Source organism: Salmo trutta, chromosome 38, assembly GCF_901001165.1.
Source record: "Salmo trutta chromosome 38, fSalTru1.1, whole genome shotgun sequence".
Lineage (NCBI taxonomy): Eukaryota > Metazoa > Chordata > Actinopteri > Salmoniformes > Salmonidae > Salmo > Salmo trutta.
In genome coordinates this window covers 23,898,343-24,040,128 of record NC_042994.1, presented here as the reverse complement: position 1 = coordinate 24,040,128, position 141,786 = coordinate 23,898,343, and the positions used below count along the sequence as shown (strand labels likewise).

The window sequence follows — 141,786 nt, the reverse complement described above, 5'->3', positions numbered from 1 at the left end:
CCCACACACAGTCTCCTGGCGGGTCCATCAAGTCATGTCCGGCCCCCGGCCCACACACAGTCCTGGTCATCCCATCCCGGCCCCCGGCCCACACACAGTCTCCTGGGCGGCCCCAGTCCCGGCCCCGGCCCACACACAGTCTCCTGGGCGGGCCCCCCCCAGTCCCTGGCCGTCCGGGCCCCACACACAGTCTCCTGGGCGGGTCCAGTCTCAGCTCATGCAGGCCATGCAGACTCAGTCACAGGCAGCGGCCGCTCCAACCCAGCAACAGCAGAGGCTCGCAACACATCCTCACACACACGCTCACTCACACGCTCACACACACGCTCACACACACGCTCACACACACATGCAGCAGGCGGGACAGGGGATGTCGTTCCCCCAGCAACAGAGCACCATGCACCCGGCACAGAAAGGGCTCAAGCAGATACTACATCCACAACCATCACCACGGATCAAACGGAGCCTTTCAATACAGGTAGGAGAGATAATACACGCAGGCAGGCAGGCAGGCAGACAGGCAGGCAGACAGGCAGACAACACCCACTAGAGGGATTCTTGGATCCCGAAAAAGGAAGATCTGAACCGAATTGCATCCGTGAAATTTCCCGTTCGACACAGACAGGATATATCCAAGTCGATTCGGATCCGAGGTGGACCAGATCTGACCCAAAGCATGTCCAAGATGAGGGAGAATCGGATCCAAATTGGGTCGGATCTGTATCAGATTAAAAACGGGTCTTTATTGCTGCTCAAAGCCAGCAGAACTGTTTTGACTTGAGAGATTTATTATTTTGACTGAACCAACTGCCATGTGTACCAAATGTGATATATAGAGGATATTTATTTTCATCAATATAATATTGGATCTGGTCGGTTTTTGACATATTTTCAGACTGTTTGGATCTCAGGTAATCAGGTTAGGGTATATCCGTGAAGACCTCTACCCCACTAATTTCCATACTGGTGTTTCTCCCGTTGTGATAGGTCCTCTGAGGGAGAGCCCCTCCCCTCTGATGATACATTCTCCCCAGATGCCTCAGTTCCCACCAATGAGACAGTCCCCTTCCCAGCCCAAGAAACCTGTGAGTACACAAAGAGAGTGTGTGTGTTTGTGTACTGTACATTGTGTGTGTGTGTGTGTGTGTTAACCCTGTGTGTTCACTGCAGAACCAAAGGGTGAAAGAGGAGAAGCCGCTCCCCTCCCCGGTGCTGCCCCCCTCCCCCTTCAGCCCCACCCAGCGACACCACAAACCACAAGACAACAAACACACACACAGTGAGTACACACACCTGGCTCTGTGTGTGTAAGAATCGTTAGGGAGAGAGCGGGAGAGATTTGTCTGTGTGTCTCTCTGCCTCGACGGTAGAGTGTCTATTTTAGAATTTCTTCACAGTGAATAGGTCACCTGTATTACCCAATCAATTGACTCCTGCAGGATCAGATGTGAAGCTATTGGACTGTTCTCGTCCTGGGCTCCGCCTCCCGGACTCCCCGGCCCCTCCCCCTTCCCATCAGGACAGCAAACTGAAGCCGGAGGCTAAAACTCCCATCACCGCCAAGAAGACACAGGTGTGAGAGAGTCAGAATCATACTAGAACAAAGCATGTAGATTCAGGACAAGTTTCCTTTTTTATAACAAATCTCACATTTTTTATATGTAAATTGCATATTATAGAAAAGTCCATGTGATTTCACATGTTTTTGAGAAACCTGAGCAAATCACTTCCTCATCCTCGTGTAGTATATGGGGGTCCCGAAAAAACACGAACACGGGCTCCAAAAACACCCAAATATGTCCTTTTATAAAGGACAAAGCTCTCAGTGTTGTAATGCAGGTCTGTAGATGTTGTATGCATGACGTTGTGTCATTCTGAACTTCAGCTACAACGTTGTATTCTATTTTGTTCAACTAAAGAGATATTTCTATGCACGCGCATGTGTGTACTTCCTCGTTCCCAAACCCTTAGGGAGGCGTGGTTCAGAAGCACACTCCAGTCTGCAATAAGGTGTCTGCTGTAGAAACACAGCTGGCGGTTACTAATCTACAATAAGGTGTCTGCTGTAAAAACACAGCTGGCAGTTACTAATCTACAATAAGGTGTCTGCTGTAGAAACACAGCTGGCAGTTACTAATCTACAATAAGGTGTCTGCTGTAAAAACACAGCTGGCAGTTACTAATCTACAATAAGGTGTCTGCTGTAAAAACACAGCTGGCAGTTACTAATCTACAATAAGGTGTCTGCTGTAAAAACACAGCTGGCAGTTACTAATCTACAATAAGGTGTCTGCTGTAAAAACACAGCTGGCAGTTACTAATCTACAATAAGGTGTCTGCTGTAAAAACACAGCTGGCTGATACAAATAACTAATAACACACACAGCTGGCAGTTACTAATCTACAATAAGTTGTCTGCTGTAATTACACACAGCTGGCGGTTGCTAATATACCAAGCTAGCTAGTTATTTTTCCTTTCAAACCGCTACGCTACCGACATGTCTGACTACGAATACAAAAAGGAAATGTTAGAATTTGGGGCCGAGCCTTATTTATTTGAACCGGAATACACCGACGAGGATCTTTAGCAGAGAGCAAGAGAGCGAGGCGTTCAACCAGAAGCTGAGGCCCGACTCAGGACGGGTGGTGCACTGGTGAGCGATGCCCACTGAAGACGAGTGACTTTGCTGCGTGGAGTGGGACCTGCTTGTGCCAGCCTTGTCAAATCTAGATGTGTCTGGTGACGAGACACCGTTGTCTCGCTAGCGCACCCCACTCTGTGCAACAAGTGACAATGACTTTTCAGCACGCGTCTTCCCTGCTCTTCTAGAAACGTTTTCAATTTCAAATTGAGTAATGGGAGAACGTGTGTAAAAATAAAAAAAATAAATGTTCACTGTTGAAGAACATATAATAACATATTGACAGTAACATGGACTACATGGTGGATGGGAGGATACATATTGACAGTAGCATGGACTACATGGTAGATGGGAGGATACATATTGACAGTAACATGGACTACATGGTGGATGGGAGGATACATATTGACAGTAGCATGGACTACATGGTAGATGGGAGAATACATATTGACAGTAACATGGACTACATGGTGGATGGGAGGATACATATTGACAGTAACATGGACTACATGGTGGATGGGAGGATACATATTGACAGTAACATGGACTACATGGTGGATGGGAGGACACATATTGACAGTAACATGGACTACATGGTAGATGGGAGGATACATATTGACAGTAACATGGACTACATGGTGGATGGGAGGACACATATTGACAGTATCAGTTCAGTAACATGGACTACATGGTAGATGGGAGAATACATATTGACAGTAACATGGACTACATGGTAGATAGGAGGATACATATTGACAGTAACATGGACTACATGGTAGATAGGAGGATACATATTGACAGTAACATGGACTACATGGTAGATGGGAGAATACATATTGACAGTAACATGGACTACATGGTAGATGGGAGGATACATATTGACAGTAACATGGACTACATGGTAGATGGGAGGATACATATTGACAGTAACATGGACTACATGGTGGATGGGAGGACACATATTGACAGTAGCATGGACTACATGGTAGATGGGAGAATACATATTGACAGTAACATGGACTACATGGTAGATGGGAGGATACATATTGACAGTAACATGGACTACATGGTGGATGGGAGGACACATATTGACAGTAACATGGACTACATGGTAGATGGGAGGATACATATTGACAGTAACATGGACTACATGGTAGATGGGAGGATACATATTGACAGTAACATGGACTACATGGTGGATGGGAGGATACATATTGACAGTAACATGGACTACATGGTGGATGGGAGGATACATATTGACAGTAACATGGACTACATGGTGGATGGGAGGATACATATTGACAGTAACATGGACTACATGGTGGATGGGAGGATACATATTGACAGTAACATGGACTACATGGTGGATGGGAGGATGCATATTGACAGTAACATGGACTACATGGTGGATGGGAGGATACATATTGACAGTAACATGGACTACATGGTAGATGGGAGGATACATATTGACAGTATCAGTTCAGTAGCATGGACTACATGGTGGATGGGAGGATACATATTGACAGTATCAGTTCAGTAGCATGGACTACATGGTGGATGGGAGGATGCATATTGACAGTAACATGGACTACATGGTAGATGGGAGGATACATATTGACAGTAACATGGACTACATGGTAGATGGGAGGATACATATTGACAGTAGCATGGACTACATGGTAGATGGGAGGATACATATTGACAGTAGCATGGACTACATGGTGGATGGGAGGATACATATTGACAGTAACATGGACTACATGGTAGATGGGAGGATACATATTGACAGTAGCATGGACTACATGGTAGATGGGAGGATACATATTGACAGTAGCATGGACTACATGGTGGATGGGAGGATACATATTGACAGTAACATGGACTCCATGGTGGATGGGAGGATACATATTGACAGTATCAGTTCAGTAACATGGACTACATGGTAGATGGGAGAATACATATTGACAGTAACATGGACTACATGGTAGATGGGAGGATACATATTGACAGTAGCATGGACTACATGGTAGATGGGAGAATACATATTGACAGTAACATGGACTACATGGTGGATGGGAGGATACATATTGACAGTAACATGGACTACATGGTAGATGGGAGGATACATATTGACAGTATCAGTTCAGTAACATGGACTACATGGTAGATGGGAGGATGCATATTGACAGTATCAGTTCAGTAACATGGACTACATGGTAGATGGGAGGATACATATTGACAGTAGCATGGACTCCATGGTGGATGGGAGGATACATATTGACAGTAACATGGACTACATGGTAGATGGGAGGATACATATTGACAGTAACATGGACTACATGGTAGATGGGAGGATGCATATTGACAGTAGCATGGACTCCATGGTGGATGGGAGGATACATATTGACAGTAACATGGACTACATGGTGGATGGGAGGATACATATTGACAGTAACATGGACTACATGGTAGATGGGAGGATACATATTGACAGTAACATGGACTACATGGTGGATGGGAGGATGCATATTGACAGTATCAGTTCAGTAACATGGACTACATGGTGGATGGGAGGATGCATATTGACAGTAACATGGACTACATGGTAGATGGGAGGATACATATTGACAGTAGCATGGACTACATGGTGGATGGGAGGATGCATATTGACAGTATCAGTTCAGTAACATGGACTACATGGTGGATGGGAGGATACATATTGACAGTAACATGGACTACATGGTAGATGGGAGGATACATATTGACAGTAACATGGACTACATGGTAGATGGGAGGACACATATTGATAGTAGCATGGACTACATGGTAGATGGGAGGATACATATTGACAGTAACATGGACTACATGGTGGATGGGAGGATACATATTGACAGTAGCATGGACTACATGGTAGATGGGAGGATACATATTGACAGTAACATGGACTACATGGTGGATGGGAGGATACATATTGACAGTAGCATGGACTACATGGTGGATGGGAGGATACATATTGACAGTAACATGGACTACATGGTAGATGGGAGGACACATATTGACAGTAGCATGGACTACATGGTAGATGGGAGAATACATATTGACAGTAACATGGACTACATGGTGGATGGGAGGATACATATTGACAGTAACATGGACTACATGGTAGATGGGAGGATACATATTGACAGTAACATGGACTACATGGTGGATGGGAGGATAAAGTGACTGGATTTAAATTGTAAAATATATAATCAAGCGTACTGTAGGTACATAGTTGTTATTGCAGGGTGAGTTGCATTAGTCAGCCGTGTGTTTGTGTGTGTGTGTGTAAGCCTGTGTTTCCCAACTCCAGTCCTCAAAAACCCCCAACAGTACACATTTTTATTGTAACCCTGGATATGCACACCTGATTTAACTTCTCATTTAATCACCAAGCCCTCAATGAGTTGAATCAGGTGAGTTTGTCCGGGGCAACAACAATGTGTGCTGTTGGGGGGGTACTGGTGTAAGGAAACAGACACTGCTTCAATCTTGACAATAGGCAATCTTTTACTCCCAATTAAAGTAGCAGAAGACCAGTACACACGCTGTTCTGTGGATCAGCCCGGGCCTTCTAGAATGCTCCACAGATAAGACAGTCATCAAACCATTGTTGTCTTGGCCCCAATCACCGTAGGAGTCTGGGACCCTGAGATGGGCCGTTAAGCATCATTGTCCTGTAAATCAAGGTTACTGACCCAACTCTGGAAGTCTCCTGTGAATAATGTGTGCCCCATTTTGCTTTGAGTGGTTTGCTATTGTTCTGTAAATCAAGACATACGGCCTAAACCGGTTTTGAGATTACCATTTGTGTGGTGGCTGTAAAATGGCTTCTCAAAACCAGTTTAGGTCAACTTGAATATAATGTCCTGATTTACAGAACAATAGCAAACGCCTATCTCTTCCCTCAATTGCTCTTTCTGCAGGTCCTAGACGTGTCCGGAAACGTCTTACAGCGATTACTTTTCTTCTTTGTGGTGGTTTTACTCGTCATCAGAAAAATGCTCCCTGTAGACCTGTAGATTCAACATGTGAAGTCTGTAGACGGGAGTGTTTTACGCGTCTATACAGAACAACTACCGTAGTTTCCGGACTATTAAGCGCACCTGAATATAAGCCGCACCCACAGATTTTTTTTAAAAAGTATTATTTTGAACATAAATAAGCCGCACATGTCTATAAGCCGCAGGTGCCTACCGGTACATTGAAACAAATTAACTTTACACAGGCTTTAACGAAACACGGCTTGTAACAAAAATAAATAGGCTTTAACGAAACACGGCTTGTAACAAAAATAAATAGGCTTTAACGAAGCACGGCTTGTAACAAAAATAAATAGGCTTTAACGAAGCACGGCTTGTAACAAAAATAAATATGCTTTAACGAAACACGGCTTGTAACAAAAAATAAAAAATTTGCAGTAAACAATAGCCTACCAAGAAAGTCATTGGTCACCATCTTCCTCCTCCTGTGCACTGAAACCATCTCCTTCGGTGTCGGAGTTGAATAGCCTCAGAATTGCTTCATCCGATATTGGATCGTTTTCATTGTCGCTCTCGTCACTTTCATCCGGAGGCAAATCCCCCGCTGAGCCCTCTTCAACACGCAGCAGTCCAGCCTTTCGAAACCCGTTGATGATAGTGGATTTTTTTGACAATGCTCCACGCTGTCAGGACCCACAAATTTGAAAGCGGGAAAAAATCCATATATTAGCCGCCTCATTGTTTAAGCCGCGAAGTTCAAAGCGTGGGAAAAAAGTTGCGGCTTATAGCCCGGAATTTACGGTAGCCAAAGCCTCAGTAGATATCAGTCATCCAAAGGAAGTCAGTGAAAAGTTATAGTACCATTTTTCTTTCTTGCGTTCTTGTGTTTTTGGGATTGCACATCTGTGAACCATTTTCAGCAATATTCAGCAAACCTAACAACTAAAACTACTTTGGTCTGCTGTTTCCTTTCTCGTCTGTTTTCTCGTGAGTGACTGACATCGTAAGGAAAGCAATACCTTACCTATGTCGGTAGCACCTCCCCCCTAATTTAGCCTACATGCACACAGTAGGATTTGGGAACGAGGGAGTACACCCATGCACGCCAGTATGCACGTGCATAAAATTGTTTGAGTTGAACAAAATGGAATACAGCGTTGTGGCTGAAGTTCAGAATGACACAACGTCATGCGTACAACATCTACAGACCTGCATTACAACACTGAGAGCTTTGTCCTTTATAAAAGGACATATTTGGGTGTTTTGGAGCCTTTGTTCGTGTTTGTATCAGAGCTCCCATACTACAAAACGAGGATGAGGAAGTGATTTGCTCGGGTTTCTCAAAAACATGATTTGCTGGTTGGGGTAAGTTTCTCAAAAGCATGTGAAATCACAAAAAAAAGTGTCTGGACCCTTCCTATGAAATTCCACTTACATAAATAAAATAGATTTAGTTGTAAAACTTCTCCTGTAAGGCAGTGTTATTAAAATGATGGAGGTGAAATGTCTTTTAAAAAGTGGGTGTTAACGAAATGTCTGTGTCGCACTCTTCCCCCTCCCACTACACTTTCTCCCTCCCCTCCCAGGATGTGAAGTTAAAGAACATGGGTTCTTGGGCCAGCTTGGCCCAGCGTTCTCAGTCCACCCCAGCCTCCGCTGTCCGCTCGTCTAGCGACAGCTTCGAACAGTTCCGTCGCGCCGCCCGAGAGAAGGAGAGAGAGAAACAGCTAAAAGCACAGGCCGAGCAGGCCAGGAGAGAGCAGGAGAAACTACGGTAAGGGGGAAGGATGGAGGGAGGGGAAGGGCAGGGAGATAGTGGAGGAGAGAGAGAAACAGCTAAAAGCACAGGCCGAGCAGGCCAGGAGAGAGCAGGAGAAATTACGGTAAGGGGGAAGGATGGAGGGAGGGGAAGGGCAGGGAGATAGTGGAGGAGAGAGAGAACTGAAAGCACAGGCCGAGCAGGCCAGGAGAGAGCAGGAGAAATTACGGTAAGGGGGAAGGATGGAGGGAGGGGAAGGGCAGGGAGATAGTGGAGGAGAGAGAGAAACAGCTAAAAGCACAGGCCGAGCAGGCCAGGAGAGAGCAGGAGAAATTACGGTAAGGGGGAAGGATGGAGGGAGGGGAAGGGCAGGGAGATAGTGGAGGAGAGAGAGAACTGAAAGCACAAGCCGAGCAGGCCAGGAGAGAGCAGGAGAAACTACGGTAAGGGGGAAGGATGGAGAGAGGGAAAGGGCAGGGAGATAGTGGAGGAGAGAGAGAACTGAAAGCACAGGCCGAGCAGGCCAGGAGAGAGCAGGAGAAATTACGGTAAGGGGGAAGGATGGAGGGAGGGGAAGGGCAGGGAGATAGTGGAGGAGAGAGAGAAACAGCTAAAAGCACAGGCCAAGCAGGCCAGGAGAGAGCAGGAGAAATTACGGTAAGGGGGAAGGATGGAGGGAGGGGAAGGGCAGGGAGATAGTGGAGGAGAGAGAGAACTGAAAGCACAAGCCGAGCAGGCCAGGAGAGAGCAGGAGAAACTACGGTAAGAAGGGAAGAGAGATGGAGGGAGAGGAAAGGGAGGAGGAGGAGGAGAGGGAGAAGACCTCTCAGCCGAGGTAGAAACTATGGTGAGAAAAAAGGGAAGGATGGATAGAGGGAGAAGCTCATTCTAGCACCCCATCTAAGCTCCTCCCCCTCTGACACTCCACTTTCTCTTCTCCAGTAGCCGTGACGACGAGGACTCTGTGGAGCAGCAGGGGAGGGGGCGTGTCCAGGAGGACACTCGCCGTCGCCAGGAGCAACTTTCGCCTCAAGCCTCCACGCCCCCCGCCTCAACCCCTCCCGCCGACTCCCCACAGGCCCCTCCCACTCAACAGGCCACACCCCCACCCTCGGCCGCAGCACAGAACGCCATGGACCAGCAGAGGGAGCTGGCGAGACGCCGCGAGCAGGAAAGGAGGAGGAGAGAGGCGGTAATACTTTATAGCAGTTATACTACTATAATACTAACATAAAATACTAGTTTAGCAGGACAGAGGCGGTAATACTTAATAGCATTTATACTACTATAATACTAACATGTTATACTAGTATAGCAGGAGAGGTGGTAATACTTTAGCAGTTATACTACTATAATACTAACATAATATACTAGTGTAGTAGGAGAGAGGAGGTAATACTTTATAGCAGTAATACTACTATAATACTAACATGATATATTAGTACAGTAGGAGAGAGGTGGTAATACTTTATAGCAGTAATACTACTATAATACTAACATGATGCACTGGTATAGTAGGAGAGAGGTGGTAATACTTTATAGCAGTTATACTACTATAATACTAACATGATATACTAGTATAGCAGGAGAGGTGGTAATACTTTATAGCATTTATACTACTGTAATACTAACATAATATACTATTATAGCAGGAGAGAGGTGGTAATACTTTATAGCAGTTATACAACTATAATACTAACATGATATACTGGTATAGCAGGAGAGGTGGAGGAGAGAGGTGGTATTACTTAATAGCATTTATACTACTGTAATACTAACATAATATACTAGTATAGCAGGGGAGAGGCAGTAATACTTTATAGCATTTAAACTACTATAATAATTACATAATATACTAGTATAGCAGGAGAGAGGTGGTAATACTTAATACCATTTGTACTACTGTAATACAAAATTCAAAAGGCACTCGCACATCTGAGCAATCTTATTGCAGGTGCATGGCAACAGTTGAAACAGGATGAAGGAAAAAAGAAACCGCACACTGCTCTTGATAGTATCACTGATATTTAATAAGCTTACGTATCGACCTAACGGCCTTCGTCAGTGATACTATCAAGAGCAGTGTGCGGTTTCTTTTTACTACGGTAATACTAACATAATATACTTTTCTAGCAGAAGAGAGGTGGTAATACTTTATAGCAGTTATACTACTATAATACTAACGTGATATACTACTATAGCAGGAGAGAGGTGGTTATACTTAATAGCATTTATACTACTATAATACTAACATGATATACTTGTATAGCTGGAGATGTGGTAATACTTTAGCAGTTATACTACTATAATACTAACATGATATACTAGTATATCAGGAGAGAGGTCGTAATACTTTATGACAGTTATACTACTATAATACTAACATGATATACTAGTTTTGCAGGAGAGAAGGAGAGGTGGTAATACTTTATAGCAGTTATACTACTATAATACTAACATAATATACTAGTATAGCAGGAGAGAGGTGGTAATATTTTATAGCATTTATACTACTGTAATACTAACATGATATACTAGTATTGCAGGAGAGAGGTGGTAATACTTTATAGCAGTTATACTACTATAATACTAACATGATATACTAGCATGGCAGGAGAGAGGAGGAGAGAATCATCATAAAGATACTTATTAATATATGTATATTCTTGTTATATTATGTATATTCAGTTATATTACAATAATACAGAGGAGAGGTAGTTTAGCTGAGAAAAGATGGGAAAGATTAACACTGCATCTAATTCCTCTCTCTCTCTCGCTCTGTCTCTCATCCCCCTCTCTCTCTCATCCCCCTCTGTCTCTCATCCCCCTCTCTCTACAGATGGCGGACACCATTGACATCAACTTCCAGAGTGACTTGATGGCCATCTTTGAAGAGAACCTTTTCTGAGAGAGAGATTGAGAAAGGAGGAGAGGGAGAGAAAGAGATATGAACTCTACCTTATCTCACCATGGCTGGGATTTCACACACAACACCCCCCCCTCCCTCCCTCTCTTTGATTAGAGACCCCAGACCAGGATGTGAGCTCCAGAGACTTGAAGGAGACTGAGGTGAGGTACAGTAATAAGGTGGAGCCCCCCCCCCCAGCGGTGGGGACCGGGAGTACAACTTCCACTTTTTGCAATTTCAGATGCGTTTTTTGTGTCTAACTGCCCGTTTATCGTTGATGATTGGTTGTTGCCGTGGGCAATGGTGAAACCGGATACCTATCGATAAACAGATATTTGAACTCCTCTTGTATTCTGAAATGAAACTGAGGGAGGAGGGGAGGACTGAGAACTATTACCTGAAAATAAAGAAGAAGAAAAAAGAGGGTTTAATGGAGAAAGAAGAAGAAGATGAACACCTGTTCTTCTAACGTGCGAGAGGGAGGGGCGGGCGAGAGGATGGACAGACTTCTTTCTCTTTGGTTCATTTCTCTCTTAATCTAGTATTTTTCTCTCCCTGTTTTTTGATGTTGGGTTTTAAGCGGGGTGGGTGAGGAGATGGGGAGGGAGAAGTGGGCGGGCTGTGTGTGTTATCATGTTTGCGTCCCAAAAGGGCACCCTCTTCCCTTCATATAGTGCACTACTTGTGTCCAGGGCCCATGGGGATCTGATCAAAAGTGGTGCGCTATATAGGGAGTAGGGTGCCATTTGGGACGTATCCTCTGAGATGGGTTCAGTTTCTCTCCGGACAGCAAGATGAACACCGGGGTCACACCCCAGCACTATAAAGAAGCACCCTTCCTTCCTTCTCACTCTCCTTGTTCTTTGTGACATCACTGACTTGACACAACTTGAAAGTGTAAAAGCTTGAACTCCATTTTTTTCAGTCATGTCTGATTCATTGATTATTTCAAGAAAGGAGGCAGAGAGGGAAGGAAGGAGGGAAAGAGGAAGGATGAGTGAAGAAAGGAGGGAGAGAGGGAAGGAAGAGAGGGAGGGCGGGTTACATTTTAATGTGGCTCTTGCCTTACAGCTCTGACCTGTAAATGAACACACGCCACAGATTATACATATATATATATATATATAAATAGATGCATAAATATATATTATATACGATCAAAAGTCCCTAAAAATAATTGGATTATGTTGTTGGGAGGGAGAACGGCTTATCTGCCTTGTGCTCAATTCCCTTTTGGTTTTTTAGAGAATTGACTGTAAAAAAAAATAAACAAAAAAATTACATTTTTTATGATGCTATAAAAAATAGTTTTGTCTTGTTCATAACCTCCTTTCTCTCATCCTGTTTTTCTCTGTATCAAGTTCAGATATTCAAGAGTTTAAAGGCCTCTGTTTTTATTTAAATACCAAATAATTTCTGGGTAACAATTAGGTATGTTACTGTGATTGTTTTCAGTTAAAATGGCCAAAAATAAACAAAAATAGATTCTTAGCAAAGAGTAATTTTTCAAGCAAGAATTTTGCTAGGACTGGGAGTGGTCTGAGTGGGGAGGGGGAAACTGAAAAGTAGCTGTTAATGACAGAGGTTTGGAACTCTTTCTTATTGGTCTATCAACGAATTTATCGCTTGGTGATGTCACCAGGCAGGCCAAAACTCCATCCCACCAAAACAGGCTGATTTTCTTTTCAAACAGCTCTTACACTAAAAGGGCATTATCATCATTTTCATAATTTCACAGTATTATTCCAACCTTATAGTGTGGAAATATAAATAAAACACAGGAAAATCATGTGTTTGGCTGCACTGGCCTATAACTACGTAACTTTGTTCTACTGTTCTGTAGCTACATCCACCTGCTACTACACTTCCTTTCTTTTCTTCGTTAGCTTCTTACTCATTTTCGTTTTTATTCCCTTCCATTTGTTAATCTCTCTCTCCTGTCATCATCATCTTCCTCTACCATCCGTATCATGGCTTTTATTTCGTTTTTATTCCCTTCCTGTTTTTTGTATAAAAAAAAAAAAATGCTATGTTTTTAGTTTCTGTGGTAACAGTCGGGGTTGTTGTCATGTGCCATAGCTGTAAGTGTTCTGGGGGCGTGGCCTGCGGTGTTGTCATGTCCAGATATACATCAAACCCCTCTATACAGCTCTACATACACTATCTGTTCCTTTTATTCTTTTTGGGATGTTTTTATTTAATTTTGCCCCTTTTTCATATTTGACGGTTGTTTGTTTTGTTATGTTTCTTGTCATTGTTTTGTTTTGAATCACCGGTTGGTATGTTGGTGAGTGAGGTGTTAAGGTAGATGGATACATTCTGTTCTGATTATGGAGTAAAACATCTCTTTTTTAAAAAAAAAAGAAAAGTATTAAAATGATCTAAAAAAATGACACTGTGTTGTGTTTGGTTGGCTGGAGTCACTGAGTGGGACATGCGTCGGTCGACACAAAGAATTACCTTGTAACCGTCTTTCCTTGATTCTTCGCATTCCCATTGGAGGAGAAGGTCTGAGGGGAGGGACCTTGGACCTTCTCCTTCAATACAGTTGAGAAGGAGGTGAGGACATAGGATGTGAGGAATCGAGGAAATGTGACTTGAGAGAGAGCCCTATAATGAGGTTCAGTATAATGGGTATTTACCCTGCAGTTCTGGTGGTACCCAGCAGAGGCTGTGTGTTTTGTTAGAGGTCAAAGTTATTTTGCCTACTCCCTTCATAGTGCACTACTTGTGTCCAGGGCCCATAGGGATCTGGTCAAAGCTAGTGCACTATATAGGGATTAGGTTGCCATTTGGGACGTATTCCAAATGGAAATGTGACTTAAGAGGTAGGAAACAACACTGCCACTTCACTGACTTTAACACTGGGGCCCCACAAGGGTGCGTGCTCAGCCCCCTCCTGTACTCAAATCAAATCAAATTGATTTATATAGCCCTTCGTACATCAGCTGATATCTCAAAGTGCTGTACAGAAACCCAGCCTAAAACCCCAAACAGCAAGCAATGCATGTGAAAGAAGCACGGTGGCTAGGAAAAACTCCCTAGGAAAAACTCCCTAGAAAGGCAAAAACCTAGGAAGAAACCTAGAGAGGAACCAGGCTATGAGGGGTGGCCAGTCCTCTTCTGGCTGTGCCGGGTGGATATTATAACAGAACATGGTCAAGATGTTAAAATGTTCATAAATGACCAGCATGGTCAAATAATAATAATCATAGTAGTTGTCGAGGGTGCAACAAGCACGTCTGGTGAACAGGTCAGGGTTCCATAGCCGCAGGCAGAACAGTTGAAACTGGAGCAGCAGCACGGCCAGGTGGACTGGGGACAGCAAGGAGTCATCATGCCAGGTAGTCCTGAGGCATGGTCCTAGGGCTCAGGTCCTCTGAGAGAAAGACAGAAAGAGAGAATTAGAGAGAGCATATTTAAATTCACACAGGACACCGGATAAGACGAGAGAAATACTCCAGATGTAACAGACTGACCCTAGCCCCCCCGACACATAAACTACTGCAGCATAAATACTGGAGGCTGAGACAGGAGGGATCAGAAGACACTGTGGCCCCATCCGATGATACCCCCGGACAGGGCCAAACAGGCAGGATATAACCCCACCCACTTTGCCAAAGCACAGCCCCCACACCACTAGAGGGATGTCTACAACCACCAACTTACCGTCCTAAGACAAGGCCGAGTATAGCCCACAAAGAACTCCGCCATGGCACAACCCAAGGGGGGGCGCCAACCCAGACAGGAAGACCACGTCAGTGACTCAACCCACTCAAGTGACGCATCCCTCCCATGGACTGCATGGAAGAACACCAGTAAGCCAGTGGCTCAGCCCCTGTAATAGGGTTAGAGGCAGAGAATCAGCAAGGGCGGTTCGTTGCTCCAGCCTTTCCGTTCACCTTCACACTCCTGGGCCAGACTATGCTTAATTAATCATAGGACCTACTGAAGAGATAAGTCTTCAGTAAAGACTTAAAGGTTGAGACTGAGTCTGCGTCTCTCACATGGGTAGGCAGACCATTCCATAAAAATGGAGCTCTATAGGAGAAAGCCCTACCTCCAGCCGTTTGCTTAGAAATTCTAGGGACAATTAGGAGGCCTGCGTCTTGTGACCGTAGCGTACGTGTAGGTATGTACGGCAGGACCAAATCGGAAAGATAGGTAGGAGCAAGCCCATGTAATGCTTTGTAGGTTAGCAGTAAAACCTTGAAATCAGCCCTTGCCTTAACAGGAAGCCAGTGTAGGGAGGCTAGCACTGGAGTAATATGATCAAATTTTTTGGTTCTAGCCAGGATTCTAGCAGCCGTATTTAGCACTAACTGAAGTTTGTTTAGTGCTTTATCCGGGTAGCCGGAAAGTAGAGCATTGCAGTAGTCCAGCCTAGAAGTAACAAACGCATGGATTAATTTTTCTGCGTCATTTTTGGACAGAAAGTTTCTGATTTTTGCAATGTTACGTAGATGGGAAAAAAGCTGTCCTTGAAACAGTCTTGATATGTTCTTCAAAAGAGAGATCAGGGTCCAGAGTAACGCCGAGGTCCTTCACAATTTTATTTGAGGCGACTGTACAACCATCCAGATTAATTGTCAGATTCAACAGAAGATCTCTTTGTTTCTTGGGACCTAGAACAAGCATCTCTGTTTTGTCCGAGTTTAAAAGTAGAAAGTTTGCAGCCATCCACTTCTTTATGTCTGAAACACAGGCTTCTAGCGAGGGCAATTTTGGGGCTTCACCATGTTTCATTGAAATGTACAGCTGTGTGTCGTCTGCATAGCAGTGAAATTTAACATTATGTTTTCGAATGACATCCCCAAGAGGTAAAATATATAGTGAAAACAATAGTGGTCCTAAAACGGAACCTTGAGGAACACCGAAATGTACAATTGATTTGTCAGAGGACAAACCATTCACAGAGACAAACTGATATCTTTCCGACAGATAAGATCTAAACCAGGCCAGAACTTGTCCATGTAGACCAATTTGGGTTTCCAATCTCTCCAAAAGAATGTGGTGATCGATGGTATCAAAAGCGGCACTAAGATCTAGGAGCACGAGGACAGATGCAGAGCCTCGGTCTGACGTCATTAAAAGGTCATTTACCACCTTCACAAGTGCAGTCTCAGTGCTATGATGGGGTCTAAAACCAGACTGAAGCGTTTCGTATACATTGTTTGTCTTCAGGAAGGCAGTGAGTTGCTGTGCAACAGCTTTTTCTAAAATTTTTGAGAGGAATGGAAGATTCGATATAGGCCGATTTTAGTTTTTTATAATTTCTGGGTCAAGATTCGGCTTTTTCAAGAGAGGCTTTATTACTGCCACTTTTAGTGAGCTTGGTACACATCCGGTGGATAGAGAGCCGTTTATTATGTTCAACATAGGAGGGCCAAGCACAGGAAGCAGCTCTTTCAGTAGTTTAGTTGGAATAGGGTCCAGTATGCAGCTTGAGGGTTTGGAGGCCATGATTATTTTCATCATTGTGTCAAGAGATATAGTACTAAAACACTTTAGTATCTCCCTTGATCCTAGGTCCTGGCAGAGTTGTGCAGACTCAGGACAATGGAGCTTTGGAGGAATACCCAGATTTAAAGAGGAGTCCGTAATTTGCTTTCTAATGATCATGATCTTTTCCTCAAAGAAGTTCATAAATTTATTACTGCTGAAGTGAAAGCCATCCTCCATTTGCGAATGCTGCTTTTTAGTTAGCTTTGCGACAGTATCAAAAATACATTTTGGATTGTTCTTATTTTCCTCAATTAAGTTGGAAAAATAGGATGATCGAGCAGCAGTGAGGGCTCTTCGATACTGCACGGTACTGTCTTTCCAAGCTAGTCGGAAGACTTCCAGTTTGGTGTGGCGCCATTTCCGTTCCAATTTTCTGGAAGCTTGCTTCAGAGCTCGTGTATTTTCTGTATACCAGGGAGCTAGTTTCTTATGACAGATGTTTTAAATTTTTAGGGGTGCAACTGCATCTAGGGTATTGCGCAAGGTTAAATTGAGTTCCTTGGTTAGGTGGTTAACTGATTTTTGTCCTCTGACGTCCTTGGGTAGGCAGAGGGAGTCTGGAAGGGCATCAAGGAATCTTTGGGTTGTCTGAGAATTTATAGCACAACTTAATTCTCCTTGGTTGGGGTCTGAGCAGATTATTTGTTGCAATTGCAAACGCAATACTCCCAGTTCACCCATGACTGCGTGGCCAAGCACGCCTTCAACTCAATCATCAAGTTTGCAGACGACACAACAGTAGTGGGCCTAATTACCAACAATGACGAGACGGTCTACAGGGAGGAGGTGAGGGCCCTGGGTGTGTGCGGCCAGGAAAATAACCTCTCACTCAACATCAACAAAACAAAGGAGATGATCCTGGACTTCAGGAAACAGCAGAGGGAGCACCCCCCTATCCACATCGACGGGACCGCAGTGGAGAAGGTGAAAAGTTTCAAGTTCCTCTGCGTACACATCACAGACAAACTGAAATGGTCCACCCACACAGACAGTGTGGTGAAGAAGGCGCAACAGCACCTCTTCAACCTCAGGAGGCTGATGCAATTTATCTCGGCCCCTAAGACCCTCACAAACCTTTACCAATGCACAATTGAGAGTATTCTGTCGGGCTGTATCACCACCTGGTACAGCAACAGCACCGCCCACAACCGCAGGGCTCTCCACAGGGTGATGCGGTCTGCCCAACTCATTACCGGGGGCAAACTACCTGCCCTCCAGGACACCTACGGCACCCGATGTCACAGAAAGGCCAAAAAGATCATCACCCCGCTATCATCCAGAAGGCGAGGTCAGTACAGGTGTATCAAAGCTGAGACCAAGAGACTGAAAAACAGCTTTTATCTCAAGGCCGTCAGACTGTTAAACTGCCATCACTAACACAGAGAGGCTGCTGCGCTATATACATAGTTATTTATTTAACTAGGGAAGTCAGTTAAGAACAAATTATTATTTACAATGACAGCCTACCTCGGCCAAACCCGGACGACGCTGGGCCAATTGTGCGCCGCACTATGGGACTCCCAATCACGGCCGGATGTGATGCAGCCTTTATAGACTTGGAATCACTGGCCATTTTGAATAATGTAATACTAGTCACTTTAATAATGTTTACATATTTTCCACTCTATTCTATGTACTGTATCTTAGTATATGCCGTGCTGACATTGCTCGTCCAAAGAGCACCTTCTGTGGTTCAGTTTAATGGACACTCGCCATGCAGTTCCGGTGGTAACCAGGAGAGGGTGTGGTTGATGTGAGGCTGCAGGAGAGAGAGGGAGAGAGAATGTGTGCGTGCGCATATACCTGACTTACCTGAGAGTTATTGAATGTGTGTATGTACAGTGTAGTGTAAAGTCTTGTGTAAATACTATGAGTGTGTGTGTGTCTGAAGGAGATCGAGGGAGAGGGGGACATGCTAGTCTGTCTCTGTGCTGCCATACCTGTCTGTGTTATTACATGTGTCTGTGCTATAAGCAGTGTTGGGGAGTAGTGAACTACATATAGTTCAACCACAGGAGGTTGGTGGCACCTTAATTGGGGAGGACAGGCTCCTTGTTATGGCTGGAGCGGAATCAGTGGAATGGAATCAAACAGCTGTGTAGCTAACTGCTGGAACTACTTTTTCTGCTGCGTAGCTAATCACTTTTTCTGCCATGTAACTGTGTAGCTAACTACTGGAACTACTTTTTCTGTCATGTAGCTGTATAGGTAACTACTGGAACTACTTTTTCTGTCATGTTGCTTTGTAGCTAACTACTGGAACTACTTTTTGTGTTTAATAGGCCAAATGACACATTCTGTTAACATCTGAGTCCATAGTGATATGTGCGGAAGACACATTTCAGTTGAATGCGTTCAGTTGTAAAACTGACAAGGTATTTCCCTTTCTTGCAATTTGTTGTCTATGACATTTTTAGATTTAGATATGATAATTCATCATGAACTACTTTTGAAAAGTGACTTTAGTTCAGTTAATATTTATCTTAAAGGGCAGCTTAAATGTATCTTAACTTCTTCCAGTTTGAAGTAATTGGTAAACTATATTTTCAGAGTAGCTTCCCCGACACTGGCTATAAGTCCCCTGTGCTGTAAATCGTGTGTGTGTGTTGTCTCCATGGAGACATTGTTTGGGTTGCTCTGACCTTCGTAGGACTGATAGCCGTGCGTCTCTACCATGCTGCTGATAATCACCGGGAGAGAGAGGTGTGTGACTGTCCGACACTTTCCTACTCTCAGATTTAAAGCATAACTCCTCTCTTAAAACAGCCTAGAACTTTCAGTAACAAATTAGTGCAAATGTTCTCCTCGCACTCCCTCTCTCTCTCACACACACACTGACATCATGGCCATTGTGCTTTTGCATATTGATTTTGTTTGGGAGAATCAAGTAAAGGGCGTGACAGAAAGACAGAGCGTTTCCAGAACCCCACAGAGAAGAAAACACTCAGAGTAGAAACCAAATTAGAGGGCTTGCTGCCAGAGCACATCCATGACTTTATCATCACCTAGGGAGAGAGGGAGGAAAGGGGGTGGGGCGAGAGAGGGGGGGGGAGAAGTAGAGTGAAGGAGAAAATCTAAGGAAAATGAGGCTGGGACAGGGAAGAGAGGGTGAAGCTGTGTACATAGGAGGGGGAGAGAGACACGGGGAGTAGTTGTTAGAGAGAAAATGTTGGAGAGGTGAAAAAGGGCTAGAGGAAGAATGAGTGAGGGAGTTGATGAATAGAGAGAGAGAGAGGGGGGGGGGATGGAAGAGAGAGAGAGGGGGGTGGAAGAGAGAGGGAGAGAGAGAGGGGGGGATGGAAGAGAGCGAGAGAGGGGTGGGTGGATGGATGGAAGAGAGAGAGAGAGAGAAGGGTGGGTGGATGGAAGAGAGAGAGAAGGGTGGGTGGATGGAAGAGAGAGAAGGGTGGGTGGATGGAAGAGAGCGAGAGAGGGGTGGGTGGATGGAAGAGAGAGAAGGGTGGATGGATGGAAGAGAGAGAAGGGTGGGTGGATGGAAGAGAGAGAAGGGTGGGTGGATGGAAGAGAGCGAGAGAGGGGTGGGTGGATGGAAGAGAGCGAGAGAGGGTTGGGTGGATGGAAGAGAGCGAGAGAGGGGTGGGTGGATGGAAGAGAGCGAGAGAGGGGTGGGTGGATGGAAGAGAGAGTGATACAAAGCTGGGAGGAAGATAGAAAGCGAAGGGGAGAGTGAGAAGCTGGCTCAGATATGACGTGTGTGTGTGTGTGTGTGTGAGAGCACTGGTTCAGTCACTACCGTGGTTTTGGTGAATGAAATAGAAGTGTGTGCGTGCGGGTCTCCCTCCCTGATACTGGTTCTCTGGTTCTCTTGTGTGTGTTTGTGCATTCTATGTTCTAATCATGTGCCTCTTGTAGAAGCAGTGAGTCACATTCATTCCCTTCTCCAGGCAGACCATGTCCCTAACCACAGATCTAGGATCAGTTTCCCTTACCCCAACCCAATGGAAACCTTCAGGGTGTGGACATGACTGACCTTAGTTCAGCCCTTGGGGGAAAGTTAACCAGAAAGGAGACTATGATGATCTACTCCTGTAAAATAGTTGGAATAGAGAAACAGTGCTAGGAGATATAGAGTGGTGCTAGGAGCAGTGCTAGGAGTTTTAGAGTGGTGCTAGGAGTTTTAGAGTGGTGCTAGGAGTTATAGAGCGGTGCTAGGAGTAGGAGTTTTAGAGTTGTGCTAGGAGTTTTAGAGCGGTGCTAGGAGTTTTAGAGCGGTGCTAGGAGTTTTAGAGCTGTGCTAGGAGTTTTAGAGCGGTGCTAGGAGTTTTAGAGTGGTGCTAGGAGTTTTAGAGCGGTGCTAGGAGTTTTAGAGTGGTGCTAGGAGTTTTAGAGCTGTGCTAGGAGTTTTAGAGCGGTGCTAGGAGTTTTAGAGCGGTGCTAGGAGTTTTAGAGCGGTGCTAGGAGTTTTAGGGCGGTGCTAGGAGTTTTAGGGCGGTGCTAGGAGTTTTAGAGCGGTGTTAGGAGTTTTAGATCGGTGCTAGGAGTTTTAGAGCGGTGCTAGGAGTTTTAGAGCGGTGCTAGGAGTTTTAGAGCGGTGCTATGGAGTTTTAGAGCGGTGCTATGGAGTTTTAGAGCGGTGCTAGGAGTTTTAGGGCGGTGCTAGGAGTGGTGCTAGGAGTGGTGCTAGGAGTTTTAGGGCGGTGCTATGGAGTTTTAGAGCGGTGCTATGAGTATTAGAGCTGTGCTAGGAGTTTTAGAGGGTCAGTCTGTTATATCTGGATTATTTCTCCTGTCTTATCCGGTGTCCTGTGTGAATTTAAGTATGCTCTCTCTAATTCTCTTTCTTTCTTTCTCTCTTTCTCTCTCTTGGAGGACCTGAGCCCTAGGACAATGCCTCAGGACTACCTGGCATGATGACTCCTTGCTGTCCCCAGTCCATCTGGCCGTGCTGCTGCTCCAGTTTCAACTGTTCTGCCTGCGGCTATGGAACCCTGACCTGTTCACTGTGATTACTATTATTTGACCATGCTGGTCATTTATGAACATTTGAACATCTTGGCCATGTTCTGTTATAATCTCCACCCAGCACAGCCAGAAGAGGACTGGCCACCCTCATAGCCTGGTTCCTCTCTAGGTTTCTTCCTAGGTTTTGCCTTTCTAGGGAGTTTTTCCTAGCCACCGTGCTTCTACACCTGCATTGCTTGCTGTTTGGGGTTTTAGGCTGGGTTTCTGTACAGCAGTTTGATATATCAGCTGATGTAAGAAGGGCTATACAAATACATTTGATTTGATTTAGAGCAGTGCTAGGAGTGGTGCAAGAGCAGTGCGGTGAGTTTTAGAGTAGTGCTAAGCATTTTAGAGCGGTGCTAGGAGTTTTAGTGGTACTAGGAGCGGTGCTAGGAGTTTTAGAGTAGTGCTAGGAGTTTTAGAGTAGTGCTAGGAGTTTTAGAGCGGTGCTAGGAGTTTTAGAGCGGTGCTAGGAGTTTTAGAGCGGTGCTAGGAGTTTTAGAGCGGTGCTAGGAGTTTTAGAGCGGTGCTAGGAGTTTTAGAGCGGTGCTAGGAGTTTTAGAGCGGTGCTAGGAGTTTTAGAGCGGTGCTAGGAGTTTTAGAGTGGTGCTAGGAGTTTTAGAGCGGTGCTAGGAGTTTTAGAGTGGTGCTAGGTGTTTTAGAGTGGTGCTAGGAGTTTTAGAGCGGTGCTAGGAGTTTTAGAGCGGTGCTAGGTGTTTTAGAGCGGTGCTAGGTGTTTTAGAGCGGTGCTAGGAGTTTTAGAGCGGTGCTAGGAGTTTTAGAGCGGTGCTAGGAGTTTTAGAGCGGTGCTAGGAGTTTTAGAGCACACACACACAGTTAGATGACACACAGTCTCTGAGTAGCTAGCTCCTGTGAGAAACCGTGGTTAGGAACAGGATGTCTGTGGAGAAGATTGTCATCTCCCAGAGATAGAAACCGAGGAAGAGACACATACACCACACTGTACAATAAAATACATAGATAGATCCATACACACACACTGTACAATAAAATACATAGATACACACACACACACACACACACACACACACACACTGTACAATAAAATACATAGATAGATACACACACACACACTGTATAATAAAATACATAGATACAAACACACACACTGTACAATAAAATGCATAGATACACACACACTGTACAATAAAATGCATAGATACACACACACACACACACACACACACACACACACACTGTACAATAAAATACATAGATACACACACACACACACACACACACACACACACTGTACAATAAAATACATAGATAGATACACACACACACACTACAATAAAATACATAGATACATACACACACACTGTACAATAAAATGCATAGATACACACACACTGTACAATAAAATGCATAGATACACACACACACACACACACACACACACACACACACACACACACACTGTACAATAAAATACATAGATACATGCAAAGACAGAGACACACGCAAAGCACATGCCTCTCACCCTCTCTCACTCCCCCTCTCTCTCTCTCTCTCTCTCTCTGAAGGGATGGGGGGTAATCATTGGGACTTCAAGGCCCTCCCTAAATTGATGCCAGATGACAATAATCAACTCCATATGTGATTCACACACACAGAACTCTCTCACTCTCACACACACATTGATAATTGCAAATGCTCACACATCAAGTTCAGATTGACTGACACATTGTAGAAGGCCCAGTCATTGTTCCAGGCTGGGAGTCGGTTTTATGATGGGAGGGTGATGCAGTTTGGCTGTCATCCCCCACTTCTTTCCTTCTTCCTTCTCTCTCTCTCTCTCTCTTACATGTTTCTAACCTCTCTCTTTCTCTCCTATCAACCCTCTCTCTTTCTCTCCTACCCTCCATCGCTCTTCCTCCCTCTCTTTTACCACCCCTCTCTCTCTCTCTCCTACCCTCCCTCTCACTTCCTCCCTCTCTTTTACCACCCCTCTCTCTCTCTCTCTCCTACCCTCCCTCTCTCTTCCTCCCTCTCTTTTACCACCCCTCTCTATCTCCTACCACCCTTCTCTCTTTCTATCCTACCACCCCTCTCTCTTCTCCTACCACCCCTCTCTTTCTCTCCTACTCTCCCTCCCTCTTTCTCTCCTAATATCCCCCTCTTTCTCTCCTATCACCCCTCTCTCTTTCTCTCCTCACCCCTCTCTCTTTCTCCCCTACCCCTCACTTTCTCTCCTACCATCCCTCTCTCTTTCTCTCCTATCACCCCTCTCTCTTTCTCTCCTACCACCCCTCTCTCTTTCTCTCCTATCACCCCTCTCTCTTTCTCTCCTATCACCCCTCTCTCTTTCTCTCCTACCACCCCTCTCTCTTTCTCTCCTACCCCTCTCTTTTCTAAACATTTTCTCTCAGCTTCCTCACCCTCCTTCTCATCTTCCCTCCTTTTCTTGTCCTAATCTATCTCTCCTCTTCCTATCTCCAATTACACTTCCTTTCAGACACAATACACTTATATTTCCTCTGTCTTACACAGGTGTGTGTGTGTGTGTGTGTGTGTGTGTGTGTGTGTGTGTGTGTGTGTGTGTGTGTGTGTGTGTGTGTGTGTGTGTGTGTGTGCGCACAAGGCATGCACGTCTGGGTTGCCTAGCAGCGGCACAGCTTCCTGTGACACGAAGAACACAGCAGGAAGTTGAGACGGCTAGTTAAATAACTGGAAACAATGACAAACACACACATACTGGGGACACACATGCTGGACGCACACGTTTGTATGTCTGATAGCTAATCTTCCGTAAACATTGAACATTGTGTCGCAACAGTTTAATCATCCCCAAACCAAACAGCCAAGAATTCATATCCTTACATTTGATCATCTCAAGTCAATAGTTTCTTCAAACTAGCACTGTGGCTGCCAAGTAATGAGGCACAGCTAGACCTAGTTCTCCATGGGTCATTGATTAAAACTAGCCTTGTTCAACCATCCTGATCTGGTCAGTTTGCCTTCTGTTCACTACACAGATTGTCTTGGTCAGGATGATGGACCAGACTGATCACACAGAGACACACACACAGAGACACACACAGAGACACACACAGAGACACACACAGAGACACACACACACACACACACACACACAGAAATACACAGCCACACACAGACACACGCAGAGAGACACACAGCTACACAGAGACACATACATACAGCAACACACAGCCACACAAACAGCAACACACAGCCACACACACACAGCAACACACAGAGACACATGCTTGCGCAAAGAAACTGCTTATAACACACACAAAATGAGAGACTGCTGTTAGGAAACTAGACTGTGGTCTTGAGGATAGTCGTATAAGGAGAGGCTCATGTATATATTGGAAGTCAAGCCAACATGTAGGGCTCAGGTCGAAAGTAGTGGCGCCTTCCCTGTGGCTCAGTTGGTAGAGCATGGTGTTTGCAAAGCCAGCATGGTGTGTGCAACGCCAGGGTTGTGTGTTTGATTCCCACGGGGGGCTAGTACGCATGTATGCATTCACTACTGCAAGTCGCTCTGGAAAAGAGCGTCTGCTAAATGACTAAAATGTAAATGTAGTGCACTAGATAACCTAGTGGTTAGAGCGTTGGACTAGTAACCGAAAGTTTGCAAGATCGAATCCTCGAGCTGACGAGGTAAAAATCTGTCATTCTGCCCCTGAACAAGGCAGTTAACCCAGTTAACCTAGGCCGTCATTGAAAATAATAATTTGTTCTTAACTGACTTGCCTAGTTAAATAAAGGTAAAATAAAAAAAAAGGAATAGGGTTCTATTTGAGATGCAAACTAAAACAGTTTCATTAGTCTAGTTTAAATGTTTTGATTACTTCTGTTGTCATACAACAAGCTGGAGAGATCAACCTCTCCTTAAACAACACTGTGTGTCACAGAAAAAGCCTTCTCTGTTTTAAACACGTAAACCACAACAAATGTGGGGAGCATATTGAGTAACTAAGTGGTACTGGCACTGGAGAGAAGGGCTGGGGTTTGAGTCATTCATAATGTGAAGCAGAGAGGGAGAGAGAAACAGTAGAGAGGGGGAGGGGTTAGAGAGATGGAGGTGAGAGATGGAGGTGAGCGAGAGGGGAGAGAGACGAGAGAGAGTGAGGGGGGAGAGAGAATTGAGGAGGGGAAAGAGAGAGAGAGAGGGGGATGGAGGGGGGGAGGGGGTGAGAGAGGGGGAGAAGGAGAGAGTGAGGGGGGAGAGATAGGGGGAGAAGGAGAGAGAGAGTGAGGGGGAGAAGGAGAAAGAGTGAGGGGGGAGAAGGAGAAAGAGTGAGGGGGAGAGAGAGGGGGGAGAATGAGAAAGAGAGTGAGGGGGATTCTGATTATAAACTGGGTGGCTCGAGCCCTGGCTGACAGCCGTGGTACATCAGACAGTATACCACGGGTAGGACAAAACATACATTTTTACTGTTCTAATTACGTTGGTAACCAGTTTATAATAGCAACACTGCACCTCTGAGTTTGTTGTATATGGCCAATATACCACGGCTAAGGGCTGTATCCAGGCACTCCGCGTTGCGTCATGCATAAGAACAGCCGTTAGCCGTGGTATATTGGCCATATACCACACCGCCTCTGGCCTTATTGCTTAAATATAAAATTTGACACATTTATCATTGTAATAATATGCCTGCCCACCGTCCTGCCTAAAAGGAGCTTGTGAAAATGTGTTTATTTTAGATTTTTTGGGGGGGCTGTGTCCGGGCACTCTGCATAAGAACAGCTGTTTTTTTATTTATTTAACTAGGCAAGTCAGTGAAGAACAAATTCTTATTTACAATGACAGCCTACCACTGCCTAACTCGGACGACGCTGGCCAATTGTGCACCGCCCTATGGGACTCCCAATCACGGCCGGTTGTGATAAAGCCTGGAATCGAACCAGGGTCTGTAGTGACGCCTCTAGCACTGAGATGCAGTGCCTTAGACCACTGTGCCACCCGTTAGCCGTGGTATATTGGCCATATACCACACCTCCTCGGGCCTTATTGCTTAAATATAAAACTCTACTAATCAAAAGCCAACACATTTATCATTGTAATAATATCCTGCCCACCGTCCTGCCTAAAAAGAGCTCTCAACCTCAGTCCATGAAATATATAAATATTTTTTTTTACCTTTATTTAACTATGATGAGGGAGAGACAGCTAAAAATGTATGTAGACTATAATTATATTATTTTGCTTATTTTAAACGTATTTTGTCCTATCTCAATGTTTATAATGTGTAGGGTATTATTCTATTAGGCTCCTAGCATAACTGTCTTCACTGTCATCTCCTAACGCCTATAGCATAATCTGTGTCTTCAGACGCCCCTAGGAGACCTTTAGCCTTTCTATTGTCTTGTTCTATACATAACGTCTTGCTCTTTGTCAAAACAAAATCACACTCAACACTACAGCCCAGCATGGGGGTAAAAACCCTGCCTTCGCCAAACACTGTACTTACGCTGTCAATCATCCTTTCTTCTCCTCTCATTGGTTGTTCCAGTATCCAACCGGGGAGCAGTAGAGGCGGGTACGTTGGGCTCCCAGGTTGTCCAAGCCACATTCTGACAGAGACAAGCCCCGCCGCACCCTTTCTCTACCGCGCGCAGGTAAACTGCGGCCAAACGACCAAAGTCACTCGAAAGTCAAATTTGGATTGTAATTTTAAGACAAATGTATGGATTAAACAAAGACTAAACTCGTTTCTGGAAGCGGATATGAAGGGATAGAAGCTAAGGCAAGACTAAGGTAAGGAATTTGATATTTTTATATGTTTTTAGTTTTAACGAAAGCACATTTTCATTGTTTAGTGAGTGAAAGCTAAACTCGGATAGGCCACATGCGAAAAGCTTAATTTAGGCTACGTTATAGGCCTTAATGACTGGTTTAACTTGATAAACTCGTAAAAATTAGTCGTAAAAGAACATTGTGCATTCTCAGCACTTTTGGATAATGGTTGTGGAGTTTTTCCTTACGGAAAAAACCCTGTTAATAACCTTTGTTAAATATTCTCGGTTTTGCTGTGTCTCGCTGGCTGGCTCGCGGTTCCACCGCTGTTTCGCGTGACATTCCGTGTTAACTGCACGGATGCAAGAGTTGACCTGTGCATGTAGTGTTTGTGCTTGTTTCCCGGATATAGGCTGTAAAATATATAGATTTTATGTGGTCAGAGTTAACCTCACGGTGTTATAGGTGAGAGACAGGCAGAGGCTGAGGCAGAAGGTGAGAGACAGGCAGAGGCTGAGGCAGAAGGTGAGAGACAGGCAGAGGCTGAGGCAGAAGGTGAGAGACAGGCAGAGGCTGAGGCAGAAGGTGAGAGACAGGCAGAGACTGAGGCAGAAGGTGAGAGACAGGCAGAGGCTGAGGCAGAAGGTGAGACAGGCAGAGGCTGAGGCAGAAGGTGAGAGACAGGCAGAGGCTGAGGCAGAAGGTGAGAGACAGGCAGAGGCTGAGGCAGAAGGTGAGAGACAGCAGAGGCTGAGGCAGAAGGTGAGAGACAGGCAGAGGCAGAAGGTGAGAGACAGGCAGAGCAGAAGGGAGAGCAGGCAGAGGCTGAGTGCAGAAGGTGAGAGACAGGCAGAGGCTGAGGCAGAAGGTGGAGAGACAGGCAGAGGCTGAGGCAGAAGGTGAGAGGCAGAAGGTGAGAGACAGGCAGAGGCTGAGGCATAAGGTGAGGACAGGCAGAGCTGAGGCAGAAGGTGAGAGACAGGAGAGGCTGAGGCAGAAGGTGAGAGACAGGCAGAGGCTGAGGCAGAAGGTGAGAGACAGGCAGAGGCTGAGGCAGAAGGTGAGAGACAGGCAGAGGCTGAGGCAGAAGGTGAGAGACAGGCAGAGGCTGAGGCAGAAGGTGAGAGACAGGCAGAGGCTGAGGCAGAAGGTGAGAGACAGGCAGAGGCTGAGGCAGAAGGTGAGAGACAGGCAGAGGCTGAGGCAGAAGGTGAGAGACAGGCAGAGGCGAGGCAGAAGGTGAGAGACAGGCAGAGGCTGAGGCAGAAGGTGAGAGACAGGGCAGAGGCTGAGGCAGAAGGTGAGAGACAGGCAGAGGCTGAGGCAGAAGGTGAGAGACAGGCAGAGGCTGAGGCAGAAGGTGAGAGACAGGCAGAGGCTGAGGCAGAAGGTGAGAGACAGGCAGAGGCTGAGGCAGAAGGTGAGAGACAGGCAGAGGCTGAGGCAGAAGGTGGAGGCAGGAGTGAGAGACAGGCAGAGGCTGAGGCAGAAGGTGAGAGACAGGCAGAGGCTGAGGCAGAAGGTGAGAGACAGGCAGAGGCTGAGGCAGAAGGTGAGAGACAGGCTGAGGCAGAAGGTGAGAGACAGGCAGAGGCTGAGGCAGAAGGTGAGAGACAGGCAGAGGCTGAGGCAGAAGGTGAGAGACAGGCAGAGGCTGAGACAGAAGGTGAGAGAGAGGCTGAGGCAGAAGGTGAGAGACAGGCAGAGACTGAGACAGAAGGTGAGAGGCAGGCAGAGACTGAGGCAGAAGGTGAGAGACAGATACAGAGGGTCTCCAGCTGGGTCAATATGTACCATGTTCTTTACCTCCTACCCCTTTAACATATCACAAAAAGAAGTTAACTAAATGTCAAGAGATGGGGTTTTGTCTGTGTAAATAAGCTAAGAGGATCTGAATAGTGACAGTGTAAAGTGAGGAACAGGGAGACGGAAGTAAACGAGACCTGCATCCTGGAAGTCAACTAGTGGTGGGCCCACGGCTGGAGATGTGAACAAAGAAAACACCTTTTGTTTCTCAGAAAACAGTCAACGTCTCTCTCACGTCAAGTCATTCTTGTGGCCAGCCTTCTGATGTAATAGAAAGATAAGGTGGGGGGTTTGTTTGGAAACTAGAAAATGACTTTCCGCTTGCGGATGAAACTGCTCTTAATTCTCGGTAAGATTGGAACGAAACAACATCTCGACTGATAACGCAGAAGGAGGAGAGAGGGGGAGTTGTGTGTGTAGTTGTATGACAAGAATAGAAGAGGCTCGCTGCACGGAGCCGCATATAGGGGGCCCATCTGACTCACACACACACACACACACACACACACACACACACACACACACACACACACACACACACACACACACACAGACAGGATTGCTGTATTATACTGACTCAATGTTAAAGGCTACAGGACTAGGGAGAGCTGAACTCACCCTACATTGGTTTCTCTGGGTGGACTGACTATGTGGTAATCAGTTTAACCCAGGCTAATACAAAATAACAGAGTTATAACTAGACAGACTGGACAGTAGAATGTAGACTAATATAACAGAGTTGTAACTGGACAGTAGAATGTAGACTAATATAACAGAGTTGTAACTGGACAGACTGGACAGTAGAATGTAGACTAATATAGCAGAGTTATAACTACACATGACATTGTGTCATTGTGAACTTTGGCCACAACGCTGTATTCCATTTTGATGTGCCTCCAGCGATACCTCTCCGTCCAAAATGGGCACACTTTAGTAAAAGAGGGGTAGAAAGTATATTGAAACTGAAGCAAGGGTTGCTTCCATACAGGAAGTTCCAGACACTTGTAGAATGTATGCCAAGGCGCAGTTAAGCTGTTCTGGTGGCCCAATGCCCAATGAACACACTTTATGCTGGTGTTTCCTTTATTTTGGGAGTTACATGTAGCAGCAGTCTACACGGTGAATGGAACAGCTGTGTAGGCGAGACGGCTCGAGTCACACTACAGGGAATACAACCTAATACAGGTTGGATACTTCTAGAACATACCATTTACATATTTGTTTTTAGATTTGGTTGGAAAAAAAAAAATCACTTTTCCTTTTAAGAAACACGAAGAGAGGGAAGAAAGGAGAGAGAGAGAGGGAAGAAGGCATGAGGCTACCGCAAAGGGTGTGTCTCCATCTGTAATGACCTGTTTGCATTCAAACTAGTGTTTACTGATTCTTCCCAGTGCGCGCGCGCGCACACACACACACACACACACACACACACACACACACACACACACACACACACACACACACACACACACACACACACACACACACACACACACACTCTGGCATAACAGGAAGTATAAATCAGACAGCTCAGTGTTTAGAGTTCTGATATATGAGACACACACTTCCTCTTTCTTAATCTCACACGCACACACACACGTACACACGCACACCTCTCAGAATCTGTTTAACTCCCTGGAGTCGATTGACGCACCGGTCATCCCCATCAGAATCTGTCAATTTAATCAAGAAATATATGTTTTGTTGCATTGGATGCGTCTCAAATCACAACATCCGCCGACATCTCACTTCTGCATCTGTGGTGGAAGGTGGCTGAGCTACAGCATTGTTTGTCAGACATTGAGATATACTGAAAACCGGTCTTCTCACGAAAACGTTTCATTATATCGGTGAACATATCGGAATTGGACGATATTAGCTAAAAACGGCAACATTGGTATTGGCCCGATGTCTAGTTTAACGCCCGATGTTAGAAACCTATGTCAAAGCTACTGTGCATACCTGTACAAAGTAGGTATATGACGTAATAATGCCACGTAAAATGTTGCGCTACACTGCAACGCAGCATTCCTAACCTAGCCCACAATGGCTGCTGTGTGGATCGAGCAGTCAATAAGTCGAGGAGGCATTTGAAAGAGTAAGAACATTTCAGCGAGACAACTCAAAGGCGAAATCCATTAAAGCCAAGATAATGGAATTCATTGCCCTTGACAATCAACCGTTCTCTGTTGTGGGTGATGTCGGCTTTCGCCGACTGGTCGAGCACCGGTACACACTAACAAGTGCGCTATTTTTCAGATGTTGCCCTACCGGAGTTACACAGTAATAGCGTCACTGCTATTAGCTTTTCGACATACATACTATGGAACGACGTTTGGGTCTTTGCATGCCAGAAAAGATACAGTAGCACTGTCAAAGCTATACAAAAAAGTCTGCAAACAAGCAAACACTGGCCACGAACAATGTTTACAATACCGCTTTGGTAATAAAGCATAATTTGTACGACCGCAACTTCTAGGGTAGCTAGCTTTAGCTTGGTACCTAGCTAGCACCAATACAACCAGCCTGAAAACAATGACCAGTAAAAATTGCAGTCATTTTCATTATTCTTAGCAATGATTTAGGAATCTTTGTGAGTAAGTATTAGCTAGGTTGCCACTTGTTGTTTGCCAATTGAAATTGAACTTCAGTTCATGAAAATAAATAGCTAGCCAGCTACCTCTTACATCTAGACGTTCCGCTAGCGGAACACCTGCTCCAATATCCAATGATGGGTGTGGCGCGAATTACAAACTCCTCGAAAATCCGACAACGTCCATTTTTCAAACATATGACTATTTTACAGCATTTTAAAGACAAGACTCTCCTTTATCTAACCACACTGTCCGATTTCAAAAAGTCTTTACAACGAAAGCAAAACATTAGATTATGTCAGGAGAGTACCCAGCCAGAAATAATCAGACACCCATTTTTCAAGCTAGCATATAATGTCACAAAAAACAAAACCACAGCTAAATGCAGCACTAACCTTTGATGATCTTCATCAGATGACACTCCTAGGACATTATGTTATACAATACATGCATGTTTTGTTCAATCAAGTTCATATTTATATAAAAAAACAGCTTTTTACATTAGCATGTGATGTTCAGAACTAGCATTCCCACCGAACACTTCCGGTGAATTTACTAAATTACTCACGATAAACGTTCACAAAAAACATAATTATTTTAAGAATTATAGATACAGAACTCCTCTATGCAATCGCGGTGTCCGATTTTAAAATAGCTTTTCGGGGGAAAGCACATTTTGCAATATTCTGAGTAGATAGCTCGCCATCACGGACTAGCTATTTTGACACCCACCAAGTTTGGTACTCACCAAACTCAGATTTACTATAAGAAAAATTGGATTACCTTTGCTGTTCTTCGTCAGAATGCACTCCCAGGACTTCTACTTCAACAACAAATGTTGGTTTGATTCCAAATAATCCATAGTTATATCCAAATAGCGGCGTTTTGTTCGTGCGTTCAAGACACTATCCGAAGGGTGACGCGCGGACGCGTATCGTGACAAAAAAATTCAAAATATTCCATTACCGTACTTCGAAGCATGTCAAACGCTGTTTAAAATCAATTTTTATGCGATTTTTCTCGTAAAATAGCGATAATATTCCGACCGGGAGTCGTTGTTTTTGTTCAAAGACTGATCATCTAAAATGGACTCTTCACGTGTACGCGCGCGCCCGTCTCATTGTTCTCAGATCGACCACTTACCAAATGCGCTACTGTTTTTCAGCCATGGGCTGCAAAGTCATCATTCAACGTTCTGGCGCCTTCTGAGAGCCTATGGGAGCCTTAGAAAAAGTCACGTTACAGCAGAGATCCTTTGTTTTGGATAGAGATGACAAAGAAGGCCAAGAAATGGTCAGACAGGGTACTTCCTGTACAGAATCTTCTCAGGTTTTGGCCTGCCATTTGAGTTCTGTTATACTCACAGACACCATTCAAACAGTTTTAGAAACTTTGGAGTGTTTTCTAGCCAAAGCTACTAATTATATGCATATTCTAGTTTCTGGGCAGGAGTAATAACCAGATTAAATCGGGTACGTTTTTTATCCAGCCGTGAAAATACTGCCCCCTATCCATAACAAGTTAACCCTGTTGCCAAAAGATAACGTTATAAGCAGCCAGCTAGCTTCATCTGGCTAGTGAGGCTTGACCGGACAGGGTTATGTGTTGTGAAGCTAGCCACTATAAGGATTAGGCACAATAGTGGAATTTGTGGTATGCCTTCTAAATAAAAGTATGTAATTCACTGTGATGCAAATGAATACAGATAGTAGAATTATGCCATACTTTTATTTTGAAGGCTAACCGCAAAATCCACTATTGTGGCTAATCCTTATTGTTGCTAGCTTCACATAGATGGGTCTGACCACCATTAATCAAATAAGAACTGTCTTATAAATAAGGGTTATTTTAGAGGATGACACCTAGCTATATAGTTAGCTAGCTAACAAAAGCTACTGAAACAGATGTAATTTTTTATTTAAAAAAATGTGCTATGCTTTTGGGGAAGAACATTGTTTGCATCCATGAGCTAGCTAGCTTTTTTTATGACCAGCACTGTAGGTGCTCGAGACAACTTTACCAGCATCATAGCATATGTATCGATGAATCGTTGTGACATATGAAATACAAGTGATGGTGTAATAACTACTTCAAAATGTATGAACGCGTTAAATTATTATTTGAAGTGCAGTCATATTCAGGTCCTGATTGGTCAACACGTCAAATAGTCTAATTTGACGTATCTTTTTTGACACGCAAAGACCCAAACGGCGTTCCATAGAAATCCTGGTTGAGAATGAAACGACTGAACAAATGAACAATGAAACAGCACAGCAAGTAAGTGAAAGAAATAGGTTTTGGTTATGTTTTACTGGTAATGGGAACATACGTAAATGCCAACAAAATAACTTTTTTGTCAGTGTGGTGTGTGTAACCTTCATTTAACTAGTCAAGTCAGTTAAGAACAAATTCTTATTTACAATGACGGCCCGGACGACGCTGAGCCAATTGTGCGCCGCCCTATGGGACTCCCAATCACGGCTGGATGTGATACAACTTGGATTCGAACCAGGGACTGTAGGGATGCCTCTTGCACTGAGATGCAGTGCCTTAGACCGCTGCGTCCGTGTGTGTGTGTGTGTGTGTGTTAACGATTTAACTGTACTAGAATGCTTAAAAGGCCGCAACATTTTTAAATATCAGTTATCGGTATCATTACCGTTTTTTTTGGCAAGGAAAATATCGGATATCAGTATCGGACAAAAATGTCATATCGGTGCATCACTAATCCGAATGGTTTCACCTACAAACTATTATGACCACTCTATGGAAAGATGGCTCTCACGAACACGATGGTGTTCTCTGTTCACAGAACTCATCTGAAGGTAACCGGTACCAGTTAAAAAATATTTAAAAAATTGCGAAGTATGAAGGTAGTTTTGTGCCTTCCCTAAAAACAAGTGAAATATGTGTGCAAAAACGTGTGAAAACAAACCAGATTTCCTTATCTTCTATCTAGTAGATATAAGGACAGACACCTCAGAACCTTATTCATTATGATTTTTATTTGGACTGTTTTCTTTGCCATTTAATTAATGTGTTATTCAATGTGTTTCTCCCCCAATGGCTTAGACTTTTAAGAGTTAAAGATAGAAGATCTGTGAACATCTCTCTTCCTCTGAGTACAGAGAAATCATGTCACCTCCTCACTTCCCTTCTCTCTGAGAGACACACACACATACACACTCTTTAGTACCCCCTCCCAGCACCAACCTACACATGTAATAACATGAATGACCCCTGGATCATGACTTTTATAACAGCCACTGAGCCTGTTCTGGTGATGTCACACTCTTTAACATGTTACCACAGTCTGGACAAAACAACACGGTCTATATGGAAGAACAACTGACTCTAAATTTCAGAATTTGGTCTTGGGTTTCCAAGCCAACTGACTGTGTTGGCTTGGTAGCCTTCTTCGGTTTGTAGGGCAACAGAACAGTCTACTGTGCGCACACACACACACACACACACACACACACACACACACACACCATAATACTCTTTGTGTGTGTGTGGTAAGCTACAGGATGTAGGTGTTTTAGCATGACCCATTTTTAACTGCCAGCTCTCTGTTTGTCACTCTCAGTTAAAGGGGAATGAAACACTAGGCTTTAGAACACCAGCTAACTGTAAATCGCCATATTGGCATTGTTGCATCATCGGCAGGAGAGTTTTGGAATTCCTGAATTTTCTGAGACCATGACCTCTGTGTATCTTAATGAGAATACTGGTGTCAAACCATATATGAAAGTATGATACATATTTTGAAAGCTGAGAAACAGCCCTTTAAAATGATATGACATCCAATACACATCAATCAAAATGGTAATAAGTCAAGAAACAACAACAGTGAAATGTCTCGTGCCAAACCCGGACGACACTGGGCCAATTGTGCGCCGCCCTATGGGACTCCCAATCATGGCCGGATGTGATACAGCCTGCATTCAAACCAGGGACTGTACGCACATATATTTATAACCTCTGTTTGTACCCTCTACTCAGATAAGCCCTCCCCCTACAGAGTCTAGGATGTATAATTAATCTCGGTTGCTAGATAGGTGGTGTTATTGTCCCAGCTTGAGTCCAGAACCTTTGGTTCTCCTCCACCCACCTCCCTGTCTTCTTATCAGTCAGGAGAAGCCTTGACACTAGGGAGTATACGTTCTAGCAGCCTGCCGCAGTCACATATTGAGAGAATATAAGGATATAGAACAGTGAAGCTATAACACTGAGATAATATAATGACGTTAAACAGTGAAGCTATAACACTGAGATAATATAATGATGTTAAACAGTGAAGCTATAACACTGAGATAATATAATGATGTTAAACAGTGAAGCTATAACACTGAGATAATATAATGATGTTAAACAGTGAAGCTATAACACTGAGATAATATGATATTTAACAGTGAAGCTATAACACTGAGATAATATAATGATATTAAACAGTGAAGCTATAACACTGAGATAGTATAATGATATTTAACAGTGAAGTTATAACATATATATATATATATATATATATGGATATAAAACGGTGAAGCTATAAGACAGTGTTACATGGCAGTAGTTTACAATCAATTCGCTCTAACATACTGTATGGCTCCTATCTCACCCTTATGGAAACATTCTGTCTTAGAGACAGGCCCCCTTTGTTATATGATTATAAACATACTAAAACATCCTCAAGTCAATTAGTTAGTTTCCAACACAAGTCACATAATAAGTTGCATGGACTCAGGGTGCAATAATAGTGTTTAACATGATTTTTGAATGACTATCTCATCTCTGTACCCCACACGTTGAATTATCTGTAAGGTCCCTCAGTCGAGCAGTGAATTTCAAACACAGATTCAACCACAAAGACCAGGGAGGTATTCCAAAGCCTTGCAGAGAAGGGACATACACTAGTGATGTCATATTAGTAAAACAATACCTTTACTGAACGAATAAGGTAAAAAAAAAACAATATGCTACAAAACGTCATGCTATCATAACATTATATACAACATTTATCTCAGGGAAATTGGTCTGGAATGACAAACTGTGATCAGAATAAGGCATCTAATAACAATAATTGTCTTTTACAACTAAAACATACTAGGCCTAACCACAGAGACTCAACAGGGGATCTATCTAAGCGTGTGATATCAAATGTGACTGTTTAGTGCTGGTCTGCCACACTATCTACAGTAGAAACAGTTCATGTTACTTTGGAGTTCTCTGGGCTCAATTGTTAACTGAGGATTTTGGACGCACCAAGAGTCACAATGGGAACACGTTAAAAGCATGTAAGGGAAGGGAAATTACCAGTGACAATCTAAGCTACAGGGTGAAGACTAGGAGTCCCCTTACTAGAGCCTATGTTTGGTATGTACAGAGCCTTCAGAAAGTATTCACATCCCTTGACTTTATCCACATTTTGTTGTGTTATAGCCTGACTTTAAAATCAATTAAATATACATATTGTGTCACTGGATCCACATTAATGTAGAAGTGTGGATGCTAAAAGGCCATGGTACTTACCTACGGAGCAGCAAGAGGAAGTGGCCCTCCCTACCTTCAGGCTCTGCTGAAACCCTACACCCCAACCTGAGTACTCCGTTCTGCCACCTCTGGTCTCTTGGTCCTCCCACCCCTACGGGAGGGCAGCTCCCGCTCAGCCCAGTCCAAGCTCTTCTCTCTCCTGGTTCCCCAATGATGGAACCAGCCTCCCCCTGAAGCTAGGACAGCAGAGTCCCTGCCCCTCTTCCCAAAACATCTGAAAACATTCCTCTTCAAAGAGTATCTTAAATAATCCCGCAGCGCACCCCCCCACCCCCCTTACTAGCTCTCTGACTTTACTGAGGGATGTACTTCCTGTGAAATGTGGTTGTCCCACCTAGCAATCTTAATGAATGCACTAACTGTAAGTCACCCTGGATTAGAGCGTCTGTTAAATGACTAAAATGTAAAGTGTTTAGTTACATATTCTCTTCTTATTTACAATAAAGTGACTCCAAAATGACACAATACATTATTTACTATTCATTTATTTTGGGCACAAAATAATCTGAAACACAACCAAAACGAACTGCAAATGCACCCAACAAGTTTGTAGAGTCACACACTTGATGTAGTAATTGCATGCAAGAAATATGGGACCAAATACTAAACTTTTGACTACTATATTTATGAGTCTTTAGGGGTGTCAATAATTTTGACCCCTACCTTTTTCAGAAAAAATGTTTTACTTGTTAAACAAAATTAAGCAATTGTATTAGTAGAAAATAATATAATTTACCCATTTATTTTTCACATACAATATAGCTCAGTATTTGTGATTTATTTATCCTAATCAAGGGTGTAAATAATGTCAGACACCACTGTGTTTATTAACTCAGCAAAAAAATAAATGTCCTCTCACTGTCAACTGCCTTTTTTTAAAAATTTTTGCTGAGTTTATAAATCCATGTTTCATTTGAACTGTGTACACTGTCCTGGGGGGTACTGTTACCAGATATCTACATAGATGGAGCTATGATGTACTGCTACCAGATATCTAGATAGATGGAGCTATGATGTACTTCTACCAGATACCTAGATAGATTGATGGATCTGTGAGGTAATTCTACCAGATATCTAGATAGATGGATTGATCTGTGAGGTAATTCTACCAGATACCTAGATAGATTGATGGATCTGTGAGGTAATTCTACCAGATATCTAGATAGATTGATGGATCTGTGAGGTAATTCTACCAGATATCTAGATAGATTGATGGATCTGTGAGGTAATTCTACCAGATACCTAGATAGATTGATGGATCTGTGAGGTAATTCTACCAGATACCTAGATAGATTGATGGATCTGTGAGGTAATTCTACCAGATACCTAGATAGATTGATGGATCTGTGAGGTAATTCTACCAGATACCTAGATAGATTGATGGATCTGTGAGGTAATTCTACCAGATATCTAGATAGATGGATGGATCTGTGAGGTAATTCTACCAGATATCTAGATAGATGGATGGATCTGTGAGGTAATTCTACCAGATATCTAGATAGATGGATGGATCTGTGAGGTAATTCTACCAGATATCTAGATAGATGGATGGATCTGTGAGGTAATTCTACCAGATATCTAGATAGATGGATGGATCTGTGAGGTAATTCTACCAGATACCTAGATAGATGGATGGATCTGTGAGGTAATTCTACCTGATATCTAGGTATCTGAAACTGTTTTGTCTCCAGCTAAGACTTCAGTTGGTCTTGGGTGCATATATTGTGGTTGAAATATTGTCTGCTGGCATAACAGTGATAAGGATAACACATTACATTCACATTTCCTCAAGAGATGCTGAAAGAAAGAAATAATTTCTCCACTCCTGTTCCCGAGACGACATTAACATTTTGTTTCATTTCACTGCAAGGAATGCATAATTCCGCTGCAGGTTATAGGCCAGTCCAGTGTCCATATTTCAGTTACTATTCCATTTAACCCATATATTTAAATTAGGAATATTCTGTTTATTCATGAATACAGGGATACTCATGAGTGGGATATCAAAGCTGCATCTTATTCTGAAGAAGACCCTAAGCAGGATATGAGCTAGTGTCTAGTGCCAGAGGGAGCAAAGCAACCCCAAAACGTCACTGAACCTCCTCAATGTTTGACTGTAGGGAAGGTTCTTGTCTTTGAAGGCTGTACACTTAGAGATGGTGTGCTTTACCAAAAATCTCTAATTTGGTCTCATCTGTTCACAGGACATTCTCCCAGAAGGATTTTGAAATGTTCAGATGTGTGTTGGCCAATTCCGATGTCTCTCTCTCAGCAGTGGGATCCTGCTGGGTCTCCTACCATATAACCCCCTTTCATTGAGTTGGAGACGGATGGACAGAGTTGAAACTGTTGTACCTTGTGTGTCTGAAGGTCAGCTTGAATCTCTGTTGCAGTTGATCGAGGTGCTTTCTCCACCTTTCAAACAATCCGTCGCTGCAATCTTCCATCAAGTGTTCTCTTGCGGCCACGTCCTGGGAGGTCGACTACAGTGGCATGGCCTTAAACTTGTTGATAACATTACGTATGGTGGAAACGGGAACATCAAGGTCTCTGGAGATGGACTTGTAGCCTTGAGATTGTCCATGCTTGGCTACAATCTTGTCTGACCTCTTCAGAGAATTTTCTTTATTTACTCCATGCTCATTGTGGTACACACAGTGAGACAAAACAGATTGTCAGAACGTATAAGCACCTAGTAGTCCTACAGCTGTTTATTCTGCTGTGAGTGTTAGACAGTCAGATCAGGGTAGAGGTCCTGTATGGTTGTTAGACAGTCAGATGGGTAGAGATCCTGTATGGTTCAGTTAGACAGTCAGATCAGGGTAGAGGTCCTGTATGGTTCAGTTAGACAGTCAGATCAGGGTAGAGGTTCAGTTGGTAGAGCATGGTTCTCACAATGCCAGGGTCATGTGTTTGATTTCCTCTGGGGCCTCCCATTTTAAGTGCTCTTCTGCAAAGTGCAGACACTACTCTGAGTGGCTGTGGATTAAGATGTCTGCTACTTAAAGGCCGGATGATTATGTCAGGAGAAGGTTAGCTGGTGGTCGTGGTTTAGATATCTGGTGCTTTAGAGAGGGAGAGCTGTACTTCCATTCTGTTTAGCGGTCAGATAGGGAGACTGGTGGGAGGGACTTCGAGGCCAGATGACCATCTCTTAGTACACACTCACACACCACAAACACTCCCTCTGCATTCCTCTGTTTCTGACTCCAACTCAGCTATTTAACACCTCTCTCTCTCCCCCCCAATCCTTCATGTTTTCTTTCCCTTTCAGTCTCTTCCATTCCTCTCCTGTATACATTTAATCTTCCCTCTCTCGTTTCCCCTCTTCCGCTTTCAATCTCTTTCTGTTTCCCTCTCTCTCCCTCTGTCTCACAGTCGTAGAGTGGGGCACTGAGGCTGTGTGTGTGTTGCTGTGTGTTTGGATTGAGATTAGGTTACATTGCTGGATTGTGTAATTGTGAGGTGTGTCTCTCTGCTCCAGAAAGCTGCTCTGTTGTTTCTTTTGTTAGGAGGAGAGTAGAGCCCAGGGAGGGAGGGAGGGAGGGAGGGAGGTCGAGAGAGACTAGTTAGGTTACTGTAAATCACTATCTTCAGTCCACTAACCTGCTAGAATCAAGACATCACTACATCGGTAATAACTCCCCTGGTTCAGTAAAGACTACACAGATCATACACTGAGGTAGAAGGAATGTTGTTGTTATCTAAACCCCAGCAGGAAGCCTGGTTTACAGTCAACACTGCAGTAGGGATGCTGGTTCATCAGTGTTAACCTCAGGACCAGAACAACCTGCTGTAGGGATGTTTATTACAGGAGGATGTTTCATCAGTGTTAACCTCAGGACCAGAACAACCTGCTGTAGAGATGTTTGTTACAGGAGGATGTTTCATCAGTGTTTTAACCTCAGGACCAGAACAACCTGCTGTAGGGATGTTTATTACAGGAGGATGTTTCATCAGTGTTAATCTCAGGACCAGGAACATCTCTAGACCCTAGTTGAAGGCTCTGAAGGAAAGTCTCTAGACCCTAGTTGAAGGCTCTGAAGGAAAGTCTCTCGACCCTAGTTGAAGGCTCTGAAGGAAAGTCTCTAGACCCGAGTTGAAGGCGCTAAAGGAAAGTCTCTAGACCCTAGTTGAAGGCTCTAAAGGAAAGTCTCTAGACCCGAGTTGAAGGCGCTAAAGGAAAGCCTCTAGACCCGAGTTGAAGGCTCTAAAGGAAAGTCTCTAGACCCTAGTTGAAGGCTCTAAAGGAAAGTCTATAGACCCTAGTTGAAGGCTCTAAAGGAACGCCTCTAGACCCTAGTTGAAGGCTCTAAAGAAAAGTCTCTAGACCCTAGTTGAAGGCTCTAAAGGAAAGTCTATAGACCCTAGTTGAAGGCTCTAAAGGAACGCCTCTAGACCCTAGTTGAAGGCTCTAAAGGACAAACTCCTAACGCTAGTCATAATTAAAATAGTGTGCGTCTTCAACTATGTTGTTAAATATTCTACTTCTCTTTCCCCCAACAGACCAAAGAGAAGGGACAACGTCTCAGCCCACACACGATTGGAGGAGATAGACGTCAATCAAACTGGACGCCATCCTTTCCCTCCCACCCCTCATGGCGAGACCACCCCCAACCCACCAATAGGGCGAGTCCCATCCACTCCGACCCCCGCCACCACTCATCCGTCCGGACAATCCAATTGGTCCCCCTCACTCCACTTAACTCCTGCCCACTCTACGCTCCACCCCATCCACCCCCTCTGATTGGTCAAGATGGACAAGTTGACAGATGACATCCCCGGGTGCTACTACAACCGTACAGTGCAGTTCTTCTACGAACATAGTGGCAAGAACATCAGCGCCCACTGGCGTCCTCGGGACTACGTGGTGGTGAGCCTGGGCATGGGTGTGTCTGTCATCGTCATCCTGGCCAACATCCTGGTCATGGTGGCCATCTTCATCAACCGACGATTCCACTTCCCTATCTACTATCTGCTAGGTAGGGTGTGTGTGTCTGTCAATTAGCAGCTGCTCCCACTCATTTACCAAACTTACCAGAATTTTCAGAAGTTTTGGTCATTTTTAAATCTACAAAATCTTTGGTAAATTATACTTTCAAAACATTTAGTCATATTTATGTCATATTCTTTATATTTGTGGAAATTCCCTAAAATCCAGGAGTTTACTGGTTCATTTTAGAAAGTTACCAGTAATATTACCCCCTTAGCAACCCTACTAATGTTCTTGTCTACTATCCCCTAGGCAACCTGGCGGCAGCAGACCTGTTCTCAGGTATTGCCTACCTGCACCTGATGTTCCACACTGGGCCCTGGACCATCAAGCTGTCCAAGAACCAGTGGTTTGTACGCCAGGTAGGAGAGTCCAACACACACCCTAACTAACCCTGGACCCTCAATCTGTCCCAAGAACCAATGGCCAGTAAGCCAGGAGCACAAGACAAGTTCTTCCCATAGGATTAGTTGATGCAGAAATGGACTGGCCAAAGGGCAGTTTCTTTTCCACATAATTAGCATTATTTAGCTAGTGATGAGGTCCTTGAGGAAAAAATGGGCCGGCATGTCAGAAAAGCCTGGGCTGATTTCTGATCCTGGTCCGTCCCTGAGTTGATGCTTGCTAGGGCCCATGAATCGATTAATCCACATTTTTTCTGTCAAACTGGGAAAACTTTTCCTGTCAAAGTACTGTAGGTTTGTGTGATTTATGCTTACTAAGTTATTATGAGCAAAAGGCCCACATAGTTGAAAAAAGGACCCTTGTGGCCGCTGTGGTCCAGCAGTTAGTCCCGGGTTCACCCGGCACACATGTACAGTCATTGCCAAAAGTTTTGAGAATGACACAAATATTAATTTTCACCAAGTCTGCTGCCTCAGTTTGTATGATGGCAATTTGCATATACTCCAGAATGTTATGAAGAGTGATCAGATGAATTGCAATTAATTGCAAAGTCCCTCTTTGCCATGAAAATGAACTGAATCCCCCCAAAAAACATTTCCACTGCATTTCAGCCCTGCCACAAAATGACCAGCTGACATCATGTCAGTGATTCTCTCGTTAACACAGGTGTGAGTGTTGACGAGGACAAGGCTGGAGATCCCTCTGTCATGCTGATTGAGTTCGAATAACAGACTGGAAGCTTCAAAAGGAGGGTGGTGCTTGGAATCATTGTTCTTCCTCTGTCAACCATGGTTACCTGCAAGGAAACACATGCCATCATCATTGCTTTGCACAAAAGGGGCTTCACAGGCAAGGATATTTCTGCCAGTAAGATTGCACCCAAATCAACCATTTATCGGATCATCAAGAACTTCAAGGAGAGCAGTTCAATTGTTGTGAAGAAGGCTTCAGGGCGCCCAAGAAAGTTCAGCAAGCGCCAGGACCGTCTTCTAAAGTTGATTCAGCTGCGGGATCGGGGCACCACCACTACAGAGCTTGCTCAGGAATGGCAGCAGGCAGGTGTGAGTGCATCTGCACGCACAGTGAGGCGAAGACTTTTGGAGGATGGTCTGGTGTCAAGAAGGGCAGCAAAGAAGCCACTTCTCTCCAGGAAAAACATCAGGGACAGACTGATTTTCTGTAGAAGTTACAGGGATTAGACTGCTGAGGACTGGGGTAAAGTCATTTTCTCTGATGAATCCCCTTTCCGATTGTTTGGGGCATCCGGAAAAAAGCTTGTCCGGAGAAGACAAGGTGAGTGCTACCATCAGTCCTGTGTCATGCCAACAGTAAAGCATCCTGAGACCATTCATGTGTGGGGTTGCTTCTCAGCCAAAGGAGTGTGCTCACTCACAATTTTGCCTAAGAACACAGCCATGAATAAAGAATGGTACCAACACATCCTCCGAGAGCAACCATCCAGGAACAGTTTGGTGACGAACAATGCCTTTTCCAGCATGATGGAGCACCTTGCCATAAGGCAAAAGTGATAACTAAGTGGCTCGGGGAGCAAAACATTGATATTTTGGGTCCATGGCCAGGAAACTCCCCAGACCTTAATCCCATTGAGAACTTGTGGTCAATTCTCAAGAGGCGGGTAGACAAACAAAACCCCACAAATTCTGACAAACTCCAAGAATTCATCCTGCCATCAGTCAGGATGTGGCCCAGAAGTTAATTGACAGCATGCCAGGGTGGATTGCAGAGGTCTTGAAAAAGAAGGGTCAACACTGCAAATATTGACTCTTTGCATCAACTTCATGTAATTGTCAATAAAAGCCTTTGACACTTATGAAATGCTTGTAATTATACATCATTATTCCATAGTAACATTTGACAAAAATATCTAAAGACACTGAAGCAGCACACTTTGTGGAAATTAATATTTGTGTCATTCTCAAAACTTTTGGCCACGACTGTACAGCCAAGTTTACCAGTCAGCGTGGGTTGTAATCCACCCTCTGGTCTTCTGACTCTCCATCTCTCCTACCTTTCCTGTCTCCTCTCATCTGTCCTATCTCGATCAGTACGTTAAAACCCTTCAAGTATAGATGAATTATTCCTCCCTCCAGACCCTGATCGACTCCAGTCTGACAGCATCGGTGTTGAACCTCCTGGCCATCGCCTTGGAGCGCCACCAGACCATCTTCACCATGCAGGTGTGTGTGTGTGTGTGTGTGTGTGTGTGTGTGTGTGTGTGGATATTACAGTAGAGGTATATCAGAGTGGTCGGGAGAAAGCGGTAGAAACATTTCCATCTGTTATGGACTAATAAAGTATATATCGTCTCAGCTCCACAGTAAGATGACCAACCGCCGCGTGGTGCTGCTCATCGCCGCTATCTGGGGCCTAGCCATCTTCATGGGCCTGGTTCCCACCATGGGCTGGCACTGTGTGTGTGACCTGGACAACTGCTCCACCATGGCCCCCATGTACCAACGCTCCTACCTGGTGTTCTGGGCTGTGCTTAACCTGTTCACCTTCTCTCTCATGGTGGCTGCCTACACCAGGATCTTTGTGTACGTCAGACACAAGAGCCAGAGGATGTCTCAGCACACCAGCCAGATACGACACAAGGAGACTGTGTTCAACCTGATGAAGACTGTGTCTATGATCCTGGGTGAGGAGGGACGGGGGGCACACACACACACACACACACACACACACACACACACACACACAGTTGAAGTCGGAAATTTACATACACCTTAGCCAAATACATTTAAACTCAGTTTTTAATCCTAGTAAAAATTCCCTGTTTTAGGTCAGTTAGGATCACCACTTTATTTTAAGAATGTGAAATGTCAGTAGAGAGAATGATTTATTTCAGCTTTATTTCTTTCATCACATCACAGAAGTTTACATACACTCAATTAGTATTTGGTAGCATTGCCTTTAAATTGTTTAACTTGGATCACTTTTAAAAAAAAAATATTTTATTTCACGTTTATTTAACCAGGTAGGCCAGTTGAGAACAAGTTCTCATTTACAACTGCGACCTGGCCAAGATAAAGCAAAGCAGTGCGACACAAACAACAACACGGAGTTACACATGGAATAAGAAACATACAGTCATTAACACAATAGAAAAGTCTATATACAGTGTGTGCAAATGAGATAAGATAAGGAAGGTAGGCAATAAATAGGACATAGTGGCGAAATAATTACAATTTAGTAAGTAAACACTGGAGTGATAGATGTGCAGAATATGAATGTGCAAGTAGAAGTACTGGTGTGCAAAGGAGAAGAAAAAAAAAATAACAGTATGGAGATGAGGTAGTTGGATGGGCTGTTTACAGATGGGCCATATGCAGTGATCTGTGAACTGCTCTGACAGCTGGTGCTTAAAGTTAGTGAGGGAGATATGAGTCTCCAGCTTCAGGGATTTTTGCAGTTCGTTCCAGTCATTGACAGCAGAGAACTGGAAGGAAAGGCGACCGAAGGAGGAATTGGCTTTGGGGGTGACCAGTGAAATATACTTGCTGGTGCGCGTACTACGGGTGGGTGCTGCTATGGTGACCAGTGAGCTGAGATAAGGCGGGGCTTTACCTAGCAAAGACTTATAGATGACCTGGAGCCAGTGGGTAGCCTTCCACAAGCTTCCCACAATAAGTTGGGTGAATTTTGGCCCATTCCTCCTGACAGAGCTGGTGTAACTGAGTCAGGTTTGTAGGCCTCCTTGCTCGCACACGCTTTTTCAGTTCTGCCCACAAATTTTCTATAGGATTGAGGTCAGGGCTTTGTGATGGCCACTCAAATACCTTGACTTTGTTGTCCTTAAGCCATTTTGCCACAACTTTGGAAGTATGCTTGGGGTCATTGTCCATTTGGAAGACCCATTTGCGACCAAGCTTTAACTTCCTGACTGATGTCTCGAGATGTTTCTTCAATATATCCCCATAATTTTCCTACCTCATGATGCCATCTATTTTGTGAAGTGCACCAGTCCCTCCTGCAGCAAAGCACCCCCACAACATGATGCTGCCACCCCCGTGCTTCACGGTTGGGATGGTGTTCTTCGGCTTGCAAGCCTCCCCCTTTTTCCTCCAAACACAACAATGGTCATTATGGCCAAACAGTTCTATTTATGTTTCATCAGACCAGAGGTCATTTCTCCAAAAAGAATGATCTTTGTCCCCATGTGCAGTTGCAAACCCTAGTCTGGCTTTTTTATGGTGGTTTCGGAGCAGTGGCTTCTTCCTTGCTGAGTGGCCTTTCAGGTTATGTCGATATAGGACTCGTTTTACTGTGGATATAGATACTTTTGTACCTGTTTCCTCCAGCATCTTCACAAGGTCCTTTGCTGTTGTTCTGGGATTGATTTGCACTTTTCGCACCAAAGTACGTTCATCTCTACGAGACCGAAAGCGTCTCCTTCCTGAGCGGTATGACGGCTGCGTGGTCCCATGGTGTTTATACTTGCGTACTATTGTTTGCACAGATGAATGTGGTACCTTCAGGCGTTTGTAAATTGCTCCCAAGGATGAACCAGACTTGTGGAGTTCTACGATATTTTTTTTCTGAGGTCTTGGCTGATTTCTTTTGATTTTCCCATGATGTCAAGCAAAGAGGCACTGAGTTTGAAGGTAAGCCTTGAAATACATCCACAGGTACACCTCCAATTGACTCAAATGATTTCAATTAGCCTATCAGAAGCTTCTAAAGCCATGACATAATTTTCTGGGATTTTCCAAGCTGTTTAAAGGCACAGTCAACTTAGTGTATGTAAACTTCTGACCCACTGGAATTGTGATACAGAGAATTATAAGTGAAATAATCTGTCTGTAAACAACTGTTGGAAAAATTACTTGTCATGTACAAAGTAGATATCCTAACAGACTTGCCAAAAACTATAGTTTGTTAAAAGAAATTTGTGGAGTGGTTGAAAATCAAGTTTTAATGACTCCAACCTAAGTGTATGTAAACTTCTGACTTCAACTGTATATACATATACACACACACTCTCTCTCTCTCTCTGGCATTCAGGCACCTCTCTGGCTTGTCCTAACTCGTTAACCAGACACTCTACTTCCCCCTCACTCTCTCCCTCCTTCCTCCTTCCTTCCTTCCTTCTCCTCTTTCCTGCTTCTCTCCCTCTTCCAAGCTTCTGCTCCAGCATTTTTAACTTCTGATTAAATTCCTCGAGAAGGAATTTGACGTCTCTGTTTCTCACATATAGGCTCATACGGAATCCTTGAATTTCTGGTTGTCTCTCTTTCTGGCATGGCAAGTGTGAGTGATCGAGGCTGTGTGTGTTTTGGGTTTTAGTGGATACCAGAAGTCCTCAGAGGATGGTAAAACAAAGAACATTCAGACAATTGGGGACATTTCGCCGGTCCTCACAAGGAAAAAGGCTAATTCAGGCTTCGGGGTTAGGTTTAGGGTTACAATTAGGGTTATATGTTAGGGAAAATAGGATTTTGAATGGGAATCAATTGTTTGGTCGCCACAAGGATAGTAAAACAAAAATGTGAGCGAGGAATGTCTGTGCATGTCCTGACAGGGAACAGCATAGTTAAACCACCTCGACACAAAAACACTCCTCCATTTCAACCTCCCCTTCTCTCTGTCACTGTGTGTGTGTGTGTGTGTGTGTGTGTGTGTGTGTGTGTGTGTGTGTGTGTGTGTGTGTGGTGTGTAATGAAATCAGATCTGTCCGACCAACCCCAAGTCACACTGACAGTGGATACTGACTCTGTGTCTGTACACTATTCACTGACCAGCTGAATTTTTACATTTGTCTCTCTCTCCCCTCCTCTCTCTCCTTCCCCCCCTCTCCTCCCCCTCTTCTCTCCTCTCCCTCCTCTCCTCCCCTTCCTCTCTCTCTCTCCTCCCCTCCTTTCCTCCAGGTTGTTTTGTGATCTGCTGGACCCCGGGCCTGGTGTTGTTGATGTTGGATGGTCTGGGCTGTGAATCGTGCCAGGTGCTGCGTTATGAGAAGTACTGTCTGGTCCTGGCTGAGTGTAACTCCCTGGTCAACCCCATCATCTACAGCTTCAGAGACACGGACATGTTACAGACCTTCAAGAGGATCCTCTGCTGCCTGTGTCGCAGCGGCGGCGCCGGCCACAGAGACGCGCTGTCCGGCATGCGCTGCAACACCCTGGAGCAAGAGGTACTCTCTGAGAGCAACGGCAACAATCACCACGACAACCACAACGACGACAACAATCATATAAGTCCCCACGGCGACCACTCGGACACAGACGATTAGACGAGGACAGTAGACACATATAGGTGACAGACGTACGATGACGACGTAACAAGCAGTTACACCGTAAAAATGTCAACAGTGACAGGGTGCTATAGCAACGTTCAATACCATGCCCACTCAGACGACTAGCTAACAGTCCTGTGACAACAGCGTAGCTACACGGTCACAATGACATCAACTACACCGTAACAACAATGTTATGGCCTCCAAACTGACACACCGTAACGACATCAACCACTATAACCACTACAAACTTAACAAAACATTTAAAAAATAACTACAATGGACAAAAGACCACTAAAATGACTACTACCACGTAACAAAATACCATGGCAACACCTACAACAACGACAATGTAACACAATACCACGACAACACCTACAATAACGTCAACAAAACACCATGACAACACTTACAATAAGTACAACGTAACACAATACCATGGCAACACCTACAACAACAACAATGTAACACAATACCACGGCAACACCTACAACAACGACAACATAACAAAATACCATGACAACACTTACAATAAGTACAACGTAACACAATACAACAACAACACCTACAATAACGACAACGTTACACAATACCACTAAAGCACCTACAACAACAGAATTACAGTGCAACAACTACCATAACAATGTCACAAAATAGCCCTACAACAACCAGGCCTCGACGACAACCACCTCCTGATTCAGAGGGGTTGGGTTAAATGCGGAAGACACATTTCGGTTGGAGGCATTCAGTTGTACAGCTGACGAGGTATCTCCCCCTCCCTTTACAAGCAAACAGAGAATATGCCGTGTTTGTAGGCTCGTTGTTATAATACTGTATGTTGCGCTAGCTTGTATTGTACACTGTAACATACCAGCACTATCAGTCTCTGTTCTAATCAACATAGAACCATATGAATAGTTAATCATGCAGATGTTATTGTTTGGAAACTAACGGTAGATGTACTGTTTGGAGAAGGGACTGCGTGTTTTTAGAAACTAGAGAGGGGGGCAGTCTACGTGCTGTTTGGAAAAAGAGACCTGATCAAACATAATGTTGTGAGTGGATTGAGAGGGATGGGGCTGATTTCTACTCTGTTAACATGGTGCTGGGCAGCTTCTAATGCAGATGCACTGTCCCAATCTGTGTGTCTAGAGAGAAAGAGACGTTCTGCAACGCCAAGACTTGAATGAGTCCGGTTGAGTAAGGCCAGCCCCTGCAGTGAATGTTTTGGTCTTCACCTGGGTCCATACTGGACTCTGATGCAACTCTTTTACATACAGACTTTCTGAGTACTGACAATGTCTCTATAACGTTGTTGGAAGGCTGACTGCCACCTGTATCGACTTTCCATACAGACTTTCTATATAGTGACAATGTCTCTATAACGTTGTTGGAAGGTTGTCTGTCACCCTGGACAGCCTGGTGGGATGTAAACCAGATGTTAGTGGTTCAAACGGGTCTGACTATTTGTAATGCTTCCTGTGACCTGTAGCTATGGCACGTGTGTACACACACACACACACACACACACACATTATCACACGTGCGCACACACATACACTATCACACGCATGGATACATTACACACACACACACACACACAAACAAACACACGGTTGACTCATCACTGTGTCGTTGCTCTCTGTGTGGAGACACAGGAGTGTGTGTGTGTTTACAGTACCCCACACAAACACCAGTTAAACGTTTACACATCCTGTCAGTGATGTCACTAATGGAGAACGAACAAACGGCACAATACAGGAGGGAGGGGAAACATTTCAGTGTCGCACGCTATTCTGCACTAACTCTGGTGTGACAGTGAAATATGTTCCCCTCGTACTTACCCCACCCATGACACGGACTGTAATTCTTTACACACACACACACACACACACACACACACACACACACACACACACACACACACACACACACACACTGTAAAGTGTGATATACATTAGCGCCCCCCAGTGGTCAAGTGAAAGCAAGTCGTCCTCTTCTACACTCCTGGGCCACGTCCCAATTGTCTCTTCTTCCTCCCAAAGTGTGCACTCGTTCACTTCCCTTCACTGATTTGAAAGGAAATGACTGGTATTAGAAATATGGTGGGAACTCCCTCTAGCCCATGCCTCCACCAATCCAATGCTGTCAGATGTGTGGAATGTCATGAACGAGTGCACCCTTCAGGAGAAAGGAGATTATTGGGACGGACCCCAACTCTCACCATTACTGGCTGAAATCATCTCTGAAAAGGGAAAATGTTCATACCTGAGAAACTATAAAAGGGAAATGCTGGTTATGAATATTCGAAATATTTAGATTTTTTAAAATAAATATGCCTGTTAATATGCATTATTTTCATAAGCACGTATGAAAACATATTTTTAAAAAATTGCAAAAAATTTAATAATACTCCATTTAACAGAGAAACCGTTTTTTTTTTCTCTTTCATTTAAAAAAATCTGTTACTGTTTTTTAGTTTTATTTTTGTATCAAAACATCTGAAAATAAAGCCAGAAAAATGAATACATTCCTTATCTGTGTCTGTCTGCCTGATCGCTTGGTTATGCCTGGCGGCATCGTGCAGCTGGGTGCGGCCATCGCTTGATCATGTCTGTCTTTTATGATGCTGCTAGGAACGAGAATAAGGACACAAACTAGAAGCTAAACATATTAGTCATTTAGCAGACGCTCTTATCCAGAGCCACTTACAGGAGCAATTAGGGTCAAAGTGCCTTGCTCAAGGGCACGTTGACAGATTCTTCACCTAGTCGTCTCGGGGATTCGAACTAGCAACCATTTCGGTCACTGGCCCAACACGCTTAACCTCTTGGCTACCTGCCACCCACAGAAATGGCTAAATAAATAGGTTGTGGGTTATAGTTGGGTTTTATTTAGGTTATAGCTTGGTTGTATTGTGTCCTTATTGTGTCTCCTATCTGTATGCGCTGTGATCAAGTTTATTGCTGTGCTAGTCATGGAGAGAAGCAGGGATGATATCTGTACGTGCTGTGATCCAGCTTATTGCTGTGCTAGTCATGGAGAGAAGCAGGGATGATATCTGTACGTGCTGTGATCCAGCTTATTGCTGTGCTTGTCATGGAGAGAGAGAAGCAGGGATGATATCTGTACGTGCTGTGATCCAGCTTATTGCTGTGCTAGTCATGGAGAGAAGCAGGGATGATATCTGTACGAGCTGTGATCCAGTTTATTGCTGTGCTTGTCAGAGAGAGAAGCAGGGATGATATCTGTACGCTCTGTGATCCAGCTTATTGCTGTGCTTGTCATGGCGAGAGAAAAGCAGGGATGATATCTGTACGTGCTGTGATCCAGCTTATTGCTGTGCTTGTCATGGCGAGAGAGAAGCAGAGATGACGCTACTGAACACCTAACTCTGTGAAAGACACCAGACTGTATTTCTCTCTTTCTTCATCTGTCTCTCTCTCCCTCTCTCCGATCGCTGAACCTTACTAACTCCCTCTCTTTCTCCTTTCATTCCTTCTCTCCTCGTCCTCCACCTAATCCCCTTCATCCTGCCTCTCCATCCCTCTCCAGACGTCTGAGAATCGTGATGTGGAGCTGGTGGAGAAGACCAGGGGAGCTCCTCTCATCCTGAAGGGAACAGAGGACATGATGACGTCCACAGAGAGCTGACACACACACACATTGTGTGTGATTATTTTGGGGGGAATTTCTGAATCATGCTAAATGTTTTTATTGTATAGATGTGATTTTTAGTTATATTGATGTAAAATGTTTGTATGACTGATGATACTGTATGTTACAGAAACATGACCAATAACTACAGTTACCGCACTGACTTTTCTGTTTTCATTGTCCCATATCCACTCCTCAGAGATGTTGACATGTTGTCTACCTAACCTCCTGTTCATTGTGTTCATTTCACCAGCCAGCTCAGTAGAAAAGCCATCATTACAATCAGAACTGTATATTTATGACTTTTTATTTTCAATTTGACATTTTATTTATGCATTTTTTTGTCGTTGATCTTACGGGAATAGTCTGCGCTGAGTGTATACAGTGATGGGGAGAGGTGTTTGTGTGTGTGTGTGTGTGTGTGTGTAGGGGTCGGAGTGGTGTGTGTGTGTGTGCAGGGGTTGGAGAGGTGTTTGTGTACTGCACAACATGTTAGGTGCGTTTTAAGAGGGGGGGTATTTGTAAAGACATTTTACTGTTATTAAATGTATTGTTAGGTTCTGAACAGAGTAAAAACTCAAACGGACGACTAGAAAAAACTCAAACCAAGTTTATTCCCCCCACTGGATGCCTCCGCTGCAAGCACATTTTACACATGATCAAACAGGCCTTTATATGTCAAGAGGAGATCAGGTTGTACCTTCTCAGAACTACTGCCTCGTTGTTGCCTCGTTGTCTTGGCGTTCGAGCCGTCTGACAGCAGTTCCTCTTTTATCCGCTGACTTCTTCTCCATGTGTATCAGTGACCTCCTGTTCACCTTACTCATTTCTCTCACAGTAACCTTCACTTCCTCTTGACCCTTCCTTGACCCCTAACATATAGATTCCTTGTAAAGTCATCAATCAAGTTATAGTATGGTAACATGATGAAGTGTATTTCAAGCTGGTGTCAGAGCCAGTTGTTGCTGTCTAGAGAATGAATGAATAGACTATAGACCAGTCTGTATTGTAGACTGATGTGTTCTGGTTGTTGCTGTGACCTCACAATCACTTTCATGTTCAGAAATGATGGAAACCGCTTCTATTAAAGAGACCCTACAACACTTCTGACTGTCCGTCCATCTGTCTCTCTGTTACTGTCTGTCCACCTGTCTCTCTCTCTGACTCAGTCCACCTGTCTCTCTCTGACTCAGTCCACCTGTCTCTCTCTCTGACTCAGTCCACCTGTCTCTCTCTCTGACTCAGTCCACCTGTCTCTCTCTCTCTGACTCAGTCCACCTGTCTCTCTCTCTCTGACTCAGTCCACCTGTCTCTCTCTCTGACTCAGTCCACCTGTCTCTCGCTGACTGTCTGTCCACCTGTCTCTCGCTGACTGTCCGTCCACCTGTCTCTCGCTGACTGTCCGTCCACCTGTCTCTCGCTGACTGTCCGTCCACCTGTCTCTCGCTGACTGTCCGTCCACCTGTCTCTCGCTGACTGTCCGTCCACCTGTCTCTCGCTGACTGTCCGTCCACCTGTCTCTCGCTGACTGTCCGTCCACCTGTCTCTCGCTGACTGTCCACCTGTCTGTCTCTCTCTGACTCTGTAGTGAACGAGTGCACCTTTAAGGAGAAAGGAGAGATTATTCTCACCATTACTGGCTGAAATCATCTCTGAAAAGGGAAAATGTTTCTAACTGAGAAACTATAAAAGGTTAATGCTGGTTATGAATATTCTAAATATATTTAGATATGACTGTTAATATGCATTATTATCATAAGCACATATGAAAACATATTTTTCCCCATAAAAAATCATTTCCCTCCAAAATTAAAAATATTTAAACATTTTAGAGAAACTGTTTTTTTTTCTTTCATTTAAAAATCTGTTACTGATTTTTAGTTTTATTTTTGTACCAAAATATCTCTGAAAATCAAGCCAGAAAAATGAATATATTTCTAATCTGTGTCTGTCTGCCTGATCGCTTGGTTATGCCTGGAGGCATCGTGCCGCTGGGTGTGGCCATCGCTTGATCATGTCTGTCTTTATGATGCTGCAAGGAATGAGAATAAGGACACAAACTAGAAGCTAAACACTCACTGTGTCTGTCCATCTTTACATTTTTTAACTAGGCAAGTCAGTGAAGAACAAATTCTTATTTACAATGATGGCCGACTCTGTCCCTCTGTCCACTTATCTGTCTCTGTGTCCATCTGTCTCTGTCCACCTGTCTGTCTTTCCACTTGTCTCTCTGTCTGTCCATCTGTCTGTCCACCTGTCTCTCTCTCTGTCCATCTGATTTTCTCTGTCCTGTCTGCTTGTCTGTCTGTCCATCTGATTTTCTCTGTCTGTCCTGTCTGCTTGTCTGACTGCCTGTCCATCCATCCATCTGTCTCTCTGTCCAGGGCCTAGGTCAGGTTTAAAGTAAGGGGTTAACATTTGCCAGGGATAATCTCTCTTTGGGAGGTGATTCCTTCTTGACATTAACCAGAGAGAATATCTTTTTGGCTGGTGGTGGAAAAGGTGATTCCTTCTTGGTGTTAATCAGAGAGAATATCTTTTTGGATTGTGGAGGTGATTCCTTCTTGGTGTTAACCAGAGAGAATATCTTTTTGGTTGGTGGAGGTGATTCCTTCTTGGTGTTAACCAGAGAGAATATCTTTTTGGATTGTGGAGGTGATTCCTTCTTGGTGTTAACCAGAGAGAATATCTTTTTGGTTGGTGGAGGTGATTCCTTCTTGGTGTTAACCAGAGAGAATATATTTTTGGTTGGTGGAGGTGATTCCTTCTTGGTGTTAACCAGAGAGAATATCTTTTTGGATTGTGGAGGTGATTCCTTCTTGGTGTTAACCAGAGAGAATATCTTTTTGGTTGGTGGAGGTGATTCCTTCTTGGTGTTAACCAGAGAGAATATCTTTTTGGATTGTGGAGGTGATTCCTTCTTGGTGTTAACCAGAGAGAATATCTTTTTGGTTGGTGGAGGTGATTCCTTCTTGGTGTTAACCAGAGAGAATATATTTTTGGTTGGTGGAGGTGATTCCTTCTTGGTGTTAACCAGAGAGAATATATTTTTGGATTGTGGAGGTGATTCCTTCTTGGTGTTAACCAGAGAGAATATATTTTTGGATTGTGGAGGTGATTCCTTCTTGGTGTTAACCAGAGAGAATATCTTTTTGGATTGTGGAGGTGATTCCTTCTTGGTGTTAACCAGAGAGAATATCTTTTTGGTTGGTGGAGGTGATTCCTTCTTGGTGTTAACCAGAGAGAATATCTTTTTGGTTGGTGGAGGTGACTCCTTCTTGGTGTTAACCAGAGAGAATATCTTTTTGGATTGTGGAGGTGATTCCTTCTTGGTGTTAACCAGAGAGAATATATTTTTGGCTGGTGGTGGAAAAGGTGATTCCTTCTTGGTGTTAATCAGAGAGAATATCTTTTTGGATTGTGGAGGTGATTCCTTCTTGGTGTTAACCAGAGAGAATATCATTTTGGTTGGTGGAGGTGATTCCTTCTTGGTGTTAACCAGAGAGAATATCTTTTTGGATTGTGGAGGTGATTCCTTCTTGGTGTTAACCAGAGAGAATATCTTTTTGGATTGTGGAGGTGATTCCTTCTTGGTATTAAGCAGAGAGAATATCTTGTGTTCTCCTTTCTTCCTCTTACCCAGAGAGAGACTCTTCGGTGACACGGACTCCTTCCTAGAGTTACCCAATGACAGCCTCTTGATTGACAGTGACTCCTTCCTCTTCCCGGCCACTGAAAACGTATTATTGGGAGTAAGGACCTCCCTCTTCAGGTTATCCACTGACAGTTTGTCCAGAGTAGGAAGAATGATGCTTCTCTTCTGTTTCTTACTGGATAGTGCCTCCTTCAGTTCACTCCAGGTCAACACTGAGTCCTGTTTCTTCTTACTCCCCCCAAATACAGTCTTCTTAGAGGAGGAGCCCCCCATAGCAGACAGGGGGAGAGGAGGGGGAGGAAGAGAGCAGAGGTTCTTGTGTACTGATCTGCAATTACATAATAGCAAACGGTTCATTAATACTAAATTCAAATGACCCAAAACAGACATAATGCGAGACTACTAATTTGCATGTACACACACACACACACACACACACACACACACACACACACACACACTAAACAAACAGCCAAACTTGGACATGAAACAAACATTGACAAGCAAATATTGGGAAAGACATATACACTTAGACATGGTAAACAAAACCAACATACAAACACCACAAATAAACTTTCAAAACATCTCTCTCACACACACATATACTCACTGTAGTTGTGTGTCGTGTCAGTCTGCTGTCTGTCAAGTCTTCAGGTCTCCTCTGTGTCTCAGTCAAAATGCTGTATGACAGTAACACACCTGTTCTTCCCCGAGTCAGGGCTAAGATCATATCGAGGATCAGATTCTAACCCACCTGTTACATTACTGATCAGAAGCTGTCAAGTAACTTTAGTGTTGTCATCACCAGACAGGTTTGACAGGTTACACTGCATTCTAGCTGACTGTTCATCTTTGTGTGCATTCTAAAGAGGGGGGTTAGAAAACACCTTCAGGCCACACTTGAACGTCTTCAGTTATTAAAACGCCTGTATATTTTAATAACTGACCTTTTTCCACCAACAAATCAAACAAACAAATCAGCCCCCTCCCGAAATCCTCCCCAAAAGTTTGCCCATCCCTGCTGATATAGAATCACTCTCCTCCCTCCTATCCTCTCCTCAATCAATCACATTTATTTATAAAGCCCTTTTTACATCAACAGATGTCAATGTGCTTATACAGAAACCCAGCCAAAAACCCCAAACAGAAGCAAGATGACTAGGAAAAACTCCTAGGAAGGAACCTAGGAGGAAACCTACTGAGGAACCAGGCTCTGAGGGGTGGCCAGTCCTCTTCTGACTGTGCCGGGTAGAGATTATAAGAGTACATGGACATTAAGGCCAGATCATTCTTCAAGATGTTAAAACGTTCATAGATGACCAGCAGGGTCCAATAATAATCAAAATGGTTATAGAGGGTGCAACAGGTCAGCACCTCAGGAGTTAACCCCCTACAGTCGATTGACGCACCGGTGATACATAAAAAAATCCCAATCAGAATCCGTCAATTTAAGGTAGAGATATCTGTTTTTTTGCATTGGATGCGTCTCAATCCACCACATCCAACAGTATCTCATTTCCAAGTCTGCGGTGAAAGGTGGCAGAGCGGTGTTAGTCAGACCATGAGACATCCCGAAAATCAGTCTTCTCATGAAAATGTCTAACGTCTGAGACTCACGAACAGGATGGTGTTCTCTCCGTTTTGCTCAATGACCCCCACAAGTGCAACGGGACTCATCTGAAGGTGACGGGACTGATCTGAAGGTGACGGGACTCGTCTGAAGGTGACGGGACTCGTCTGAAGGTGACGGGACTCGTCTGAAGGTGATGGGACTCATCTGAAGGTAACGGGACTCATCTGAAGGGGACGGGACTCATCTGAAGGGGACGGGACTCATCTGAAGGGGACGGGACTGATCTGAAGGGGACGGGACTCATCTGAAGGGGACGGGACTCATCTGAAGGTGACGGGACTGATCTGAAGGTGACGGGACTGATCTGAAGGTGACGGGACTCATCTGAAGGTGACGGGACTCATCTGAAGGTGACGGGACTCATCTGAAGGTAACGGGACTCATCTGAAGGTGACGGGACTCATCTGAAGGTGACGGGACTCATCTGAAGGTGACGGGACTCATCTGAAGGTGACGGGACTCATCTGAAGGTGACGGGACTGATCTGAAGATGACGGGACTGATCTGAAGGGGACGGGCCTCGTCTGAAGGTGACGGGCCTCGTCTGAAGGTGACGGGCCTCGTCTGAAGGGGACGGGCCTCGTCTGAAGGGGACGGGCCTCGTCTGAAGGGGACGGGCCTCGTCTGAAGGGGACGGGCCTCGTCTGAAGGGGACGGGTCTCGTCTGAAGGGGACGGGACTCGTCTGAAGGGGACGGGACTCGTCTGAAGGGGACGGGACTCGTCTGAAGGGGACGGGACTCGTCTGAAGGTGACGGGACTCGTCTGAAGGTGACGGGACTCGTCTGAAGGTGACGGGACTGATCTGAAGGTGACGGGCCTCGTCTGAAGGGGACGGGACTCGTCTGAAGGGGACAGTTTTAAAAAACGAATGTAAGTATGGAGGTAGTTTTGTGCCTACCCAAATAAGGGGTTAAATATGTGTAAAAAAACAACAAAGATATTTCCTTAGCCTTCTTGTACTTCTTGTACTTCTTGACACTTTAAAACCTTGTTTCTTTTGATTTATTTTTGGATTGTCCTTTTTGCCATTTGTGAATGTGTTATTCAATGCTTTTCTCTGGGCTATAGTAGTAAAGGCCAAATGCTATATTTCATCAAATATTTGTTTTATATATTTTTGTTGATACCTAAAGGGGTCCTAAAATTCTAAATCAAAAAGCTAAATGATCCATAGTATGACCATCATAAAACAATTCCAGATGTCAGATTAGCATCTGCTCATTACAACATCCAGTGACTGTCCAAAGACTGGTTCCTCACTCAAAGCTGAATGATATAAGTTGAGGCTTCGACTTAGCGTTATTGATTTTTATCCGCGCGCCTTCAAAAGGGTGGGCAGCACCGCCAGTTGCCCATCTCTGATTTACATCATCATCATCATCATCTTCATCATCTTCATATCAGTAATACATCATTATTGAATCATCTTGGCATCATCATATTATTATTTGGAGTGGCTGACAACACAATAGAACAACATTAAGGTCACACACAGTACAATGACTGGCCCAGCCTCTAGGCCCGGCTGATTAGCACTTGGCAATATAGTGAATCAGACGGAGCCAAACTCTCCCTGGTTGTGAATCGGATCACACGGTTTGTATTCTAAGAGAGCCAAACTCTCCCTGGTTGTGAATCGGATCACACGGTTTGTATTCTGAGAGAGCCAAACTCTCCCTGGTTGTGAATCGGATCACACGGTTTGTATTCTGAGAGAGCCAAACTCTCCCACTTTGGGAGTCTTGAATGCTGGATATCTAGCCTCAGTGAACAACGGCATGTTGAGTATCGTGTACAGATGGGTCAGTATGTCTGAGGAGACACCGTAGAAGGACAGAGTGCCGGCCAGAAACACCACACACACTTAGAGGTGGAGGTGGGGATGATCGCCACACTTAGAGGTGGAGGTGGGGATGATCGCCACATTGAGGTGGAGGTTATTTATCTGGCTTGAAAAATTGCAGCTGTCGTCGTAACAGGAGAGATAATAATCAAAAGATGTTCTCTTTGGTCCCCTCAGCCTGCCAGTATAAACAGCCTCCAGACAGGCCCTGGGTACAGCACACATCCTGGGTCTGTTTTCTGTGAACGTCACCCCAATAGAAAAGGCGCCGGTCCCCTCAACCTGCCAGTATAAACAGCCTCCAGACAGGCCCTGGGTACAGCACACATCCTGGGTCTGTTTTCTGTGAACGTCACCCCAATAGAAAAGGCGCCGGTCCCCTCAACCTGCCAGTATAAACAGCCTCCAGACAGGCCCTGGGTACAGCACACATCCTGGGTCTGTTTTCTGTGAACGTCACCCCAATAGAAAAGGCGCCGGTCCCCTCAACCTGCCAGTATAAACAGCCTCCAGACAGGCCCTGGGTACAGCACACATCCTGGGTCTGTTTTCTGTGAACGTCACCCCAATAGAAAAGGCGCCGGTCCCCTCAACCTGCCAGTATAAACAGCTTCCAGACAGGCCCTGGGTACAGCACACATCCTGGGTCTGTTTTCTGTGAACGTCACCCCAATAGAAAAGGCGCTGGTCGCCTCAACCTGCCAGTATAAACAGCCTCCAGACAGGCCCTGGGTACAGCACACATCCTGGGTCTGTTTTCTGTGAACGTCACCCCAATAGAAAAGGCGCCGGTCCCCTCAACCTGCCAGTATAAACAGCCTCCAGACAGGCCCTGGGTACAGCACACATCCTGGGTCTGTTTTCTGTGAACGTCACCCCAATAGAAAAGGCGCCGGTCCCCTCAACCTGCCAGTATAAACAGCCTCCAGACAGGCCCTGGGTACAGCACACATCCTGGGTCTGTTTTCTGTGAACGTCACCCCAATAGAAAAGGCACCGGTCCCCTCAGCCTGCCAGTATAAACAGCCTCCAGACAGGCCCTGGGTACAGCACACATCCTGGGTCTGTTTTCTGTGAACGTCACCCCAATAGAAAAGGCGCCGGTCCCCTCAACCTGCCAGTATAAACAGCCTCCAGACAGGCCCTGGGTACAGCACACATCCTGGGTCTGTTTTCTGTGAACGTCACCCCAATAGAAAAGGCGCCGGTCCCCTCAACCTGCCAGTATAAACAGCCTCCAGACAGGCCCTGGGTACAGCACACATCCTGGGTCTGTTTTCTGTGAACGTCACCCCAATAGAAAAGGCGCCGGTCCCCTCAACCTGCCAGTATAAACAGCCTCCAGACAGGCCCTGGGTACAGCACACATCCTGGGTCTGTTTTCTGTGAACGTCACCCCAATAGAAAAGGCACCGGTCCCCTCAACCTGCCAGTATAAACAGCCTCCAGACAGGCCCTGGGTACAGCACACATCCTGGGTCTGTTTTCTGTGAACGTCACCCCAATATAAAAGGCACCGGTCCCCTCAACCTGCCAGTATAAACAGCCTCCAGACAGGCCCTGGGTACAGCGCACATCCTGGGAGTAGTGGAAGTCGTTGAAGTTTACTATCCCTGGAATCTGTCTCCACTCTAATCTCTTGTTCTCCTCAGACACTGGCTATGCAACCAGAGTCCATGGTGAGTTCACAAGCAGCTACAGAAAAAAACACACAGGAATGAGCATAGGAAACTCTACAACAAAGGTGTAGTCATCTGTCAGATGTTTTGCATACTGATGGTGATTCAAATGTGCAATAACATGTTGGGGCTGGACAGGTTCCTGTACATCATATTCAGATTTGTATTCAGACTCACATTTTCTCATGCCTGGTTTTGATCCTGTTTTCTCCACCATGTTCCACACTATAGGAGAGGCAGAAGAACAGACAGACTGAGAGAGAGACAGACTGAGAGAGAGACAGACTGAGAGAGACAGACTGAGAGAGAGACAGACAGAGAGAGACAGACTGAGAGAGAGACAGACTGAGAGACAGACGGACTGAGAGACAGACAGACAGACAGACTGAGTCTGTCTGTCTGTCTGTCTGTCTGTCTGTCTGTCTGTCTGACAGACTTCATTGTGCTGTTCACACAGTTCTTCCAGTCATTGTTGTCATTTGTTCAGCGGTATTCAAAGTGGGGAAATCAACTTCCTCCAGTCTACAATGTGGATCCTCCTCCTACACTAACTTGTCAGGTAGGGCCGATTGAACCTGATTACAGTGGAGACTACCTTGATGATTTCACTATATAAAATAGGGTCTTGAAAGCCCAATGAGCAATGAGGTGTTAACAGAAGCAACATTTTCCATTTACCTGAGTTTCTTCAGTCCAGCAGAGAGCAGCTTCACTCAGGAGTCCCCTGGGTGATTGAAGCTCAGGTCCAGTTCTCTCAGGTAGGACGGGTTTGACCTCAGAACTGAAGCCAGAGAAGCACAGCCCTCCTCTGTGACCAGACAAAACCTGCAAGGCACAGCGAGGGTCCCCTATCTCAGATAGATTACACTGCCTCAGTCTAAGAGAAGAACGAGGGAGAGAGGCTAGGGACTCACAGGATATCTCAGATAGATTACACTGCTTCAGTCTAAGAGAGGAATGAGGGAGAGAGTTGGGGAATGGAGTTAGTGAGAGAAAGTTTGAAATAAGATTTTGGTCCCAAATTCATACAAAGAATACAGAATATAAAATAAAACTATATATACCACACACATACATTTATTTTATTCATATTTTTTTAACAGCGTTTTACTATCATAATTTGTCACCCCAGTTTCTGTATCTGACAGTGTGGATCCTCCAGTCCAGCAGAGAGCCGCTTCAGTCCCATGTCACCCAGGGTGTTGCAGCTCAGATGCAGTTCCTCCAGCTGGGAGGCTGCTAGAGCAAGGGACAGACTTCCACAGGAAGTGACCTCACAACGGACAAGTCTGGAGTGAGAGAATATCGAATTGAAGGGGCTGTATGGATTGACATTATTCGAAACACCTGTTGTGATAAATATCCCACCTCAGTATCTTCAGTTTACAGTGTGGACTCATAAGCCCAGTGGAGATCCTCTCCACCCCGGTGTCTGTCAGTTTGTTGTAGCTGAGGTCCAGTTCTGTCAGACGGCTGTCCTCCGACACCAGAGATGAGCCTAACGTATCATAGCAGTCCTCTTTGAGAACGCATCATCCCTCATCATCCCTCATCCCACAAACCTAGGAATACCAACAAAAAATGTGCAATTTCCAATACAAATTATTGGATAATTTATGCATATAATTCTATGATTACATTTCCTCACTTACTTAGAATTACTTCACAGGTGAGTTTAAACAGATCAGATTAGAATCATGTGAATGAATGCAAAACAAAAAACACTTCCAAGGTAATAGAACACGTCAACTGCAGCCCTCCTACCACAAACTATTCTGCTTCAATTGTGTTTTAAAATGGTGCCTTATTACTTTGCAGACATTGGCCTGGACTTGGCTTGTATGAAATCATGGCATTCTTGGAAATGCTTTCAAAGCAAACCGATGATAAATAACATCTGAACTTCCATAGCCTTCCTGCAGTGTCTAACTACCGGGACCAGTCTCCCACCACCCTCTAGTGTTGTACTGTATTTTCTCATGTTAAATTCACCCAGCGCCTCCTCTGACATCAGCAGCATGTAGGCCAGTGCTGAACCCTGACCAGGGGTCAACTTCCTCTCAGTCCGACTTTGAATTTCCTCCACCGGCGAGTTATTGTTCAACTCCATCAAACAGAGAAGGAGATTGATACACTGCTCCGAGGAGTACTGCTTCAAAACGTCTAAAAAACCTGGTTGCCATGGTTGCCAGGTGAGAGCTTATCTTTGATGTACTGGATTGTCTTCTGGATGCTCTCTGTGTCTCCCTCTGTCTGGAGCTGTAGGCTTTTCAAGAGGTTCTGATTGGACTCCAGTGAGATGCCCAGAAGGAAGCGGAGGAAGAGGTTGAGATGACCGGTCTCGCTCTTCAAAGCTTCGTCCACAGCACTCCTCTGCAAGTCAAACAATGTTCTCTGAGAACCTTCAGGTTGAGGGAGGATGTCTTCCTCATCAAGAGGAACCGGTAACCTCGTATGTCTTGAAATGAACGAGGTTGACATTTTCACTTACATAAACATTAGGAAACGTAGAGTGCAGCGAAGAACTCTTGAATGGTGAGATGCACAAAGCTGTATGTCTTTGTTCTAAACATTGGGTCCTCCTCTCTGAAGATCTCTGCACATCCCTGAGAGCAAGAAGGCTTCGTTGACATCAATGCCACACTCTCTCAGATTGTCTTCAGAAACACCAGATTGCTCTTTTCCAAGTTTTGGAAGGCTAGTTTTCCAAGCTTCAGAATAATCTGTACAAATCAAATCCAATGTATTGGTCACATACACGTGTTTAGCAGATGTTATTACAGGTGTAGCGAAATGCTTGTGCTTCTAGCTCCAACAGTGTAGTAATATTTAACAAGTAATATCTAACAGTTTCACAACATATACCCAAAATGCACGTAAATCTAAGTAAGGAATGGATAAGAATATATATATACATATGTCAGAGCGGCATTGGACTAAGATACGGTGGCATAGTATAAAATACGGTATATACATATGAAATGGGTGATGTAGTATTTACACACAATTAAAGTGACTAAGATACCGTAGAATAGTACAGAGTACAGTTTACACATATGAGATGAGTAAGGCAAGATACGTAAACATTATTAAAGTGGCTAGTGTTTAATTTCCTTAGATTAGGAATCACTGTCCACTTTATCTCTATAAGCGGCAGCCTCTGATGTGCTGTAGATTCCTATGGCATCGGGTGCTGTAGGTGTCCAGGAGGGTGGAGATTTGCCACCGGTAATGCGTTGGGCAGACCGCACCACCCTCGGGAGAGCTTTGCGGTTGTGGGCGGTGCAGTTGCCGTATCAGGCGGTGATACAGCCCGACAGGATGCTCTCAATTGTGCATCTGTAAAAGTTTGTGAGAGTTTTAGGTGTTAAGACAATTTCTTTAGCCTCCTGAGGTTGAAGAGACACTGTTGCCCCTTCTTCACCACACTGTCTCTGTGGGTGGACCATTTCAGTTTGTCAGTGATGTGTATGCCGAGGAACTTGAAGCTTTCCACCTTCTCCACTGCGGTCCCAACGATGTGGATAGGGGGGGGCTCCCTCTGCTGTTTCCTGAAGTTCACGATCATCTGCTTAGTTTTGTTGACGTTGAGTGAGATGTTATATTCCTGGTACCACACTCCCAGAGCCCTCACCTCCTCCCTGTAGGCTGTCTCATCGTTGTTGGTAATCAAGCCTACTACTGTTGTGTCGTCTGCAAACTTGATGATTGAATTTGAGGCGTGCTTGGCCACGCAGTCACGGGTGAACAGGGAGTACAGGAGAGGGCTGAGCACACACCCTTGTGGGGCCCCAAGGTTAAGGATCAGCGAAGAAGTGTTGTTTCCTCCTTCACCACCTGGGGGCAACCCGTCAGGAAGTCCAGGACCCAGTTGCACAGGGCGAGGTTCAGACCCATGGCCTCGTGCTTGATGATGAGCTTGGAGGGTACTATGGTGTTGAATGCTGAGCTATAGTCAATGAACAGCATTCTTACATAGGTATTCCTCTTGTCCAGATGGGACAGAGCAGTGTGCAGTGTGGTGGCGATTGCATCGTCTGTGGATCTATTGGGCGGTAAGCAAATTGAAGTGGGTCTACGGTGTCAGGTAAGGTGGAGGTGATATGATCCTTGACTAGTCTCTCAAAGCACTTCATGATGACAGAGGTGAGTGCAACAGGCGATAGTCATTTAGTTCAATTACCTTTGCTTTCTTAGGTACAGGGACAATGGTGGCCGTCTTGAAGCATGTGGGGACAACAGACTGACAGATAACAGAGTGACAGATTACGAGGATCTGATTCATTTTTCTCATGATACTTCTTGCTCTTCATGTTTGTCAGAGTGAGAAGGAAGCGAATGTACATCTGTCACAGTTTTAGGGACTTCAGAACATGTTCCTAAGAACCATGGCAGTAATCCAACAGAAGACTGGAATGTGACACATGATGAAGAGACTCCTCTATGTTTTCATGTGTGAGATGATTTTGCTGGACAGGTTTTCATCATCACTGAATCTCTTCTTGAAGTATTCTTCTTTCTGTGGGTCTTTCAGATTCCCCTTGATGAGGTTTGTCAGCAGCACATCCACTGATGTTGTGTTGGTTACATTAGACAACCTCTTGTTGTCATGGAAATCCAGTGGAAGTTGACTTTCATCCAGACCATCCAAGATGAACATGACTTTACCGTCGACCACCTTCTTTGTGTCCTTCATATTTAAAAGTTCAGGGTGGAAGTCACTCAGGAGCTCCAACAGACTGTACTGGTTAACTTTGTTATGAATGGAATAAAACGGAAGGGTGAAGACTATCTACATCCTGATTGACTTTTCCTTCTGCCCAGTCAAGGATGAACTTCTGCACTGAGACTGATTCTCCGATGCCAGCGATACCCTTCGTCAGCACAGTTCTGACGGATGCCTCTTGTTGGAATATGGATTTCAAGATGTCATTGCAGTGATTGCATGGTCTTGAAATGCTGTGGTTCGAGCTGTATCTTCAATCTGCCGAACCTCATGCTCTTTATTAACCCCTTCACTCTCCCCAGCTGTGATGTAGAGCTCTGTGTAGATCTTGTCAAGCAATGTTGGATTCCCCAGCTGTGATATCGAGTTCTGTATAGATCTTGTTGAGCAATGTTGGATTCCCCAGCTGTGTTATAGAGTTCTGTATAGATCTTGTTGAGCAATGTTGGATTCCCCAGCTGTGATATCGAGTTCTGTATAGATCTTGTTGAGCAATGTTGGATTCCCCAGCTGTGATATCGAGTTCTGTATAGATCTCGTTGAGCAATGTTGGATTTCCACGTTTTGCAATGCTCTCAAAGATGTTCCCAAACTTCTTCCTCATGTTGGACTTGAGGTTGTTTTTCAGTCCTTGCAAGTCTACTTCTAATGAGAAAAAATATAGAGATATTGAGTGGTTTGTTAGTCCGAGTGGGCCGTTCTAGTGTCTGTTATATGTCACTATGGGCGTTTTCACACAAAGTTAGTTTGCTATAGTTCTAATCAGAGTTGGTTTATTTGCTACATTGTATGTTTTTCATGTGGTCTGGTCGGTTTCACATTGCCAAATGCCAAACGAATGAAAGTGCCCAAACTGAACCATGTGTTCTTCATGCTGGTTGACTCATCATGGGTTGTTTTTGTACAGACGTAACCTAGTACTCCCAATGTAGAGGATGCTACGTAGCCTAATCATTTGAAGATTAAATTGTGTGACTTCTTTACAAGGTCAATTCATGATATTAGCATATTAAATTCACTTTAAATAGGATAAAGTTTAGGACACCGCTGTGTTTTAAATGTCGCAAAACGCAGACGAAAAGTGAACTATAATGGAGATTAAAATTCTGTGTTTTTTAGCAGCGCTGTATCTGTTCATCTCAAATAAGTACAGAGGTTTGACTCACTGAAATTGACTCAATGTGTTTCTCTATTTCTTTTGAGAATGTACACATTTTTGTGTGACTCACCAGTAGCTGGATGACTTGTCTCTGTAGAGAGAGACGTAAACAGTCAAGCTCTTATTAAAAGCACTTATTTATCTTCGTAAATATCTTTATAATCTTCGTTCCTAAAATAAAAAACTGAGATATAAAGTTTCTCAGCAGCAGCATGTGAACTCATAGTGATATTAATGTTAACTCAAGGTCCTGAATAAGGTGCATGTTTATAACTGGTTCAGCATAGAAAGTGACAGAATTACAGATAAGAAAGGCACTGGTTTACTGTATGTATCTTAGCTTTTGACATAAAAGTAACCTTTCAGACACAGGTAACAAAAAAATTGCATTGCCTCGCTTTGAGCGCAAAACAAATATATATATATATCTCTTGTTTCCTACTAAGAGGGGTAGTAGTCCTTGCTTCCTACTAAGAGGGGTAGTAGTCCTTGTTTCCTACTAAGAGGGGTAGTAGTCCTTGCTTCCTACTAAGAGGGGTAGTAGTCCTTGTTTCCTACTAAGAGGGGTAGTAGTCCTTGTTTCCTACTAAGAGGGGTAGTAGTCCTTGTTTCCTACTAAGAGGGGTAGTAGTCCTTGTTTCCTACTAAGAGGGGTAGTAGTCCTTGTTTCCTACTAAGAGGGGTAGTAGTCCTTGTTTCCTACTAAGAGGGGTAGTAGTCCTTGTTTCCTACTAAGAGGGGTAGTAGTCCTTGTTTCCTACTAAGAGGGGTAGTAGTCCTTGTTTCCTACTCAGAGGGGTAGTAGTCCTACTCTCAACAGAGTTTTGTGTAACATGTCTGCCTGGCCTTATCTTAGGAGGCTTGTCATTACCTTCACTCCCAGGTTAAACTCAGAGTATGTAGTATTGGTAAGGGTCATTGGACTTTTTAATTATGTGAGATTATGGTTAGAAAAGATCTCGATGAATATTTTGTCTTATTCCCTGATTTCGTTTTTATGCCTTTCCCAAAACTACATACTCAAGCTTTAATAAGGGTTGCCTACTCAAGTTGAGTAAATGCCAGACATTTCCAAACATCCAAAGTAGCATTACTTCCTCAACAATGTGTCCATTTCAGTTAATACTGAATCATTTTCAAACACTTTAGGTATAAAACACAAGAAAAGAGTCTAGCCCAGTGACAAACCAAACTTACTTGAGCAGTTCACAATTGACTAAAATAACTGAAATGTTTGCCCAGGAAGAACTAGCCTATAGTTGTTAAAAGTCCATTATCTTCCTGAGCAGAGTACAGACGTACACTAATTGTGTCTCTTCTTCTCCACTACTTTGTGTTTTCTTGCTGACGACCTCTACTGTGGCGGTCATCGAGCCAGTGGATGGATTGAGTCCAGCAAAACATCTGTGAAAACAAAGAGCACATCCAAGCAACATTTTAGAAAGATGATTATGTCCCCTGATGTCTTCAGTAGTGTCTGAAGTGCTCTGCATTACCTCTGTACATTGTCCCCAGTTCAAATAATTCCTTCACATTATGTGTTTATGCTCTGACAAAGGAGCCTTTCAAATGTATCAACATATCTTGATTTAATGAACCTGCCAAACCAAGCTGTGATACAAAACGCCTCAGTTTAAAGTCCCTCCCCAAATGGCATTCTCCCCAGGAAGAAGCATCTTTTTGTTTACCTTTGGATGAACTCTAAGTTGCGTGAAGCCTCCTCCTCGGTACTGCAGATTGAAGGTGTAGAATGAGGCAAAGAGAAAGCTGCCGGTGCTGCCACAAAGTTGGAGTGGGCCGACATCATGACCCTCTTCTCCATGCTTATCATCCATTTGGCAGCAGCCATTGTGTCACCTGAAATCAGATCACATTTATGTTTCACAATTACCTCTGTGAAACATTGCTATTGTAAGGCCCTGTCTAAAAACAATTACTCACACAGAAAGTCTTATTGGATATACTACCTTGAACAATCAGTCTTGGTGAGTCCGGCAGGGGATTTGATCCCTCCACATCTGTGGCTGTGGCTGACACCTGAAAGATATAAAACAACTAATACTATAACTTTCAATTCACATATTTTGAACATTTGGCACATCATCATTTTAAACTTCTAAAATAGAAAGACAATTCTTATCTTATGCATAAGATGCAGATGAATATAAAACTCACCTTGGCCTGTAGGAGTGCATCCGCCCTTCCTTTGAAATGGACCATCAGCAGGAGGACAACACAAGGCCAACTGCATTCCCTCCACCCTTTTCAAACCTTGTGTGTGAAAAGGTATGGCCACTTACTCCTCAGCTCGGCTATCTTAAGTGCTGGGCTAGCGTTGATGGCACAGCGCTGTAAGTAAAATGTTGCTTGCATGAGCTGCAAGAGTTGTCCTCTGTCACCTCCTGTTGGCCCATCTCTGGAATAAAGCTGCTCCATTTCCTTACGGTTTTGAAAGCGGGAAAAATCCATATATTAGCCGTGTCATTGTTTAAGCCGCTGGGTTCAAAGCGTGGGAAAAAAGTTGCGGCTTATAGTCCGGAATTTACGGTACAGACATGTGATATGAGTAATGTAAGATATGTAAACATTATTATAGTGGCATTATTTAAAGTGGCATTGTTTAAAGTGACTAGTGATCCATTTATTAAGAGGTTAATTGTCACATGTGTCAAATGGAGTAGACCAAGGCGCAGCGTGTTTAGTGCTCATCTCGAAGTTTAATGAAGAAATTGAACACTTTACAAAAGAAGCAAAATGACAGCCAACAGTTCCGTCAGGTTTCCAAACTACTAAACGGAAAACAACTACCCACACCCACACATGAAAAACAGGCTGCCTAAGTATGGCTTCCAATCAGAGACAACGATAGACAGCTGTCTCTGATTGGAAACCATATCTGGCCGAAACATAGAAATAGAAATCTAGAAAAACCCCACATAGAAACAGAAAACCCCAAAACAACCACCTGTCACGCCCTGACCACTCCATAAAGGAAAAATGACCTCTTACCAGGGTCAGGACGTGACAGTGCCTCCCCTCCAAAGGTGCAGACTCCGACTGCACCCAAACAAAAACCCAACAAAAACAATCCCAAACACAAAGGGAGGGCAGGGAGGGTAGGGAGTGTGACAAACTTCTATGGCGGCTCATGTGCTACACCCAGAACCTCCCTCTCCCTCCGATCCTCCAGCAACGGAGGTGGCTCCGGATCAGGGCGTAACCCTCGTTCCGCCCGCAGATCCCTCCGCCTCTGTACCACCGACCTGTGGATTATTAGAGGAATCGGACTGTAGATCAATACCGTAGGCTCTGCGCTGCCAACCACCGCTGGAGGTTCCGACCTACAGGCCGCCGCTGGAGGATGCGGGCTGCAGGCCGCCGCTGAAGGCTCTGGGCTGCAGGCCGCCGCTGAAGGCTCTGGGCTGCAGGCCGCCGCTGGAGGCTCCGGACTAGGGAGCGTCGCTGGAGGCTCCGGGCTGGGGAACGTCGCTGGAGGCTCCGGCTGAGGAGCGTCGCTGGAGGCTCCGGGCTGAGGAGCGTCGCTGGAAGGCTCCGGGCTGTGGAGGCGCACTGGAGGAAGAGTGCGAGGAGCAGGCACAGGACGTACTGGGCCATGGAGGCACACTGGAGGTCTGGAGCTCGGGGCTGACACACCCCGTCCTGGCTGGATGGTTCTTCTCGCCCAGCACGGGCAGAGCGCAGGTACAGGACGAACTGTGTTGCGCTGGTGAATGGGGGGTACCGTGCGTAGAGGAGGCGCAGGATAACCTGGGCCGAAGAGGCGCACTGGAGACCAGATACGCTGAGCCGGCGCACTTCTTCTTGGCTGACGGCCCACTCTCGCACGGTAACTGTGAGGAGGTTGTACCGAGCGCACCGGGCTGTGAGTGCGCATGGACGAAACAGTGCGCATCACCGCATAGGACGGTGCTTGTTCAGTCACTTGCTCCCCACGGTAAGTACGGGGAGTTGGCTCAGGTCTTACAACCGCCTTAGCCAATCTACCCGTGTGCCCCCCCCCCCTTTTTTTTTTGCCGCTGCCTCTCGGTCTCCTGTTGCCTTCCTAGCCGCTCCTCCCAGTATCGCCGTTCCACCATCGCTGCCTCTATCTCCTCCGGCGGGCGACGATACTCTCCCGGTCTTGTCCACGGTCCTGCCCCATCTAGGATCTCCTCCCAGGTCCATGACTCCAGATACTCCCCATCCTGCTTAGTCCCGCTTCTCTTCCTGGAGAAACAGAAAACCCAAAACCTCCCCCACATAGAAACAGAAAACCCAAAACCACCCAAAACAACCACCTGTCATGCCCTGACCACCCTACTAAGGAAAATGACCTCTTACCAGGGTCAGGACGTGACATTAATTTAATTCACAAACGAGGTATCGTTCAACTCAATCAAACAGAGAAAGAGATTGATGCACCTCTCTGGGGAGGGATATTGTCTTTGTTTTTTGTCTGAAAGTCTATCTTTGATGTACTGGATGGTCTTCTGGATGCTCTCTGTGTCTCCCTCTGTCTGGAGCTTTAGGCTTTCCAAGAGTATCTGATTGGACTCCAGTGAGATGCCCAGAAGGAAGCGGAGGAAGAGGTCTAAGTGACCGGTCTCGCTGTTCAAAGATTCATCCACCGCACTCCTCTGCAAGTCATGCAATGTTTTCTGCTGCTGCTGAGAACCGCTGTGTTGTGGCCTGTAGTCTTTGTCCTCGCTCCAGCTATCATCCCTGTAGCCCTCATCACTGTAGCCCTCATCACTGTAGTCATCATCCCTGTAGTCATCATCCCTGTAGTCATCATCCCTGTAGTCATCATCCCTGCAGTCATCATCCCTGTAGTCATCATCCCTGCAGTCATCATCCCTGCAGTCATCATCCCTGCAGTCATCATCCCGGTAGTCATCATCCCTGTAGTCATCATCCCTGTAGCCATCATCCCTGCAGTCATCATCCCTGCAGTCATCATCCCTGCAGTCATCATCCCTGCAGTCATCATCCCTGAAGTCATCATCCCTGTAGTCATCATCCCTGTAGTCATCATCCCTGTAGTCATCATCCCTGTAGTCATCATCCCGGTAGTCATCATCCCGGTAGTCATCATCCCTGTAGCCATCATCCCTGCAGTCATCCTCCCCGTCTCCAAAATATGTGTCTCCAGAATCACTGTGATTTGTTCTTGGTAGCTCTTGGTAGTCTCTTAAACGAAATGGGTTGACATTTTCACTGGCATATGAGAAAGCAACATAGAGTGCTGAGAAGAACTCTTGAATGGTGAGATGCACAAAGCTGTAATCTTTGCTTGAAACACAGGGGCCTCTCCTCTGAAGATCTCTGTGCCCATCCCTGAGAGCAAGAAGGCTTCGTTGACATCAATGCCACACTCTCTCAAATAGTCTTCAGAAAACACCCGATTGCTCTTTTCCAGGTTTTGGAAGGCTAGTTTTCCAAGCTTCAGAATGATCTGTACGTCAGACTCTGACAAATTACGAGGATCTGGTTGGTTTTCCCATGGTACTTCTTGTTCTTCATGTTTGTCAGAGTGAGTAGGAAGCGAATGTACATCTCAGTCAGAGGGACTTTTCCATGGTCATTTTCGCTCAACATTTTCCCAAAAACCATGGCAGTAATCCAACAGAAGACCGGTATGTGGCACATGATGTGGAGGATTTTTGATGTCTTTATGTGGGAGATGATTTTGCTGGCCAGGTTCTCATCATCACTGAATCTCTTCTTGAAGTATTCTTCTTTCTGTGGGTCGTTGAATCCTCGAACTTCAGTGACACGGTCAAAACAGTCAGAGGGTATCTTATCAACTGCTGCTGGTCGGGAGGTTATCCAGAGGAGAGCAGAAGGAAGCAGATTCCCCTTGATGAGGTTTGTCAGCAGCACGTCCACTGATGTTGTCTTGGTTACATTAGACAACCTCTTGTTGTTATGGAAACACAGTGGAAGTTGGCTTTCATCGAGGCCATCAAAGATGATCACAACTTTACCGTCAACCACCTTTGCATCCTTCATATCTGTTAGTTCAGGGTGGAAGTCACTCAGGAGTTCCAAGAGATTGCAGTCATCTTTGATCAAATTCAAGTCCCTAAATGGAAGTGTGAAGACAAAATCTACATCCTGATTGGCTATTCCTTCTGCCCAGTCAAGGATGAACTTCTGCACTGAGACTGTTTTTCCGATGCCAGCGATGCCCTTTGTCAGCACAGTTCTGATGGGTACCTCTTGTTTGGATTGGGATTTGTCATTATGTTCCTCTGTCTTAGGGTCTAAAGATCTAAACATGTCATTGCAGTTGATTGCATGGTCTTGAAATGCTTTGGTCTGAGCCGTATCTTCAATCTGCCATACCTCATGCTCTTTATTAACCCCTTCACTCTCCCAAGCTGTGATGTAGAGCTCTGTGTAGATCTTGTCAAGCAATGTTGGGTTTCCCCGTTTTCCAAGCCCCTCAAAGATGCTCCCAAACTTCTTCTTCATGTTGGACTTGTGTTTGACCTTGACTTTTGGCAGCTCTTCATCTAATGAGGAAAGAAAATTGATAGTGTCGTTGGATGTATAAAGTATCTTTTATCTGCAGTATTCAGTAACGTAACGAACACAATACATTTACGTCATTTAGCAGACGCTCTTATCCAGAGCGACTTACAGCAGTGAATGCATACATTTCATACATTTTTTTTTTTTTCTGTGCTGGCCCCCCGTGGGAATCAAACCCTCAACCCTGGTGTTGCAAACACCATGCTCTACCAACTGAGCTACAGGGAAGGCTTAATACCTTCAGTTACTGGTTTCAAAGTCCAATTTCCTTTATGGGCGTACTTTATGAGTGTGAGTGTGTGTGTGTGTGTGTGTGTGTGTGTGTGTGTGTGTGTGTGTGTGTGTGTGTGTGTGTGTGTGTGTGTGTGTGTGTGTGTGTGTGTGTGTGTGTGTTAATCTACAATTGGTACATCCATTTCTGGACTTTAAAATGAATCATATACTGTATATCCATTGATTCTTGAAGAATACAACTTACAAATACCTCATGAGCTTAGTTCAACTGTCGTACCCTTTCAGAACACAAAATATTAGCTTAATAGTATTGTATTATTTGACAGGGACACTGCATTTTAACTAATACAAATTTTGTAATAATTGGTCTTGTTTTTGTTGAGCTACAAAAATAACAATAAAGAATTGTCTTACCAGCACCATGCAAAGCCATAGTAACACTGATGTGTTGATAAACTGAACCTGCAACACTGCAGCCAACAAGTTGGGGTGCAGCGACAACAGAACCACCCTGAGCCATAATGGAGGACAGTGGATGAGCAGGTTGAGCCATGATGGAGGACGGTGTAGGGGCAGGTTGAGACGTAATGGAGGACGAAGGACCAGAATGCTGGGCTGGAGTGAGAGACTGAGGAGTCTGATCCATGATATCAGACAGTCAGTGTCCTCCCCCTGAGAGAGACAGAGAGACAGAGAGACAACATAAGGAGTAAGTTTAACAACAAAAACATAAACATTTGAGTATGCTAATAGGTCCTTAGCTTATTGGTTATGACAAGGTAAGATAATTGTAAATATTTCTTCATTGAAGTCCTATATTCCATTAGTTGAAATGACTTGAAATCTTACAGACTGTGGCTAGTGGCTTTATCATAACACACAGGGACCTGCAGTACAGGCTAGTGGCTTTATCATAACACACAGGGACCTGCAGTACAGGCTAGTGGCTTTATCATAACACACAGGGACCTGCAGTACAGGCTAGTGGCTTTATCATAACACACAGGGACCTGCAGTACAGGCTAGTGGCTTTATCTTAACACACAGGGACCTGCAGTACAGGCTAGTGGCTTCATCATAACACACAGGGACCTGCAGTACAGGCTAGTGGCTTTATCATAACACACAGGGACCTGCAGTACAGGCTAGTGGCTTTATCATAACACACAGGGACCTGCAGTACAGGCTAGTGGCTTTATCATAACACACAGGGACCTGCAGTACAGGCTAGTGGCTTTATCATAACACACAGGGACCTGCAGTACAGGCTAGTGGCTTTATCATAACACACAGGGACCTGCAGTACAGGCTAGTGGCTTTATCATATCACACAGGAACCTGCAGTACAGGCTAGTGGCTTTATCATAACACACAGGGACCTGCAGTACAGGCTAGTGGCTTTATCATAACACACAGGGACCTGCAGTACAGGCTAGTGGCTTTATCATATCACACAGGGACCTGCAGTACAGGCTAGTGGCTTTATCATAACACACAGGGACCTGCAGTACAGGCTAGTGGCTTTATCTTAACACACAGGGACCTGCAGAACAGGCTAGTGGCTTTATCATAACACACAGGGACCTGCAGTACAGGCTAGTGGCTTTATCATAACACACAGGGACCTGCAGTACAGGCTAGTGGCTTTATCTTAACACACAGGGACCTGCAGAACAGGCTAGTGGCTTTATCATAACACACAGGGACCTGCAGTACAGGCTAGTGGCTTTATCATAACACACAGGGACCTGCAGTACAGGCTAGTGGCTTTATCATAACACACAGGGACCTGCAGTACAGGCTAGTGGCTTTATCATAACACACAGGGACCTGCAGTACAGGCTAGTGGCTTTATCATCATGGTTTTCTAGACTCGGTCCTAGGGACCCAAAGGGGTGCACGTTTTTCCGCTCGCAAAAAGCTCCTGAACATCTTCTGCCCTCAAACCATTAGACTGCTGAACAGTTAAAAATGGCGCCGGAAGAAATGGCAGCAGTTTTACGGGCGCCCAACCAATTGTGCCATTATGTGGGATTTTTTCACGTTATTTGTAACTTATTTTGTACATAATGTTTATGTAACCGTATCTTATGGAAAAAAAAGAGCTTCTGGATATCAGGACAGCGATCACTCACCTCGGATTAGACTAAGATTTTTTCAACAACAAACAAGACGCACAAGACATTCTCCAAACACCTGGCAGGGCTGACATCCCCGTTATTTGCAAGAGGAAGCGACGCAGGTACAGAAGAGAAAGAGCCGGATGCCTGGTCAGGACCCGGAGAAGGCAACTGGGAAAGCTGCCGTTACCGTCAATAGTACTCGCCAACGTGCAATCATTGGACAATAAACTAGACGAGGTACGATCACGAATATCCTACCAACGGGACATCAAAAACTGTAATATCCTATGTTTCACGGAATCGTGGCTGAATGAACGACATGGATATTCAGCTAGCGGAATACACACTGCACCGGCAAGATAGAACAACACACTCCGGTAAGACGGGGCGGTCTGTGCATATTTGTAAACAACAGCTGGTGCACAAAATCTAAGGAAGTCTTTAGATTTTGCTTGCCTGAAGAGTATATTGTGATAAATTGCAGGCCACACTACTTGCCTAGAGAGTTTTCAGCTATACTTTTCGTGGCTGTTTATTTACCACCACAGACAGATGCTGGCACTAAGACCGCACTCAGTCAGCTGTATAAGGAAATAAGCAAACAGGAAACCACTCACCCAGAGGCGGCGCTCCTAGTGGCCGGAGACTTTAATGCAGGGAAACTTAAATAAATTCTACCAAATTTCCATCAACATGTTAAATGTGCAACCAGAGGAGAAAAAAATCTAGATCAGCTATACTCCACACACAGAGATGCATACAAAGCTCTCCCTCGCCCTCCATTTGGTAAATCCAACCACAACTCTATCCTCCTGATTCCTGCTTACAAGCAAAAATTAAAGCAGGAAGCACCAGTGACTCGGTCTATAAAAAAGTGGTCAGATGAAGCAGATGCTAAACTACAGGACTGTTCTGCTATCACAGACTGGAATATGTTCCGGGATTCATCTGATGACATTGAGGAGTACACCATATCAGTCACTGGCTTTATCAATAAGTGCATCGAGGACGTCGTCCCCACAGTGACTGTACGTACATACCCCAACCAGAAGCCATGGATTACAGGCAACATTCGCACTGAGCTAAAGGGTAGAGCTGCCGCTTTCAAGGTGCGGGACTCTAACCCGGAAGCTTACAAGAAATCCTACTATGCCCTGCGACGAACCATCAAACTGGCAAAGCGTCAATACAGGGCTAAGATTGAATCATACTACACCAGCTCCGATGCTCGTCTTATGTGGCAGGGCTTACAAACTATTACAGACTACAAAGGGAAGCACAGCCGCAAGCTGCCCAGTGACACAAGCCTACCAGATGAGCTAAATCACTTCTATGCTTGCTTCGAGGCAAGCAACACTGAGGCATGCATGAGAGCATTAGTTCCAGACGACTGTGTGATCACACTCTCCGTAGCCGACGTGAGTAAGACCTTTAAACAGGTCAACATACACAAGGCTCCAGGGCCAGACGGATTACCAGGATGTGTGCTCCGGGCATGTGCTGACCAACTGGCAGGTGTATGTAGCCTCGCTACTTTTATAGCCTCACTACTGTATATAGCCTGTCTTTTTAATGTTGTTTTATTTCTTTACCTACCTATTGTTCACCTAATACCTTTTTTACACTATTGGTTAGAGCCTGTAAGTAAACATTTCACTGTAAGGTCTACACCTGTTGTATTCAGCGCACGTGACAAATAAACTTTGATTTGATTTGATAATCAAATGGCTGACCTGACTATTTGCATTGACCCCTTTTTTATTTGCACTGACTCTCTTGCACCAGATCTATGCACACTGACTAGACTCTACCCACACACTGACTGGACTCCACCCACACACTGACTGGACTAAACTCTACCCACACTGACTGGACTAGACTCTACCCACACGCTGACTGGACTCTACCCACACGCTGACTGGACTCTACCCACACGCTGACTGGACTCTACCCACACATTGATCAACCCACACACTGACTGGACTCTACCCACACACTGACTGGACTCTACCCACACGCTGACTGGACTCTACCCACACGCTGACTGGACTCTACCCACACGCTGACTGGACTCTACCCACACGCTGACTGGACTCTACCCACACGCTGACTGGACTCTACCCACACATTGATCTACCCACACACTGACTGGACTCTACCCACACACTGACTGGACTCTACCCACATGCTGACACGCTGACTGGACTCTACCCACACGCTGACTGGACTCGACCCACACGCTGACTGGACTCGACCCACACGCTGACTGGACTCGACCAACACGCTGACTGGACTCTACCCACACGCTGACTGGACGCTACCCACACACTGACTGGACTCTACCCACACGCTGACTGGACTCTACCCACACATTGATCTACCCACACACTGACTGGACTCTACCCACACGCTGACTGGACTCTACCCACACGCTGACTGGACTCTACCCACACGCTGACTGGACTCTACCCACACGCTGACTGGACTCTACCCACACATTGATCTACCGACACGCTGACTGGACTCTACCCACACGCTGACACGCTGACTGGACTCTACCCACACGCTGACTGGACTCCACCCACACACTGACTGGACTCCACCCACACACTGACTGGACTCCACCCACACACTGACTGGACTCTACCCACACGCTGACACGCTGACTGGACTCTACCCACACGCTGACTGGACTCCACCCACACACTGACTGGGCTCTACCCACACGCTGACTGGACTCCACCCACACGCTGACTGGACTCCACCCACACGCTAACTGGACTCCACCCACACGCTGACTGGACTACACCCACACGCTGACTGGACTCTACCCACACGCTGACACGCTGACTGGACTCCACCCACACGCTGACTGGACTCCACTCACACGCTGACTGGACTCCACCCACACGCTGACTGGACTCCACCCACACGCTGACTGGACTCCACCCACACGCTGACTGGACTCCACCCACAAACTGACTGGACTCCACCCACACGCTGACTGGACTCCACCCACACACTGACTGGACTCTACCCACACGCTGACTGGACTCTACCCACACGCTGACTGGACTCTACCCACACACTGACTGGACTCTACCCACACGCTGACACGCTGACTGGACTCTACCCACACGCTGACTGGACTCGACCCACACACTGACTGGACTCGACCCACACGCTGACTGGACTCGACCAACACGCTGACTGGACTCTACCCACACGCTGACTGGACTCTACCCACACACTGACTGGACTCTACCCACACGCTGACTGGACTCTACCCACACATTGATCTACCCACACACTGACTGGACTCCACCCACACGCTGACTGGACTCTACCCACACGCTGACTGGACTCTACCCACACATTGATCTACCGACACGCTGACTGGACTCTACCCACACGCTGACTGGACTCTACCCACACGCTGACTGGACTCTACCCACACGCTGACACGCTGACTGGACTCTACCCACACGCTGACTGGACTCCACCCACACGCTGACTGGACTCCACCCACACGCTGACTGGACTCCACCCACACGCTGACTGGACTCCACCCACACGCTGACTGGACTCCACCCACACGCTGACTGGACTCCACCCACACGCTGACTGGACTCTACCCACACGTTGACTGGACTCTACCCACACGCTGACACGCTGACTGGACTCCACCCACACGCTGACTGGACTCTACCCACACGCTGACTGGACTCTACCCACACGCTGACTGGACTCTACCCACACGCTGACTGGACTCTACCCACACGCTGACTGGACTCTACCCACACGCTGACTGGACTCTACCCACACGCTGACTGGACTCTACCCACACGCTGACTGGACTCTACCCACACGCTGACTGGACTCTACCCACACACTGACTGGACTCCACCCACACACTGACTGGACTCCACCCACACGCTGACTGGACTCCACCCACACGTTGACTGGACTCTACCCACACGCTGACTGGTCTCTACCCACACGCTGACTGGACTCTACCCACACGCTGACTGGAATCCACCCACACGCTGACTGGAATCCACCCACACACTGACTGGATTCCACCCACACACTGACTGGACTCCACCCACACACTGACTGGACTCTACCCACACACTGACTGGACTCTACCCACAAACTGACTGGACTCTACCCACACACTGACTGGATTCCACCCACACGCTGACTGGACTCTACCCACACGCTGACTGGACTCTACCCACACGCTGACTGGAATCCACCCACACACTGACTGGACTCTACCCACACATTGATCTACCCACACACTGACTGGACTCTACCCACAAACTGACTGGACTCTACCCACACACTGACTGGATTCCACCCACACACTGACTGGACTCTACCCACACATTGATCTACCCACACACTGACTGGACTCTACCCACACACTGACTGGACTCTACCCACAAACTGACTGGACTCTACCCACACACTGACTGGATTCCACCCACACGCTGACTGGACTCTACCCACACGCTGACTGGACTCTACCCACACGCTGACTGGACTCCACCCACACGCTGACTGGATTCCACACACACGCTGACTGGACTCCACCCACACGCTGACTGGACTCCACCCACACGCTGACTGGACTCCACCCACACGCTGACTGGATTCCACCCACACGCTGACTGGACTCTACCCACACGCTGACTGGACTCTACCCACACGCTGACTGGAATCCACCCACACACTGACTGGACTCTACCCACACATTGATCTACCCACACACTGACTGGACTCTACCCACACACTGACTGGACTCTACCCACAAACTGACTGGACTCTACCCACACACTGACTGGATTCCACCCACACGCTGACTGGACTCTACCCACACGCTGACTGGACTCTACCCACACGCTGACTGGACTCTACCCACACGCTGACTGGAATCCACCCACACACTGACTGGAATCCACCCACACTCTGACTGGACTCTACCCACACGCTGACTGGACTCTACCCACACGCTGACTGGACTCTACCCACACGCTGACTGGACTCCACCCACACGCTGACTGGACTCCGCCCACACGCTGACTGGACTCCGCCCACACGCTGACTGGACTCCGCCCACACGCTGACTGGACTCCGCCCACACGCTGACTGGACTCCGCCCACACGCTGACTGGACTCTGCCCACACGCTGACTGGATTCCACCCACACACTGACTGGACTCCACTGTGACGACCCTCCCACTCTGTCTGCTGTATTTCTCTCTTTGCTCTTGTTCCTTATTAGGATGCTGGTGGGCGGAGTTGGAAGGGTCGTCAGCTAGATGGGAAACACCTGGGCTCGGGTGTGTCCCAGGATAAAGACAACTCTTCCACAGTCATTGGAGAGACTCTCTCCATGCAGACACCTTGTTTTTGGTTGTGATAGTTATGGTATCTAATAAATATATATTTTTGATACTCCTTGTCTCCACGTTGTCTCCCTTTTGTTGCGAACTCTGAGCCGGTTCGTAACAAGTGGGAGCTCATCCGGGATCTTGAACTTGTGTTTGGGAGAAAACGTGGAGGTATGTTAAATTGAGGTGCTTGGTTTGTTAGTTTGAGTTTGGTGCTCAGTACTGGTTGCTTTTGTTTGTTTGGTTTGTGTGCTGTGTTGGAGAGAGTACATTGGTTAGTTTCCAGGCCCTGCCCAGCCTGGAAACGCTTGTTCTACTTGTTGTTGGGACATTGGTCTGAGGACGTGAGTGCAATCAGCTGTGTACCTCGGTGGGAGATTTGGATAGGGTAGTGAAACTTACTACCCGGAGCTATAGCCTTTTTCCCCTGATAGGCTTAGCGACGTGTTTCATTTTGGAATATGTTGGGCATTGTTAATGTTTGTTATTTTTGTGTGGTGTCTGTGGACTGAGCAGTTGTCTCGGGGGCACATCCGTGGCTTGGTGGAATCTACCAGCGTGCTGGGGGGTTACTTCCTCGCCAGCAGGCTACAGTGCATAATTACCCACTGCAAATCTGCATGAAGACTAGGGTTGAGTTATTGTAGGTTTTGGGGAAGCTCCATTTCTCATCTCTTTTCTGTGGTGCCCGGTGTGATTGTATTCTCTTGTTGTGGTCTGGTGTGCTCAGCATGAATCGTTGGAGTGACTATGAATCGTTGGAGTGACTATGAACCGTTGGAGTGACTATGAACCGTTGGAGTGACTATGAACCGTTGGAGTGACTATGAACCGTTGGGAGATACGGTCTCTTGTGTGCCCTGTTCCTGAGTGTTATGTGACTGACCATTGGTTGGTTTTGTCATGTTCTAACTTTCCTGTCTGTTCCCTCCTGGTCTTGTGTTCTCCTTTCCTCTTAAATGTTGCTTCCTGTGCACAAAAAGGTTGCTGAGGTCTGGGGAGAAGGAGGTTGGCTGAGGTCTGGGGAGAAGGAGGTTGGCTGAGGTCTGGGGAGAAGGAGGTTGGCTGGGGCAAGTGGAAGGTGAACATGTAACCTCTTGTTAATTTGGCACGCAGAGGCCTGTGTCAATTTGGCACGCAGAGGCCTGTGTCAATTTGGCACGCAGAGGCCTGTGTCAATTTGGCACGCAGAGGCCTGTGTCAATTTGGCACGCAGAGGCCTGTGTCAATTTGGCACGCAGAGGCCTGTGTCAATTTGGCACGCAGAGGCCTGTGTCAATTTGGCACGCAGAGGCCTGTGTCAATTTGGCACGCAGAGGCCTGTGTCAATTTGGCACGCAGAGGCTGGTACGTTGTTCCGGGGCCCTTGTTGGTCCCCCGGTTTTATGGGGGGGTGTGTGACGACCCTCCCACTCTGTCTGCTGTATTTCTCTCTTTGCTCTTGTTCCTTATTAGGATGCTGGTGGGCGGAGTTGGAAGGGTCGTCAGCTAGATGGGAAACACCTGGGCTCGGGTGTGTCCCAGGATAAAGACAACTCTTCCACAGTCATTGGAGAGACTCTCTCCATGCAGACACCTTGTTTTTGGTTGTGATAGTTATGGTATCTAATAAATATATATTTTTGATACTCCTTGTCTCCACGTTGTCTCCCTTTTGTTGCGAACTCTGAGCCGCTTCGTAACACCACCCACACACTGACTGGACTCCCCCCACACACTGACTGGACTCCCCCCACACACTGACTGGACTCCCCCCACACACTGACTGGACTCCCCCCACACACTGACTGGACTCCCCCCACACACTGACTGGACTCCCCCCACACACTGACTGGACTCCCCCCACACACTGACTGGACTCCACCCACACACTGACTGGACTCCACCCACACACTGACTGGACTCCCCCCACACACTGACTGGACTCCCCCCACACACTGACTGGACTCCCCCCACACACTGACTGGACTCCCCCCACACACTGACTGGACTCCACCCACACACTGACTGGACTCCACCCACACACTGACTGGACTCCACCCACACACTGACTGGACTCCACCCACACACTGACTGGACTCCACCCACACACTGACTGGACTCCACCCACACACTGACTGGACTCCACCCACACACTGACTGGACTCCACCCACACACTGACTGGACTCCACCCACACACTGACTGGACTCCACCCACACACTGACTGGACTCCACCCACACACTGACTGGACTCCACCCACACACTGACTGGACTCCACCCACACACTGACTGGACTCACCCACACACTGACTGGACTCCACCCACACACTGACTGGACTCCACCCACACACTGACTGGACTCCACCCACACACTGACTGGACTCCCCCCACACACTGACTGGACTCCCCCCACACACTGACTGGACTCCCCCCACACACTGACTGGACTCCCCCCACACACTGACTGGACTCCCCCCACACACTGACTGGACTCCCCCCACACACTGACTGGACTCCCCCCACACACTGACTGGACTCCACCCACACACTGACTGGACTCCACCCACACACTGACTGGACTCCCCCCACACACTGACTGGACTCCCCCCACACACTGACTGGACTCCCCCACACACTGACTGGACTCCCCCCACACACTGACTGGACTCCCCCACACACTGACTGGACTCCCACTGACTGGACTCCACCCACACACTGACTGGACTCCACCCACACACTGACTGGACTCCACCCACACACTGACTGGACTCCACCCACACACTGACTGGACTCCACCCACACACTGACTGGACTCCACCCACACACTGACTGGACTCCACCCACACACTGACTGGACTCCACCCACACACTGACTGGACTCCACCCACACACTGACTGGACTCCACCCACACACTGACTGGACTCCACCCACACACTGACTGGACTCCACCCACACACTGACTGGACTCCACCCACACACTGACTGGACTCCACCCACACACTGACTGGACTCCACCCACACACTGACTGGACTCCACCCACACACTGACTGGACTCCACCCACACACTGACTGGACTCCACCCACACACTGACTGGACTCCACCCACACACTGACTGGACTCCACCCACACACTGACTGGACTCCCCCCACACACTGACTGGACTCCCCCCACACACTGACTGGACTCCACCCACACACTGACTGGACTCCACCCACACACTGACTGGACTCTACCCACACACTGACTGGACTCCCCCCACACACTGACTGGACTCCCCCCACACACTGACTGGACTCCACCCACACACTGACTGGACTCCACCCACACACTGACTGGACTCCACCCACACACTGACTGGAATTTAAAATGATTTTTTCCTTCGTCAGTAGAACTTTAGTGCCTTGTTGCAAAGTTCTACTGAAGAAGAAAAAAAAAACTTTTGGCCTAAATTAAAAAACCTTGGGGTGGCAGGTAGCCTAGTGGCTAGAGCATTGGACTAGTAACCAAACGGTTGCAAGTTCAAATCCCTGAGCTGACAAGGCAAAAAATCTGTTGTTCTGCCCTAGAACAAGGCAGTTAACCCACTGTAGGATGCATGTTTTGGGAATATTTTTTATTCTGTATATTTGTATTCTTCTTTTCACTCTGTCATTTAGGTCATTATTGTGGAGTCACTACGATGTTGTTGCTCCATCCTCAGTTTTCTCCCATCACAGCCATTGAACTTTAACTGTTTTAAAATCACCAATGGTCTACTTCCTGTCCTTCAGCTCATTTCAGAATGACGACTGTGCATTTGATGTGTCTAGGTGGCTTAATATATCATCCACAGCATAATGATTAACTTAACCATGCTTAAAAAGATATTCAATGTCTGAATTTGTATTGTTACCCATCTACCAATCACTATCCTTCTTTATGAGGCTTTTGAAAAGCTCTCTGGTCTTTGTTGTTAAATCTGTGCTTGAAATTCAATACTTGACTGAGGGACCTTACAGATGTTATATGTATGGGGGACAGATTTCACACAGTGAGTCCATCTACAGTGTCTATAGAAAGTCTACACCTGCTTGAACTTTTTTCACATTTTTGATGCCTTAAAATGGCCATCTCAGTCTCCGGACTAGAACCCCCATTAAAAACCTGTGGTTTGAATTGAAAAGGGCAGTCCATAATTGCAGACGAAGGATATCAAGAATCTAGAAAGATTCTGTATGGAGGAAATGTATAATAATCCCGACAATGTGTTCTCCAGTCTCATAAACCATTTGATAAAAAGGCTCAGTGTAGAGTACAGTGTCTTTGTAGAAAATAAAAGGCGAGGAATTTTTGAAAAAATAAAAGGTTGTCACGTCCTGGCCAGTATATAAGGTTAATTGTTTTGTAGTTTGGTCAGGGCGTGACAGAGGGTATTTGTTTTATGTGGTTCAGGGTGGTGTGTTTGTGTAAAGGGTGTTTGATTTAGTATGTCCGGGTTTTGGTTTATGTCTAGGTAGTTCTATGTGGAATCTAGTGTGTGTGTTTCTATGTTTGGTTGATTGGGGCTCTCAGTTGAAGGCAGGTGTTGTCTATCTGCCTTTGATTGAGAGTCTCATAAATGAGGGTGTGTTTGTGTTTGTGTTTTGTGGGTGATTGTTCTGTGTAAGCACTATGCTTTGACAGACTGTTAGTTGTTCGTATTTTGTTATTTTTGTATGTTCATTTTTGTAGTGAATAAAAATCAAGATGAGCATTCACGAACCTGCTGCATATTGGTCCACATTTTCCGATGACGATTTCGTTATATCGTCAGAGGACGAAGACAACCGTGACAGAATCACCCACCTCTCAAGGACCAAGCAGCAGAGGAAGGAGCAGACGGTTTTCGAAGAGGACAAACGAGAGAGATGGACTTGGGAGGAGATCTTGGAGGGAGAAGGCTCCTACACTTGGGAGGAAATCCAAGCAGGGAAAGATCGCCTTCCTTGGAAACAGGTGGTACGCGAGAGAGAGGAAAGGAGTAAGGCGGGTATGGACCGGGAACGTTTCCGAGGGACAAGACTGGCGTTGAAGCACGAGAGGCACCCCCAAGAAAATTTTGGGGGGGGGCACACGGGTAGTTTGGCTAGGCCTAGGAAGAGCCGGAGGCCAGCTACCCGTGGTTATATGGAGGAGCGTATGAGGTGGGGAGCGCCATGTTTCGCTGAGAAGCGCAATATCTCACCCATACGCACGCACAGTCCGGTGCGAGTTATTCCAGCCCCTCGCAGGTGCCGTGCTAGAGCGGGCATCCAGCCTGGTAGGAGGATGCCTGCGCAGCGCATCTGGTCGCCGGTACGCCTCCGAGGACCAGGCTACCCAACTCCCGCTCTACGCACGGCTACCATCAAGCCCCTGCACAGCCCAGTCTGCCCTGTACGAGCACTCCGCTCGTGCAGGGCTACTAGTTCCATCGAGCCAAGGCGGGTTGTGCAGGAGGTAAGATCTAGACCGGCTGTGCGCCTCCATAGCCCTGGGTTTCCAGCTCCTGTCTCTCGTGCGGACCCGGAAGTGCGTCCACCCAGTCCGACTCGTCCTGTTCCCGCTCCCCGCACTAAACGGCAAGTGCGTAAACCCAGCCTCGCCAGTCAACAGTCGTCAGAGCTGCCCGCCAGTCAACAGTCGTCGGAGCTGCCCGCCAGTCAACAGTCGTCGGAGCTGCCCGCCAGTCAACAGTCGTCGGAGCTGCCCGCCAGTCAACAGTCGTCGGAGCTGCCCGCCAGTCAACAGTCGTCGGAGCTGCCCGCCAGTCAACAGTCGTCGGAGCTGCCCGTCAGTCAACAGTCGTCGGAGCTGCCCGTCAGTCAACAGTCGTCGGAGCTGCCCGTCAGTCAACAGTCGTCGGAGCTGCCCGTCAGTCAACAGTCGTCGGAGCTGCCCGTCAGTCAACAGTCGCCGGAGTGGTCAGACTGCGCTGAACTGCCGGAGTGGCCAGACTGCGCTGAACTGCCGGAGTGGCCAGACTGCGCTGAACTGCCGGAGTGGCCAGACTGCGCTGAACTGCCGGAGTGGCCAGACTGCGCTGAACTGCCGGAGTGGCCAGACTGCCCTGAACTGCCGGAGTGGCCAGACTGCCCTGAACTGCCGGAGTGGCCAGACTGCCCTGAACTGCCGGAGTGGCCAGACTGCCCTGAACTGCCGGAGTGGCCAGACTGCCCTGAACTGCCGGAGTGGCCAGACTGCCCTGAACTGCCGGAGTGGCCAGACTGCCCTGAACTGCCGGAGTGGCCAGACTGCCCTGAACTGCCGGAGTGGCCAGACTGCCCTGAACTGCCGGAGTGGCCAGACTGCCCTGAACTGCCGGAGTGGCCAGACTGCCCTGAACTGCCGGAGTGGCCAGACTGCCCTGAACTGCCGGAGTGGCCAGACTGCCCTGAACTGCCGGAGTGGCCAGACTGCCCTGACCTGCCGGAGTGGCCAGACTGCCCTGACCTGCCGGAGCTGACAGACTGCCCTGACCTGCCGGAGCTGACAGACTGCCCTGACCTGCCGGAGCTGACAGACTGCCCTGACCTGCCGGAGCTGACAGACTGCCCTGACCTGCCGGAGCTGACAGACTGCCCTGACCTGCCGGAGCTGACAGACTGCCCTGACCTGCCGGAGCTGACAGACTGCCCTGACCTGCCGGAGCTGACAGACTGCCCTGACCTGCCGGAGCTGACAGACTGCCCTGACCTGCCGGAGCTGACAGACTGCCCTGACCTGCCGGAGCTGACAGACTGCCCTGACCTGCCGGAGCTGACAGACCGCCCAGACCGCCCAGAGCTGATAGACTGCCCAGACTGCCCCGAACCGCCAGACTGCCCAGACTGCCTGGAACGGCCAGAACCTGAGCCGCCTCCAATATAGGTGGGTTGGGGAGGGGGGGTGTAGCACAGTGCCGTCGTTGACGGCAGCCACCCTCCCTTCCCTCCCTTTAGTAAGGGGGAATTTTCTTTTGGGTATTGTTTGGGGGTAATTTTTTTTTGTTAAGGTGCTTCTGGGGTAGCACCTTTAAGGGGGGGGTACTGTCACGTCCTGGCCAGTATATAAGGTTAATTGTTTTGTAGTTTGGTCAGGGCGTGACAGAGGGTATTTGTTTTATGTGGTTCAGGGTGGTGTGTTTGTGTAAAGGGTGTTTGATTTAGTATGTCCGGGTTTTGGTTTATGTCTAGGTAGTTCTATGTGGAATCTAGTGTGTGTGTTTCTATGTTTGGTTGATTGGGGCTCTCAGTTGAAGGCAGGTGTTGTCTATCTGCCTTTGATTGAGAGTCTCATAAATGAGGGTGTGTTTGTGTTTTGTGGGTGATTGTTCTGTGTAAGCACTATGCTTTGACAGACTGTTAGTTGTTCGTATTTTGTTATTTTTGTATGTTCATTTTTGTAGTGAATAAAAATCAAGATGAGCATTCACGAACCTGCTGCGTATTGGTCCACATTTTCCGATGACGATTTCGTTATATCGTCAGAGGACGAAGACAACCGTGACAAAGGTGTCCCTTTGATAAGAGACATCAAGGAAATAACGAAGATGCATTACAGATAAAATGTATCGCTGCTCATCGGCCACTGGACATAAACATTACACAAGTTGGAAATCACAAATTCAACAGTGGCTAACTGCAAGCATTGCAACTGGGAAGTCGGAAATAAACAAGCTCAAACTGGCAAAATACGTTTTAAATGATCATCCAATTCGGAATTGTAAATCTGGGATCTTTCTTTGATGACAAAATTTGTCCACGAAGGACCGTCGCGCCTGTGAGCACATCACAACAAGGTGAGTCCAAAAATGTCTTATATGCTGCTGCATAAATGCTGTAATATGCCAGGGAGATATGTATACTGTAGCTAAGAAAGTAATACTAAGTGTATGTAGTGTAGTAAGATGTTAGTAGCCCATGTGCCTCACCCTAATAATTTGGTCTATTTTCACCTCTTAATTTCACCTAATGTTCCTGTTCTGACTCGGTGGTGCACATGTATAACCTGTTTTTGAAAAATGTAATAATCTAATATTGTAAGAGCTTTCGTTGTCTGCTTGTATGCCCCTTTATTTATCCTCCGGTTCTGACTTGGTGTACAGGGAGAACACTGTAAGAACCACCCATGTTCTGAATACTGATGCTGTACATTTCAAAAGTGCTTAACAAATAGTTATATTAACTACGTCCATCGTCACTCGCTCATTAATGTCTTAATCGAAATTACAAATTGCCTCTTATCTGCTTGTCTTCCCCTTATGCCATAGTTTGTACGTCTTAATTGTCAGTAGAAACCACATTTGTTTAAGCAAGTCAGCCAAATCAGCTACCTACATGTACATAGTACCACAATTACCTCAACGACCTCATACCTGCCCCTACCTACATGTACATAGTACCTCAATTACCTATGTTTTTTTAAATGCAGTAAATGAGGCTGAATGAACTATTTCACTGCCAGACAAGGCTCCGCTGATAGCCAGGTGTAGCAGTGGTAAGATGTTGGGACTGCTGTTGGGACAGCTTTATGTAGGCCTTAACAGTTTGTGGGCAACGTTTGTCACCGTTATAGTGCAATTAATGTATTGTTTAGTGTTGTGTTGTGTAGTGGTTTTACTGACATGCATCCCAAATATTTAGTTTTTTTGCCCCACAAAGATTTACATGCTAAAATCGCCACTGTCCACAAGTCAATTTGATCGGGGGAAATGCGCATATTGTTTTTATGCAGATATTACAATATTCACATTAAAATCTGTCGCCAATTTGATGGAAACCTAGTTTATGTTTCCATTAACTTGTCTAGCGATTTTTTATGTCAACATTTAGAAAGTTCGCATAGAAAACAAATTCGACAATTGCCTGCTAGGGTGCGTATCCAATTAACTATCTTGGCTAAATAAAAATAGCTTTGCGTAATGACATAATAAAATGAGCATTAATGAATTGGCGATAGCCTGTCTGCCCTCACACCTAATCTGTTTCATGTCTCAGGTAGCCTGTCTGCCCTCCCACCTATCTGTTTCATGTCTCAGGTAGCTCGCGAAAGCCAGCATGGATAGAATGCAATAATTGACTAATATTTGCCATATTCTAATAATTCTCATGTGCCAACGTATCGCCACGGTGCCATGGTGAAACGTGCACTCCAGTAAATCTTGAATAATTGAATGGTGAAACTTGCCAGCCAACCAGAAAAGCAAAGCGAAGCATTTCAGGCATTCTTTAAAGTCAGGACAATCCTTGTCCTGCAAATAAATATTATTTTTCATAGTTGGAAGTGGAGCTTATAGTCACGTGATGACATCACATGCCCTACGTACCTACAAAAGTAGCCTATTCGGTAATTATCATTTTTTCAAGAAACATCGTTTCCATCATAATTTGTCACAATAAAGAAAGTCCGAGACAAAAGAAAAATCCACACCTGTCGATCTTTTGAAAACGTCTCCTATATCTGCCGTTTCCATTACACATGACGCAATGATTATAATTGTTTTGTCCGACATTGCTTTTGTCGATAGTCCATATAAACCTGCCTAGAGAAGAGATACACTGTATACATTATGGAATAAGTAGACTAAGTCTGTCCTCCTACATAAAGATGGAGAAAAAAAAGATTCACCTGATAATTGTTTCTTCGTCTGGCATTCTTTTAGTTTTAGTTTTTACTTCCTTGTTGAGCGCTATTTGAGAATTTTGAAATAAACGTCAAAGTTACTTACTCTTTTTGGGCCATTAACCGATAATAGCCTCGTTCTCGTATTTGTCTATAGCCTATTTAAATAGGTCAACAATAGCCCTATCCATGACGTTAATGAATATAATAGACCCTTGAAGAATCAAATCAAATCAAATGTATTTATATAGCCCTTCGTACATCAGCTGAAATCTCAAAGTGCTGTACAGAAACCCAGCCTAAAACCCCAAACAGCAAGCAATGCATGTGAAAGAAGCACGGTGGCTGGGAAAAACTCCCTAGGAAAAGAAGAAGAATTGGAAACGGGCTATGCCTAGGCTGGGCTAGTCAGTATATCATAAGAACCCGCCCCTTCTCTGTTACTGCGTCTCGTTCTCATGTGCGATTGGTCGCTGGACTATGGGGGGTGATTCATGCCAGAATTAAGCCTCGTGGAGCTACTGATCCCTCTCACCAAGTCACCTAAAGTCTTCCTAGCGCCATAAAATAACGCCATGAATTAACATGGACTCTCAATGGAGACAAGTTTGTTTCTAAGGCATCATGTGACACGTACATGTCATGTAGACATAGTGTTCACGTCACGTAACACGTGTCAGTTTGTGTGTAAGTTTATTATGAATGATCTTACCATGAACGCCTTAAAAATGTCTACCTTTTAGGTGTTAGTTTAAGTGTCTGTTTAGTTCATCAATTTCATTTGTCGATTTAGCTAAAATAGGCCTATCACCTCAATGCAAAAATTATTAGGCCAGTTGATATTGCAGCCACCATTACTGTGTAGATATGCCTATTACACGCATTAATAACCTGTTGGGGATAGGGGGCAGTATTTGCACGGCAAGATAAAAAACGTACCCGATTTAATCTGGTTACTACTCCTGCCCAGTAACTAGAATATGCATATAATTGTTTGATTTGGATAGAAAACACCCTAAAGTTTCTAAAACTGTTTGAATGGTGTCTGTGAGTATAACAGAACTCATATGGCAGGCAAAAACCTGAGAAGATTCTATACAGGAAGTGCCCTCTCTGACCATTTCTTGGCCTTCTACACTCTCTTTATTGAAAACTGAGGATCTCTGCTGTAACGTGACATTTTCTACGGCTCCCATAGACTCTCAGAAGGCGCCAGAATGTTGAATGATGACTTTGCAGCCCATGGCTGAAAAACAGTAGCGCATTTGGTAAGTGGTCGATCTGAGAACAATGAGACGGGCGCGCTCATGCACGAGAAGAGTCCATTTTACTTTCTCTGTCTTTGAACGAAAACAACGACTCCCGGTCGGAATATTATCGCTTTTTTATGAGAAAAATCGCATAAAAATTGATTTTAAACAGCGTTTGACATGCTTTGAAGTATGGTAATGGAATGATTTGAATTTTTTTGACACGAAACGCGCCGGGCGCGTCACCCTTTTTTTGAAGTAGAAGTCCTGGGAGTGCATTCTGACGAAGAACAGCAAAGGTAATCCAATTTTTGAGTACCAAACTTGGTGGGTGTCAAAATAGCTAGCCTGTGATGGCCGGGCTATCCACTCAGAATATTGCAAAATGTGCTTTCACCGAAAAGCTACTTTAAAATTTGACACCGCGATTGCATAAAGGAGTTCTGTATCTATAATTCTTAAAATAATTGTTATGTTTTTTGTGAACGTTTATCGTGAGTAATTTAGTAAATTCACCGGAAGTGTTCGGTGGGAATGCTAGTCACATGCTAGTCACATGCTAATGTGAAAGCTGGTTTTTGATATAAATATGAACTTGATTGAACAAAACATGCATGTATTGTATAACATAATGTCCTAGGAGTGTCATCTGATGAAGATCATCAAAGGTTAGTGCTGCATTTAGCTGTGGTTTTGGTTTTTGTGACATTATATGCTAGCTTGAAAAATGGGTGTCTGATTATTTCTGGCTGGGTACTCTGCTGACATAATCTAATGTTTTGCTTTCGTTGTAAAGCCTTTTTGAAATCGGACAGTGTGGTTAAATTAATGAGAGTCTTGTCTTTAAAATGGTGTAAAATAGTAATATGTTTGAGAAATTGAAGTAATAGCATTTCTAAGGTATTTGAATATCGCGCCACGGGATTCCACTGGCTGTTGACTAGCCCAGAGAGGCCCAGAGAGGTTAACAGATAAAAACATGTATTATTCAGGAGAATCCAATTGAATCAGGCCATTCATTTTAGCGCAGTTGCATTCTTACGCATACCCTTAGACTAAATGGAACCGAAAACAGCCTGTTTTGATCACAGATCATGATGAAGCCTGAACATTTAAGCTGTTTGTCATTGATTTAGCCCACAATTGCCTACAGATTTGATACACATGAAGACCTACATTTAATCTGGAATTGACAAACAAAAGCCTGACTAGGATCTCAACTTTCCCCCACGTCATATTTATTACCAATTAGGCTAAATGTATTCCTATTCATTTGCATAGACTAACCATTGTGATTAATGTTATTTACCATCTTCTGCTTTTAATGAATAAATAGGCATCAGGGTAAACATATTATAATTTCAGTGCCCCCCACACACACATTAATGCTACTTACCTAACAGATCAGAAAGTGAGCAAATTTCCACTTCATTCATATGCAAATACATTTGAATCACATACAGTGATTCATACACTGACTTGTCTGGCTGGCATGTTTTCATTTTAAACAGGCATTCCCTTATCTACACTGAAATCATTTTAGTCCTCAATTATTGTAAAGTGGTTGTTCCACTGGATATCATAAGGTGAATGCACCAATTTGTAAGTCGCTCTGGATAAGAGCGTCTGCTAAATGACGTAAATGTAAATGTAAATTATGATTTAAAAAAATCATAGCTCATTAGTACACCCTTGTGGTTGAATATATCTATTGCATGTCTTATGATACAATTAATAATGTTGAACTAACAAATACCATCAAGGGATATGTTACAATTTACAATAACGAACACCTTATGAAACATCTGTGAACACCAATCTAGCAATATTTTAGATTTTAATACATAGCCATTTATATGTTTTTGGTACATGTGTTTCAATTTACTTTCTGATTTTTTGTACACTCACATGGAAACCATAGACTGAAATACAAAATTGTGGTGTGTGGAATAGAGAGGAGGGAAGTATTGTGTGGATGGGAGGTTCTGCCTGTTTTTCAACAGGTTGTAGACTCGAAGAGGGAAACTGCAATGTCCAGGCGCTGCTGCCCTCTTTGTTCTGAGTGTTTGCAGTGATAGTGTGAGCTGAACAGATTAGCTATAAAAACACTATGTGCCAAGTCTGATAGTTGTCTTGCTCTTTCTTAGCAGATAATGACAACTTGACAATAACAGTAGCTGATGTAATGAAGAGTTGGAGGGTGATTGGTAATGGAGGACATCAGCTGGATCCATGTCTGGGTGTTAGGCAGAACCCCTAGGTCCTGGAGAACAGGAGCAAAGGGAACAAGGTAGGAGACAGACGTAAACAAGCAAACACACAGGTTAAATGATTATTAGGTATGTAAAAATACAGTTATTGAATGATTTAATTTAAATGTTTGATTAGACATGCAATAATGTTCATGGAAGACAGAAAAGAAAGGATACCTGTCTAATTTTTGATGTCAGTGGGGTTGATGAGGGAAGGTCCCTGGAAAAGATAGAGAGATGAGTTGTGAGAGAAGCTCCAGGGTGGTGTCATGACCACTGGAGTCATACATCTTAACAGTACCTACCTGGAAGTGGCGGTTACTTAACGTGACCCAGTGGTTAGCCTTGAGATTGACTATTTGGAGAAACCCCTGGGCCAGTGTTGGTACTGCTGACAGCATGGCGATGCCGCCCACCACGAAGCAGCAAATGCAAATAGTTATCATCTGAGATTTTTATATTCACCTTAACGGATGTTGATCCCAGCTAAGAGCAGCAAGCTTTCCCGGGTCTCGCCTTCCTTTCATCCTTCTTCCAAGCCAAGTCATTCGCTCAGATGTCGAAACACTTGATCCCCTTGATTCTTCTCAGGTGGCTCTCCTTCTCATGCGCCCTGTCCATGTTCAGTCTCACCTTGATTGATAATAGAAATAAATGCAATTATATTTCATATTATTACAAATACATATCTTATATATCTCAAGGAAAGCCAGAAGAATAAATTAACAGCGGACAATAATTTTTACCTGGTCAAAAACCTCCACATCCTTCTCAGTCCATGCCTGAATGCTCGACAACTTCCACCACATCAGGTGGAGTATCAGTGACCTCAAAGTACGTTATACAAAAACAGCAAAAGAAAAACACTAAGTCAATCAAAAGAATGTATACTACAGTATATGCAATAATGTTATATACAATTGCATCATTTATGTCAGTTAAATGCTACAGCTCCCCTCCATATAGCAGGTGATAGAGTGAATAATCTAGAGGCCTGGACACTGCTGTGTTGTGTACAATATAATTACCTTCAGATTGTCCTTCCACCATTCCTGGTACCCGTCAAGGGCAGTCCCGTTGGTCCGTTCATCCAAACGTGGAGTCACCATACATCTACACATTCACATTATATATATATATATATATGTGTCAATTTCGAGAAAAAACCCTCTAAATTACTGGACGCCTATGCGAAACAATGCTACAACCATTACATTAAGCTGACATTGACTAAAACCAACTAAACTAGAGCTAACTACTACAGTGCTTAGCCAAGCTAAATTTGGTTAGTATCAAGCTAGCAAACTGTTAAACGCTATTTTCGTACAAATATAAACACTAACACATTTTATCGTGATATCACATATTTACATAATTTACCTAAAGCAAACTGAACCTTTGTTCATAGAAAATAAAACAAATTGGATCTAAAACGTTGAACAAAAAGTACAGAAAGTTTGGACGCCATGTTAATCCCTTCTCGTTCATGTAAACCATTAGCAACCTAGCCTAACTCCATTAACTTACAATGTGGAAAATACCAACCAGTTTTTCACTCAGTTAAAACTGCCTTCAAACATCACCAAACTCATGGACTATGTAATTAAGTCATATTGCCTTAGCTCCCTTATCTTACCTCATTTGCACTCACTGTATATACACTTTTTTTTCTTTTTTTCTACTGTATTATTGACTGTATGTTTTGTTTATTCCATGTGTAACTCTGTGTTGTTGTATGTGTCGAATTGCTATGCTTTATCTTGGCCAGGTCGCAGTTGCAAATGAGAACTTGTTCTCAACTAGCCTACCTGGTTAAATAAAGGTGAAATAAAATAAAAATAAAAAAAATAATGAAGAAGAAATGTTAAATATCTCACTAACTCACTTCATTGACGTCACAGCTCCCCTAGCGGCAGTAATTATATACATACATTAAATGTAAATACCTGGGAGGCAAAATAAACAAAATAAAACATTAAAAATATGACCATACATATGTGTGTCACATACACATGGCATATGCTTGAATACCACCTTGACGTCTCTGATCTGCTTGCCTCAATAAATTAATAATAGAACATTGGTAGCCAGGATTAGCTATTTCAAATGAAATCAAACTTTGTCACATGTGCTGAATACAAAAAGTGTAGACCTTACCGTGAAATGCTTACTTACAAGCCCTTAACCAACAGTGCAGTTCAAGAAAAGTTGAAGAAAATATTTACCAAATGAACTAAAGTAAAAAATTAAAAAATATATAATAAAAAGTAACACAATAACATAACAATAATGAGTCTATATAAAGGGCGTATCGGTACCGAGTCAGTGTGCAGGGGGTACAGGTTAGTTGAGGTCATTTGTACATTTAGGTAGGGGTGAAGTGACTGCATAGATAATAAACAGAGAGTAGTAGCATTGTACAAAACAAATGGGGTGGTCAATGTAGCAGCAGTGTATCTAGTCACCTAATAATTGCATAATGGTGCAAGATAGACACGTCATCTTTTGTTTGCATGTTTTTTAATATATATTTTTTAATTTAACCTTTATTTAACATTATTATTCTACTTTAACCAGGCAAGTCAGTTAAGAACAAATTCTTATTTACAATGACAGCCTACCCCAGCCAAACCCTAACTCGGACGACGCTGGGCCATTTGTGTGCTGCCCTATGGGACTCCCAATCACGTCTCGTTGTGATACAGCCTGGAAACAAACCAGGGTCTGTAGTGGTGCCTCTAGCCCTGAATTGCAGTGCCTTAGACCGCTGAGCCCCTCGGGAGTCCCAAGCATGTCTTTTTTGTTGGTTTTGTCAATGTTGAGTGATCACACATGCCTCAGCACACATAGGCTACTTTGCCTGCTTGCATATGTGTGCTAAAAGTGGGGATGTTTCATATTAGTTATGATTATCTTAACTCACCACCACCAATTAATTTTATTTTTCACAGATATCCACAGAACCACGACTGCAATAGAGGCCTACACTCAGATAAAAAGGTGCTATCTACAAACTATCAGGATTCTTCCCCTGTCCCCATAGGAGAACCCTTTTTGGTTCCAGGTAGAACACTTTCTGTGTCTAGGTAGAACCCTTTTGGGCTCCATTTCACAGAAGGTTCTACATGGAATCAAAAAGACTTGTACCTGGAACCAAAAGGTGTTCTCCTTTGGTGACAGGGGAAGAATCCTGTTGGAACCCCTTTCTCGAAGAGTGTACTCAACAAGTTTAACCTGTTAAGTTTACACCATTTGATTCTGTACTCAAACATCTGCCTGGTATTCAAGATGACATGCAACATAACACCACCACTTTTGAAGGTTTTCGTCAACCTCTGCTCAGACTTAAATCGCAGTGTTCCAAGAACCTCCACCAGGGGTGACTGTAGCATCCTCAAACGGACAAAAAGGAGACACAAGCGGCACCCCACACTCATTTTAGAACCGAATGGGTCTTTATTTCATACTCTATGCTCTCACTCTCATCACTATCACCTTTGCCATCTTATCAAGTCTTTACTTGGAACTCCATCCATCCACACACACACACACACACACATACTATAGCATCTTGCATACATTTCTCACATTTTAGGCATCCAGCTGAGGCCTTGGATGGATCATGTTACACTGACATGGGCAGTACCCATCCGCATTTACAATTGTACTCATCAATGAAATAAAAGTTACTATCGCACATTCAATTACGTTATTATTGTAGACTATAGACTACTCCTGTATCTACCTTGTACAATAACGTAATCATTGTAGACTATAGACTACTCCTGTATCTACCTTGTACAATAACGTAATCATTGTAGACTATAGACTACTCCTGTATCTACCTTGTACAATAACGTAATCATTGTAGACTATAGACTACTCCTGTATCTACCTTGTACAATAACGTAATCATTGTAGACTATAGACTACTCCTGTATCTACCTTGTACAATAACGTAATCATTGTAGACTATAGACTACTCCTGTATCTACCTTGTACAATAACGTAATCATTGTAGACTATAGACTACTCCTGTATCTACCTTGTACAATAACGTAATCATTGTAGACTATAGACTACTCCTGTATCTACCTTGTACAATAACGTTATCATTGTAGACTATAGACTACTCCTGTATCTACCTTGTACAATAACGTAATCATTGTAGACTATAGACTACTCCTGTATCTACCTTGTACAATAACGTAATCATTGTAGACTATAGACTACTCCTGTATCTACCTTGTACAATAACGTTATCATTGTAGACTATAGACTACTCCTGTATCTACCTTGTACAATAACGTAATCATTGTAGACTATAGACTACTCCTGTATCTACCTTGTACAATAACGTAATCATTGTAGACTATAGACTACTCCTGTATCTACCTTGTACAATAACGTAATCATTGTAGACTATAGACTACTCCTGTATCTACCTTGTACAATAACGTAATCATTGTAGACTATAGACTACTCCTGTATCTACCTTGTACAATAACGTAATCATTGTAGACTATAGACTACTCCTGTATCTACCTTGTACAATAACGTAATCATCGAATGAAATAGCGTACCCATCCACATTTACAATTTAATTGATCAATTAGATAAATAATACTAGCACATAAAGTTACATTGTTGTAGAATAGCCTACTACTGTATCCACACTATATTAGGACACCTTTGTGATATTGTTAGGCCTGATTTTAGGTTTTCGATCGAAGTTGCATGTTGTACCTTGTTTCCCTTCTTCAGTGAAGTTGTTATTTCATTTACAATTGAATTAATTCATTAAATAAATAATACTAGCACATAAAATGACGTTATTATACACTAGCCTACTCCACTATCGACACAGTAGATAATATTGCCTATGTGCTTTCGACAATACGTTATCAACAAAAAAGTATTATTTTCAAATAAACCACATTTGCCTTAACACAGTAGACCTAAATATTTTCTAACGATATCACAAGTTAAATATAGCCTACTTACTCCTCAATTGGATCAAGGACATCTTGGTAATTATTTTCATCGTCTCTAATAAGGAAACTGTCTGGGGCAGACACTCGAAAATCGCTTCTGCCACTTGTAAAAAAACAAGCAAACAAATGAATGTCTGTGTCGCCGCCGAGCTCTCAAATCCCGTGCCAGTCTCTCACTCTATGAATGGTCACTGCTATCCAGATTCCTTGGGACGTCCTTACCCTGAACCCTAAACTAACACTAAACTTAACCATTTTATAAATTTATACTTGATAGAGGTATGGACATCCCAAGCATTCCGAATAGCACGGACCCTCTGGGAAAGCATATGAACTTCTCTGTAAATAATATTGCCTAAGTGCTTTCGACAATACATTATCAACAAAAAATAAGTATTTACAAATAAACCAAATTTGCCTTAACGCAGTAGACCTAAATATTTCCTAATTACATTTACATTTAAGTCATTTAGCAGACGCTCTTATCCAGAGCGACTTACAAATTGGTGCATTCACCTATAATATCCAGTAGAACAAACACTTTACAATAGTGCATCTAAATCCTTTAAAGGGGGGGGGGGTTAGAAGGATTACTTTATCCTATCCCAGGTATTCCTTAAAGAGGTGGGGTTTCAGGTGTCTCCGGAAGGTGGTGATTGACTCCGCTGTCCTGGCATCGTGAGGGAGATTGTTCCACCATTGGGGTGCCAGAGCGGCGAACAGTTTTGACTGGGCTGAGCGGGAACTGTGCTTCCTCAGAGGTAGGGAGGCGAGCAGGCCAGAGGTGGATGAACGCAGTGCCCTTGTTTGGGTGTAGGGCCTGATCAGAGCCTGAAGGTACGGAGGTGCCGTTCCCCTCACAGCTCCGTAGGCAAGCACCATGGTCTTGTAGCGGATGCGAGCTTCAACTGGAAGCCAGTGGAGAGAGCGGAGGAGCGGGGTGACGTGAGAGAACTTGGGAAGGTTGAACACCAGACGGGCTGCGGCGTTCTGGATGAGTTGTAGGGGTTTGATGGCACAGGCAGGGAGCCCAGCCAACAGCGAGTTGCAGTAATCCAGACGGGAGATGACAAGTGCCTGGATTAGGACCTGCGCCGCTTCCTGTGTGAGGCAGGGTCGTACTCTGCGAATGTTGTAGAGCATGAACCTACAGGATCGGGTCACCGCCTTGATGTTAGTGGAGAACGACAGGGTGTTGTCCAGGATCACGCCAAGGTTCTTAGCACTCTGGGAGGAGGACACAAGGGAGTTGTCAACCGTGATGGCGAGATCATGGAACGGGCAGTCCTTCCCCGGGAGGAAGAGCAGCTCCGTCTTGCCGAGGTTCAGCTTGAGGTGGTGATCCGTCATCCACACTGATATGTCTGCCAGACATGCAGAGATGCGATTCGCCACCTGGTTGTCAGAAGGGGGAAAGGAGAAGATTAATTGTGTGTCGTCTGCATAGCAATGATAGGAGAGACCGTGTGAGGATATGACAGAGCCAAGTGACTTGGTGTATAGCGAGAATAGGAGAGGGCCTAGAACAGAGCCCTGGGGGACACCAGTGGTGAGAGCACGTGGTGCGGAGACAGCTTCTCGCCACGCCACCTGGTAGGAGCGACCTGTCAGGTAGGACGCAATCCAAGCGTGGGCCGCGCCGGAGATGCCCAGCTCGGAGAGGGTGGAGAGGAGGATCTGATGGTTCACAGTATCAAAGGCAGCAGATAGGTCTAGAAGGATGAGAGCAGAGGAGAGAGAGTTAGCTTTAGCAGTGCGGAGAGCCTCCGTGACACAGAGAAGAGCAGTCTCAGTTGAATGCCCAGTCTTGAAACCTGACTGATTAGGATCAAGAAGGTCGTTCTGAGAGAGATAGCAGGAGAGCTGGCCAAGGACGGCACGTTCAAGAGTTTTGGAGAGAAAAGAAAGAAGGGATACTGGTCTGTAGTTGTTGACATCGGAGGGATCGAGTGTAGGTTTTTTCAGAAGGGGTGCAACTCTCGCTCTCTTGAAGACGGAAGGGACGTAGCCAGCGGTCAAGGATGAGTTGATGAGGTAGGGGAGAAGGTCTCCGGAAATGGTCTGGAGAAGAGAGGAGGGGATAGGGTCAAGTGGGCAGGTTGTTGGGCGGCCGGCCGTCACAAGACACGAGATTTCATCTGGAGAGAGAGGGGAGAAAGAGGTCAAAGCACAGGGTAGGGCAGTGTGAGCAGGACCAGCGGTGTCGCTTGACTTAGCAAACGAGGATCGGATGTCGTCAACCTTCTTTTCAAAATGGTTGACGAAGTCATCCGCAGTGAGGGAGGAGGGGGGGGGAGGGGGAGGAGGATTCAGGAGGGAGGAGAAGGTAGCAAAAAGCTTCCTAGGGTTAGAGGCAGATGCTTGGAATTTAGAGTGGTAGAAAGTGGCTTTAGCAGCAGAGACAGAAGAGGAAAATGTAGAGAGGAGGGAGTGAAAGGATGCGAGGTCCGCAGGGAGGCGAGTTTTCCTCCATTTCCGCTCGGCTGCCCGGAGCCCTGTTCTGTGAGCTCGCAGTGAGTCGTCGAGCCACGGAGCAGGAGGGGAGGACCGAGCCGGCCTGGAGGATAGGGGACAGAGAAAATCAAAGGATGCAGAGAGGGAGGAGAGGAGGGTTGAGGAGGCAAAATCAGGAGATAGGTTGGAGAAGGTTTGAGCAGAGGGAAGAGATGATAGGATGGAAGAGGAGAGAGTAGCAGGAGAGAGAGAGCGAAGGTTGGGACGGCGCAATACCATCTGAGTAGGGGCAGAGTGAGAAGTTTTTGATGAGAGCGAGAGGGAAAAGGATACAAGGTAGTGGTCGGAGACTTGGAGAGGAGTTGCAATGAGATTAGTGGAAGAACAGCATCTAGTAAAGATGAGGTCAAGCGTATTGCCTGCCTTGTGAGTAGGGGGGGAAGGTGAGAGGGTGAGGTCAAAAGAGGAGAGGAGTGGAAAGAAGGAGGCAGAGAGGAATGAGTTGAAGGTAGACGTGGGGAGGTTAAAGTCACCCAGAACTGTGAGAGGTGAGCCATCCTCAGGGAAGGAACTTATCAAGGCGTCAAGCTCATTGATGAACTCTCCAAGGGAACCTGGAGGGCGATAAATGATGAGGATGTTAAGCTTGAAAGGGCTGGTAACTGTGACAGCATGGAATTCAAATGAGGAGATAGACAGATGGGTCAGGGGAGAAAGAGAGAATGTCCACTTGGGAGAGATGAGGATTCCAGTGCCACCACCCCGCTGGCTCGATGCTCTAGGGGTATGCGAGAACACGTGGCCAGACGAGGAGAGAGCAGTAGGAGTAGCAGTGTTATCTGTGGTGATCCATGTTTCCGTCAGCGCCAGGAAGTCTAGGGACTGGAGTGTAGCATAGGCTGAGATGAACTCAGCCTTGTTGGCCGCAGACCGGCAGTTCCAGAGGCTGCCGGAGACCTGGAACTCCACGTGGGTCGCGCGCGCTGGGACCACCAGGTTAGAGTGGCAGCGGCCACGTGGTGTGAAGCGTTTGTATGGCCTGTGCAGAGTGGAGAGAACCGGGATCGACAGACACATAGTTGACAAGCTACAGAAGAGGCTACGCTAATGCAAAGGAGATTGGAATGACAAGTGGACTACACGTCTCGAATGTTCAGAAAGTTAAGCTTACGTTGCAGAAAATCTATTGACTAAAATGACGAAAATGATACAGTACTGCTGGCTGGTGGAGTAGGCTAGCTAGCAGTGGCTGCGTTGTTGACTTTGTTTGACCGTGATATCACAATTTAAATATAACCTACTTGCTCCTCAATTGGATCTAGTACATCTTGGTAATTATTTTCATCGCTCTAATAAGGAAACTATCTGGGCAGACACTCGAAAATCGCTTCTGCCACATGTAAAAAAACAAAACAAATGAATGTCTGTGTCGCCGCAAGCTCTCAAATACCGTGCCAGTCTCTCACGCTATGAACTGTCACTGCAATCTGGATTCCTTGGGATGTCCTTACCCTAAACTAACACTAAACTTAACCAATTTACATTTATACTTGATAGAGGTATGGACATCCCAAGGATAGCAGGGATCCTCTGGGAAAGTCTATGAACTGTTCTATTCGACTAAAGGGACATCCCAAAGAGCTGAATTGCACCTATGACCTCCTCTGAAAGCCGTGGACACAACTCTTATTGGTTGTCTGATGTGGAACTGGTAACAACACAGTCTGTGATTGGCCAACAACATTTAGATCTGTATACAGCGAGATACGATAACATACTATGCCATGCAGTGTTGAGGGAAAGACAGATTATCTATAGATTGGGCATCATCGTTTCTAGGCCATTAGCGATAACAGGAAATACACAAGCCATAGGCTACACTATAGTTCAAGGTGGCTACCTCGGAGTGTCTACTTGCACGGGAACAATGTTACTGTTGGGTTTTATTTCACTTATTAGATGTGATGCATTACCATTTACAGTAGATGTAGGCCTAAGTATGAACGGACTGTAATGCACTAAGAGTATTTAATGTATTAACATAGATTGAGCAACATATAATAGACATGACTAACGGGAGGGGCTGGTAGAATGGAAGATAGCTGTAGCATAAAAACAGGCATTGTCCTTGGGTGTCTGACTCTCGGTTACACACACGAAGATAAGCTAGAAGACAACTATGCTTGGCAACAAAGATGCGTCTAGAGGCTGGGACCAGCCTGCACGCCAACGATAGGCTGGAGTAAGTCTAAACCACACCCAAGCCTCTACTATGACAGGCCCTCAGGGAGAGGGAACTAAGTCTGTCAAGAAGTCAACAACGCAGCCACTGCTAGCTAGCCTACTCCACCAGCCAGCAGTACTGTATCATTTTCGTCATTTTAGTCAATAGATTTTCTGCAACGTAAGCTTAACTTTCTGAACATTCGAGACGTGTAGTCCACTTGTCATTCCAATCTCCTTTGCATTAGCGTAGCCTCTTCTGTAGCTTGTCAACTATGTGTCTGTCGATCCCGGTTCTCTCCACTCTGCACAGGCCATACAAACGCTTCACACCGCGTGGCCGCTGCCACTCTAACCTGGTGGTCCCAGCGCGCACGACCCACGTGGAGTTCCAGGTCTCCGGCAGCCTCTGGAACTGCCGGTCTGCGGCCAACAAGGCTGAGTTCATCTCAGCCTATGCTACCCTCCAGTCCCTAGACTTCCTGGCGCTGACGGAAACATGGATCACCACAGATAACACTGCTACTCCTACTGCTCTCTCCTCGTCTGGCCACGTGTTCTCGCATACCCCTAGAGCATCGAGCCAGCGGGGTGGTGGCACTGGAATCCTCATCTCTCCCAAGTGGACATTCTCTCTTTCTCCCCTGACCCATCTGTCTATCTCCTCATTTGAATTCCATGCTGTCACAGTTACCAGCCCTTTCAAGCTTAACATCCTCATCATTTATCGCCCTCCAGGTTCCCTTGGAGAGTTCATCAATGAGCTTGACGCCTTGATAAGTTCCTTCCCTGAGGATGGCTCACCTCTCACAGTTCTGGGTGACTTTAACCTCCCCACGTCTACCTTCGACTCATTCCTCTCTGCCTCCTTCTTTCCACTCCTCTCCTCTTTTGACCTCACCCTCTCACCTTCCCCCCCTACTCACAAGGCAGGCAATACGCTTGACCTCATCTTCACTAGATGCTGTTCTTCCACTAATCTCATTGCAACTCCTCTCCAAGTCTCCGACCACTACCTTGTATCCTTTTCCCTCTCGCTCTCATCAAAAACTTCTCACTCTGCCCCTACTCGGATGGTATTGCGCCGTCCCAACCTTCGCTCTCTCTCTCCTGCTACTCTCTCCTCTTCCATCCTATCATCTCTTCCCTCTGCTCAAACCTTCTCCAACCTATCTCCTGATTTTGCCTCCTCAACCCTCCTCTCCTCCCTCTCTGCATCCTTTGATTTTCTCTGTCCCCTATCCTCCAGGCCGGCTCGGTCCTCCCCTCCTGCTCCGTGGCTCGACGACTCACTGCGAGCTCACAGAACAGGGCTCCGGGCAGCCGAGCGGAAATGGAGGAAAACTCGCCTCCCTGCGGACCTCGCATCCTTTCACTCCCTCCTCTCTACATTTTCCTCTTCTGTCTCTGCTGCTAAAGCCACTTTCTACCACTCTAAATTCCAAGCATCTGCCTCTAACCCTAGGAAGCTCTTTGCTACCTTCTCCTCCCTCCTGAATCCTCCTCCCCCTCCCCCCCCCTCCTCCCTCACTGCGGATGACTTCGTCAACCATTTTGAAAAGAAGGTTGACGACATCCGATCCTCGTTTGCTAAGTCAAGCGACACCGCTGGTCCTGCTCACACTGCCCTACCCTGTGCTTTGACCTCTTTCTCCCCTCTCTCTCCAGATGAAATCTCGCGTCTTGTGACGGCCGGCCGCCCAACAACCTGCCCACTTGACCCTATCCCCTCCTCTCTTCTCCAGACCATTTCCGGAGACCTTCTCCCCTACCTCACCTCGCTCATCAACTCATCCTTGACCGCTGGCTGCGTCCCTTCCGTCTTCAAGAGAGCGAGAGTTGCACCCCTTCTGAAAAAACCTACACTCGATCCCTCCGATGTCAACAACTACAGACCAGTATCCCTTCTTTCTTTTCTCTCCAAAACTCTTGAACGTGCCGTCCTTGGCCAGCTCTCCTGCTATCTCTCTCAGAACGACCTTCTTGATCCTAATCAGTCAGGTTTCAAGACTGGGCATTCAACTGAGACTGCTCTTCTCTGTGTCACGGAGGCTCTCCGCACTGCTAAAGCTAACTCTCTCTCCTCTGCTCTCATCCTTCTAGACCTATCTGCTGCCTTTGATACTGTGAACCATCAGATCCTCCTCTCCACCCTCTCCGAGCTGGGCATCTCCGGCGCGGCCCACGCTTGGATTGCGTCCTACCTGACAGGTCGCTCCTACCAGGTGGCGTGGCGAGAAGCTGTCTCCGCACCACGTGCTCTCACCACTGGTGTCCCCCAGGGCTCTGTTCTAGGCCCTCTCCTATTCTCGCTATACACCAAGTCACTTGGCTCTGTCATATCCTCACACGGTCTCTCCTATCATTGCTATGCAGACGACACACAATTAATCTTCTCCTTTCCCCCTTCTGACAACCAGGTGGCGAATCGCATCTCTGCATGTCTGGCAGACATATCAGTGTGGATGACGGATCACCACCTCAAGCTGAACCTCGGCAAGACGGAGCTGCTCTTCCTCCCGGGGAAGGACTGCCCGTTCCATGATCTCGCCATCACGGTTGACAACTCCCTTGTGTCCTCCTCCCAGAGTGCTAAGAACCTTGGCGTGATCCTGGACAACACCCTGTCGTTCTCCACTAACATCAAGGCGGTGACCCGCTCCTGTAGGTTCATGCTCTACAACATTCGCAGAGTACGACCCTGCCTCACACAGGAAGCGGCGCAGGTCCTAATCCAGGCACTTGTCATCTCCCGTCTGGATTACTGCAACTCGCTGTTGGCTGGGCTCCCTGCCTGTGCCATCAAACCCCTACAACTCATCCAGAACGCCGCAGCCCGTCTGGTGTTCAACCTTCCCAAGTTCTCTCACGTCACCCCGCTCCTCCGCTCTCTCCACTGGCTTCCAGTTGAAGCTCGCATCCGCTACAAGACCATGGTGCTTGCCTACGGAGCTGTGAGGGGAACGGCACCTCCGTACCTTCAGGCTCTGATCAGGCCCTACACCCAAACAAGGGCACTGCGTTCATCCACCTCTGGCCTGCTCGCCTCCCTACCTCTGAGGAAGCACAGTTCCCGCTCAGCCCAGTCAAAACTGTTCGCCGCTCTGGCACCCCAATGGTGGAACAATCTCCCTCACGATGCCAGGACAGCGGAGTCAATCACCACCTTCCGGAGACACCTGAAACCCCACCTCTTTAAGGAATACCTGGGATAGGATAAAGTAATCCTTCTAACCCCCCCCTTTAAAGGATTTAGATGCACTATTGTAAAGTGTTTGTTCAACTGGATATTATAGGTGAATGCACCAATTTGTAAGTCGCTCTGGATAAGAGCTTCTGCTAAATGACTTAAATGTATGTAAATGTAAGAAGTATTTAAGGAAGAACTTATGATGTCATTTCAGTTCTCTGTTTTGCCCTGCGAGGTGTTACAGTGAACCCGTATATACGAACATTGCATTTATCACTATTTACTTAGCTTAATAAACAGCTGTGAAACAGTACTAGAGACCAGAGTTTCTCTTTGTCCTGACACCAGATTTGAATTGACGCAACCTAACATGGAATGTCTGCTTGCACGGGAACAATGTTACGTTTCTAACATTTATGGTTGAGATTTAATTAATATAAATATCAACTATGCACATTATGACTCTCATTAACAAGTGATGCAGACGTCACGCAGACATTAGTATCATGTCAGGTGTACCACCTGGTTGCCTAGGCTTATATATGTCCCTTATCACCCCCCATACAGGACCGTTGGCTACAGCAGCACCTGAAAACTAGGTCAATGAATGTGTGGCGGCTCTCCTACATCTGGATGCGTGTGCAGCAGCCTACTGCATGGGGACTACTGTGATGGAACAGCTTCGCAGAGCAGAAAGAATGGAAATAATGTCCTGAAAAGTGGTTGTCTCCGTGGATCAGTATACCACTACAACCCATCATCCCCAAGCCCACTGATGCCAACGCAGCAAGTGACCGCGCATTGCTCGCAGCGGCAATAAGGACCAACACCTTAATTATCAGGCCGTGGTGACATAGACGGTCTAAGCACAGCAGTCACCTTTAATTCTGCGCCGCAACACAGCAACAATTAGGATTTAAATCGCTGTTATATATTTTGCATTTCTTTCGCCGGCAGCTGCTGCTGCTGCGGTAACACCCCTCTTTGTAGATCGCGTGCACTCCTCCTCCCTCCTCCCTTCCTTCCCGGAGCGGCTGGGTGGACTGGTGGGGCTATGGAGGATGCAGGTGAGATGAGGAAGACATCCACGGTACCGGAGATTAAACCGTTGGATCAGTACGACTTCAACCGAGCCAAGGTGTGCGCCAGCGTCCGGTGGCTACTGGCGAAGTCCTACGGATCCGCAGGTAAGATGGGCTTTATTTATCATGGGCGATTTACCGGTTGACGTTTCTCCCGTTATTGATGCAGTTGGCCGGTGTCCCTAGGCTATAACGGGGAAATGGACAGGCCACAGAGGTTCATGTTTTTCCCAGGGCGTCTATTGGACAGAATCACGGATATTTACTGTTAATAATAATGGAATAATTATATTTTATTCGAAAAAGGTTTATGTTGTCAAGGCTACGATGTGTCTGATTATAGACTACAGCTAGATGTGACAGGCGACTCACGCACAAAGCATCTCAAACGCTCACACCCATGCTTCTATCCTCTTCATCACAGGCTGTTGGCTACTGCTTCTCTGGCCATTTCACTCTCACAGGTGAACGCGTTGAATGCCATATGTTACAGAGTATCTGTTCATTCACCTTTTTATTTTGTATTTTAAATCAGGTGATTCTATAGGTTCAGAAATCAGAATGGTTAAGAAAGAGAAGGCCTTGATTCAAAGGGGCAGCTGTTCGCCTACAGACGTATGGGCGGAGGAGGATAACGTCACCGCCTTCCTCTTTTACTTCTATCGTCAGTTAATCTATTATTTATATCGCGGCCTGTAATACTATTGGACGATAATATAGGCCTAAACTCCAAGATCAACAGGCCTATCTGCTAGTTAAATGTGTTGCACGCGCCACATATCAGGCTAATATGAGTGTAGGCCTATGCCACCGCGTGCGTGGTAGCCTAAATGGATATCCCTTCCATATGTGTGTCAGTGTTACACGCGCACACGCATAGGCTACATCACCGTGGTCCAGCGTCCTCGTAGCCATACGCATGCATTGCTTGTGTGTTATAGGTTCACACAATCGTGTGAAGGTGACACTGCCACTCATATAGCCTGTGGTTAAACGTCAGCTATACAGCTGCCACAAAGGGACAAGCTTCCACCACCACTGATAGGCGAAGTGGATAGATTATGACCACGTTGCTTTCACCTGCCAATTTATATCAGATTAGCGATTGTACCCCTACCATTAAGGAAAGGAGACGAGGAAAGGATATCATCTCGCCTAATCGTTTTTATGTAGCCTACACATTTCCCTGCAGTTGCACCTGGGGGTTCCCTTTGTCAACCTACAGGCCTGCTAACACGTCCATTTTGTAGAATTGTAATGTCCTCTGCAGCGCGCAGTAGGACGCAACGTCTTGGAAGGTTCAGATAGAAGTAGCCTATGTAGAAAACAATGCATGTAAAATATGGGACATGTAGATTATGAGACATGTAGATTATGAGACATGTAGAATAGGGAACATGTAGAATATAGAACATGTAGGCCTATAGTTGATTTAACCTTTATTTTGGCAGGGAGTCGTAATAACCTCAGCTCTGTTCATGGCAGTTCTATCGGGAACATTTTATTTGGATAGTTTGTAGATGGTTTGTAGATATTCAATAACTGTCAACAACATTTCAACTAACTATCCACTAACCCTTACCCTAACACTAACCCTTATTCCAAACCTAACCGTGACCTTAACAAGCAGTTGCTTATCAACAGTGTGTTGATTGTATGACCGTCTGTAGAGCATCTATATGGGGCCATCCAGATAAAGTGGGAGCATTCTATCTACATGTGGCTACAGAACGTGGTATTGGGGTCTTGGGGTGGAGAGTGGACTGAGGATTGGTTATTAGGGAAATAGAGAAAGTGTAGTTTATTCCTGTAGGAGCGTTCAATAGCAGCCTGTCTGTCTATCGTGAGTTTGAGCCTCTTAACTGTATCGATTCCCGTATGTAGAAGGCTACCTGATGTATGTTGAAGGCTACCTGCCGTATGTTGAAGGCTACCTGATGTATGTTGAAGGCTACCTGCCGTATGTTGAAGGCTACCTGATGTATGTTGAAGGCTACCTGACGTATGTTGAAGGCTACCTGACGTATGTAGAAGGCTACCTGATGTATGTTGAAGGCTACCTGCCGTATGTTGAAGGCTACCTGCCGTATGTTGAAGGCTACCTGCCGTATGATGAAGGCTACCTGCCGTATGTTGAAGGCTACCTGCCGTATGATGAAGGCTACCTGACGTATGTTGAAGGCTACCTGATGTATGTTGAAGGCTACCTGACGTATGTTGAAGGCTACCTGACGTATGATGAAGGCTACCTGACGTATGATGAAGGCTACCTGACGTATGTAGAAAGCTACCTGCCGTATGTAGAAGGCTACCTGCCGTATGTTGAAGGCTACCTGCCGTATGTTGAAGGCTACCTGCCGTATGTTGAAGGCTACCTGCCGTATGTAGAAGGCTACCTGCCGTATGTAGAAGGCTACCTGCCGTATGTTGAAGGCTACCTGCCGTATGTTGAAGGCTACCTGCCGTATGTTGAAGGCTACCTGCCGTATGTTGAAAGCTACCTGCCGTATGTAGAAGGCTACCTGCCGTATGTAGAAGGCTACCTGCCGTATGTAGAAGGCTACCTGCCGTATGTTGAAGGCTACCTGCCGTATGTTGAAGGCTACCTGACGTATGATGAAGGCTACCTGCCGTATGTAGAAGGCTACCTGCCGTATGTTGAAGGCTACCTGCCGTATGTTGAAGGCTACCTGCCGTATGTTGAAGGCTACCTGCCGTATGTTGAAGGCTACCTGCCGTATGTTGAAGGCTACCTGCCGTATGTTGAAGGCTACCTGCCGTATGTTGAAGGCTACCTGCCGTATGTTGAAGGCTACCTGCCGTATGTTGAAGGCTACCTGCCGTATGTAGAAGGCTACCTGACGTATGTAGAAGGCTACCTGACGTATGTTGAAGGCTACCTGCCGTATGTTGAAGGCTACCTGCCGTATGTTGAAGGCTACCTGACGTATGATGAAGGCTACCTGACGTATGATGAAGGCTACCTGCCGTATGTTGAAGGCTACCTGCCGTATGTTGAAGGCTACCTGCCGTATGATGAAGGCTACCTGCCGTATGTTGAAGGCTACCTGACGTATGTAGAAGGCTACCTGCCGTATGTTGAAGGCTACCTGACGTATGTAGAAGGCTACCTGACGTATGTAGAAGGCTACCTGACGTATGTAGAAGGCTACCTGCCGTATGTTGAAGGCTACCTGACGTATGTAGAAGGCTACCTGCCGTATGTTGAAGGCTACCTGACGTAAGTAGCCTTTTCCCAATAGAAATCTCAGTCAGCCCAATGCGGAAGTTGAAAAACAAACGTCAACATCTGGCACACTCACTGCACAGATGCACTCTGTCGTGCACTGTAACATCGGTATTATAGTGTAAACGGTTAAAGTAAGTGTCTTCATCAAGGTTAAGTGACTTCTAAATCTATAAGAGATCAATAGAGGATCCTGTGTCAGACATGATGTCTGTGTGTGTGTGTGTGTGTGTGTGTGTGTGTGTGTCAAGGACCATAGTCCTGCTGATAACAATGGCTGTAAACATAGTGTGTCCTATCAGACGCAGCCTAGATCAGATCCCTCTCCTTCTTCCCCTTTCTGTGTTAATGAACACATTCCATTGTGTGTGTTTAGTTTAGGCTCCAGTGTGTGTGTGTGTCTTTACCACAGGAGGTTGGTGGTATCTTAATTGGGGAGGATGGGCTCATGGTAATGACTGGAGCAGAATCAGTGGAATGGTATCAAATACAACAAACACAGTTTCCAGATGTTTGTTGCCATTCCATTTGCTCCGTTCCAGCCATTATTATGAGCCGTCCTCCCCTCAGCAGCCTCCACTGGTCCTTACATAGCTGTGTATGTTGTATACAACCCTCCTTGCCATACAGTCTCAGTCAAAGCCTCTGTTTGTTTTGAACCTCCACTGCCCTGTGTGTGTTTCTGCTGTTTTAACGTTCTTAACCTGTTTCTACTGGATTAGATTAGCATGATGCTAATTGGGTTAGCTGGGCCCCGCTCAGCAGTCCAGAGCCACAGTCATTCCTTTTGATTGAGACGGAATGGCTTTCCCCTCTTTTGCCGTTGCAATGGCAACCAGCGTTCCATTTATCCCCAGTGTTCTGTAGCTTGAATACACAGAGTTGAACCTAGTACAGTTTAGTGTGTTTGTGTGTGTGTGTTTTAAAAATATATATATATATTTCACCTTTATTTAACCAGGTAGGCAAGTTGAGAACAAGTTCTCATTTACAACTGCGACCTGGCGAAGATAAAGCAAAGCAGTTCGACAATATACAACAACACAGAGTTACACATGGAGTAAACAATAAACAAGCCAATAACACAATAAACAAGTCAATGATACAGTAGAAAAAAGTAAGTCTATATACAGTGTGTGCAAAAGGCATGAGGAGGTAGGCAATAAATAGGCCATAGGAGCGAATAATTACAATTTAGCAGATTAACACTGGAGTGATAAATGAGCAGATGATGATGTGCATGTAGAGATACTGGTGTGCAAAAGAGCAGAAAAGTAAATCAAATAAAAACAGTATGGGGATGAGGTAGGTAGATTGGGTGGGCAATTTACAGATTGACTATGTGTGTGTGTGTGTTTGTGTGTGTGTGTCAAGGACCATAGTCCTGCTGATAACAATGGCTGTAAACATAATGTGTCCTATCAGACACAGCCTAGATCAGATCCCTCTCCTTCTTCCCCTTGCTCCCTCTATCAACAGCCCACCTGAAATTATTGTCCTCTCTCTTTCTTCTTGGAGCCCACTCCAATAGAGGAAGGAGAAGAGGAGAGAGGAGGAGGAGGGGAGTAGTCCAGTCCAGAGTTAGATATTTCTTCCTTCCTTGCCAGTGGGAGAGCTGCTCCAATCTCTCCGAACATCCTTCCCTCTCCTAGAGCAGCAGAGCAAGGGGATTTGGGTCCCTGAGCCCAGCCGAGGGATGTGTGTGTTGCAGTGCGGCATGGCACCCCACACCCACCCACACACACACACACACACACACACACACACACACACACACACACACACACACACACACACACACACACACACACACACACACACACACACACACACACACACACACACACACACACACACTGTCGCCTGGCTGAGTTGTTCATGCAGATGATGACATTATATATGTCCTCTGTGTGATATGCCTGTCTAGAGAGAGAGAGATGAAGAGAGAGAGAGTCTGTACATTCACTCTTTCATCCTTTCTTTCTCTCTGTAGTAATTGATTGAGAGTGGGAGAGAGTGAGATAGAGGGGGGGAGAGAGAGATAGAGAGGGGGGAGAGAGAGAATGTTCAGGTAGTCCTACAGTTATAACTCTATAGGTTGTCCTCTGTACCCCTGTAGAGAATGTTCAGATAGTTCTATAGTTATAACTCTATAGGTTGTCCTCTGGCTCCCTGTAGAGAATGTTCAGGTAGTTCTACAGTTATAATTCTAACTCTATAGGTTGTCCTCTGTACCCCTGTAGAGAATGTTCAGGTAGTTCTACAGTTATAACTCTATAGATTGTCCTCTGTCTCCCTGTAGAGAATGTTCAGGTAGTTCTACAGTTACAACTCTATAGGTTGTCCTCTGGCTCCCTGTAGAGAATGTTCAGGTAGTTCTACAGTTATAACTCTATAGGTTGTCCTCTGTCCCCTTGTAGAGAATGTTCAGGTAGTTCTACAGTTATAACGCTATAGGTTGTCCTCTGGCTCCCTGTAGAGAATGTTCAGGTAGTTCTACAGTTATAACTCTATAGGTTGTCCTCTGGCTCCCTGTAGAGAATGTTCAGGTAGTTCTACAGTTATAACTCTATAGGTTGTCCTCTGTCTCCCTGTAGAGAATGTTCAGGTAGTTCTACAGTTATAACTCTATAGGTTGTCCTCTGTCCCCCTGTAGAGAATGTTCAGGTTGTTCTACAGTTATAATTCTAACTCTATAGGTTGTCCTCTGGCTCCCTGTAGAGAATGTTCAGGTAGTTCTACAGTTATAACTCTATAGGTTGTCCTCTGGCTCCCTGTAGAGAATGTTCAGGTAGTTCTACAGTTATAACTCTATAGGTTGTCCTCTGTCTCCCTGTAGAGAATGTTCAGGTAGTTCTACAGTTATAACTCTATAGGTTGTCCTCTGTCCCCCTGTAGAGAATGTTCAGGTAGTTCTACAGTTATAATTCTAACTCTATAGGTTGTCCTCTGGCTCCCTGTAGAGAATGTTCAGGTAGTTCTACAGTTATAACTCTATAGGTTGTCCTCTGTCTCCCTGTAGAGAATGTTCAGGTAGTTCTACAGTTATAACTCTATAGGTTGTCCTCTGTCTCCCTGTAGAGAATGTTCAGGTAGTTCTACAGTTATAACTCTATAGGTTGTCCTCTGTCTCCCTGTAGAGAATGTTCAGGTAGTTCTACAGTTATAACTCTATAGGTTGTCCTCTGTCTCCCTGTAGAGAATGTTCAGGTAGTTCTACAGTTATAACTCTATAGGTTGTCCTCTGTCCCCCTGTAGAGAATGTTCAGGTAGTTCTACAGTTATAACTCTATAGGTTGTCCTCTGTACCCCTGTAGAGAATGTTCAGGTAGTTCTACAGTTATAACTCTATAGGTTGTCCTCTGGCTCCCTGTAGAGAATGTTCAGGTAGTTCTACAGTTATAATTCTAACTCTATAGGTTGTCCTCTGTACCCCTGTAGAGAATGTTCAGGTAGTTCTACAGTTATAACTCTATAGGTTGTCCTCTGTCTCCCTGTAGAGAATGTTCAGGTAGTTCTACAGTTATAACTCTATAGGTTGTCCTCTGGCTCCCTGTAGAGAATGTTCAGGTAGTTCTACAGTTATAACTCTATAGGTTGTCCTCTGTCCCCTTGTAGAGAATGTTCAGGTAGATCTACAGTTATAACGCTATAGGTTGTCCTTTGGCTCCCTGTAGAGAATGTTCAGGTAGTTCTACAGTTATAACTCTATAGGTTGTCCTCTGGCTCCCTGTAGAGAATGTTCAGGTAGTTCTACAGTTCTAACTCTATAGGTTGTCCTCTGTCTCCCTGTAGAGAATGTTCAGGTAGTTCTACAGTTATAACTCTATAGGTTGTCCTCTGTCCCCCTGTAGGGAATGTTCAGGTAGTTCTACAGTTATAATTCTAACTCTATAGGTTGTCCTCTGTCTCCCTGTAGAGAATGTTCAGGTAGTTCTACAGTTATAACTCTATAGGTTGTCCTCTGTCTCCCTGTAGAGAATGTTCAGGTAGTTCTACAGTTATAACTCTATAGGTTGTCCTCTGTACCCCTGTAGAGAATGTTCAGGTAGTTCTACAGTTATAACTCTATAGGTTGTCCTCTGTCTCCCTGTAGAGAATGTTCAGGTAGTTCTACAGTTATAACTCTATAGGTTGTCCTCTGGCTCCCTGTAGAGAATGTTCAGGTAGTTCTACAGTTATAACTCTATAGGTTGTCCTCTGTCTCCCTGTAGAAAATGTTCAGGTAGTTCTACAGTTATAACTATAGGTTGTCCTCTGTCTCCCTGTAGAGAATGTTCAGGTAGTTCTACAGTTATAACTCTATAGGTTGTCCTCTGTCTCCCTGTAGAGAATGTTCAGGTAGTTCTACAGTTATAACTCTATAGGTTGTCCTCTGGCTCCCTGTAGAGAATGTTCAGGTAATTCTACAGTTATAACTCTATAGGTTGTCCTCTGTCTCCCTGTAGAGAATGTTCAGGTAGTTCTACAGTTATAACTCTATAGGTTGTCCTCTGTCTCCCTGTAGAGAATGTTCAGATAGTTCTATAGTTATAACTCTATAGGTTGTCCTCTGTCTCCCTGTAGAGAATGTTCAGGTAGTTCTACAGTTATAACTCTATAGGTTGTCCTCTGTCTCCCTGTAGAGAATGTTCAGGTAGTTCTACAGTTATAACTCTATAGGTTGTCCTCTGTCCCCCTGTAGAGAATGTTCAGGTAGTTCTACAGTTATAACTCTATAGGTTGTCCTCTGTACCCCTGTAGAGAATGTTCAGGTAGTTCTACAGTTATAACTCTATAGGTTGTCCTCTGGCTCCCTGTAGAGAATGTTCAGGTAGTTCTACAGTTATAATTCTAACTCTATAGGTTGTCCTCTGTACCCCTGTAGAGAATGTTCAGGTAGTTCTACAGTTATAACTCTATAGAATGTCCTCTGGCTCCCTGTAGAGAATGTTCAGGTAGTTCTACAGTTATAACTCTATAGGTTGTCCTCTGTCCCCTTGTAGAGAATGTTCAGGTAGTTCTACAGTTATAACACTATAGGTTGTCCTCTGGCTCCCTGTAGAGAATGTTCAGGTAGTTCTACAGTTATAACTCTATAGGTTGTCCTCTGGCTCCCTGTAGAGAATGTTCAGGTAGTTCTACAGTTATAACTCTATAGGTTGTCCTCTGTCTCCCTGTAGAGAATGTTCAGGTAGTTCTACAGTTATAACTGTATAGGTTGTCCTCTGTCCACCTGTAGAGAATGTTCAGGTAGTTCTACAGTTATAATTCTAACTCTATAGGTTGTCCTCTGTCTCCCTGTAGAGAATGTTCAGGTAGTTCTACAGTTATAACTCTATAGGTTGTCCTCTGTCTCCCTGTAGAGAATGTTCAGGTAGTTCTACAGTTATAACTCTATAGGTTGTCCTCTGGCTCCCTGTAGAGAATGTTCAGGTAGTTCTACAGTTATAACTCTATAGGTTGTCCTCTGTCTCCCTGTAGAGAATGTTCAGGTAGTTCTACAGTTATAACTCTATAGGTTGTCCTCTGTCTCCCTGTAGAGAATGTTCAGGTAGTTCTACAGTTATAACTCTATAGGTTGTCCTCTGGCTCCCTGTAGAGAATGTTCAGGTAGTTCTACAGTTATAACTCTATAGGTTGTCCTCTTTCTCCCTGTAGAAAATGTTCAGGTAGTTCTACAGTTATAACTATAGGTTGTCCTCTGTCTCCCTGTAGAGAATGTTCAGGTAGTTCTACAGTTATAACTCTATAGGTTGTCCTCTGGCTCCCTGTAGAGAATGTTCAGGTAGTTCTACAGTTATAATTCTAACTCTATAGGTTGTCCTCTGTACCCCTGTAGAGAATGTTCAGGTAGTTCTACAGTTATAACTCTATAGGTTGTCCTCTGTCTCCCTGTAGAGAATGTTCAGGTAGTTCTACAGTTATAACTCTATAGGTTGTCCTCTGGCTCCCTGTAGAGAATGTTCAGGTAATTCTACAGTTATAACTCTATAGGTTGTCCTCTGTCTCCCTGTAGAGAATGTTCAGGTAGTTCTACAGTTATAACTCTATAGGTTGTCCTCTGTCTCCCTGTAGAGAATGTTCAGATAGTTCTATAGTTATAACTCTATAGGTTGTCCTCTGTCTCCCTGTAGAGAATGTTCAGGTAGTTCTACAGTTATAACTCTATAGGTTGTCCTCTGTCCCCCTGTAGAGAATGTTCAGGTAGTTCTACAGTTATAACTCTATAGGTTGTCCTCTGGCTCCCTGTAGAGAATGTTCAGGTAGTTCTACAGTTATAATTCTAACTCTATAGGTTGTCCTCTGTACCCCTGTAGAGAATGTTCAGGTAGTTCTACAGTTATAACTCTATAGGTTGTCCTCTGTCTCCCTGTAGAGAATGTTCAGGTAGTTCTACAGTTATAACTCTATAGGTTGTCCTCTGGCTCCCTGTAGAGAATGTTCAGGTAGTTCTACAGTTATAACTCTATAGGTTGTCCTCTGTCCCCTTGTAGAGAATGTTCAGGTAGATCTACAGTTATAACGCTATAGGTTGTCCTCTGGCTCCCTGTAGAGAATGTTCAGGTAGTTCTACAGTTATAACTCTATAGGTTGTCCTCTGGCTCCCTGTAGAGAATGTTCAGGTAGTTCTACAGTTCTAACTCTATAGGTTGTCCTCTGTCTCCCTGTAGAGAATGTTCAGGTAGTTCTACAGTTATAACTCTATAGGTTGTCCTCTGTCCCCCTGTAGGGAATGTTCAGGTAGTTCTACAGTTATAATTCTAACTCTATAGGTTGTCCTCTGTCTCCCTGTAGAGAATGTTCAGGTAGTTCTACAGTTATAACTCTATAGGTTGTCCTCTGTCTCCCTGTAGAGAATGTTCAGGTAGTTCTACAGTTATAACTCTATAGGTTGTCCTCTGTACCCCTGTAGAGAATGTTCAGGTAGTTCTACAGTTATAACTCTATAGGTTGTCCTCTGTCTCCCTGTAGAGAATGTTCAGGTAGTTCTACAGTTATAACTCTATAGGTTGTCCTCTGGCTCCCTGTAGAGAATGTTCAGGTAGTTCTACAGTTATAACTCTATAGGTTGTCCTCTGTCTCCCTGTAGAAAATGTTCAGGTAGTTCTACAGTTATAACTATAGGTTGTCCTCTGTCTCCCTGTAGAGAATGTTCAGGTAGTTCTACAGTTATAACTCTATAGGTTGTCCTCTGTCTCCCTGTAGAGAATGTTCAGGTAGTTCTACAGTTATAACTCTATAGGTTGTCCTCTGGCTCCCTGTAGAGAATGTTCAGGTAATTCTACAGTTATAACTCTATAGGTTGTCCTCTGTCTCCCTGTAGAGAATGTTCAGGTAGTTCTACAGTTATAACTCTATAGGTTGTCCTCTGTCTCCCTGTAGAGAATGTTCAGATAGTTCTATAGTTATAACTCTATAGGTTGTCCTCTGTCTCCCTGTAGAGAATGTTCAGGTAGTTCTACAGTTATAACTCTATAGGTTGTCCTCTGTCTCCCTGTAGAGAATGTTCAGGTAGTTCTACAGTTATAACTCTATAGGTTGTCCTCTGTCCCCCTGTAGAGAATGTTCAGGTAGTTCTACAGTTATAACTCTATAGGTTGTCCTCTGTACCCCTGTAGAGAATGTTCAGGTAGTTCTACAGTTATAACTCTATAGGTTGTCCTCTGGCTCCCTGTAGAGAATGTTCAGGTAGTTCTACAGTTATAATTCTAACTCTATAGGTTGTCCTCTGTACCCCTGTAGAGAATGTTCAGGTAGTTCTACAGTTATAACTCTATAGAATGTCCTCTGGCTCCCTGTAGAGAATGTTCAGGTAGTTCTACAGTTATAACTCTATAGGTTGTCCTCTGTCCCCTTGTAGAGAATGTTCAGGTAGTTCTACAGTTATAACACTATAGGTTGTCCTCTGGCTCCCTGTAGAGAATGTTCAGGTAGTTCTACAGTTATAACTCTATAGGTTGTCCTCTGGCTCCCTGTAGAGAATGTTCAGGTAGTTCTACAGTTATAACTCTATAGGTTGTCCTCTGTCTCCCTGTAGAGAATGTTCAGGTAGTTCTACAGTTATAACTGTATAGGTTGTCCTCTGTCCACCTGTAGAGAATGTTCAGGTAGTTCTACAGTTATAATTCTAACTCTATAGGTTGTCCTCTGTCTCCCTGTAGAGAATGTTCAGGTAGTTCTACAGTTATAACTCTATAGGTTGTCCTCTGTCTCCCTGTAGAGAATGTTCAGGTAGTTCTACAGTTATAACTCTATAGGTTGTCCTCTGGCTCCCTGTAGAGAATGTTCAGGTAGTTCTACAGTTATAACTCTATAGGTTGTCCTCTGTCTCCCTGTAGAGAATGTTCAGGTAGTTCTACAGTTATAACTCTATAGGTTGTCCTCTGTCTCCCTGTAGAGAATGTTCAGGTAGTTCTACAGTTATAACTCTATAGGTTGTCCTCTGGCTCCCTGTAGAGAATGTTCAGGTAGTTCTACAGTTATAACTCTATAGGTTGTCCTCTTTCTCCCTGTAGAAAATGTTCAGGTAGTTCTACAGTTATAACTATAGGTTGTCCTCTGTCTCCCTGTAGAGAATGTTCAGGTAGTTCTACAGTTATAACTCTATAGGTTGTCCTCTGGCTCCCTGTAGAGAATGTTCAGGTAGTTCTACAGTTATAATTCTAACTCTATAGGTTGTCCTCTGTACCCCTGTAGAGAATGTTCAGGTAGTTCTACAGTTATAACTCTATAGGTTGTCCTCTGTCTCCCTGTAGAGAATGTTCAGGTAGTTCTACAGTTATAACTCTATAGGTTGTCCTCTGGCTCCCTGTAGAGAATGTTCAGGTAATTCTACAGTTATAACTCTATAGGTTGTCCTCTGTCTCCCTGTAGAGAATGTTCAGGTAGTTCTACAGTTATAACTCTATAGGTTGTCCTCTGTCTCCCTGTAGAGAATGTTCAGATAGTTCTATAGTTATAACTCTATAGGTTGTCCTCTGTCTCCCTGTAGAGAATGTTCAGGTAGTTCTACAGTTATAACTCTATAGGTTGTCCTCTGTCCCCCTGTAGAGAATGTTCAGGTAGTTCTACAGTTATAACTCTATAGGTTGTCCTCTGGCTCCCTGTAGAGAATGTTCAGGTAGTTCTACAGTTATAATTCTAACTCTATAGGTTGTCCTCTGTACCCCTGTAGAGAATGTTCAGGTAGTTCTACAGTTATAACTCTATAGGTTGTCCTCTGTCTCCCTGTAGAGAATGTTCAGGTAGTTCTACAGTTATAACTCTATAGGTTGTCCTCTGGCTCCCTGTAGAGAATGTTCAGGTAGTTCTACAGTTATAACTCTATAGGTTGTCCTCTGTCCCCTTGTAGAGAATGTTCAGGTAGATCTACAGTTATAACGCTATAGGTTGTCCTCTGGCTCCCTGTAGAGAATGTTCAGGTAGTTCTACAGTTATAACTCTATAGGTTGTCCTCTGGCTCCCTGTAGAGAATGTTCAGGTAGTTCTACAGTTCTAACTCTATAGGTTGTCCTCTGTCTCCCTGTAGAGAATGTTCAGGTAGTTCTACAGTTATAACTCTATAGGTTGTCCTCTGTCCCCCTGTAGGGAATGTTCAGGTAGTTCTACAGTTATAATTCTAACTCTATAGGTTGTCCTCTGTCTCCCTGTAGAGAATGTTCAGGTAGTTCTACAGTTATAACTCTATAGGTTGTCCTCTGTCTCCCTGTAGAGAATGTTCAGGTAGTTCTACAGTTATAACTCTATAGGTTGTCCTCTGTACCCCTGTAGAGAATGTTCAGGTAGTTCTACAGTTATAACTCTATAGGTTGTCCTCTGTCTCCCTGTAGAGAATGTTCAGGTAGTTCTACAGTTATAACTCTATAGGTTGTCCTCTGGCTCCCTGTAGAGAATGTTCAGGTAGTTCTACAGTTATAACTCTATAGGTTGTCCTCTGTCTCCCTGTAGAAAATGTTCAGGTAGTTCTACAGTTATAACTATAGGTTGTCCTCTGTCTCCCTGTAGAGAATGTTCAGGTAGTTCTACAGTTATAACTCTATAGGTTGTCCTCTGGCTCCCTGTAGAGAATGTTCAGGTAGTTCTACAGTTATAATTCTAACTCTATAGGTTGTCCTCTGTACCCCTGTAGAGAATGTTCAGGTAGTTCTACAGTTATAACTCTATAGGTTGTCCTCTGTCTCCCTGTAGAGAATGTTCAGGTAGTTCTACAGTTATAACTCTATAGGTTGTCCTCTGGCTCCCTGTAGAGAATGTTCAGGTAATTCTACAGTTATAACTCTATAGGTTGTCCTCTGTCTCCCTGTAGAGAATGTTCAGGTAGTTCTACAGTTATAACTCTATAGGTTGTCCTCTGTCTCCCTGTAGAGAATGTTCAGATAGTTCGATAGTTATAACTCTATAGGTTGTCCTCTGTCTCCCTGTAGAGAATGTTCAGGTAGTTCTACAGTTATAACTCTATAGGTTGTCCTCTGTCTCCCTGTAGAGAATGTTCAGGTAGTTCTACAGTTATAACTCTATAGGTTGTCCTCTGTCCCCCTGTAGAGAATGTTCAGGTAGTTCTACAGTTATAACTCTATAGGTTGTCCTCTGTACCCCTGTAGAGAATGTTCAGGTAGTTCTACAGTTATAACTCTATAGGTTGTCCTCTGGCTCCCTGTAGAGAATGTTCAGGTAGTTCTACAGTTATAATTCTAACTCTATAGGTTGTCCTCTGTACCCCTGTAGAGAATGTTCAGGTAGTTCTACAGTTATAACTCTATAGAATGTCCTCTGGCTCCCTGTAGAGAATGTTCAGGTAGTTCTACAGTTATAACTCTATAGGTTGTCCTCTGTCCCCTTGTAGAGAATGTTCAGGTAGTTCTACAGTTATAACACTATAGGTTGTCCTCTGGCTCCCTGTAGAGAATGTTCAGGTAGTTCTACAGTTATAACTCTATAGGTTGTCCTCTGGCTCCCTGTAGAGAATGTTCAGGTAGTTCTACAGTTATAACTCTATAGGTTGTCCTCTGTCTCCCTGTAGAGAATGTTCAGGTAGTTCTACAGTTATAACTGTATAGGTTGTCCTCTGTCCACCTGTAGAGAATGTTCAGGTAGTTCTACAGTTATAATTCTAACTCTATAGGTTGTCCTCTGTCTCCCTGTAGAGAATGTTCAGGTAGTTCTACAGTTATAACTCTATAGGTTGTCCTCTGTCTCCCTGTAGAGAATGTTCAGGTAGTTCTACAGTTATAACTCTATAGGTTGTCCTCTGGCTCCCTGTAGAGAATGTTCAGGTAGTTCTACAGTTATAACTCTATAGGTTGTCCTCTGTCTCCCTGTAGAGAATGTTCAGGTAGTTCTACAGTTATAACTCTATAGGTTGTCCTCTGTCTCCCTGTAGAGAATGTTCAGGTAGTTCTACAGTTATAACTCTATAGGTTGTCCTCTGGCTCCCTGTAGAGAATGTTCAGGTAGTTCTACAGTTATAACTCTATAGGTTGTCCTCTGTCTCCCTGTAGAAAATGTTCAGGTAGTTCTACAGTTATAACTATAGGTTGTCCTCTGTCTCCCTGTAGAGAATGTTCAGGTAGTTCTACAGTTATAACTCTATAGGTTGTCCTCTGGCTCCCTGTAGAGAATGTTCAGGTAGTTCTACAGTTATAATTCTAACTCTATAGGTTGTCCTCTGTACCCCTGTAGAGAATGTTCAGGTAGTTCTACAGTTATAACTCTATAGGTTGTCCTCTGTCTCCCTGTAGAGAATGTTCAGGTAGTTCTACAGTTATAACTCTATAGGTTGTCCTCTGGCTCCCTGTAGAGAATGTTCAGGTAATTCTACAGTTATAACTCTATAGGTTGTCCTCTGTCTCCCTGTAGAGAATGTTCAGGTAGTTCTACAGTTATAACTCTATAGGTTGTCCTCTGTCTCCCTGTAGAGAATGTTCAGATAGTTCTATAGTTATAACTCTATAGGTTGTCCTCTGTCTCCCTGTAGAGAATGTTCAGGTAGTTCTACAGTTATAACTCTATAGGTTGTCCTCTGTCTCCCTGTAGAGAATGTTCAGGTAGTTCTACAGTTATAACTCTATAGGTTGTCCTCTGTCCCCCTGTAGAGAATGTTCAGGTAGTTCTACAGTTATAACTCTATAGGTTGTCCTCTGTCCCCTTGTAGAGAATGTTCAGGTAGTTCTACAGTTATAACTCTATAGGTTGTCCTCTGGCTCCCTGTAGAGAATGTTCAGGTAGTTCTACAGTTATAATTCTAACTCTATAGGTTGTCCTCTGTACCCCTGTAGAGAATGTTCAGGTAGTTCTACAGTTATAACTCTATAGAATGTCCTCTGTCTCCCTGTAGAGAATGTTCAGGTAGTTCTACAGTTATAACTCTATAGGTTGTCCTCTGGCTCCCTGTAGAGAATGTTCAGGTAGTTCTACAGTTATAACTCTATAGGTTGTCCTCTGTCCCCTTGTAGAGAATGTTCAGGTAGTTCTACAGTTATAACACTATAGGTTGTCCTCTGGCTCCCTGTAGAGAATGTTCAGGTAGTTCTACAGTTATAACTCTATAGGTTGTCCTCTGGCTCCCTGTAGAGAATGTTCAGGTAGTTCTACAGTTATAACTCTATAGGTTGTCCTCTGTCTCCCTGTAGAGAATGTTCAGGTAGTTCTACAGTTATATCTCTATAGGTTGTCCTCTGTCCACCTGTAGAGAATGTTCAGGTAGTTCTACAGTTATAATTCTAACTCTATAGGTTGTCCTCTGTCTCCCTGTAGAGAATGTTCAGGTAGTTCTACAGTTATAACTCTATAGGTTGTCCTCTGTCTCCCTGTAGAGAATGTTCAGGTAGTTCTACAGTTATAACTCTATAGGTTGTCCTCTGGCTCCCTGTAGAGAATGTTCAGGTAGTTCTACAGTTATAACTCTATAGGTTGTCCTCTGGCTCCCTGTAGAGAATGTTCAGGTAGTTCTACAGTTATAACTCTATAGGTTGTCCTCTGTCTCCCTGTAGAGAATGTTCAGGTAGTTCTACAGTTATAACTCTATAGGTTGTCCTCTGTCTCCCTGTAGAGAATGTTCAGGTAGTTCTACAGTTATAACTCTATAGGTTGTCCTCTGTCTCCCTGTAGAGAATGTTCAGGTAGTTCTACAGTTATAACTCTATAGGTTGTCCTCTGTCCCCCTGTAGAGAATGTTCAGGTAGTTCTACAGTTATAACTCTATAGGTTGTCCTCTGTACCCCTGTAGAGAATGTTCAGGTAGTTCTACAGTTATAACTCTATAGGTTGTCCTCTGGCTCCCTGTAGAGAATGTTCAGGTAGTTCTACAGTTATAATTCTAACTCTATAGGTTGTCCTCTGTACCCCTGTAGAGAATGTTCAGGTAGTTCTACAGTTATAACTCTATAGGTTGTCCTCTGTCTCCCTGTAGAGAATGTTCAGGTAGTTCTACAGTTATAACTCTATAGGTTGTCCTCTGGCTCCCTGTAGAGAATGTTCAGGTAGTTCTACAGTTATAACTCTATAGGTTGTCCTCTGTCCCCTTGTAGAGAATGTTCAGGTAGTTCTACAGTTATAACTCTATAGGTTGTCCTCTGTCCCCCTGTAGGGAATGTTCAGGTAGTTCTACAGTTATAATTCTAACTCTATAGGTTGTCCTCTGGCTCCCTGTAGAGAATGTTCAGGTAGTTCTACAGTTATAACTCTATAGGTTGTCCTCTGGCTCCCTGTAGAGAATGTTCAGGTAGTTCTACAGTTATAATTCTAACTCTATAGGTTGTCCTCTGTACCCCTGTAGAGAATGTTCAGGTAGTTCTACAGTTATAACTCTATAGGTTGTCCTCTGTCTCCCTGTAGAGAATGTTCAGGTAGTTCTACAGTTATAACTCTATAGGTTGTCCTCTGGCTCCCTGTAGAGAATGTTCAGGTAGTTCTACAGTTATAACTCTATAGGTTGTCCTCTGTCCCCTTGTAGAGAATGTTCAGGTAGTTCTACAGTTATAACGCTATAGGTTGTCCTCTGGCTCCCTGTAGAGAATGTTCAGGTAGTTCTACAGTTATAACTCTATAGGTTGTCCTCTGGCTCCCTGTAGAGAATGTTCAGGTAGTTCTACAGTTCTAACTCTATAGGTTGTCCTCTGTCTCCCTGTAGAGAATGTTCAGGTAGTTCTACAGTTATAACTCTATAGGTTGTCCTCTGTCCCCCTGTAGAGAATGTTCAGGTAGTTCTACAGTTATAATTCTAACTCTATAGGTTGTCCTCTGTCTCCCTGTAGAGAATGTTCAGGTAGTTCTACAGTTATAACTCTATAGGTTGTCCTCTGTCTCCCTGTAGAGAATGTTCAGGTAGTTCTACAGTTATAACTCTATAGGTTGTCCTCTGTCTCCCTGTAGAGAATGTTCAGGTAGTTCTACAGTTATAACTCTATAGGCTGTCCTGTGTCTCCCTGTAGAGAATGTTCAGGTAGTTCTACAGTTATAACTCTATAGGTTGTCCTCTGGCTCCCTGTAGAGAATGTTCAGGTAGTTCTACAGTTCCTCATTGTTTACCACTCTCCTCCACCATAGAGAATGTCCCGGTGGAGCTGCGAGAGCCTCTGTACAGAGACAAGTATGAGCAGGAGCACCTCAAGCCCTCCGTCTCCCAGCTACTCCTGTCCCCTGAGCTGTACTGTAGGACCCAGGCCCTGCTCCACGGGGTCTCCCAGCCCGCTACTCAGGGGCCCCCAGGGGACAACTCCGCACTGCTGCAGCTCCTCACCAAGAGGGGCCTGGAGCCCAGGGACCAGGATGTGGCCATCACAGAGGAAGACCTCAGCCACACGCCCATCAAGACGGTGTGTTACAGTGTGTGTTACAGTGTGTGTTACAGTGTGTGTGTGTAACCCTAACGTTACTCCTATCATTGATCCTTTGCTCTCTCATGATTGGATCATGGTCTGCTTCTCTCTGTCTGATTGGTCTAGAGGGCCCACCTGGTCCTGATTGACTCACTGATGTCACTGGCTGCCATGGAGACGGTGGGCAAGGTTAAGATGACGGCAGAGGCGGAGAAAATGGGAGGCGGGGCTCCGTGGGAGAATGCCCTCCTCTTCTGGGTTAACCGGGTAAGACCAGAACACGACCAGAAAATGACCAGCTCATTCTAGAACACAACCAGGTCATTCTAGAACACAACCAGGTCATTCTAGAACACAACCAGGTCATTAGGGCTGAGCGATATGGCAAATAAATTATCACAATATATATTTTTTTCATTCGATAACGATAATTATCACGATATTAATCAAATAATGTTTACAAGGTGCATATCTGCTTCAGACTCAAGCCTGCCTGAACAAACCACAGATTTTAATGTGTCTTATTTATTGTCAGAAGTAGAACTCACAAATAACATTTTAACTCCACTTTTTTTTAAAGCTGTAAACCCTTACATGTCATGAGCAAGAAATACAAAAATAAATAAACAAGCAGTGCAAGTCGATATGCATTATAACTGTTAGCCTAATGGCACGTCACAGTTGAAGCTGGGATAGTTGTTTATAACTGTTAGCCTAATGGCACGTCACAGTTGAAGCTGGGGTAGTTGTTTATAACTGTTAGCCTAATGGCACATCACAGTTGAAGCTGGGAGAGTTGTTTATAACTGTTAGCCTAATGGTTCATCACAGTTGAAGCTGGGATAGTTGTTTATAACTGTTAGCCTAATGGTACATCACAGTTGAAGCTGGGATAGTTGTTTATAACTGTTAGCCTAATGGTACATCACAGTTGAAGCTGGGATAGTTGTTTATAACTGTTAGCCTAATGGTACATCACAGTTGAAGATGGGATAGTTGTTTATAACTGTTAGCCTAATGGTACATCACAGTTGAAGCTGGGATAGTTGTTTATAACTGTTAGCCTAATGGTACATCACAGTTGAAGCTGGGTTAGTTGTTTATAACTGTTAGCCTAATGGTACATCACAGTTGAAGTTGGGATAGTTGTTTATAACTGTTAGCCTAATGGTACATCACAGTTGAAGCTGGGATAGTTGTTTATAACTGTTAGCCTAATGGTACATCACAGTTGAAGTTGGGGTAGTTGTTTATAACTGTTAGCCTAATGGTACATCACAGTTGAAGCTGGGTTAGTTGTTTATAACTGTTAGTCTAATGGTACATCACAGTTGAAGTTGGGATAGTTGTTTATAACTGTTAGCCTAATGGTACATCACAGTTGAAGTTGGGATAGTTGTTTATAACTGTTAGCCTAATGGTACATCACAGTTGAAGCTGGGATAGTTGTTTATAACTGTTAGCCTAATGGTACGTCACAGTTGAAGTTGGGATAGTTGTTTATAACTGTTAGCCTAATGGTACATCACAGTTGAAGCTGGGAGAGTTGTTTATAACTGTTAGTCTAATGGTTCATCACAGTTGAAGTTGGGATAGTTGTCTTACAAGTTACAAGCAAGAAATCCAAGTCTGTCTACGGTCTCTGGCTTTAAAGCTGCCCTATGGCAGGTCACTACGCTGCAACCTGTGCTAATAACACGCTCTGAGGGGGAGCTGGTCGCAGGAATGCACAGGTAGTGCTTTGCCAGATAGCTGACTTTGGGAAAGTGTTTTGGGGGGTGGATCTTCCACCAGTCCACTGGATTTGGTTTCACTGTCGGCATCAGGAGACTGAAGGTAGCAGCTGAGTTCCTTGTCTACCAGCTGGATTTCAGTAAGACCTGTGGTGGAGCTTCTTGAAAAAACGGCCCAGTGACTTTCTCTTTTTAGCTGTCAGTTGTGGTGAAGCAGCAGCAACGTCTCCCTGTGCTGGGCCTGGGTTTTCATCTCCCTCATTCACCATCTCTGAGACAGCTCTTGCTTTTACGTGGCCCACCTTCTCCTCTTTGATGTAATGCGTTTTAAACCGAGGGTCGACCAACGAGGCTAGGAGGTCATCTGTGGCTAGGTCATCATATTTCTCATTCAGATAGTCCATGACTACCGTTTTGATGGTTTGGTTGAGCTCTGTTTCACCATCAGGTTTCATGACCTCTGTATTGAACAGGTGTAGTACAGGCTTCAGGTAAGACACACTGACATAAGACTCACCAGACAGAGCATCTGTGAATACTAGGAGTGGGGTCAATGCCTGGTTGATGGACTCAAGAACATCTATATCTGTACAGGTGGGAGCTAAGTGCCAGGTCTTCTTGTCTCTGGACAAGACTTGTGAAATGTTTTTCTCCTGCTCCAGTACTCTTTGCACCATCTTTTGACGTGATCCCCAGCTGGTAGCTGTGCTGGGGTAGGTTGTGTTCTTTTAGAGCAACTGTCAGGTCTCTCTTCTTTTTCCACCAATAGGAAAAGGCACCCACCACTTTCTTACACAGTCCAATTGCTTGATCCACCCGTTTGTCTCTACCCACTCTCTCTAAGAGAAATCAAGAGATTTGAATCAAATGTTAAAATCACAATAATCCCTTTAGTTATGTACAAATGTAATATTTAACTTAATCAGTTGATGAAAAAAATGCACATTTAGTTTCATCTAACCAATCACTTCCATATACACAATTGACAAGGTTACTTACCAACGGCTAAGTGCAGACGATGTCCAAAACATTGCAGTCGGGTCCGTTTGTTGATTTGAGCGGCCTTCACCACGTTCACACCACAATCCGTTGTAATGCAGACCTGTCTGTCTTGACTGAGTCCCCAGGAGGCGAGAGCGTCAATGAGCCCCTCTGCTATAGCTTCACCCGTGTGGTCGTCGGGAAAGTATGATGTTTGAGGCATTTATTTTGAAGATTCCACTCTTTGTCAATATAGTGGATGGTGAGGCTAATGTAAGGCTCTGACGTGTGACTAGACCACAGATCGGTATTAGTAGCAAAATACGTCAAATCTGTCTTGAACTGTTCTTCAACTTTTTCCCTACACTCGGCGTAGTGTTTAGGCAGTGCGGTGTGTGTAACGCGGGTCGTACAAAGGGGACCAAGGCGCGGCATGTGAAGTGCTCATATTTTACTTTAATGAAACACTAAATACAAAAACAACACAAAAAAGCGACCGTCAACAGTTCTGTCAGGTACAAGGAACAAAACAGAAAACAACTACCCACAAACAGGGGGGAAAAAACACCCCTACTAAATATGACCTTCAATTAGAGGCAACGAGGAACAGCTGCCTCCAATTGAAGGTCAACCCAATAAACCTCAACATAGAAATAGATCAACTAGAAACTCAAACATAGAAATAGAGAACATAGAACAAACACAAAAACACCCCCTGTCACACCCTGACCACTCTACCATAGAAAATAACAACTTATATTGGTCAGGACGTGACAGTGTGAGAGAAATGTTTGCGGCCAGGGAGCACGTACCTGAGGTCAATTAAATTGAAAAGCCTATTGAAACCTTCCTATTCGACTGTGCTAATTGGTAGCATGTCCTTAGCAATGCAATGCATAATAGCATTTGTGATGTCTTTGTGTCTTTTCGATGTTTGCTCATAGGGCATAAACGCTATCAGTGTTGACTTCTTCGGGTGAACATCCCTAGATTGGCTGGTGCTTGAAGGGCGTTTATCAATACCGTGGCGCAAACTCAAACTTTCTGCATGTTCCTAAGAGTGATTTTGCTTCAGATGGGGAAAAAGGTTTGTCATATTACCAGACTTGGTAGCCATCTGTCTACGGCACAATTTGCACCGAACATTGCTCTGCTCTTTGTCGGACCTCAAAAAGATAACCACTTCCAAATTACTGAAGCAGCTGAATCTGCTCTTGCTCCTTCTCCATGGCTATTACTGCCACTGTTTTTGCCTACATCACTCATTGTTCGTGGTTAATAGTGGTTACTCCATCACTCGAGGTGCAAAGTGGTTTTTAGTGGGCGTATACCTCTCCACGTGTTTATTGTCACTTCTCCGCAGGTTCCTGCTGCGTCACAGAGGTGAAATGGACTGCTGTATCTAATTATTCTATATATTCTATATCGTTATCAAAAATTAATCTAAACGTTTTTGTATTGTTATTGAGGGAAGTAATTACTTCGATATATATATATATATATTTATTTACCCCTATTTCGTGGTATCCAATTGGTAGTAGTTACAGTCTTGTCTCATCACTGCAACTCCCATACGGACTCGGGAGAGGCGAAGGTCGAGAGCCATGCGTCCTCCAAAACACAACCCAACCGCACTGCTTCTTGACACAATGCACATCCAACCTGGAAGCCAGCCACACCAATGTGTCGGAGGAAACACCGTACACCTTGCGACCGTGTCAGCGTGCACTGCACCCGGCCCGCCACAGGAGTCGCTAGTGCGCGATGAGACAAGGATATCCCTGCCGGCCAAACCCTCCCTAACCCGGACGATGCTGGGCCAATTGTGCGTCGCCCCATGGGCCTCCCGGTCGCGGCCGGCTGCGACAGAGCCTGGGCTCGAACCCAGAATCTCTGGTAGCACAGCTAGCACTGCGATGCAGTGCCTTAGACCACTGTGCCACCCAGGAGGCCCCACCTCGATATTTATTGATATTGATTTATCGCCCAGCCCTACAGCTCATTCTAGAACATGACCGGAAGAACAACCAGAACATTCTAGATCAGAAACAGGTCCTTTTAGAACATCAATAGGTCTTTATAGAACCCTAGAACACGACCAGGTCATTCTCGAACACGACCAGAACACAACCAGAATGTTCTAGATCACAACCAGGTCATTCTAGAACACGTATGTCCAAGTCATTCTAGAACACGACCTGGTCATTCTAGATTAGGGCCATGGTACTGTTGACATGTGATTGTCTCTAACTGTCTGTCTCTCTCTGCAGTTGAATCAGAAGTTGAGAGAGAGCACTGAGGATGAGGAGGTCCCATCCTGCACAGACCCACAGCCTGTTCAACCAACAGTTAGTACACACACACATACACACATACATAAACACACACACATACACACATACATAAACACAGACACGCATACACACATACATAAACACACACACACACACACACACACACACACACACACACACACACACACACACACACACACAAGCACACACACATAAGCACACACATACACACACACACAAACACACACACATATATCAACACACACATACACACATACATAAACACACACACACGCATAAACACACACACACATGCACACATACATAAACACACACACGCATACACACATACATAAACACACACACATACACACATACATAAACACACACACACACATAAACACACACACACACACACACATGCAAGCATTTCTAAACATCAAAATAAGACTGCTACTAAAGACTAAACTGCTGTGTCCCTAAAGTTTCTATCACTTCTACTGCTTTCTCTTTTATCTCTGTCTCTTCTCTCTCTCTCCTCCTCTCTCACATCCCTCGCTTCTGTATGGCAGTGTCCCACCCGCTGGTACTGGAAACTGGTCCCAGTAAGTGTTCTCCTTTTTATCTCTCTCTCTCTCTCTCTCTCTCTCTCTCTCTCTCTCTCTCTCCTCCTCGCTCTCTCTCTCTCTCTCTCTCTCGCTCTCTCTCTCTCTCTCTCTCTCTCTCTCCCCTTCTGTCTCGCTCTCACGACATGTCTGCCTCATTGTAAATAATGTTTCTCTTTCGAAATGCTAGATACTTTATATCAATCCACCCCCTCTTTTCTCTCTCTCCTCTTTTCTCTCTCTCTTTCCCTCTTTCTCTCTCCCTGCTAATGTGACACTATATACATGACCCTGACCTTATGAACTTTGAACCTCTGAGGTTATAGTCACTGACAGAGGGTCCGTATTCATGAAGCGTCTCAGAGTAGGAGTGCTGATCTAGGATCAGTTTGGCCTCTTAAATATTAAGGAATAAAAGGAGGGAGGGGACTGATCCTAGATCAGCACTCTGAGAGGCTTTATGACTACAGCCCCTGATCCTGTGGTTAAGGACAACTCACCTCTCATCATCTACCTCTACACTGAGTGGACAAAACATTAGGAACATCTGCTCTTTCAATGACATAGACTGACCTGGTGAATCCAGGTGAAAGCTATGATCCCTTATTGATGTCACCTGTTAATTCCACTTCAATCAGTGTAGATGAAGGGGAGGAGACGGGTTGAAGAAGGATTTTTAAGCCTTGAGGCAATTGAGACATGGATTGTGCATGTGTGCCATTCAGAGGGTGAATGGACAAGACAAAATATTTAAGTGCCTTTGAACAGGGTATGGTAGTAGGTTCCAGGGTCACAGGGTTTGTGTCAAGAACTGCAACACTGCTGGGTTTTTCACACTTAACAGTTTCCCCTGTGTATCAAGAATGGTCCACCACCCAAAGGACATCCAGCCAACTTGACACAACTGTGGGAAGCATTAGAGCCAACATGGGCCAGAATCCCTGTGGAACACTTTCTACACCTTGCAGAGTCCATTCCCTGACGAATTGAGACAAAATGGGGTGCAACAAATGTAATGTAGGAAGGTGTTCTTAATGTTTTTTACACTCAGTTTAGATGGTAGAGGGGGTGATGGGGCTAGAGTAGGGGGAAGTTCTGGCCTGATCTTTGGTCAGTTTGTGCATTTTCCCCACTAATGATTAAGGATTGGGGGAGGGGAAACTTCTTTCCTGTGCATCGTGGGGAGATGAGAAGGGGGTTCTTACCTTAATGTATCTCTGCCCCCCCCTCCCCCTCCTCAACCCCCCTGTCCCCCGCCTCCCCCTCGTCACGTGACTGTGTATGGCAGTTCCCATGGCGACCTGTGGGTGTTTACGCTTGTCCTTCTCTCTGCCATCCTCATCCAGCATGCCATCGCTTTTTGTTTGAAGGAGGAGTCTGGGAATAAACCTCCAGTGGTAATGTATACGCCACTCTTTCCTCTCCTCCTCCTCCTCCTCCTCTTCCTCGTCTCTCTCTCTCTCAGCTAACAGACAGGCAGCCATACAGACAGAAAGACACTCCAACCCTGCGGCTGCTCTCTCTCTCTCAGCTAACTAACAGACAGCCAGCCAGCCAGCCAGCCAGACAGACAGACAGACAGACAGACAGACAGACAGACAGACAGACAGACAGACAGACAGACAGACAGACAGACAGACAGACCAACCTTGTGGCTGCTCTCTCTCTCAGCTAATTAACAGCCAGCCAGCCAGCCAGCCAGCCAGCCAGCCAGACAGACAGACAGACAGACAGACAGACAGACAGACAGACAGACAGACAGACAGACAGACAGACATTCCAACCCTGCTGTCTGGGGATGGAAACACTATATATTATTTATTCACTGTTATTTATGATTTTATTTTATACATGTATGTTTTATCAATATTTCTTGTTGATTCACATTCTGGTCGGAATGACACATTGGGGCTGATTTGATCGGTTACCCTCTATCTGGTCTTCATGTACACTTCCACACTTGTACACTTGTGGCTCCACCATATTGCTGTGTCTCAACTATCCAGTTCTTTTCAGTCTGCTAACACAGTTCTCTAGAGGAAGGAGCTTGTCGTTTTTCAGTCTGCTAACACAGTTCTCTAGAGGAAGGAGCTTGTCGTTTTTCAGTCTGCTAACACAGTTCTCTAGAGGAAGGAGCTTGTCGTTTTTCAGTCTGCTAACACAGTTCTCTAGAGGAAAGGAGCTTGTCGTTTTTCAGTCTGCTAACACAGTTCTCTAGAGGAAGGAGCTTGTCGTTTTTCAGTCTGCTAACACAGTTCTCTAGAGGAAGGAGCTTGTCGTTTTTCAGTCTGCTAACACAGTTCTCTAGAGGAAGGAGCTTGTTGTTTTTCAGTCTGCTAACACAGTTCTCTAGAGGAAGGAGCTTGTCGTTTTTCAGTCTGCTAACACAGTTCTCTAGAGGAAGGAGCTTGTCGTTTTTCAGTCTGCTAACACAGTTCTCTAGGGGAAGGAGCTTGTCTTTTTCTGGTCTCACTTGATTTCTTCTTTCTCCTTAGTGGTTCAGTCACTCAAGTGCCTTGTGGTTGTACTGCCTGTTGTTCCACTGCATGTCCACCAGAGAGCGCTATAGTCTCAGCTCACACTGCTTCATCACAACTCTTTTCTGCACTTCCTTTCTGTCTCCCATCCCTCTTTTCACTGCAATGTCTCGTTTGACATGTGAGCCATAACTCTGCTCAGCGTGTGCGCTTGTGTGTGTGTGTGCTCAGCAAAGTACTGTGCTGCGGTAAGTCTTGTGCTTGGTTTGTCAGATTTCTTTTCTCTGCTGTGTTGGTGGATTATTGGCTGGCTGTGGAGGTTATGACATGTCTTGATCATTTCTCTAAACGTCGTGGCAAAGTCATCTGTATTGTGGGGTAATTCTGGGCCTTTTGGTCTCAATAACTAATTCAACAATAGGTTAACTGTTGTTTTTGTCTCTCTCTCCTTCTCTCTCTCATGTCTCTGTCTCTCTGTCCCTCCCTCCCTGCCTCCCTCCCTCCCTCCCTCTCTGTCAGATCCGTTATAGGAAGGATAAGGTTCTGTCAAAGCAGACTCCTACTTTTCCTCTGGTGTCTGGTGTGAGGGATCTGTCTAATGGCTGTGCTATAGCTGCTGTTCTGCACTACTACTGTCCTGACCTGCTGCCACTGGAGGGTACACTCACTCACACACACACACACACACACACACACACACACACACCACACACACACACACACACACACACACACACACACACTCACACTCACACTCACTCTCTCTCTCTCTCTCTCTCACACTCACTCACTCACTCACTCACTCACACACACACATCTCTGATATCTACCCCTCTCCCTTCCTCCCTCCTCTCCTCTCCCTCTCCTCCTCCCTCCTCCTCTCCCTCTCCTTCTCCTCCTCCCTCCTCCTCTCCCTCTCCTTCTCCCTCCTCCTACCCCTTCACCCTCCTCCTTCCTCTCCCTCCCCTCTCTTCCTCCCCCTTCACCCCTCTCCCTTCCTCCCTCCTCCCTCCTCTCCTCTCTCCTCCCCCTTCACCCCCTCCTCCCCTTTCACCCTCCTCCTCTCCCTCCCCCACTCTTCCTCCCCCTCTCCTCTTCCCTCCTCCTCCCTCCCTCCCTCCCTCTCTCGTCCTCCTCCCCCCTCCTCCTTCCTCCCCCTCCCCCTTTCTTCCTCCCCCTCCCCCTTCCTCCCCCTCCTCCTTCCTCTCCTTCCCCCTCTCTTCCTTCCCCTCCCCCTCTTCCTCCTCCTCCTCCTCCCCCCCTCTCCTCTAGATGTATGTCTGAAGGACACCATGTCTGTAGCAGACAGTCTGTATAACCTGCAGCTGATCAGAGAGATCAGTGAGACCAGTCTACAGAGGTGCTGTCACCTGGAGCTGGAGGACCTGCTCTATGCCCCGCCCACACTACACGTACGTACAACTCTGTCAATGTCAATGTATAAGATCTCTCCACAACACTACACGTACGTACAACTCTATAGAGCTGTCTCTGTCCAGAACATAGACTTACAGATGTAGGAACATACAGATGTAGGATCTTAATTTGAGCCACTTTGCTACAGCAGGAAAATAATCCTGCAGCAATAGGAGAATGTGGATTATTATGTGGATTATAATATAATGGACATTTTTTGTAGGGGTTGATACATTTTTCATTAGGGAAAATCAAGTCTGACATTTTTAAGCGGACATTACAAACTTTAGAAGCCTTTTTAAACCTTGAATACCCTACAAATTCTCATCAACAGTTCGAGGTTCTAATTAAAAAAATTAATCTCTCCAGAAAAAGTATTTCACTGTTGCCGCCTGTTATAGACCCCCCTCAGCTCCCAGCTGTGCCCTGGACACCATATGTGAATTGATTGCCCCCCATCTATCTTCAGAGTTTGTTCTGTTAGGTGACCTAAACTGGGATATGCTTAACACCCCGGCAGTCCTACAATCTAAGCTAGATGCCCTCAATCTCACACAAATTATCAAGGAACCCACCAGGTACAACCCTAAATCCGTAAACATGGGCAACCTCATAGATATTATCCTGACCAACTTGCCCTCCAAATACACCTCTGCTGTTTTCAATCAGGATCTCAGAGATCACTGCCTCATTGCCTGCATCCACTATGGGTCCGTGGTCAAACGACTACCCCTCATCACTGTCAAATTCTCCCTAAAACACTTCTGCCAGCAAGCCTTTCTAATCGACCTGGCCCGGGTATCCTGGAAGGATTTTGACATCATCCCGTCAGTCGAGGATGCCTGGTCATTCTTTAAAAGTAATTTCCTCACCATCTTAAATAAGCATGCCCCTTTCAAAAAATGTAGAACTAAGAACAGATATAGCCCTTGGTTCACTCCAGACCTGACTGCCCTCGACCAGCACAAAAACATCCTGTGGCGGACTGCACTAGCATCGAATAGTCCCCGCGATATGCAACTTTCAGGGAAGTCAGGAACCAATACACGCAGTCAGTTAGGAAAGCAAAGGCTAGCTTTTTCAAACAGAAATTTGCACCCTGTAGCTCTAACTCCAAAAAGTTTTGGGATACTGTAAAGTCCAAGGAGAATAAGAGCACCTCCTCCCAGCTGCCCACTGCACTGAGGCTAGGAACACTGTCACCACCGATAAATCCACGATAATCGAGAATTTCAATAAGCATTTCTCTACGGCTGGCCATGCTTTTCACCTGGCTACCCCAACCCCGGCCAACAGCTCCGCACCCCCCGCAGCTACTTGCCCAAGTCTCTCCAGCTTCTCCTTCACCCAAATCCAGATAGCAGATGTTCTGAAAGAGCTGCAAAACCTGAACCCATACAAATCAGCTGGGCTAGACAATCTGGACCCTCTCTTTCTAAAATTATCCACCGCCATTGTTGCAACCCCTATTACCAGTCTGTTCAACCTCTCTTTCGTATCGTCCAAGATCCCTAAAGATTGGAAAGCTTCAGCGGTCATCCCCTTCTTCAAAGGGGGTGACACTCTAGACCGAAACTGTTATTGACCTATATCCATCCTGCCCTGCCTTTCTAAAGTCTTCGAAAGCCAAGTTAACAAACAGATCACTGACCATTTCGAATCCCAACGTACCTTCTCCGCTGTACAATCCGGTTTCCGAGCTGGTCACGGGTGCATCTCTGCCACGCTAAAGGTACTAAACGATATCATAACCGCCATTGATAAAAGACAGTACTAGCAGCCGTCTTCATCGACCTGGCCAAGGCTTTCGACTCTGTCAATCACTGTATTCTTATCGGCAGACTCAACAGCCTTGGTTTCTCAAATGACTGCCTCGCCTGGTTCACCAACTACTTCTCAGATAGAGTTCAGTGTGTCAAATCAGAGGGCCTGTTGTCCGGACCTCTGGCAGTCTCTATGGGGGTACCACAAGGATCAATTCTCGGGCCGACTCTTTTCTCTGTATATATCAACGATATCGCTCTTGCTGCGGGTGATTCCCTGATCCACCTCTACGTGGATGACACCATTCTGTATACATCTGGCCCTTCTTTGGACACTGTGTTAACAAACCTCCAAACGAGTTTCAATGCTATACAACTCTCCTTCCGTGGCCTCCAGCTGTTCTTAAACGCTAGTAAAACTAAATGAATGCTTTTCAACCGATCGCTGCCCGCACCCGCCCGTCCGACTAGCATCACTACTCTATACGGTTCTGACTTAGAATATGTGGACAACTACAAACACCTAGGTGTCTGGCTAGACTGTAAACTCTCCTTCCAGACTCGTATTAAACATCTCCAATCCAAAATTAAATCTAGAATTGGCTTCCTGTTTCGCAACAAAGCCTCCTTCACTCACACCGCCAAACTGTAAATATCCCATCCAATCTACCTACCTCATCCCCATGTTGTTTTTATTGACTCTTTTGCTCTTTTGCACACCAGTATTTCTACTTCCACATCATCATCTGCTCATCTATCACTCCAGTGTTAATTTGCTAAATTATAATTACTTCGCTACTATGGCCTATTTATTGCCATACCTCCTCACGCTATTTGCATACACTGTATATAGACTTTTTTTTCTATTGTGTTATTGACTGTACGTTTGTTTATTCCATGTGTAACTCTGTGTTGTTGTTTGTGTCGCACTGCTTTGCTTTATCTTGGCCAGGTCGCAGTTGTAAATGAGAACTGGCCTACCTGGTTAAATTAAGGTGAAATAAAAACAAAAACAAAAAGAGTGATCAAATGAAGATCCTACATCTGTAACTCTCCTTTAACCTACCACTTCCGCATCTGTAAACGACAGCTGGTCAGCTAGAATGTTGTTACTGGATTATTACTGTAAAAAAGGGTTCAATTAAAAACGTATACATTTTTTATAAAAAATTAACGTTGTTCATTCCCCTGTTCTCCTTCAGGTGAATATCATGAGTTTCATAGCAGAGCTGCTAGGATGGTTCGAGGTGCATAAACCTGACTTTGTCAAGCCATTACTACCTCTAGACCTGACAGGTAGGGGAGGTCTGTGTGTGTGTGTGTGTGTGTGTGTGTGTGTGTGTGTGTGTGTGTGTGTGTGTGTGTGTGTGTGTGTGTGTGTGTGTGTGAGAGAGAGAGAGAGAGAAAGAGAGTGGATAGAGTGAGAAAGAGAGTGGATGGAGAGAGAGAGAGAGAGAGATTAGACTGCTGTATAACCTGTTTATTTGGCGTTATGGTTGATAACATGAATAGGTTTCTCTGTGTGCCAGATGCCTCGGGGTTGTTGGACTGCACCAGTCCTGTCAGTGGGAACAGCAACAGGTAAAATCAGGACACACATATTCATTCTACATATAGTTATTGTTTGACAGTGCAAAGCAACCGGGAAACTACAGCAATCGATCAAGTGCAATGCATTTCCATGTTCTTTCACATCCATTACTATGAGTCTGTGTTATATACTGAATCTCATTGGCGTCTCTAAAATGGGAAGTTTTCAGGAGTCTTTGTCATGATATGTTATGGGTCTAGACCCCAAAGAGCAGTGAGAAACCAAACAGAAACACATCCACATGGCCTGTTTATTGTATCTATGGCAGAATAAGACGTGGCGTATATTACAGATGAATAATAATGTGTTTTCTGTTCCAGTGGCTCTCCCTCCTATATCTTCAAACAGCCCTTTGTCCCCATATCCTCTCCTGCGTCACCTGGTAAGAGAGATGAGGATTCTGGGTAATGTTGTTTAAAGCTGCCTTTCTGCGTCTGTGGGCTTTTCCTCAATTGCATACTCCTCGTTGTCCTCTCTCCTCGTCTACTTCTCAAAACCCATTGGATGGTAAAGGTCAGAGGGGAGGGACCCCTGGCTTTCTCATCCAATGGGTTTTGAGAAGACGAGGAATATGCAATTGAGAGAAGTCTAAGTGTTGGAGATGTCTTCCTGACTACATCTCCCTTTCTGTCACATTTAGAAGGGAACATGTGGACCAAGAAACAGATCCGGTGAGTAGGGTGGCTGACTGTTTCAGCCTGTGGAAATATATATTTAGGACCATCCTCCCAGTTGATTGAACCTCTCTCTCTCTCTTCCTCCCTCTTTCTCTCACTCTCTGTCTCTCTCTCTCTCTCACTCTCTCCCCCTCTCTCCATCTCTCTCTCTTCCTCCCTCTCTCTCTCCATCTCTCTCTCTCTCTCTTCCTCCCTATCTCTCTCTCCATCTCTCTCTCTCCCTCTCCATCTCTCTCCTTCCTCCTCCCTCTCCATCTCTCTCTCTCTCTCTCCCTCTCCATCTCTCTCTCTCTCTCCCTCCCTCTCCTCTCTCTCTCTCTCTTCTCTCTCTCTCTCTACCTCTCCATCTCTCTCTCTCCATCTCTCTCTCTCTCTCCCATCTCTCTCTCTTCCTCCCTCTCTCCCTCTCCATCTCTCTCTCTCTCCCCCTCTCTCTCCATCTCTCTCCCTCTCCCTCTCTCTCTCCCTCCCTCTCCATCTCTCTCTCTCTCTCTCTCTCCCTCTCCATCTCTCTCTCTCCATCTCTCTCTCTCTCTCTCTCCATCTCTCTCTCTTCCTCCCTCTCTCCCTCTCCATCTCTCTCTCTCTCCCATCTCTCTCTCTTCCTCCCTCTCTCTCTCTCCCTCTCTCTCTTCCTCCCTCTCTCCCTCTCCATCTCTCTCTCTCTCCCCCTCTCTCTCTCTCTCTCCCTCTCCATCTCTCTCTCTCCATCTCTCTCTCTCTCTCCATCTCTCTCTCTTCTCCCTCTCTCTCTCTTCCTCCCTCTCTCCCCTCTCCATCTCTCTCTCTCCATCTCTCTCTCTTCCTCCCTCTCTCTCTCTCCATCTCTCTCTCTTCCTCCCTCTCTCCCTCTCCATCTCTCTCTCTCTCTCTCTCCCTCTCCATCTCTCTCCCTCTCCCTCCATCTCTCTCTCTCTCTCTCTCTCTCTCCATCTCTCTCTCCTCTCCATCTCTCTCTCTCTCTCTCTCTCTCCATCTCTCTCCAGTCGTCCTCTCTCGGCTGTGACCTTCAGTATTCCATTCGGTCTAGACAGTGACGTGGACGTTGTCATGGGCAACCCCGTGCATTCTGCCAGCACCAACAGCCTGACCGCCGGCGTGCCCGCCATGATGACTTCATCGAGCATGATGTCATCGGGGATGACACGGGTCCCCTACAGCCCCCCCGAGGACCTCAGTCACCTGGTCAGCGCCTCTGTCCCTCAACGCTCCTCCTGGGGCCCGCACACACACTCACACACACCGGCCCTAGGGGAGCTGCCGACCGTCATGATCATCCACACTGCTGGAGGAGGAGGAGAAAGAGGTGGAGGAGGGAAAGGAGGAGAGAAAGAAGATAAAGGAGGAGAGAGAGGAGGAGGAAGAGGAAGGCCAGAGCCACGCTT

The 141,786-nt window shown here is 45.2% G+C and overlaps 5 protein-coding genes across 13 annotated transcripts in view; 3 read left to right on the top strand and 2 right to left on the bottom strand.

The window, feature by feature from the left end:
* Positions 1-13,724, top strand: part of LOC115178035 (bromodomain-containing protein 4) — a 37,283-nt gene extending 23,559 nt beyond the window's left edge. The window contains exons 8-14 of the mRNA XM_029739043.1: positions 12-478; positions 988-1,085; positions 1,171-1,279; positions 1,440-1,573; positions 8,251-8,438; positions 9,366-9,615; positions 11,263-13,724. Coding sequence (XP_029594903.1) covers positions 12-478; positions 988-1,085; positions 1,171-1,279; positions 1,440-1,573; positions 8,251-8,438; positions 9,366-9,615; positions 11,263-11,331 — 1,315 coding nt within the window. The 3' untranslated portion in view covers positions 11,332-13,724. The remainder of the gene's footprint in view (positions 1-11; positions 479-987; positions 1,086-1,170; positions 1,280-1,439; positions 1,574-8,250; positions 8,439-9,365; positions 9,616-11,262) is intronic.
* Positions 13,725-27,358: 13,634 nt separating this feature from the next.
* On the top strand, positions 27,359-53,902 carry LOC115178856 (lysophosphatidic acid receptor 2). 3 transcript variants are annotated; one of them, XM_029740232.1, is made up of 7 exons: positions 27,359-27,556; positions 41,995-42,470; positions 42,734-42,843; positions 44,998-45,084; positions 45,218-45,545; positions 48,775-49,040; positions 52,698-53,902. In XM_029740232.1, the coding sequence occupies exons 2-7, from the start codon at positions 42,245-42,247 to the stop codon at positions 52,794-52,796; spliced, it is 1,116 nt and encodes a 371-aa protein (XP_029596092.1). In that variant the 5' UTR covers positions 27,359-27,556; positions 41,995-42,244; the 3' UTR covers positions 52,797-53,902. The 3 variants fall into 3 exon arrangements, with proteins under 3 accessions (XP_029596092.1, XP_029596093.1, XP_029596091.1); XM_029740233.1 differs by lacking the exon at positions 52,698-53,902 and adding an exon at positions 50,295-51,677; XM_029740231.1 differs by lacking the exon at positions 52,698-53,902 and having other exon boundaries at positions 48,775-51,675.
* Positions 53,903-55,123: 1,221 nt separating this feature from the next.
* On the bottom strand, positions 55,124-57,205 carry LOC115178652 (extensin-like). Of its 3 annotated transcripts, none has more exons than XM_029739902.1 (2): positions 57,065-57,205; positions 55,124-56,782 (listed from the first exon to the last, which is right to left on the bottom strand). In XM_029739902.1, exon 2 carries the CDS (start codon positions 56,725-56,727, stop codon positions 55,198-55,200), a length of 1,530 nt encoding a protein of 509 aa, XP_029595762.1. In that variant the 5' UTR covers positions 56,728-56,782; positions 57,065-57,205; the 3' UTR covers positions 55,124-55,197. The 3 variants fall into 3 exon arrangements, with proteins under 3 accessions (XP_029595762.1, XP_029595763.1, XP_029595764.1); XM_029739903.1 differs by lacking the exon at positions 57,065-57,205 and having other exon boundaries at positions 55,124-55,323; positions 55,426-56,800; XM_029739904.1 differs by lacking the exon at positions 57,065-57,205 and having other exon boundaries at positions 55,124-56,196; positions 56,350-56,800.
* Positions 57,206-71,944: 14,739 nt separating this feature from the next.
* Positions 71,945-91,591, bottom strand: LOC115178388 (NACHT, LRR and PYD domains-containing protein 3-like). The gene is made up of 3 exons (XM_029739555.1): positions 91,381-91,591; positions 74,682-74,939; positions 71,945-74,014 (listed from the first exon to the last, which is right to left on the bottom strand). Exons 2-3 carry the CDS (start codon positions 74,911-74,913, stop codon positions 72,942-72,944), a joined length of 1,305 nt encoding a protein of 434 aa, XP_029595415.1. The 5' UTR covers positions 74,914-74,939; positions 91,381-91,591; the 3' UTR covers positions 71,945-72,941.
* A 16,767-nt stretch (positions 91,592-108,358) lies between these two features.
* The window catches only part of LOC115178309 (calmodulin-regulated spectrin-associated protein 3), a 41,496-nt gene continuing 8,068 nt past the window's right edge, over positions 108,359-141,786 (top strand). Inside the window, exons 1-13 of one of the 5 annotated variants that reach the window (XM_029739430.1) lie at positions 108,359-108,924; positions 126,593-126,861; positions 126,991-127,131; positions 131,849-131,926; positions 132,445-132,477; positions 133,824-133,874; positions 135,474-135,612; positions 136,227-136,366; positions 139,336-139,429; positions 139,663-139,714; positions 140,045-140,106; positions 140,365-140,395; positions 141,388-141,786. The exon at positions 141,388-141,786 is cut by the window's right edge and continues 1,978 nt beyond it. In XM_029739430.1, the coding sequence (XP_029595290.1) occupies positions 108,792-108,924; positions 126,593-126,861; positions 126,991-127,131; positions 131,849-131,926; positions 132,445-132,477; positions 133,824-133,874; positions 135,474-135,612; positions 136,227-136,366; positions 139,336-139,429; positions 139,663-139,714; positions 140,045-140,106; positions 140,365-140,395; positions 141,388-141,786 (1,622 nt within the window). In that variant the 5' untranslated portion in view covers positions 108,359-108,791. Of the gene's footprint in view, positions 108,925-109,210; positions 109,284-126,592; positions 126,862-126,990; positions 127,132-131,848; positions 131,927-132,444; positions 132,478-133,765; positions 133,875-135,473; positions 135,613-136,226; positions 136,367-139,335; positions 139,430-139,662; positions 139,715-140,044; positions 140,107-140,364; positions 140,396-141,387 lie in introns of those variants that run through there. The other 4 variants (XM_029739432.1, XM_029739431.1, XM_029739433.1 and 1 more) reach the window with 4 other exon arrangements.

Coding starts and splice junctions, on each gene's coding strand:
- LOC115178388 (XM_029739555.1), bottom strand. CDS start 74,913: ATGGATCAGACTCCTCAGTCTCTCACTCCAGCCCAGCATTCTGGTCCT. Junction 74,015..74,681: donor TATGGCTTTGCATGGTGCTG/GTAAGACAATTC, acceptor TTTCCTCATTAG/ATGAAGAGCTGCCAAAAGTC.
- LOC115178652 (XM_029739902.1), bottom strand. CDS start 56,727: ATGGGGGGCTCCTCCTCTAAGAAGACTGTATTTGGGGGGAGTAAGAAG.
- LOC115178856 (XM_029740232.1), top strand. CDS start 42,245: ATGGACAAGTTGACAGATGACATCCCCGGGTGCTACTACAACCGTACA. Junction 42,471..42,733: donor CCCTATCTACTATCTGCTAG/GTAGGGTGTGTG, acceptor ACTATCCCCTAG/GCAACCTGGCGGCAGCAGAC. Junction 45,546..48,774: donor GACTGTGTCTATGATCCTGG/GTGAGGAGGGAC, acceptor CCTTTCCTCCAG/GTTGTTTTGTGATCTGCTGG.